Source organism: Salmo trutta, chromosome 23, assembly GCF_901001165.1.
Source record: "Salmo trutta chromosome 23, fSalTru1.1, whole genome shotgun sequence".
NCBI lineage: Eukaryota > Metazoa > Chordata > Actinopteri > Salmoniformes > Salmonidae > Salmo > Salmo trutta.
Window position 1 is genome coordinate 46,226,644 of NC_042979.1, and position 102,500 is coordinate 46,329,143.

The following is a 102,500-nucleotide window of genomic DNA, read 5'->3' on the forward strand; positions in this document are numbered from 1 at the left end:
AACATAAAAGGATGCCTGTCCAACAGAAAGCAGGTAGATGGGTATCTTCTAGAAAGTAGAGGATGGGTCCCGGGGAGGCCAGGTTGGTCAAAAATTACAAAAAACGGAGCAAAAAAAATAACGTTTCAAAGAAAAACAGGAAGGTAATAGAGAGCAAACCAAAAAAAGTGACCCCAAATAGAGGCACATTAATGGCGATACCGCACTTGGAGCGAGTGTAGGGTTGTATCCCAATTGGCATCCTATTTCTTATTTAGGGCACTATATTTTATTCTGGTAGGGGACACACAGCCTAGAACATTTTGGGAGCCCAGGGATGCTTTGTTTAATTTGAAGGTAATGTATTGTACCAGTGGGCCTTAGAAAGATAAAAACTCCAGGGATCTGTTCATAAGCCAATGGTATAATACGGTTTTTGGGGGCTGCCCCTTCAATTTGCTGACGTTATATTATTGTGCATTGGGTCAACGTCTATGATTTCATCATTAATAAAACGTTCTGAAATTACTCTACAGTTGGGCTCAGAATTATCACTGAAAAAAAAAAACAACAACAAAAAACCACTCCTGTTGTACAGTACTTCCATCAATCTTAGTCCCAAAGTGACACTGACAACAACTAAATATAAAACTGTCTCCCCCCCCAAGGAGATTTATATATTTTGGTCAGTGTTAAACCACTCCTGTTGTACAGTACTTCCATCAATCTTAGTCCCAAAGTGACACTGACAACAACTAAATGTAAAACTGTCTCCCCCCCCACGGAGATTTATATATTTTGGTCAGTGTTAAACCACTCCTGTTGTACAGTACTTCCATCAATCTTAGTCCCAAAGTGACACTGACAACAACTAAATGTAAAACTGTCTCCCCCCCCCCAAGGAGATTTATATATTTTGGTCAGTGTTAAACCACTCCTGCACTGCGCTGCCGTGAACTCATTCCTCCCCCCCCCCCCCGTTGTTTCTTTCTCTCTTCTCCCCGTCACCGGCCCCCAAACTCATCTAATGAATGAGTTTTCCCCTCTGTGAGTCAGGGTGATTGAAACTGGTCAGTTCTACGCACGCCGAAATTGATCCGGAGTGACCGTAATCAGGGCACCGCTCCCCTTGGTCAGCACGTTACTAGGCAACCGCAGCTCCCCTCTCAGTTGGCCGGCGCGGCCAGCCGGTCGGTACGCCCACTCCGCTCGCTGTCCCCCTGCACGACCCCCCCGACCTACCCCAGCCATGTCCTCATCTTAACCCTGTCCTCATCTTAACCCTGTCCTCATCTTAACCCTGTCCTCATCTTAACCATGTCCTCATCTTAACCCTGTCCTCATCTTAACCCTGTCCTCATCTTAACCCTGTCCTCATCTTAACCCTGTCCTCATCTTAACCCTGTCCTCATCTTAACCATGTCCTCATCTTAACCCTGTCCTCATCTTAGACCTGTCCTCATCTTAACCCTGTCCTCATCTTAGACCTGTCCTCATCTTAACCCTGTCCTCATCTTAACCCTGTCCTCATCTTAACCCTGTCCTCATCGTAGACCTGTCCTTATCTTAGCCCTGTCCTCATCGTAGACCTGTCCTTATCTTAGCCCTGTCCCGTCACAAATAGCCAGCATTTAGCCCTAGATTGGCCAGATCAACGCCCTGTCCAGTGGCCTCTCCTCTCCTCTCTCTGCCTCATAACTCAGTCCATTCCAGCTGTCCACCTCTAAACCATGACTGATGCCACACTCCCGTCTTTTGTCTATTGTCGATACGGCCTGCTGTCTATTCATGAAATAACAAAGCACTGTATGAAAGTCCATTTACTCCTCAGAATAGGAAGGTACCACAGCCCTGCCCTGGAGTAGAAATTATCAAATGTCTCCTCCAATATGGTTGAGAAGGAATTGAGGAGATAGGATGTAAGGAATCACAGAAAAACGAATTGAGATAGTGAGATAGAGCCCATGATCCATCCTAGCCACTACTGCTGATCCATCCTAGCCACTACTGCTAGCCACCTGGCCACCACTCCCTCAGCCATCATCAAGCACATGATTTCAAGTGGTGAAACCAATTTTAAGACATGCAAAACAGCAACTATTTTTCTAGGCCATCATTCAGTGGGAAAGGGCAATTATTTGATATATATATATATGAGAGAGAGAGAGAGAGAGAGAGAGAGAGGCAGAGAGAGAGAGAGACAGAGAGACAGATAGAGAGAGAGAGAGAGAGAGAGAGAGAGGCAGAGAGAGAGAGAGAGAGAGAGAGAGAGAGAGAGAGAGAGAGAGAGAGACAGAGAGAGAGAGAGAGAGAGAGAGAGAGAGAGAGTGAGTGTGTTTCGGCCTACACATACAGGTCCTTCATTTCCCTAGACCCTGTGCTGACTGTGTGTTGCTGGTGTAACTATGAGAAGTGCAATTTCAAGCTTCTTTGATTGAGACAAAGGCACAACCGTCAAGTGAACAATTATGAAGACCTCCACCTCCTCCTCCTCCACCTCCTCCTCCCTCCTCCTCTACCTCCTCCTCCTCTACCTCCTCCTCCTCCACCTCCTCCTCCTCTACCTCCTCCTCCTCCTCCTCTACCTCCTCCTCTACCTCCTCCTCCTCCACCACCTCCTCCTCTACCTCCTCCTCTACCTCCTCCTCCTCCACCTCCTCCTCTACCTCCTCCTCCTCCTCCTCTACCTCCTCCTCTACCTCCTCCTCTACCTCCTACTACACCACCTCCTCTACACCTCCTCCTCTACCTCCTCCTCCTCTACCTCCTCTACCTCCTCCTCTACCTCCTCCTCCTCTTCCTCCTCCTCTACCCTCCTCCTCCTCCTCCTCCTCTACCTCCTCCTCCTCCTCCTCCTCCTCCTCCTCCTTTACCTCCTCCTCTACCTCCTCCTCCTCCTCCTCCTCTACCTCCTCCTCCTCCTCCTCCTCTACACCTCCTCCTCCTCCTCCTTCTCTTCCTCCTCCACCACCTCCACCTCCTCTTCCTCCTCCACCACCCTCCTCCTCCACCACCTCCTCCTACCTCCTCCTCCTCCTCCTCCTCCTCCTCTACCTCCTCCTCTACCTCCTCCTCCTCCTCCTCCTCTACCTCCTCCTCCTCCACCTTCTCTTCCTCCTCCACCACCTCCACCTCCTCTTCCTCCTCCACCACCTCCTCCTCCTCTACCTCCTCCTCCTCCACCTCCTCCTCCTCCTCCACCACCTCCTCCTCTACCTCCACCTCCTCCTCCTCCTCTACCTCCTCCTCCTCCACCTTCTCTTCCTCCTCCACCACCTCCACCTCCACTACCTCCTCCTACCTCCTCCACCACCTCCTCCTCCTCTACCTCCTCCTCCTCCACCTTCTCTTCCTCCTCCACCACCTCCACCTCCACTACCTCCTCCTACCTCCTCCACCACCCTCCTCCTCCTCTACCTCCTCCTCCTCCTCCTCCACCTTCTCTTCCTCCTCCACCACCTCCACCTCCACTACCTCCTCCTACCTCCTCCACCACCCTCTCCTTCTCTTCTACCTCCACCTCCTCCTCCATCTCCTCCTCCACCTTCTCCTCATCCTCCACCACCTCCTCCATCTCCACCTCCCCTACCTCCTCTTCCTCCTCCACCACCTCCTCAACCACCTCCTCCTCCTTCTACCTCCTCCACCTCCTCCTTCATCTCCTCCTTCACCTCCTCCTCCTCCACCTTCTCCTCCTCCTCCACCACCTCCTCCATCTCGACCTCCCCCTACCTCCCCTTCCCCCTCCACCACCTCCTCTTCTACCTCCTCCTTCTACCTCTTCCACAACCAACTCCTTCTCTTCCACCACCTCCTCCTCCCCCTCCTCCTCAGTAACACTGTTCCTCTCGAGCTAACCTACATTATTTTGTGTTTGGGCTTGTGTTGTCTTGTCTCAGGTCAGCGTCGATGGAATATGAACTCATGTTCATGGAATGTGGAAGCCATAGAAACATTCCAAAAAGATGTATTAGATACTACAGTTTCAGTCAAAGTTCAGTACAGATGTATGATCTTAATTTGATCACCCTGTTGCAGGATAACATTCCTGTAATGCAGGATATTTACAACAGGCTTCTGAAGTTAATTGAAATTTCCCACTTCGAAATTTCTGATTTGACTTTGACCTTACAAAAAACATGTATCAACCCCTGCAGAAATATCCATGAATTATAATTCACATAATAATTCACATTTCCTGTTGCTGCAGGATTATTTTACTGCTGTAGAAAACTGTCTTAAATGAAGATCTTAAACCTGTATGTGGCATGGAATGACATCCAAATATACTACTTTGCAACTCCACGAGTGTCCCTGACTCATTCCCTGTCAATCCATCACCCCATGCAGAATGCAACACACTGTTTGCATCTATAAATGCACACTATTCCCAATATAGTGCACTAATTTTGATCATAGCCCATAGGGTTGTAGTGCACTATATAGGGAATATGATGCCATTTGGGACGCAAATACTGACTACAGAAGGCTGAAAGAAAAACGAACAAATGGTGATGTATGTTGTTGCCAATTTGGCTGGAAAGCAGTTTGAAGCCGTTTGGCCAGATTATTAACCCAACTGGGCTAATGGACGATTCATGGAGCCTCTTCTTCTGGCCCATTGAGCACAGAGTCCATGTGACAGGAGCGACCGAGTATGGACAGACAGAGAGATAGCCCTCTAACGCCTAATATAGCCAACCCTGGTGATCACATCCATCTCTGATGGAGAGGAAAGAGGAGAGAGAGGACAGGAGAGGACAGGAGAGGACAGGAGAGGACAGGAGAGGACAGGAGAGGTGGAGAGGAGAGGTCGAGAGGAGAGGAGAGGAGAGGAGAGGAGAGGAGAGAAGAGGAGAGAAGAGAAGAGGAGAGGGTGGAGAAGAGAGGTGGAGAGGAGATTAGGGGGTGAGAGGAAGAAGAGAGGGGGAGGCTAGAGGAAACGGAGATGGGGAGAAGAAGAGGAGAGATTGGTGAGAGGAAGAGGAGAGGAGAGCGGTGAGAGGAAGAGGAGAGGGGTGAGGGGAAGAGGAGGGGGTGAGAGGAAGAAGAGAGGGGTGAGAGGAAGAGGAGGGGTGAGAGGAAGAGGAGAGCGGTGAGAGGAAGAGGAGAGCGGTGAGAGGAAGAGGAGAGGGGTGAGGTGAGAGGAAGAGGAGGGGTGAGAGGAAGAGGAGAGGGTTGAGGGGAAGAGGAGGGGTGAGAGGAAGAAGAGAGTGGTGACAGGGAGAGGAGGGGGTGTAGGGGGGGGGTGTGACCTCTGGGACTGATAGAAGTGGAAAGGCCATCACAGAGAGAAGGGGCCCCTCTGCTCTACTGTAGCTATCTATACTATCTATACTATAGGAAACAGAGGAAAAAACAGGGATGTCTATCTATACTATAGGAAACAGAGGAAAAAACAGGGATGTCTATCTATACTATAGGAAACAGAGGAACAAACAGGGATGTCTATCTGTACTATAGGAAACAGAGGAACAAACAGGGATGTCTATCTGTACTATAGGAAACAGAGGAACAAACAGGGATGTCTATCTATACTATAGGAAACAGAGGAAAAAACAGGGATGTCTATCTATACTATAGGAAACAGAGGAACAAACAGGGATGTCTATCTGTACTATAGGAAACAGAGGAACAAACAGGGATGTCTATCTGTACTATAGGAAACAGAGGAACAAACAGGGATGTCTATCTGTACTATAGGAAACAGAGGAACAAACAGGGATGTCTATCTGTACTATAGGAAACAGAGGAACAAACAGGGATGTCTATCTGTACTATAGGAAACAGAGGAACAAACAGGGATGTCTATCTGTACTATAGGGAACAGAGGAACAAACAGGGATGTCTATCTATACTATAGGAAACAGAGGAACAAACAGGGATGTCTATCTGTACTATAGGAAACAGAGGAACAAACAGGGATGTCTATCTGTACTATAGGAAACAGAGGAACAAACAGGGATGTCTATCTGTACTATAGGAAACAGAGGAACAAACAGGGATGTCTATCTATACTATAGGGAACAGAGGAACAAACAGGGATGTCTATCTATACTATAGGAAACAGGAAAAAACAGGGATGTCTATCTATACTATAGGAAACAGAGGAACAAACAGGGATGTCTATCTGTACTATAGGAAACAGAGGAAAAAACAGGGATGTCTATCTATACTATAGGAAACAGAGGAACAAACAGGGATGTCTATCTGTACTATAGGAAACAGAGGAACAAACAGGGATGTCTATCTGTACTATAGGGAACAGAGGAACAAACAGGGATGTCTATCTGTACTATAGGAAACAGAGGAACAAACAGGGATGTCTATCTGTACTATAGGAAACAGAGGAACAAACAGGGATGTCTATCTGTACTATAGGAAACAGAGGAACAAACAGGGATGTCTATCTGTACTATAGGAAACAGAGGAACAAACAGGGATGTCTATCTATACTATAGGGAACAGAGGAACAAACAGGGATGTCTATCTATACTATAGGGAACAGAGGAACAAACAGGGATGTCTATCTATACTATAGGAAACAGAGGAACAAACAGGGATGTCTATCTATACTATAGGAAACAGAGGAACAAACAGGGATGTCTATCTATACTATAGGAAACAGAGGAACAAACAGGGATGTCTATCTATACTATAGGAACAGAGGAACAAACAGGGATGTCTATCTATACTATAGGAAACAGAGGAACAAACAGGGATGTCTATCTATACTATAGGAAACAGAGGAACAAACAGGGATGTCTATCTATACTATAGGGAACAGAGGAACAAACAGGGATGTCTATCTATACTATAGGAAACAGAGGAACAAACAGGGATGTCTATCTATACTATAGGAAACAGAGGAACAAACAGGGATGTCTATCTGTACTATAGGAAACAGAGGAACAAACAGGGATGTCTATCTATACTATAGGAAACAGAGGAACAAACAGGGATGTCTATCTATACTATAGGAAACAGAGGAACAAACAGGGATGTCTATCTGTACTATAGGAAACAGAGGAACAAACAGGGATGTCTATCTATACTATAGGAAACAGGAAAAAACAGGGATGTCTATCTATACTATAGGAAACAGAGGAACAAACAGGGATGTCTATCTATACTATAGGAAACAGAGGAACAAACAGGGATGTCTATCTGTACTATAGGAAACAGAGGAACAAACAGGGATGTCTATCTGTACTATAGGAAACAGAGGAACAAACAGGGATGTCTATCTATACTATAGGAAACAGAGGAACAAACAGGGATGTCTATCTGTACTATAGGAAACAGAGGAACAAACAGGGATGTCTATCTGTACTATAGGAAACAGAGGAACAAACAGGGATGTCTATCTGTACTATAGGAAACAGAGGAACAAACAGGGATGTCTATCTGTACTATAGGAAACAGAGGAACAAACAGGGATGTCTATCTGTACTATAGGAAACAGAGGAACAAACAGGGATGTCTATCTATACTATAGGAAACAGAGGAACAAACAGGGATGTCTATCTGTACTATAGGAAACAGAGGAACAAACAGGGATGTCTATCTGTACTATAGGAAACAGAGGAAAAAACAGGGATGTCTATCTATACTATAGGAAACAGAGGAACAAACAGGGATGTCTATCTATACTATAGGAAACAGAGGAACAAACAGGGATGTCTATCTATACTATAGGAAACAGAGGAACAAACAGGGATGTCTATCTGTACTATAGGAAACAGAGGAACAAACAGGGATGTCTATCTGTACTATAGGAAACAGAGGAACAAACAGGGATGTCTATCTATACTATAGGAAACAGAGGAACAAACAGGGATGTCTATCTGTACTATAGGAAACAGAGGAACAAACAGGGATGTCTATCTGTACTATAGGGAACAGAGGAACAAACAGGGATGTCTATCTGTACTATAGGAAACAGAGGAACAAACAGGGATGTCTATCTGTACTATAGGAAACAGAGGAACAAACAGGGATGTCTATCTATACTATAGGAAACAGAGGAACAAACAGGGATGTCTATCTATACTATAGGGAACAGAGGAACAAACAGGGATGTCTATCTGTACTATAGGAAACAGAGGAACAAACAGGGATGTCTATCTGTACTATAGGAAACAGAGGAACAAACAGGGATGTCTATCTGTACTATAGGAAACAGAGGAACAAACAGGGATGTCTATCTGTACTATAGGAAACAGAGGAACAAACAGGGATGTCTATCTATACTATAGGAAACAGAGGAACAAACAGGGATGTCTATCTGTACTATAGGAAACAGAGGAACAAACAGGGATGTCTATCTGTACTATAGGAAACAGAGGAACAAACAGGGATGTATATCTATACTATAGGAAACAGAGGAAAAAACAGGGATGTCTATCTATACTATAGGAAACAGAGGAACAAACAGGGATGTCTATCTATACTATAGGAAACAGAGGAACAAACAGGGATGTCTATCTGTACTATAGGAAACAGAGGAACAAACAGGGATGTCTATCTGTACTATAGGAAACAGAGGAACAAACAGGGATGTCTATCTGTACTATAGGAAACAGAGGAACAAACAGGGATGTCTATCTATACTATAGGAAACAGAGGAACAAACAGGGATGTCTATCTGTACTATAGGAAACAGAGGAAAAAACAGGGATGTCTATCTGTACTATAGGAAACAGAGGAACAAACAGGGATGTCTATCTGTACTATAGGAAACAGAGGAACAAACAGGGATGTCTATCTATACTATAGGAAACAGAGGAACAAACAGGGATGTCTATCTGTACTATAGGAAACAGAGGAAAAAACAGGGATGTCTATCTGTACTATAGGAAACAGAGGAACAAACAGGGATGTCTATCTATACTATAGGAAACAGAGGAACAAACAGGGATGTCTATCTGTACTATAGGAAACAGAGGAACAAACAGGGATGTCTATCTATACTATAGGGAACAGAGGAACAAACAGGGATGTCTATCTGTACTATAGGAAACAGAGGAACAAACAGGGATGTCTATCTGTACTATAGGAAACAGAGGAACAAACAGGGATGTCTATCTGTACTATAGGAAACAGAGGAAAAAACAGGGATGTCTATCTGTACTATAGGAAACAGAGGAACAAACAGGGATGTCTATCTGTACTATAGGAAACAGAGGAAAAAACAGGGATGTCTATCTGTACTATAGGAAACAGAGGAACAAACAGGGATGTCTATCTGTACTATAGGAAACAGAGGAAAAAACAGGGATGTCTATCTGTACTATAGGAAACAGGAAAAAACAGGGATGTCTATCTGTACTATAGGAAACAGAGGAACAAACAGGGATGTCTATCTGTACTATAGGAAACAGAGGAACAAACAGGGATGTCTATCTGTACTATAGGAAACAGAGGAAAAAACAGGGATGTCTATCTGTACTATAGGAAACAGAGGAACAAACAGATGGACTCATTGTAAGGAATGCAGTTTAGTGTCATATGGAAAAGCTTTTTACCGTGTGTGTGTTTCAGAGACACAATAAACAATATGACAGAGGCAGGGCTGACTTGTCACTGTAGTTCTAATGAACAAACAATCCCCCTGTATAACAACTCTGTAACGCACAGTTTACCGTCTCCCTCCTAACGTACCTCGGTGTATCGCCTACAATAAACGATCATGACAGACAGCATACATAACATGTTCATATATTGTCACACATGATACCCCTCTGAACGACTTTGACACAATACAGCAAAACAACATGTTTTAGGGTGTATTTAAAAAATGTAAAAATGAAAAAGGACTTTTAAGGACAGTCCGCAAATGAATCGCCCTACTTCACATGCTCCCTGACCTATGTTCCTGAGATGAAGATCACAATAACACGGAACACATCTCTAGGAAGCAGGTTAAAATGTAATGCATGCTGAACAGGACCTAATCCATGCTGGGGTTTGTAAAGCAGCGTTTAGGCTAAATCACCCTTTGAAGATAGCCTAAAGGAAGACTCCGCGTCGACACTAACGCCGTTGTTTATATATTTGATTTCCGCTATAGGTTAGCTGCTCCTTTAAGCATCCGGTTTATTAAGTAGATTCTAAATACATGCATCTTCCTGGCGACATTATTCGCACCGCATCAATTTTCGCCGCGAGGGAACGGAATGGCACGAGCAGAGGACAGGACCGGTGCACAGGGAGAACGAGAACCGCTCTGAGCCCAGAGACGTACCGTCAAAACAACAACCAGCTGGCATTTCTCTATGCCTCTTTACTTATGTAATATAATATGTCAAGCTAGCGGACCGTGTCCTTTTTCTCTCGAAACGTGTCTCTTCTCCGCTGATAGCGCAACAACAGCTGCCCCTTGTCGTTGTACCGACGGGGATGTCAACACCGCAAGATGGTCCGCATAGCGAGCGTCCTGGGTTTGATGATGTTCAGTGTCGCTCTGCTCATACTCTCATTGATCAGCTACGTGTCAATAAAAAAAGATTTTCTCTTCATGACACCCAAATATGCAAATTCAGGTGGGCCTCGGATGTATATGTTCCATGCGGGATTTCGGTAAGTTATGCAAGGTTTCGGTAATTTATGCAAGGTTTTGTAATATAAATGCGTAGGGTTACTAGTACATGTGGGTATAGCCTACTGAACTGTGCACGATTTGACAGCTACATTATTCGTACGATATACATGTATAACTGTCTTTATTATCATGCAGCCTGTAAAGGTACATTTTTATTAAGATAATAGCATTTTTTTGGGGGGGGGAGACTGATTCTCAAACCAGAGGTTTCATATTAGGGAGGTTTATGTCGTAGATAGCTAGTAGGCTACACCACAAACCAAAAAGGCCTGCACTTGTCACAGTAGAAACCAAACGCCTCTGTCGGTTCTCTCATCATCATCTAAGGTTATATAAATAATCCACACATCCACATTTCCCACGATTATTGATTTAGTGAATTACAGACTGTCCGTTTTTTTTTTTTTTTTTTTTTTTTATTCACCTGATATCAAGTCGAATCTCAGTCGAATGAATGAATGGCCTACAACAACAATACTGCCCAACCCCGTGGATTATATAGCATCGTTTAGTCCCCGGGGTTCGTCAGGAAGAAGAAGCACAGCGCATGTTCTGTCTCTTACTGATGTTGGCTGGTTTGTATTCTCTGGCTCGAGGGAGCTGTCCTTGGTCCTGATTTACAAGTGGCGGTAGATTCATTTCCACCCCTTTGTTGCAGGAAGCCAAGGTTATGTGGAGAGGGAGGGAAGGGAAGGAGGGAGCCATTTTGCAGCAATGAGAAATTCACTTCAGGGGACATGTAACTAGCCATTCCACCCAGTACCCCCCCCTCACCATATTTTGTTCTGTTTTATTCTTGTTTTGATTATAATTAGGCTACTGTGAAGGGAATCCTCAACATCAATGATTTGGCTACAGTTACTGCATGTACAGTACAAGCCTATTCATTCAAAGGTTTTTATTCATTTTGACTATTTTCTACATTGTATAATAATAGTAAAGACATCAACACTATGAAATAACACACATGGAATCATGTAGTAACAAACAAAAAAGTTTTAAACAAATATTTTACATTCTTCAAAGTAGCCACCCTTTGCCTTGATGACAGCTTTGCACACGCTTGGAATTCTCTCAACCAGCTTCATCTGGAATGCTTTTCCAACAGTCTTGAATGAGTTCCCACATATGCTGAGAACTTGTTAGCTGCTTTTCTTTCACTCTGCCATCCAACTCATCCCAAACCATCTCAATTGGGTTGAGGTCGGGTGGTTGTGGAGGCCAGGTCATCTGATGCAGCACTCCATCACTCTACTTCTTGGTCAAATAGCCCTTACACAGCCTGGAGGTGTGTTGGATCATTGTCCTGTTGAAAAAAAAACATGTCTTAAAGTAATGATGGACTGTCGTTTCTCTTTGCTTATTTGTGCTGTTCTTGCCATAATATGGACTTGTTCTTTTACCAAATAGGGCTATCTTCTGTATACCACCCCTACATTGTCACAACACAACTAATTGGCTCAAATGCATTAAGAAGAAAATTAATTCCACAAATTAACTTTTAAGAAGGCACACCTGTTAATTGAAATGCATTCCAGGTGACTACCTCATGAAGCTGGTTAAGAGAATGCCAAGAGTGTGCAAAGCTGTCATCAAGGAAAAGGGTGGCTAATTTGAAGAATCTCAAATATAAAATATATTTTGATTTGTTTAACACTTTTTTGGTTACTACATGATTCCATACGTGTTATTTCATAGTGTTGATGTCTTCACTATTATTCTACAATGTAGAAAATAGTAAAAATAAAGAAAAACCCTTGAATGAGTAGGTGTGTCCAAACTTTTGACTGGTACTGTGTATATGAATAAATTATATGGGACGCGTCCCAAATGGCATTGTATTCCCCTACATAGTGCACTACTATTGACCCGATCCTTATAGGGAATATGGTTCCATTTGGAACACACCCACACTGTGTTTTTAAAAGTACTCCTCCCCCCCACAATCATAACATCATCATAACACTCTTATGTTTTATCCCAACAGCCACGGTCCAATCCCTTCACAAGTACGATACCATCAGGACATCATGCAACCAATTGACATCAGGTGGCCTAATGGTTAAAAAAAAGTTCATTATAGACTGCCAGTGTAGTGTACACCGTGTGTGCACCCCCCAACTGGCACCCTATTCCCTATATAGTGCACTACTTTTTGACCAGAGCCCCCATAGGGAATAGGGTGCAAGTTGGGACACAACCAGGCAGTGCATGATGCTATCCTCCCGTAAAACTAATAATGGCAGTGCTTGCTAGCTAACTAGCCTACATGCTAATGCTATTGCTAGCCTTGTTTACCTGTCAACAGGTCAGTTAGAGGAGCAGACAGGCATCATACCCTTTTCACACTACTGACCCAGACCAAGCCGTGCTGTACTGGGCAAGCCAGCACAGTACGGTTTCGAGTCAGCACCATTGTGTGAATCTGGTAATAATGTTCCATTGCATGAGTCTAATAATAACACCGCAATGAAATAGAACGACAGCTAGCTACCGCTTTAAAATGGGAAACATAACAATGGCACTATAGTTCTTTACAGAGCTTGTTAATTACTTTATTAGGAAATAGAGTGACAGGAGTTGTGGAACAAGGAGAGGGTGGAGGAGAGGAGGGGAGGGTGGAGGAGAGGAGGGTGGAGGAGAGGAGGGTGGAGGAGAGGAGGGTGGAGGAGAGGGTGGAGGAGAGGAGGGTGGAGGAGAGGAGGGGAGGGTGGAGGAGAGGAGGGTGGAGGAGAGGAGGGGAGGGTGGAGGAGAGGAGGGTGGAGGAGAGGAGGGTGGAGGAGAGGAGGGTGGAGGAGAGGAGGGTGGAGGAGAGGGTGGAGGAGAGGAGGGTGGAGGAGAGGAGGGGAGGGTGGAGGAGAGGAGGGGAGGGTGGAGGAGAGGAGGGTGGAGGAGAGGAGGGGAGGGTGGAGGAGAGGAGGGGAGGGTGGAGGAGAGGAGGGTGGAGGAGAGGAGGGGAGGGTGGAGGAGAGGGTGGAGGAGAGGAGGGGAGGGTGGAGGAGAGGAGGGGAGGGTGGAGGAGAGGAGGGTGGAGGAGAGGAGGGGAGGGTGGAGGAGAGGGTGGAGGAGAGGAGGGGAGGGTGGAGGAGAGGAGGGGAGGGTGGAGGAGAGGGTGGAGGAGAGGAGGGGAGGGTGGAGGAGAGGAGGGGAGGGTGGAGGAGAGGGTGGAGGAGAGGAGGGTGGAGGAGAGGAGAGCAGGGTGGAGGAGAGGAGGGTGGAGAGGAGGGTGGAGGAGAGGGGTGGAGGAGAGGAGGGGAGGGTGGAGGAGAGGAGGGTGGAAGAGAGGAGGGTGGAGGAGAGGAGGGGAGGGTGGAGGAGAGGAGGGTGGAAGAGAGGAGGGTGGAGGAGAGGGGGTGGAGAGGAGGGTGGAGGAGAGGAGGGGAGGGTGGAGGAGAGGAGGAGGATGTAGGCTTGAAAACCCAACCTTAGGCAACAATGATTAGGATCTGGTTTCAGTTATGGACTCTTTAGAGAAACTACGGCTCTACTTTATCCACTTAAATAAAATATAAAATAGTAGCTTGCAAGATTTTTAATGAGTGCATTTCGCAAGTGGCTATTTTGCATCAACTAACTTCACTAAAACAGGCGGTAGGTAGCCTAGTGGTTAGAGGGTAGAGGCGGTAGGTAGCCTAGTGGTTAGAGGGTAGAGGCGGTAGGTAGCCTAGTGGTTAGAGCGTTGGACCAGTAACCGAAAGGTTGTTAGCTAGATCGAATCCCCGAGCTGGTTGTTCAAATCTGTCGTTCTGCCCCTGAACAAGGCAGTTAACCCACTGTTACTAGGCTGTCATTGTAAATAAGAATTTGTTCTTAACTGACTTGCCTAGTTAAATAAAGGATAAAAAAATAAACACTGCAAAGGTTTTGCCTGAATTGCAACATTCTGGCAGTTCTGCCTCGTGATTTGTTGAAGACAGACAACAATTTTTTTTCCCTTTTATTTTTTTTCTTTCCCTTATCGAAGTTGCCAAAAGAGTCTGTCATTGAAACTAGAACCTTGTCACTGTTGCCTAGGAGGGTGGAGGAGAGGAGGGTGGAGGAGAGGAGGGTGGAGGAGAGGAGAGGAGGGTGGAGGAGAGGAGGGTGGAGGAGAGGAGAGGAGGGGGGAGGAGAGGAGGGTGGAGGAGAGGAGGGTGGAGGAGAGGAGAGGAGGGGGGGAGGAGAGGAGGGTGGAGGAGAGGAGAGGAGGGTGGAGGAGAGGAGAGGAGGGTGGAGGAGAGGAGAGGAGGGTGGAGGAGAGGAGGGTGGAGGAGAGGAGAGGAGGGTGGAGGAGAGGAGGGTGGAGGAGAGGAGAGGAGGGTGGAGGAGAGGAGGGTGGAGGAGAGGAGAGGAGGGGGAGGAGAGGAGGGTGGAGGAGAGGAGGGTGGAGGAGAGGAGAGGAGGGTGGAGGAGAGGAGGGTGGAGGAGGGAGAGGAGGGTGGAGGAGAGGAGGGTGGAGGAGAGGAGAGGAGGGGGGAGGAGAGGAGGGTGGAGGAGAGGAGGGTGGGAGGGAGAGGAGAGGAGGGTGGAGGAGAGGAGAGGGAGGAGGTGGAGGAGAGGGTGGAGGAGAGGAGAGGAGGGTGGAGGAGAGGAGGGTGGAGGAGAGGAGGGTGGAGGAGAGGAGAGGAGGGTGGAGGAGAGGAGGGTGGAGGAGAGGAGGGGGAGGAGAGGAGAGGAGGGTGGAGGAGAGGAGGGTGGAGGAGAGGAGAGGAGGAGAGGAGAGGAGGGGTGGAGGAGAGGAGAGGAGGGTGGAGGAGAGGAGAGGAGGGGTGGAGGAGAGGAGGGTGGAGGAGAGGAGGGTGGAGGAGAGGAGAGGAGGGGGGAGGAGAGGAGGGTGGAGGAGAGGAGAGGAGGGTGGAGGAGAGGAGAGGAGGGTGGAGGAGAGGAGGGTGGAGGAGAGGAGAGGAGGGTGGAGGAGAGGAGGGTGGAGGAGAGGAGAGGAGGGTGGAGGAGAGGAGGGTGGAGGAGAGGGTGTTGGACGCTAATCAGGCCCTGCTTCTACCAGCTTCCTGCCTATCAGTAACATCAGAACCAACTGGGTTAGCCTCCCTTCCCTCTCTAATGGACACAACACACTGTTTCTGTAGTTGTCTCTGTCAAAAAAAGGAGGTTGGTTCTTCTTACACTTAATAAACAAACTACAGAATATTCCTTTTTGCAAAACAGAAAACAAATATTCCTTTCGCCAATTTTGTCTGTCTTTTTTTTTCTGTCTTGGAGTTGCAAGTAGCATGGGAAAAATAGACAATTTACGGATAGACGCTTACATTTTGGTCCAAGCCTTCTCTAGTGTGTATCAATGTCTCTGTACAACAGGTCTCAGCTGGCTATGAAGTACCTGGACCCGGCCTTCACCCCTCTGACCAAGGCCCTGAACGAGGGCCTGCAGGAGAACGCCTCCAAATGGCGCTATAACAGAACAGCGTTCACAGTACAGAGGTGAAGTAGCCTATAGGATACATCTGGGTGCTGTAAAACCAGTTGTTATTGGACACATTCAGGTTGTACCCTCACCGTTTCAAAACGCTTTGTGCCTAATGAACATGACCCAGGCCAGGCATAGTCTCTGGTTACAGCCTTCATAGTCAAATATTAGCAGCTGGTTTGGTTCTGATTTTGGTGCCAAGATTATTTAAACCAGATACTAAGCTGGGTTCAAATGCATGATTATTCAAGTATTTGTATTTTAAATACTTATTTTCTGTGTATTTGAGTGTTTTCAAATAATGTAGCTGAATCCCCCATCGTATTTTGGGTACTTGAAAGTATTTTCAAATAATACTAGACTATTTGAAACTATTTTCCATATACATTTCAAATACCCTTAGGGCCAAACAGATCTGAGTTCAAATTCATGGAGTATTTAAATATTTGTATTTGAAAAAACACTCTGTGTATTTGCGTATTTTCAAATATATGCCAAAACTTTCCAAATGTATTTCCAAATACGTTCTAATATTTTTTTCTCCAAATACTTCGAAATGTGAAAGTAATTTAAATACTTCAAATAGTATTTGAACCCAGGTCTGCTAATTTATGGGGTGAATATTTACAATATTTACAATATTTACAATAAGTGTGCATCCCATTTGGCACCCTATTCCCTATATAGTGCACTACTTTTGACCAGGGCCCTATAGAACCCTATTCCCTATATAGTGCACTACTTTAGATCAGAGCCCTGTTCCCTATATAGTGCACTACTTTTGACCAGAGCCCTATAGAACCCTATTCCCTATATAGTGCACTACTTTTGACCAGAGCCCTATAGAACCCTATTCCCTATATAGTGCACTACTTTTGACCAGAGCCCTATAGAACCCTATTCCCTATATAGTGCACTACTTTTGACCAGAGCCCTATGAACCCTATTCCCTATATAGTGCACTACTTTTGACCAGAGCCCTATGAACCCTATTCCCTATATAGTGCACTACTTTTGGCCAGAGCCCTATGAACCCTATTCCCTATATAGTGCACTACTTTAGACCAGAGCCCTATAGAACCCTATTCCCTATATAGTGCACTACTTTAGACCAGGGCCCTATCGTCCTTGAATAGGAAATAGGGTTCCATTTGGGATTCAGCCTAACATTTCCCCCCCTATCTGATCTCCCCATCTCTTCAAGAAAAGAGATCTCTCATCACATCGACATCGCCCACAACTTCACCCTGACCCGGAGCAGCGTGCGCGTGGGTCAGCTGATGCACTACGACTACTCCAGCCACAAGTACGTCTTCTCCATCGGTGAGAACTTCAAGTCCCTTCTTCCCGAGGCCTCCCCCATCCTCAACAAGCACTACAATGTGTGTGCCGTGGTGGGGAACAGTGGCATCCTCACAGGGAGTCGCTGCGGCCCCGAGATCGAGAAGTTTGACTTCGTCTTCCGCTGCAACTTCGCTCCCACCGAGATCTTCCGCCGGGACGTGGGGCGGAGGACGAACCTCACGACCTTTAACCCCAGCATCCTGGAGAAGTACTACAACAACCTGCTGACCATCCAAGACAGGAACAACTTCTTCCTGAGTCTGAAGAAGCTGGACGGGGCCATACTCTGGATCCCTGCCTTCTTCTTCCACACCTCGGCCACGGTGACCAGGACCCTGGTTGACTTCTTTGTGGAGCACAGAGGACAGCTGAAGGTTCAGCTGGCGTGGCCTGGCAACATCATGCAGTACGTCAACAGGTAACACTGGACACACCTGACTGATTGATTGATTGATTTATGGTTAATTTATTGATTGATTGGTTGATGATGTTATTGTCCTTCAAGAGGAAAAATGTTTCCACTGCTCACAAGTTACATAGAATCACAACTGGACCCAAAATAGTATTGGACAGAGAGATCTGTCTGTGAATGGGTCTGGAACAGAGAGAGATCTGTCTGTGAATGAGTCTGGAACAGAGAGAGATCTGTCTGTGAATGGGTCTGGAACAGAGAGAGATCTGTCTGTGAATGAGTCTGGAACAGAGAGAGATCTGTCTGTGAATGGGTCTGGAACACAGAGAGATCTGTCTGTGAATGGGTCTGGAACAGAGAGGGAGATCTGTCTGTGAATGAGTCTGGAACAGAGAGAGATCTGTCTGTGAATGGGTCTGGAACAGAGAGAGATCTGTCTGTGAATGAGTCTGGAACAGAGAGAGATCTGTCTGTGAATGGGTCTGGAACAGAGAGAGATCTGTCTGTGAATGAGTCTGGAACAGAGAGAGATCTGTCTGTGAATGGGTCTGGAACAGAGAGAGATCTGTCTGTGAATGAGTCTGGAACAGAGAGAGATCTGTCTGTGAATGGGTCTGGAACACAGAGAGATCTGTCTGTGAATGGGTCTGGAACAGAGAGGGAGATCTGTCTGTGAATGAGTCTGGAACAGAGAGAGATCTGTCTGTGAATGGGTCTGGAACAGAGAGAGATCTGTCTGTGAATGAGTCTGGAACAGAGAGAGATCTGTCTGTGAATGGGTCTGGAACACAGAGAGATCTGTCTGTGAATGGGTCTGGAACAGAGAGGGAGATCTGTCTGTGAATGAGTCTGGAACAGAGAGAGATCTGTCTGTGAATGGGTCTGGAACACAGAGAGATCTGTCTGTGAATGGGTCTGGAACACAGAGAGATCTGTCTGTGAATGGGTCTGGAACAGAGAGAGATCTGTCTGTGAATGAGTCTGGAACACAGAGAGATCTGTCTGTGAATGGGTCTGGAACAGAGAGAGATCTGTCTGTGAATGGATCTGGAACACAGAGAGATCTGTCTGTGAATGGGTCTGGAACACAGAGAGATCTGTCTGTGAATGGATCTGGAACACAGAGAGATCTGTCTGTGAATGGGTCTGGAACACAGAGAGATCTGTCTGTGAATGGGTCTGGAACACAGAGAGATCTGTCTGTGAATGGGTCTGGAACACAGAGAGATCTGTCTGTGAATGGGTTTGGAACACACAGAGATCTGTCTGTGAATGAGTCTGGAACAGAAAGAGATCTGTCTGTGAATGAGTCTGGAACAGAGAGGGAGATCTGTCTGTGAATGGGTCTGGAACAGAGAGGGAGATCTGTCTGTGAATGGGTCTGGAACAGAGAGAGATCTGTCTGTGAATGGGTTTGGAACAGAGAGAGATCTGTCTGTGAATGAGTCTGGAACACAGAGAGATCTGTCTGTGAATGGGTCTGGAACACAGAGAGATCTGTCTGTGAATGGGTTGGAACACAGAGAGATCTGTCTGTGAATGGGTCTGGAACAGAGAGGGAGATCTGTCTGTGAATGGGTCTGGAACAGAGAGAGATCTGTCTGTGAATGGGTCTGGAACACAGAGAGATCTGTCTGTGAATGAGTCTGGAACAGAGAGAGATCTGTCTGTGAATGAGTCTGGAACAGAGAGGGAGATCTGTCTGTGAATGGGTCTGGAACAGAGAGAGATCTGTCTGTGAATGAGTATGGAACAGAGAGAGATCTGTCTGTGAATGGGTCTGGAACACAGAGAGATCTGTCTGTGAATGAGTCTGGAACAGAGAGAGATCTGTCTGTGAATGGGTCTGGAACAGATAGAGATCTGTCTGTGAATGAGTCTGGAACAGAGAGAGATCTGTCTGTGAATGAGTCTGGAACAGAAAGAGAGATCTGTCTGTGAATGGGTCTGGAACAGAGAGAGATCTGTCTGTGAACGAATCTGGAACAGAAAGAGATCTGTCTGTGAATGGGTCTGGAACAGAGAGAGATCTGTCTGTGAACGAATCTGGAACAGAAAGAGATCTGTCTGTGAATGAGTCTGGAACAGAGAGAGATCTGTCTGTGAATGGGTCTGGAACAGAGAGAGATCTGTCTGTGAATGGGTCTGGAACAGAGAGAGATCTGTCTGTGAATGGGTCTGGAACAGAAAGAGAGATCTGTCTGTGAATGGGTCTGGAACAGAGAGAGATCTGTCTGTGAATGAGTCTGAGTTTAATTTCAGAAGAGACTGGGGATGCGTCCCAGATGGTACCCTATTCCCTACGTAGTGCACTACTTTTGACCAGAGCCCTATGGGCCCTACGTGCCCTTGTCGAAAGTAGTGCACTACGTAGGGAATGGGGTGCCATTTGGGACATGTACTGGTTGTGCTGTAATCTCCCTCAATCCCATTAAAGTAACCTGCTCGGACAGGATTGCTCCGTTTAAGAAGCTCAGTCTACCTTAAGACACCTGAACTGTCTGTTGTGCCCATTGATAAGGGACCAGTTGTATTTTCCTTCCAGTAGGGAATGTGATAAAGCATCAACGGTTTAAATTAGTTTTCTACTTAATACTGGAGCAATTACAGATAAACACACAAACACACATAAACACACACACATAAACACACACAAAAACACACATAAACACACACACACATTAAGACACACACACACACATATAAACACACATAAACACATATAACACACATAAACACACACACTTCAACACACACACACACATAAACACACATAAACACACACACATAAACACATAAACACTCACACACACATTAACACACACACACATAAACACACACACACGTTGTCATGGCTTCACCGATGTTATCGCCCCGCCCTGTTTTCCTAACCATGCCTCCTCCTCCTCCTCCTCCTCCCCATTCTAACAGTATCCATTCTAACAGTATCCATTCTAACAGTATCTAACAGTATCCATTCTAACAGTATCTAACAGTATCCATTCTAACAGTATCTAACAGTATCCATTCTAACAGTATCCATTCTAACAGTACCCATTCTAACAGTATCTAACAGTATCCATTCTAACAGTATCTAACAGTATCCATTCTAACAGTACCCATTCTAACAGTATCTAACAGTATCCATTCTAACAGTATCCATTCTAACAGTACCCATTCTAACAGTATCCATTCTAACAGTATCTAACAGTATCCATTCTAACAGTACCCATTCTAACAGTATCTAACAGTATCCATTCTAACAGTACCCATTCTAACAGTATCCATTCTAACAGTATCTAACAGTATCCATTCTAACAGTATCCATTCTTACAGTATCCATTCTAACAGTACCCATTCTAACAGTATCCATTCTAACAGTATCTAACAGTATCCATTCTAACAGTATCCATTCTTACAGTATCCATTCTAACAGTACCCATTCTAACAGTATCCATTCTAACAGTATCCATTCTAACAGTATCCATTGTAACAGTATCTAACAGTATCCATTCTAACAGTATCCATTCTAACAGTATCCATTCTAACAGTATCCATTCTAACAGTATCTAACAGTATCCATTCTAACAGTATCCATTCTAACAGTATCTAACAGTATCCATTCTAACAGTATCCATTCTAACAGTATCCATTCTAACAGTACCCATTCTAACAGTATCTAACAGTATCTAACAGTATCCATTCTAACAGTACCCATTCTAACAGTATCCATTCTAACAGTATCTAACAGTATCCATTCTAACAGTATCCATTCTAACAGTATCTAACAGTATCCATTCTAACAGTATCCATTCTAACAGTATCCATTCTAACAGTACCCATTCTAACAGTATCCATTCTAACAGTATCCATTCTAACAGTATCCATTCTAACAGTATCCATTCTAACAGTATCTAACAGTATCCATTCTAACAGTATCCATTCTAACAGTATCCATTCTAACAGTATCCATCTAACAGTATCCATTCTAACAGTACCCATTCTAACAGTATCTAACAGTATCTAACAGTATCCATTCTAACAGTATCCAGTCTAACAGTATCTAACAGTATCCATTCTAACAGTATCCATTCTAACAGTATCTAACAGTATCCATTCTAACAGTACCCATTCTAACAGTATCTAACAGTATCCATTCTAACAGTATCCATTCTAACAGTATCTAACAGTATCCATTCTAACAGTACCCATTCTAACAGTATCTAAACAGTATCCATTCTAACAGTATCCATTCTAACAGTATCTAACAGTATCCATTCTAACAGTACCCATTCTAACAGTATCTAACAGTATCCATTCTAACAGTATCTAACAGTATCTAACAGTATCCATTCTAACAGTATCCATTCTAACAGTATCCATTCTAACAGTATCCATTCTAACAGTATCCATTCTAACAGTATCTAACAGTATCCATTCTAACAGTATCCATTCTAACAGTATCTAACAGTATCCATTCTAACAGTATCTAACAGTATCTAACAGTATCCATTCTAACAGTACCCATTCTAACAGTATCCATTCTAACAGTATCTAACAGTATCTAACAGTATCCATTCTAACAGTATCTAACAGTATCTAACAGTATCCATTCTAACAGTATCTAACAGTATCTAACAGTATCCATTCTAACAGTACCCATTCTAACAGTATCCATTCTAACAGTATCCATTCTAACAGTATCCATTCTAACAGTATCTAACAGTATCTAACAGTATCCATTCTAACAGTATCCATTCTAACAGTATCTAACAGTATCTAACAGTATCCATTCTAACAGTACCCATTCTAACAGTACCCATTCTAACAGTATCCATTCTAACAGTATCCATTCTAACAGTATCTAACAGTATCCATTCTAACAGTATCCATTCTAACAGTATCCATTCTAACAGTATCTAACAGTATCCATTCTAACAGTACCCATTCTAACAGTATCCATTCTAACAGTACCCATTCTAACAGTATCTAACAGTATCCATTCTAACAGTATCTAACAGTATCCATTCTAACAGTATCCATTCTAACAGTATCTAACAGTATCCATTCTAACAGTATCTAACAGTATCCATTCTAACAGTATCCATTCTAACAGTATCCATTCTAACAGTATCCATTCTAACAGTATCTAACAGTATCCATTCTAACAGTATCTAACAGTATCCATTCTAACAGTATCCATTCTAACAGTATCCATTCTAACAGTATCCATTCTAACAGTATCCATTCTAACAGTATCTAACAGTATCCATTCTACCCACATTCCAACAGTATCCATTCTAACAGTATCCATTCTAACAGTATCCATTCTAACAGTATCCATTGTAACAGTATCCATTCTAACAGTATCTAACAGTATCCATTCTAACAGTATCCATTCTAACAGTATCCATTCTAACAGTATCCATTCTAACAGTATCCATTCTAACATATCTAACAGTATCCATTCTAACAGTACCCATTCTAACAGTATCTAACAGTATCCATTCTAACAGTATCCATTCTAACAGTATCTAACAGTATCCATTCTAACAGTATCCATTCTAACAGTATCTAACAGTATCCATTCTAACAGTACCCATTCTAACAGTACCCATTCTAACAGTATCCATTCTAACAGTATCCATTCTAACAGTATCTAACAGTATCCATTCTAACAGTATCCATTCTAACAGTACCCATTCTAACAGTAACCATTCTAACAGTATCCATTCTAACAGTATCCATTCTAACAGTATCCATTCTAACAGTATCCATTCTAACAGTATCCATTCCAACAGTATCCATTCTAACAGTATCCATTCTAACAGTATCCATTCTAACAGTACCCATTCTAACAGTATCTAACAGTATCCATTCTAACAGTATCCATTCTAACAGTACCCATTCTAACAGTATCCATTCTAACAGTATCTAACAGTATCCATTCTAACAGTATCCATTCTAACAGTACCCATTCTAACAGTATCCATTCTAACAGTACCCATTCTAACAGTATCCATTCTAACAGTACCCATTCTAACAGTATCCATTCTAACAGTATCTAACAGTATCCATTCTAACAGTATCCATTCTAACAGTATCTAACAGTATCCATTCTAACAGTATCCATTCTAACAGTATCTAACAGTATCCATTCTAACAGTATCCATTCTAACAGTATCCATTCTAACAGTATCTAACAGTATCCATTCTAACAGTATCCATTCTAACAGTATCTAACAGTATCCATTCTAACAGTATCCATTCTAACAGTATCCATTCTAACAGTATCTAACAGTATCCATTCTAACAGTATCCATTCTAACAGTATCTAACAGTATCCATTCTAACAGTATCCATTCTAACAGTATCTAACAGTATCCATTCTAACAGTATCCATTCTAACAGTATCCATTCTAACAGTATCCATTCTAACAGTACCCATTCTAACAGTATCTAACAGTATCTAACAGTATCCATTCTAACAGTATCCATTCTAACAGTATCCATTCTAACAGTATCCATTCTAACAGTATCCATTCTAACAGTATCTAACAGTATCCATTCTAACAGTACCCATTCTAACAGTATCCATTCTAACAGTATCTAACAGTATCCATTCTAACAGTATCCATTCTAACAGTATCTAACAGTATCCATTCTAACAGTATCCATTCTAACAGTATCCATTCTAACAGTATCTAACAGTATCCATTCTAACAGTATCCATTCTAACAGTATCCATTCTAACAGTATCCATTCTAACAGTACCCATTCTAACAGTATCCATTCTAACAGTATCCATTCTAACAGTATCCATTCTAACAGTATCCATTCTAACAGTATCCATTCTAACAGTATCTAACAGTATCCATTCTAACAGTATCCATTCTAACAGTATCTAACAGTATCCATTCTAACAGTATCCATTCTAACAGTATCCATTCTAACAGTATCTAACAGTATCCATTCTAACAGTATCCATTCTAACAGTATCCATTCTAACAGTATCTAACAGTATCCATTCTAACAGTATCCATTCTAACAGTATCCATTCTAACAGTATCCATTCTAACAGTAACCATTCTAACAGTATCCATTCTAACAGTATCCATTCTAACAGTATCCATTCTAACAGTATCCATTATAACAGTATCCATTCTAACAGTATCTAACAGTATCCATTCTAACAGTATCCATTCTAACAGTACCCATTCTAACAGTATCCATTCTAACAGTATCTAACAGTATCCATTCTAACAGTATCCATTCTAACAGTATCCATTCTAACAGTATTAATTCTAACAGTATCCATTCTAACAGTATCCATTCTAACAGTATCCATTCTAACAGTATCCATTCTAACAGTATCCATTCTAACAGTATCCATTCTAACAGTATCCATTCTAACAGTACCCATTCTAACAGTATCCATTCTAACAGTATCTAACAGTAACCATTCTAACAGTATCCATTCTAACAGTATCCATTCTAACAGTATCTAACAGTAACCATTCTAACAGTAACCATTCTAACAGTATCCATTCTAACAGTATCTAACAGTATCCATTCTAACAGTATCTAACAGTACCCATTCTAACAGTATCCATTCTAACAGTATCCATTCTAACAGTATCCATTCTAACAGTATCCATTCTAACAGTATCCATTCTAACAGTTCCCATTCTAACAGTATCCATTCTAACAGTATCCATTCTAACAGTATCTAACAGTATCCATTCTAACAGTATCCATTGTAACAGTATCCATTCTAACAGTATCCATTCTAACAGTACCCATTCTAACAGTATCCATTCTAACAGTACCCATTCTAACAGTATCTAACAGTATCCATTCTAACAGTATCCATTCTAACAGTATCTAACAGTATCTAACAGTATCCATTGTAACAGTATCCATTGTAACAGTATCCATTCTAACAGTATCCATTCTAACAGTATCCATTCTAACAGTATCCATTCTAACAGTATCCATTCTAACAGTATCTAACAGTATCCATTCTAACAGTAACCATTCTAACAGTATCCATTCTAACAGTACCCATTCTAACAGTACCCATTCTAACAGTATCCATTCTAACAGTATCTAACAGTATCCATTCTAACAGTATCCATTCTAACAGTATCTAACAGTATCCATTCTAACAGTATCTAACAGTATCCATCCAAACAGTATCCATTCTAACAGTATCTAACAGTATCCATTCTAACAGTACCCATTCTAACAGTATCCATTCTAACAGTACCCATTCTAACAGTACCCATTCTACCCACATTCCAACAGTATCCATTCTAACAGTACCCATTCTACCCACATTCCAACAGTATCCATTCTAACAGTATCCATTCTAACAGTATCCATTCTAACAGTATCCATTCTAACAGTACCCATTCTACCCACATTCTAACAGTATCCATTCTAACAGTATCCATTCTAACAGTATCCATTCTAACAGTATCCATTCTAACAGTACCCATTCTAACAGTATCCATTCTAACCATGTCTGTTCTGTTGGTCTGTGCTGCAGATACTGGAAGACCAAGCAGCTGTCACCGAAGCGTCTGAGCACGGGTATCCTCATGTACACTCTGGCCTCGTCCATGTGTGAGGAGATCCACCTGTACGGCTTCTGGCCCTTTGGCTGGGACCCCAACACGGGCAAGGAGCTTCCCTACCACTACTACGACAAGAAGGGTACCAAGTTCACCACCAAGTGGCAGGAGTCCCACCAGCTGCCAGCAGAGTTCAAACTGCTCTATAGGATGCACACAGAGGGACTTATCAAACTAACACTCTCACATTGTGCCTAGACCTGACTGGACTGGACCGAACCAGACCGGACCGGACCGACCTGGACCTGACTGGACTGGACCGAACCAGACTGGACCATGACCGACCTGGACTGGACCGAACCAGACCGGACCAGACTAGCATGGACTAGATCAAACTAAAAGTTTTCTGGTTAAGAAGGTGCTATACAACCAGATTACAACCAACTGGTCTCTGTTACTGTACAACCAAGTACAAAGGTAACGTCTGTTTCATGACAACATCAATAAATATTTTTGGTTGTTGTCTGGTTAGATAGACTTATTTTCTGGTTGACTAGAAAAAAGGGTTCCAGAAGGGTTCTTCGGCTGTCCCAGTAGGAGAACCCTTTTTACTTCCAGGTACCTGAGTTCTACCTGCAACCAAAAAAAGGGTTCTTAAGTAAGTACAGTGGGGCAAAAAAGTATTTAGTCAGCCACCAATTGTGCAAGTTCTCCCACTTAAAAAGATGAGAGAGGCCTGTAATTTTCATCATAGGTACACGACAACTATGACAGACAAAATGAGAAGAAAAAAAAATCCAGAAAATCACATTGTAGGATTTTTTATGAATTTATTTGCAAATTATGGTGGAAAATAAGTATTTGGTCACCTACAAACAAGCAAGATTTCTGGCTCTCACAGACCTGTAACTTCTTCTTTAAGAGGCTCCTCTGTCCTCTACTCGTTACCTGTATTAATGGCACCTGTTTGAACTTGTTATCAGTATAAAAGACACCTGTCCACAACCTGAAACAGTCACACTCCAAACTCCACTATGGCCAAGACCAAAGAGCTGTCAAAGGACACCAGAAACAAAATTGTAGACCTGCATGGGGGTGGAAACATCATGCTTTAAGGCTGTTTTTCTGCAAAGGGACCAGGACGACTGATCCGTGTAAAGGAAAGAATGAATGGGGCCATGTATCGTGAGATTTTGAGTGAAAACCTCCATCCATCAGCAAGGACATTGAAGATGAAACGTTACTGGGTCTTTCAGCATGACAATGATCCCAAACACACCGCCCGGGCAACGAAGGAGTGGCTTTGTAAGAAGCATTTCAAGGTCCTGGAGTGGCCTAGCCAGTCTCCAGATCTCAACCCCATAGAAAATCTTTGGAGGGAGTTGAAAGTCCGTGTTGCCCAGCGACAGCCCCAAAACATCACTGCTCTAGAGGAGATCTGCATGGAGGAATGGGCCAAAATACCAGCAACAGTGTGTGAAAACCTTGTGAAGACTTACAGAAAACGTTTGACCTGTGTCATTGCCAACAAAGGGAATATAACAAAGTATTGAGATAAACTTTTGTTATTGACCAAATACTTATTTTCCACCATCATTTGCAAATAAATTCATAAAAAATCCTACAATGTGATTTTCGGGAAAAAAAAATTCTCATTTTGTCTGTCATAGTTGAAGTGTACCTATGATGAAAATTACAGGCCTCTCTCATCTTTTTAAGTGGGAGAACTTGCACAATTGGTGGCTGACTAAATACTTTTTTGCCCCACTGTATTTGGCGCATGTGACAAATAAAGTTTGATTTGAGTTTTCCTATGGCGACTGCTGAAGAACCTTTTGGTTATAGATAACACATTTTTTTCTGAGTGTACAAGCTGACCATGACGTCATAAAATATGTCTTTGTGATGTCATTGCAACTAACTTTGCCCGCTGCGATGAGTGCGTGAGAGCAATAGGCACTAGCACCTGTGCTATCTGATCCGAGATGGCTGCCCAAGATTGCTGCCATGTTGCTGCCTGCAAGTGCTATGCTTTGATACAGATAAACTACAGCAGATATACTACAGCAAATATACTACAGCAGATATACTACAGCAGATAAACTACAGCAGATAAACTACAACAGATAAAAACTACAAGACAGTAATATCAGCCTATATCTTTATAACCTGAGCTCATCATTCTTTATCAGAGCTGTGGTTAACTTATGGCACAATAGAAACAACAGAAATAGAAACTACAGAAATTCCTGTGTTTATGTTATACATGTGCAGGGGCAAGCTGGTTATATTTATACAAAATGATTATGTTGATTATTCTGGGGGGTTTTTCTCAGAAGATATCTATCCTGAAATAGAACTACACAGATATCTATCCTGAAATAGAACTATACAGATATCTATCCTGAAATAGAATTACACAGATATCTATCCTAAAATAGAACTATACAGATATCTATCCTGAAATAGAACTACACAGATATCTATCCTGAAATAGAACTACACAGATATCTATCGTGAAATAGAACTATACAGATATCTATCCTGAAATAGAACTACACAGATATCTATCCTGAAATAGAACTATACAGATATCTATCCTGAAATAGAACTACACAGATATCTATCCTGAAATAGAACTATACAGATATCTATCCTGAAATAGAACTACACAGATATCTAACTTCTACAACGGGGATTCCCATTCAAGTCAAGGGGTCTGTGATGGGATTTATATCTGTATCCATGCTCGTTCAAGGGCTCTGTGTATGTAGTGTCTTGGTGGGAAGGATTGGGAATGTAGTCTTCTGTTTTGAGATGGATTGGGGATGGGTTTTTCTGTTTTGAGATGGATTGGGGATGGGGTCTTCTGTTTTGAGATGGATTGTGGATGGGTTTTTCTGTTTTGAGATGGATTGGGGATGGGGTCTTCTGTTTTGAGAAGGATTGGGCTGGTTAATGTGGCATAACCAGGCTGGGATGGTGTGGGGTGAGACGGTAATACCACAACTGGTTCTAAGAGGATACTGTGTACTGTTCATTCAAATTCTGAGTTATTATTATATACAAATGAGACTAACTAATTGTTGTTGAACAAACACAACTATTTTTGTAATCTTAACTAATTTCAAATAGCTATTTTTCTCCTGGTCTTACAGAGTTTTACGTGGCATTTGTTTGTCCTTATTGAAAGTTACTTGCTCCTTATCTGTGGATGACTTATTAAATGAATAATCAGATATTGTATGTATATTGATATACTGTACATATCTGTGATACTTGTTTATTTCAATATATCGATATGTCGACCTGAAATAATGACATAGAAATGAATGATGTAATGAATTTGCCAGTTTTATTGGAGGATATTGGGCAGGTTGTTATTTCAATTTTTTTGTATGTTGTTTCCTCGATGCCAATGATGATTTATTTTTATTTTTTTTAATTATCATGTTACCATTTTTAATTATGACATAATTTACTCTTTGACTTGCTTACAGATGAATCAATTCTTACAGCCTTGGAATAATGCTGTTAATATTGCCAGCCTGGGAATGTTTTCTGTTAATACTCAAAGCTCCTGCAAAGCTACAGCAAATAGCACAAAGCTACAACACATTTGATATATCCTGAGAAACATAGAGCCATTGACATATTTTTTAAAAACTTTATTTAAACTAGGCAAGTCAGTTAAGAACAAATTCTTATTTACAATGACGGCCTACCGGGGAACAGTGGGTTAAACTGCTTTGTTCAGGGGCAGAACGACAGATTTTTACCTTGTCAGCTCGGGGATTTGATCTAGCAAACCTTTCGGTTACTAGCCCAACGCTTTAACCACTAGGCTAACTTAAGGAGGAATCGTTGAAGAATTGTAATTTTATAAGGAAAATTGCTAGCATCATCTGTAAATTGGATGTATGTCAACAACATGGTTACTGTAATGTCATCTTATTGTACACCAAAGACTACAGAGATTAGATTTATTGCAAAACAGCCTTAACAAGCTAATAGAAACACCGTCAGAGCAGCTTGGGAACTCTTATATAGCTACAATGCTACAATGTAGCTACAAAATAATTTTATATTTGAACCAAGAACAAGAGTCATAGCCTCTGAAATGAATGAAAAATAATTATTATGTAAAGTATTTGAAGTATAATAAAGTATAATAAAAGTATTATTATGTAAAGTATTTCAAGTATAATAAAAGTATTATTATGTAAAGTATTTCAAGTATAATAAAGTATAATAAAAGTAGTATTATGTATCCATAGAACCAGACTACTACAGTATAGTAAAGGTACTGGTCCAGACTACTACAGTATAGTAAAGGTACTGGTCCAGACTACTACAGAACAGTAAAGGTACTGGTCCAGACTACTACAGAACAGTAAAGGTACTGGTCCAGACTACTACAGAACAGTAAAGGTACTGGTCCAGACTACTACAGTACAGTAAAGGTACTGGTCCAGACTACTACAGTATAGTAAAGGTACTGGTCCAGACTACTACAGAACAGTAAAGGTACTGGTCCAGACTACTACAGAAAAGTAAAGGTACTGGTCCAGACTACTACAGAACAGTAAAGGTACTGGTCCAGACTAGACAGGCTCAGACAAGGTCAGACAGGTCAGACAGGCTCAGACAAGGTCAGACAGGTCAGACAGGCTCAGACAGGCTAGACAGGTCAGACAGGCTCAGACAAGGTCAGACAGGTCAGACCGGCTCAGACAGGCTAGACAGGTCAGACAGGCTCAGACAAGGTCAGACAGGTCAGACAGGCTCAGACAGGCTAGACAGGTCAGACAGGCTCAGACAGGTCAGACAGGCTCAGACAAGGTCAGACAGGACAGACAGGCTCAGACAGGCTCAGACAGGCTAGACAGGCTCAGACAGGCTCAAACAAGCTCAGTATCGTTTTAAATGTACCTCACACATACAATACAGAGCATAACATAAGCAAGGCCCCTCTCTCTCACTCTCTCTCTCTCTCTGTCTCTCTCTCTCTCTCTCTCTCTCAAAATTCAAATTCAAGCTGCTTTATTGGCGTGGAAAACATTGCGTCAATATTGCCAAAGCAACAATGTAAACAATATGCATTGTAATAAATGTATGAATAATAATAATATAAAACTCTCTCTCTCTCTCTCTCTCTCACTTGCTCTCTCTCACATTCTCTCTATTTTCTCTCTTTTTCTCTCCTGTCTCGCTCTCTCTTTTCTCTTTCTCCTTCTCTCCTCTCTCTCCCTACTTCTCTCCTTTCTCTTTCTTTCTCTTTCTCTTTCTCTCCTTTCTCTCTCTCTGACTCTCTCTCTCCTTTCGATCTCTTCTCTCTCTCTGTCTCTCTCTCTCTGTCTGTTTATTCACCACCTCTGACTCTCACCACATGGCTCCTGTCCACAGTCCAATACACACAATCATTAAAGGCTGCTTCATTGACTTTCCTTTGGAATCAATTATTTTGTATTCCGTCTGTCTTCCAGCCCTTGACTGAAGAGCTTTTAGGCTTTCCAAAGCTCACGGGTTATGAAGTCCTTCTTTTCTACTCTCTCATCTTCTTCTATGGTTGTCTGCAATGACCCTTTATTCTCCTCCCTGAAAGGAAATGCATCAGGCCTATATCATACAGCAAGAGGCCTCTATGGAAATCCCATATGAGTGCTGTTGGTGTTGTCATCACATGTTAGATCAATTAGCTGCATTTCCTGGTTTATGCTCAAACCCATGTGACCAGTTTATTTGACAAGTGGTTCATGAACTTTACTACAAGCCAATGTTTGTATATTTCTCCCTGTTACTCGAGAATGATAGCACTTGATGACTTTGACAGTCATAGATTGTAAAATCGTATGTGTGTGTGTGTGTGTGTGTGTGTGTGTGTGTGTGTGTGTGTGTGTGTGTGTGTGTGTGTGTGTGTGTGTGTGTGTGTGTGTGTGTGTGTGTGTGTGTGTGTGTGTGTGTGTGTGTGTCATTGAAATGTTTCTCAGTGTCTTACTAAAGTACATCTCAGTCACAACATTTCCCATTTTATGATCAGTTTCCAGGTCTGTTTCAATATTTGATTAAATTAGAGTTCCTTTATTATTTTTTTGGAACAAAACGATGTGTGCATATCATTGTGTTTGGATGTTTGAATGAACATATGGACTTGGTGACGGAGGTATACAATGATTTACGTGTATGTTTATGCCTCCTTTAACGCTATAGGATACAGAGGAATCACAACCTAGCCTATAGAAACAACTGAATGATCATATACCGGATTGGTCTGATGATGTGTCCGTCAGGAAAAGGTATCCTCCTGTCCTCCAGTCTTGTGAATGTAAAAACACACCGTTGTAATTCTTGTGTCTCACACCAGGAATACTCTGGTGCAGAGTACTGCGACAAATACATTTCAAGTTTATCAATAAAAGTGTAATTTATTTACATGTGTCGTGTCTTTGGAATCATTAAACATGAAGACGTATTTATCAAATAACTCTCTGTAATTATTATTATGGGATTAAACTGATTAATTCGTGTAACTGTAATTAACTAGGAAGTCGGGGCACCAAGGAAAATATTCAGATTACAAAGTTATAATTTTCCTAATATAACTTTCAGATATTTTAATATCTGATCAATTAGTCTTCGAATTAATGAATTATTATTTACCTCACGTTAGTCTCATTCCAAACGTCGTAAATTGTTGGTTATCTGCATGAACCCAGTCTTCACTATGAGTCATCCATACATCAATTGTCTTAAAATCATTTATTTACTAACTAGGTAATTCACAGAAATGCATCACAAACAGTAGATATGTTTACAAGGAAATGATAGAGGAATGTGCCCTAGTGGGCTAAACCGGCATGGCGGCTTGTTAGACAAAAGGGGAGTGGGGGTCAGCTGAGAAGACACTACAGAGTTGATAATTATAACAATTGAAATGCTAATCCTTTGCACATGAACGCTCACTCATTCGGGAACAATTGCAATCAATATATATATTTACGCTCAGTGTGTCATTGGGATCTCTGTTGAAAAGTTTGTTTCTGTTGGAGAGTCTGTCCGCCTCTCTCTCTCTCTGTCGTGGTTTGGATGGATAGTTCAGAGTGACATTCATTCATGTCGTTATAGAATAAATGTTTTCGGCAGTTGTCGGTCTTCGCGTTCAATGATACTGAATTCCAAGCTGCAGACTAGTAATTAATATCAAAGACTTGTTCTTATTCTGTCGGTATCGATAGTCTAAGAGTTTAACCACGTGGTATGGTTAAAAGTTCAGCAAGAGAAATACATGGTCTGCAACCTTTAGCCATCTCGTAATTGAGGTAAGCTTGGTCTCCTCTCAAACCTTGGCCCTCTCGTTATCGAGGTAAACTGGTCTCCTCTCAAACCTTGGCCCTCTCGTTATCGAGGTAAACTGGTCTCCTCTCAAACCTTGGCCCTCTCGTTATCGAGGTAAGCTGGTCTCCTCTCAAACCTTGGCCCTCTCGTTATCGAGGTAAGCTTGGTCTCCTCTCAAACCTTGGCCTTCTCGTTATCGAGGTAAACTCGGTCTGGTGATAGAAAACCTAGGTGGGGGTTTTATTCGGAAGAGCAGAAAAGGGCCTGTCCCATGACACCAGACCATAACTGTGCTCATGGGCGGTCCTCTGATTTAGTTAAGACTCCAAAGGGAATTGGAGTTTCCTTCATTAAACAGTCCAAAATCACATTACACATTACAGTTCCATCCCCACTCATTCATTTTATACAACAATTAGATGTGAGTCTCATAGCTGAGGCTATTGTATAAACAGCTTTATGGTAATGTGGCCGTATTGTCTCTCATGAGTTTCACAAAATTGTACCAAATGGACTAGTTCATAGCTGGATTCTTCACCGATCTTTTATACCTTCTCCAGAACATAAATGTCGTTCGGTTCTCCAGTTCTGTGAGGTGGAAAAAATTCCTTTGTTTTCTCTATGAAACTCACTCTCTCTCTCTATACTGTGGCCATGAGGAGAGGGTCTCCTCATAGGAATTTACGACCTCTCTTACAGAGCCTGGTGAAAGGGGTATAGAGAGGGAGAGGGAGAGGGGGATGGTGCTCGCTGTACCCAAAGAGGGAAACGTCATGACATATGTACACGTGTCTAAGTCTAATAGAAGTTTAATAGAAGTTTAATGATGATTTATGACGTTGGACCACTCAAATAATCATAAAATACTGTACATACAGGAGATATTGTAAATATTAGACTTAATCTAATAATTTCACTAATATTAGGCAAATGTAGCAATTCAGATGTTAGCAGAAATGGACTCTCTAATGGAAAGTGTTATTATAATATAATTAAATAGAGGGTCCTTTTCACAGCTGATCAGTCATACACGTGGTGTGGTGAAACTGGAGCCCCCCTTTATATTTAACCTTTATTTAACTAGGCCTTAATCACAGTCACATCACAGTCAGACAGCTCAGACAATCACATCACAGTCAGACAGCTCAGACAACCACAACACAGTCAGACAGCTCAGACAATCACATCACAGTCAGACAGCTCAGACAAGCACAACACAGTCAGACAGCTCAGACAACCACATCACAGCCAGAGAGCTCAGACAACCACATCACAGTCAGACAGCTCAGATGACCACATTACAATCAGACAGCTCAGACAACCACATCACAGTCAGACAGCTCAGACAACCACATCACAGTCAGACAGCTCAGACAACCACATCACAGCCAGAGAGCTCAGACAACCACATCACAGTCAGACAGCTCAGATGACCACATTACAATCAGACAGCTCAGACAACCACATCACAGTCAGACAGCTCAGACAACCACATCACAGCCAGAGAGCTCAGACAACCACATCACAGTCAGACAGCTCAGATGACCACATTACAATCAGACAGCTCAGACAACCACATCACAGTCAGACAGCTCAGACAACCACATCACAGTCAGACAGCTCAGACAACCACATCACAGTCAGACAGCTCAGACAGACAGCTCAGACAACCACATCACAGTCAGACAGCTCAGACGACCACAACACAGTCAGACAGCTCAGACGACCACAACACAGTCAGACAGCTCAGACGACCACATCACAGTCAGACAGCTCAGACAACCACATCACAGTCAGACAGCTCAGACAACCACATCACAGTCAGACAGCTCAGACGACCACAACACAGTCAGACAGCTCAGACAACCACATCACAGTCAGACAGCTCAGACGACCACAACACAGTCAGACAGCTCAGACGACCACAACACAGTCAGACAGCTCAGACAACCACATCACAGTCAGACAGCTCAGACAACCACATCACAGTCAGACAGCTCAGACAACCACATCACAGCCAGACAGCTCAGACAACCACATCACAGTCATAGTCAGCACAATAGCAGCTGTCAGAACAGTCAGTCTTAGTAGGACAAGGCAAGTACCAGTGTAACTACAGGAATACTAAGCTTATTATGTCAGGCTTATTTTAAAGGTTGGTAATTTCACATGTTTAGAAGGGTTTGTCAGCACTCTGTTTATAATAAATGACATAAATTCACCCATAAGACATTCTGGAACAACACAGTATGAAGGATCGACCATAATACATTCTGGAACAACACAGTATGAGGATCGACCATAAGACATTCTAGAACAACACTGTATGAAGGATCGACCATAATACATTCTGGAACAACACAGTATGAAGGATCGACCATAATACATTCTGGAACAACACAGTATGAAGGATCGACCATAATACATTCTGGAACAACACAGTATGAAGGATCGACCATAATACATTCTGGAACAACACAGTATGAGGATCGACAATATGATGACTAACTTTGATCAACAGTCGGGCAGTCGGGGAGGAAGTACTTCCTCCCCGACTGAAGGACATTGAACCCATACTGAAGGACATTGAACCCATACTGAAAGACATTGAACCCATACTGAAGGACATTGAACCCATACTGAAGGACATTGAACCCATACTGAAGGACCTTGAACCCATACTGAAGGGCATTGAACCCATACTGAAGGACATTGAACCCATACTGAAGGACATTGAACCCATACTGAAGGACCTTGAACCCATACTGAAGGGCATTGAACCCATACTGAAGGATATTGAACCCATACTGAAGGGCATTGAACCCATACTGAAGGGCATTGAACCCATACTGAAGGACCTTGAACCCATACTGAAGGACATTGAACCCATACTGAAGAACCTTGAACCCATACTGAAGGGTATTGAACCCATACTGAAGGACCTTGAACCCATACTGAAGGACATTGAACCCATACTGAAGGACATTGAACCCATACTGAAGAACATTGAACCCATACTGAAGGACATTGAACCCATACTGAAGGACATTGAACCCATACTGAAGAACATTGAACCCATACTGAAGGACATTGAACCCATACTGAAGGACATTGAACCCATACTGAAGGACATTGAACCCATACTGAAGGACATTGAACCCATACTGAAGGACATTGAACCCATACTGAAGGACATTGAACCCATACTGAAGGACCTTGAACCCATACTGAAGGGCATTGAACCCATACTGAAGGACATTGAACCCATACTGAAGGACATTGAACCCATACTGAAGGACCTTGAACCCATACTGAAGGGCATTGAACCCATACTGAAGGATATTGAACCCATACTGAAGGGCATTGAACCCATACTGAAGGGCATTGAACCCATACTGAAGGACCTTGAACCCATACTGAAGGACATTGAACCCATACTGAAGAACCTTGAACCCATACTGAAGGGTATTGAACCCATACTGAAGGACCTTGAACCCATACTGAAGGACATTGAACCCATACTGAAGGACATTGAACCCATACTGAAGAACATTGAACCCATACTGAAGGACATTGAACCCATACTGAAGGACATTGAACCCATACTGAAGAACATTGAACCCATACTGAAGGACATTGAACCCATACTGAAGGACATTGAACCCATACTGAAGGACATTGAACCCATACTGAAGGACATTGAACCCATACTGAAGGACATTGAACCCATACTGAAGGACATTGAACCCATACTGTATGATAAAATTAGCACAAATACTTATTTAATTTCAAGCCTGAAGATTTGACAGTATTTCTGGTTCGTTTTACTGGGAGTTCATATATCAATTCTAAGAGGATCTGGTTTCAAAATGAACATGATATCTGTAGGCTATTTGTAAAACGCATTATATTGTCTATAATTTATTCTGTAATTGTCGTCAATGAGAAGTCCAATAAGAGTAAATGAGTAAAATAATGATAATGATATCTTACTGAATAATAATATGACTACAATAACAATCCCCATTTATATAGGTACGTTTAAAACATATAAATGGTATGTAGTTTAATAAACATACCTGTTGATGTGGATGTAATATGTCTTCTATGTTCTATGTCTTCTGTATTCTGTGTTCTATGTCTTCTATGTTCTATGTTCTATGTCTTCTGTATTCTGTGTTCTATGTCTTCTGTGTTCTATGTTCTATGTCTTCTGTATTCTGTGTTCTATGTCTTCTATGTTCTATGTCTTCTGTATTCTGTGTTCCATGTCTTCTATGTTCTATGTCTTCTGTATTCTGTGTTCTATGTCTTCTGTGTTCTATGTTCTATGTTCTATGTATTATGTCTTCTGTGTTCTATGTCTTCTGTGTTCTATGTTCTATGTATTCTGTGTGTTCTATGTTCTATGTTCTATGTGCTATGTATTCTGTCTTCTGTGTTTTACATTCTATGTCTTCTGTGTTCTATGTTCTATGTATTCTATGTGTCATCTATGTTCTATGTTCTGTGTTCTATGTCTTCTATGTTCTATGTTCTATGTATTCTGTCTTCTATGTCTTCTGTGTTCTATGTTCTATGTATTCTGTGTGTTCTATGTTCTATGTTCTATGTGCTATGTATTCTGTCTTCTGTGTTTTACATTCTATGTCTTCTGTGTTCTATGTTCTATGTATTCTATGTGTCATCTATGTTCTATGTTCTGTATTCTATGTCTTCTATGTTCTATGTATTCTCTCTTCTGTGTTCTATGTCTTCTGTGTTCTATGTTCTATGTTCTATGTATTCTGTGTGTTTTATGTTCTATGTCTTCTACGTTCAATGTTCTATGTATTCTGTCTTCTGTGTTTTATGTTCTATGTCTTCTGTGTTCTATGTTCTATGTTCTATGAATTATGTGTTCTATGTTCTATGTTCTATGAATTCTATGTGTTCTATGTTCTATGAATTCGATGTGTTCTATGTTCTATGTTTTCTATGTTTTATGTTCTATGTATTCTATGTCTTCTATGTTCTATGTCTTCTATGTTCTATGTTCTATGTCTTCTATGTTCTATTGTCTTCTATGTTCTATGTATTCTATGTTCTATCCGTTCTATGTGTTCTGTATTCCATGTTCTATATCTTCTATGTTCTATGTCTTCTATGTCTTCTATGTTCTTTGTTCTATGTCTTCTATGTTCTATGTTCTATGCATTATATGTCTTCTATGTTCTATGTTATATGTATTCTATGTTCTGTCTTCTCTGTTCTATGTATTCTATGTTCTATGTCTTCAATGTTCTATGTATTCTCTGTTTTATGTATTCTACGTCTTCTATGTTCTATGTCTTCTATGTTCTATGTTCTATGTATTCTATGTCTTCTATGTTCTATGTATTCTATGTATTCTATGTTCTATGTCTTCTATGTTTTATGTCTTCTATGTTCTATGTCTTCTATGTTTTATGTATTCTATGTCTTCTATGTTCTATGTCTTCTATGTTCTAGTGTCTTCTATGGTCTATGTTCTATGTGTTCTATGTTCTATGTTCACATAAGAGGCCTGAGTGGCCGTCCTGTCCTGTCCTGTTGTGTGGCTGTGCCTGGTCAGGAGGCAGCTTGGTTGTCTGTGTGATAGAGGGGGTTAAATATCAAAGGTCAGGTGTCACAAGGAGAGTGTTTATATTTGCCTGCTGAGACTAGGTGCAACAACCCTGGGAGAAGTTAGGTACAACACTGTGAACCTACAGAGTGAGAGGCCCTTTACACACAGCTAGTTTAAAACTTAAAAAGAAGGAAACATTGATGAATAGAGTAGTTGGATAGATAACAAATTATAGATGTTTCTATACAAGGGAAGCTAAAACTATGTACAGCGTTGGAGAAGAAACACCACAGAATTAAACAGAACTCCAGTATTATACTGTATCGCAATGAGAACACGTCGATGGGGTGTTGAAAAGGCTAGATAACTCAATTGTAAATATTTCTATGCAAGGCAAAAAAAAATACAAAATTGAGTGAGAGAAGATTGTCAGAATACACTATATTTAGAAGAGACACATACATATACATCAGGTGATAACTAGCATTGGTAATAGTTTACCCAAACTTCTGGACAAAGGCTTCTCCACTCAAAATTGTTTGACTCAAAATTGTGGCTTTAAACTAATGTAGATACATACACAGTTGTCTTTAAAGCTGTTGAATGGATAACATCTCTATCATATAATAATAATAATAATAATAATAAAGAAAATATTTATTTTACTTCCCAAAGTGTTTCTTGATTTCTGAAATAAAATAATAATACATACATTAATGTAAATAATTTTTTAATTCCTAGTCTTTATAAAGTACCACAATCATTTGTTATTTGCTAGTTTCTGTTTATATTAAATCCAATAATGTATTACTTTATTCTAGTAGAAATGTCGACTAGATCTAAATATTTAAAATAAGAATAATAATTCACTTCGAATGTTTTGTTGCTATATATATATATATATATATATATATATATATATAAATCTTCCTTGGAAAAAACGAGTCATCGCAACAGGATATAATATGCAAATGAGAGGGGTCAGATGGCTCGAGCTGAGGGCCTGACCTCTGAACTCTGATGACCGCTCATTCTTGTCTCCTAATGTCCCGTGCTTGTAAAGAGGCCCTGAGACAGAATGCCCTTCAAAAGCATCGTGCTGAAAACAACCCGGTCATTGAGGATGGAAATTCTAAATGTTGAGAAGATTTTGTAAAGCCAGAATTGTTTATATATATATATATATGTATGCTGTACTTTACTCGTGACCTGTTGGCGGTAAACTAGTATAACCCAAGTCGCATATATTTAGACGTTCATGTTATTACTCAGACTTGTATGAAATATAATAGTTGATCATTATTGAAGTTGACTACAAAGTATAACAAACAAGGTGCTGGTAATAAAAAATAAATAAAAAAACGTATATTTGTTTTCTAAAGTTATTCTACTGGCCAACTACCTATAGGCTATAGTGTTATATTCGTTTTATATTAGTTGTCATTGTAACCTAATTGTATATGCGTCATGATGCGCACACGTTTACGACAGTCACATGCCTGAGTGTGAAGGTTAAATGTGTAATGTATAATATGACATGTATAATACGCTCCAAAAGGAAGAAGTGTACATATTTTTTGTTCTAATTGTTGCTGTCTTACTACACGTGAATCAATAATTCAATCAAATGTTGTGATTAAAAAAAAAACCGCGCGCGCCTGAGGACATTAAATAATTATGACGTTGAGATAGAAGAGTCTTTCTTTCCTCTCCTATAAATGACGACTCCTGTCCTACTATGTGTATTTTACATTTATACGTACATTTTAGTCATTTAGCAGACGCTCTTATCCAGAGTGACTTACAGTAGTGAATGCATACATTTCATTTTTGTTTTGTACTGGCCCCCCGTGGGAATCGAACCCACAACCCTGGCGTTGCAAACACCATGCTCTACCAACTGAGCCACAGGGAAGGCTATGTGTGTATCCTTGTCTATCTGTGTGTATCTGTGTCTATCTGTGTGTATCTGTGTCGATCTGTGTGTATCTGTGTGTATCTGTGTGTATCTGTGTGTATCTGTTGCGTTTCAAGTGCCGGGTTTTTCTGTATTATATTATTCCCAATCACATACCGTTGATGTATATTAAAATCATCGTTAATATGACACGAAAGGGTCAACAACAAAATACCACAATTATGGACATTTCTGAATCGTTCATGTTTTCAATCTGACTGACCGTAAATGACCAATGAAAGTATTATCTACAACTAACAACTAATTACTCTGTATCCCATGTATTGCCTTCCCTGCCTTAGCAGTCACATTCTACTTTTAAATATCGGAAGTAAATTCATTTGGAATGTGTGTATTGTCAATAAATAAATATATGCAACGTGTAAAGTTATGATTAATACTATGTATTACAGAAACAAGAGTGATAAACTATAATTCATTAGCTATACCATGTTCGAAAATAAAAACGGTCATAAAAATATCAGAGTGTAAGCTAGTCTGAACCGCTGATAGGTCGCCTGTAGTCCAAGCAACAAGAGTCTATACATCTCCTCCTGGGGAACAAGGGGTGTGAATGGAGGTGGCATGTAGCTGCGCGTCTGCGGTCAAAACTTCAGTTCTGTTCATCTCTCCTAAAGATGAGTAAAACATCTTCTTGCTGTGCCCTTTTTTATTAAAACAGCTTTCACGCATAACATAACACGAACAATGGAGGCCGCGAGTCAAAGTTTGGACAGAGAGAAAGATAAGAAAAAGAATGGGGGAGGATGATGCGTTTCCTTTCACTATCTAGAAACTAATAAATTGTCAGCAAGTCGTTTGTTAATGTCTAACTATCTGAAATGGTAGATCTGTATGCCGAGGTGTAGACTACAATATATATATATACATTAAATAAAGATTGGTGAAGGAGGAGGCCCACGTGTATCCTGTTGAAAATAGAGGTTATTTGCGTTTGAATTTTATTTTTTTTCAGTAATAAATAAAGACAATTGAAGACTTTCACTAACCGGCTGTAGGCATAGCAGTTGTTAGGTATAATTAGTAGTGCATGTATACCCTAACACGTCTGGTTGATTAACGCAATGTAAATCCTAGGCCTAATAATAATAATAATATTAATAATAGCAATAAATGCATAATAACAGGCATCGTAATGATAATATTATTATAATGAATTACAATTATAATGGTAATAATAACATTAAGAATATGAATCAAATATTCATCGTCTATTTTAGGACTACAATTTGCATAAATCCTAAAGTAGCATGAATGCATATTATTTCATGGTTCAAGCTAGGATTCGTTGGACACACACTTTAAGAGAAGCCTGTTTGTGATTGAATGGAAATAACTGTGGACAATTAAAGTTCAACCAAGCCATTCGAATGATTCTCTCATTTTCTTTGGTATACAATTTACCAACGACTTTAAATTGAAACAAATATATTTGAAATATCAACTTGGTTTCTTCACACACTTTAGGATACAGCACATATTTCTGCATAGCCCACAGAGGGCTGAGTGTGTCTCCCAGCCAGCCAGCAGCCAGCCCCTCTCTCTCTCTCTCTCTCTCTCTCTCTCTCTCTCTCTCTCTCTCTCTCTCTCTCTCTCTCTCTCTCTCTCTCTCTCTCTCTCTCTCTCTCTCTCTCTCTCTCTCTCTCTCTCTCTCGTCACTAGTCTAGTGAAGCTTTCCTTTTCTGAACCCATTATTTAAGAGCTGCTCATTAAAATGTTTAGTCCACGAATCCAATGACAGCAACAATTATAAGCAACAAACCCAGGCTGTTAACAAAGGAATGTGGGCCACTTACCTAACGCCTTCTGAAACAGGGAACAAGGCATGTAGGGCGCTGGGTAATGGACTCACATCGCGCCTCGCTATAGCAGCGTAGGGACAGATGAAATGCAAAGCGCCAACTGATTGCCAGTAACGGTATAGATTAGCATGGGCTCTGCAGCACAATGATTCTAATCAATACTAGCCTACTGAGCAGATGGCAGGGCAGATCAGGACGAACATGAAAGAAGAAAATAAGGAAAAAAATGTCGCAATCTCAACCCGGAATGATTTATACTTTATCTTTGTGTTTTGGTTAAGAAAACGACCATACTCAGAGGGACTTGAACATGATGTTTCATTAGCTATAGGCCACCGTGTCTTTCTGGAGTTTACATGTTAAGGTTCATTTATGAGGGGGATTGGATTTGAATTTGTGGCCGACGATATTTGCACCTATCTTGTTTTCTGACAGATTTTTTTTTGTGTGTCTCTGCATAGGCATCTAATATTAGCCTACTTTATAGGCTATTCGTAATCATTATTCATGTATTTGGAAACGTGTGACTTTACAGATTGCAAAAAAAAGTAATCTTTCGCTTCTTAAATTGATATAGACTCAGACTACAAATTAGAAGAAAAAGTCTCGTTTTCACAGACAATGTTACAAGACATGTCAATTAGTTCAGTATTGTGATTGGTATATTAGCTATACATTACTGTACAGAGTAGTCAGCACACAACCCATGTTTTGTCTCCATACATTGGGGGGAAATGTAGGCTACTCGGCCCTATAAAATAGACTTCAGAACCACATATAGAATAGCTTAGAAACCATGTTGATTCGGGCCTCATTTTAGAATAGCCTACATTGATTTGTTGACTACTATAAACAATGTCTAGCAGCAAGTATTTTGACGCATAGTTTAGGTTGGAGTCCCCTCAACATGGAAATAATACAAATACGCCTCTCAAAAGATGTGAAAGCAAAGCGAGCCTAAACGTTTGTTGATCATTCAATCATAATATCCGCGGAAGGTAATTGTGTCGGTGCAGTGCACCACGCGTTGTCCAAACGACCAAACAAAGGGGGGGGAAAGGCCCCACAGGTACAATACTGTTGTTCCCCCCAATTTGCGGTCTCGTCTGCTGTTAGCTGAAAGTTTTAGAGAAGACCCGTGCTTGAAGGGACCCCCTGCTCCTCCTTTGACAGCTGATCAAAAGAAAGAAAAAAAAATAGGACACGCTTTTCAGACTTCTGTCCTTCCTTTAATTACAGTGTCTTCAAACCAAAAGCAACATCTGCTGCGTGATTTCCAAACGAAATAGCCATCTTCCCAAACTAAAAGCAACAGCGGCTTCCGAGAAATCTGTCACTTTTAAAGCTCTTCTGTTCAAACCAAATGTGACCAATGCTGTTTCTTTGTGCCATCTCTCAGTGCTCTCAAAATACGTTTTTGTGTCACCCAATTATAGTGGGGAATTTCGACATCATACTGAGTGTATAACTTGCCTGCCTGCCTGCCTTGAAAGACCAAAGCGACAAAGATGTGGAGAATGTATACGGCTAAACTTGAATAGGCCTGGGTAAGATGGAGAAGAGAGAAGGTATAAAAGGTGATATGGCAAACTATCACATGATAGACTGTATGTGTTTCAAGTTTCAAGTTGTATTTGTGTGTGTGAGTGTGTGTGTGCTTGTGTGTGTGTGTGTTTGTGTGTGAGTGTGTGTGAGTGCGTGTGTGCGTGTGTTTGTGTGAGAGTGGAGAAAAACAGAGAAAGAGAGAGAGAGGATAATGTTTACTTTAAAATATATATATATTCACATATGTTTATTATCTATTTCACTTGCTTTGGCAACATTAACATATGTTTCCCATGTCAATAAAGCCCCTTAAATTGAATTGAATTGAGAGAGTTTGTTCTAACTGACCTTGGAAAAGTGAACAGAAGGTTATCTGCACTTTGTTTTAGCAAGTGATGTAAAGTACTTAAAGTACAAATACTTTTAAGTACTACTTAAGTAGTTTTTGGGGGGTATCTGTACTTTACTGTACTATTTATATTTTTGACTACTTTTACTTTTACTCCACTACATTCCTAAAGAAAATAATGTATTTTTTACTCCTTACAAGACATTCTAAATACAAGACAGAATTATGGCACCTATCAATATAATGCTTTGTCATCCCTACTGCCTCTGATCTGGCGGACTCACAAAACACAACTACTGTGTTTGTAAACGATGTCTGAGTGTTGGAGTGTGCCCCTGTCTGTCTGTAATTAAAATTAATATATGAAAATAGTGCCTTCTAGTTTGCTTAATATAAGGAATTTGATGTATAGCATTTACTATTACTTTGTACTTTTACTTTGTATCACTATTTAGTCATTTTTTTTCTACCACTGTACTTAAGTACACGTAAAACCAGATACTTTTAGACTTTTACTCAAGTAGTATTTTACTGGGTGAGTTTCATTTTTACTTGAGTTATTTTCTGTTAAGGTATCTTTACGTTTACTCAAGTATTACAGTTGAGTACTTTTTACACCACTGGTCTTAGAATGTTACTCTTTATTACATCATAACATGACCACTACTGTTACGGCTCATAATTCTATGTTGTATTTCTCTATATCTTTTGTCAAATTACCAAAGCAGTAGAAACGTGTACATTATGACTATAGCTCTATAAAGTTATGATTTTCTTAACATAAACTAACTTAAGCCCACTGTAGGCTAGAACTGGTTTATTATTACAACATAAACCATAACATGAATAATTAAAATGCAATTTAGGAATCTAATTATGCAGCCACTGGTCATCCTGAGTAGCTGATTCTAAATTATGTTTGTTATTGTAGGCCTATATGCAAAATTACTTCAAATATATCTATACATGGACCAATGTTGACCATATGTGTGACGATCGTCAAAATGAGGAGACCAAGGTGCAGCGTGGAAAGTGCTCATATTTATATTTACTGTAACTCAGAACACACAAACAAAATAACAAACAAAAAAAACGAACGTCACGTTCTGCAGGCTTACTGAGCTGTACAAAAACAAGATCCCACAACTGAAGGAGGGAAAAAGGGCTGCCTAAGTATGATTCCCAATCAGAGACAACGATAGACAGCTGCCTCTGATTGGAAACCATACTAGGCCAATCAAAGAAAAAAAACATAGAAATATGACACATAGAATGCCCACCCCATGTCACACCCTGACCTAACCAAACAGAGAAAAACGGCTCTCTCAGGTCAGGGCATGACAATATTCCTATTTAGCCAATGTTATCAGTAAAGTCTCTCACTGTTCATGAGTGAAACTGAGAGGAGTTTTTTTTACATTTTACCTTTATTTAACAAGGCATGTCAGTGTTCAATGATGGCCTAGGAACAGTGGGTTAACTGCCTTGTTCAGGGGCAGAACGACAGATTTTTACCTTGTCAGCTCAGGGATTCGATTTTGCAACCTTTCGGTTACTAGTCCAATGCTCTAATCAATAGGCTACCTGCCGCCCCAGTTACAGAAAGGAGTTACAGAGAGGAGTTACAGAGAGGAGGGGTTACAGAGAGGAGTTACAGAGAGGAGGGGTTACAGAGAGGAGTTACAGAGAGCAGTTACAGAGAGGAAGGGGTTACAGAGAGGAGTTACAGAGAGGAGGGGTTACAGAGAGGATTTACAGAGAGGAGGAGTTACAGAGAGGATTTACAGAGAGGAAGGAGTTACAGAGAGGAGTTACAGAGAGGAGTTACAGAGAGGAGTTACAGAGAGGCGTTACAGAGAGGAGTTACAGAGAGGAGTTACAGAGAGGATTTACAGAGAGGAGTCACAGAGAGGAGGGGTTACAGAGAGGATTTACAGAGAGGATTTACAGAGAGGAGGAGTTACAGAGAGGAGTTACAGAGAGGAGTTACAGAGAGGAGTTACAGAGAGGAGTTACAGAGAGGAGTTACAGAGAGGAGTTACAGAGAGGCGTTACAGAGAGGAGTTACAGAGAGGAGTTACAGAGAGGAGTTACAGAGAGGAGTTACAGAGAGGAGTGACAGAGAGGAGTTACAGAGAGGAGTTACAGAGAGGAGTTACAGAGAGGAGTTACAGAGAGGAGTTACAGAGAGGAGTTACAGAGAGGAGTTACAGAAAGGAGTCACAGAGAGGAGTTACAGAGAGGAGGTAGAGAGAGGAGTTACAGAGAGGAGGTAGAGAGAGGAGTTACAGAGAGGAGGTAGAGAGAGGAGTTACAGAGAGGAGGTAGAGAGAGGAGTTACAGAGAGGAGTTACAGAGAGGAGTTACAGAGAGGAAGGTGTTACAGAGAGGAGTTACAGAGAGGAGGTAGAGAGAGGAGTTGAGTAGACATTTAGACATTCTGACGTTACACTCCAAATGCAAGAGATGCGTATAAATCTCTACCAACCGTTATATCTGACTGGCACTCTACCCAGTAAACATGGATATGGGAGAGGCAGCCAATGAAAAGCCTTTGTTTAAACCAAAGAGCGACTGCGGGTGGTCAGATCAGCCGTCCTTAACAAAGAGCCCTCCCCCGGCAGCGGGTTAGGCTGTCCGTTCAGCAAGCCCATCCTGGACAGCTCCAGTGTCCTAAACATAATACGTAGGAGGAGGAGAGGCTCGGACATGGATCTAGGAAGACTCAGCACTGGCCCGTCTGATAGAGAGCGGTAAATTTTTTTAATTTATATAAAAAAAATATTTAAAAAAAACCGAGAGGCCTTAGAGAAAAGAAACTGAAGGAATTAGCGAAACCCATCCCGGCACAAAACATTAAATAGATCAATGGACTGAATGAGGGCTGAATGAAGACTGCCTATAACGCCTATCGATGCCTGTCCAAGGATCTGGATGCCTACGCCATGAACCCAGAGATGACAATGGACAGCATTGGCAATCTGCATGGCGGACTGAGCCATGACCAGGATTTGATGAACAGCCACAGCCCCCATCACACCCGGAACGCGGGGGCTTCTTTGCGGTTACATCAGGATCTGGCTGCTGCATCGTCTCGGTCCGCCATGGTGTCCAGCATGGCAACGATTCTGGACGGAGCCGGAGAGTACCGACCAGAATTATCTCACCCGCTTCATCACGCTATGAGCATGCCGTGTGATATATCCCCACCGGGGATGGGTATGAACGGTACATACACCACGTTAACTCCACTTCAACCTTTACCCCCAATTTCAACCGTTTCGGACAAATTCCACCATCCGCATCACCATCATCACCACCACCACCAGCGTCTCTCTGGGAACGTAAGCGGGAGTTTCACGCTGATGCGGGACGAGAGGTGTTTACCAGCAATGAACAACATCTACAGTCCCTATCATAAGGACATGGCCGGGATGGGTCAGAGTTTATCCCCGCTGGCCAGCAGCCCTCTTGGCAATGGCTTGGCTTCTCTTCATAATACACAGCAAAACCTCCAGAACTATGGCACACATGGGCACGACAAGATGCTAAGCTCCAACTTCGATGCCCACACTGCCATGCTGGCCAGGGGGGATCAACACCTCTCAAGAGGCCTCGGTGGCCCCACCGCAGGTATGATGCCGCATTTGAACGGGATGCACCACAGCGGGCACCCGGGCCACCCTCAATCCCACGGGCCTGTGTTGGCTTCCAACCGGGACAGACCGCCCTCCTCCTCGGGACAACAAGGTAACAACTCGGGGCAGCTTGAAGAGATCAACACCAAAGAAGTGGCACAAAGGATCACAGCTGAACTGAAGCGGTATAGCATCCCTCAGGCTATATTCGCTCAGAGGGTGCTGTGTCGCTCGCAAGGCACCCTTTCAGACCTCTTAAGGAACCCCAAACCTTGGAGTAAACTTAAATCTGGAAGGGAGACCTTTCGAAGGATGTGGAAGTGGCTGCAGGAACCCGAGTTTCAGAGGATGTCAGCCTTACGGCTTGCAGGTAAGACAAGGTATCCTCAATAAAACACAACCGTTTCTGCTGCAGCCTGTCCGCCTGCCTGCCTCTCTGCTAGTAGTCAGGCTATAGCCCTGCACTCAAATACAGTTCAGTATCTATCTATCTATCTATCTATCTATCTATCTATCTATCTATCTATCTATCTATCTATCTATCTATCTATCTATCTATCTATCTATCTATCTATCTATCTATCTATCTCACTGCTGACAAGCCTAGATGAATGAATTTCGTCCAAATTACAGTAGTAGTATTGTTATCATTGATCCATTATAACAATCGATATCAATGACAAGGTTAATTTATTTGTCTAAAATTATTTCTCTATTTAATAATAAGCTATTTATGATATTAATATTCTGTACTTAGTGTAGCCTAAACCTTTTTTAGGGGGGAATTCTCTTTTAGTGACGAGCAAGTTCTTCTGATGAAATATCACTTGTGGTAATATTTTCATTTTTATATGATATTATTATAGCGAGATACCACCGCTTTTCAACATGTGCAACGTTGAAAACAGCACCAGTCCCTTCATTTGAAATACCCTTCAAAATTGTATTTTGATGTTTTATTTTTGAATTTTTTAATTTAAATGTTATTGTATTTTTTTATTTTATTGAATAGACATATTCCTGAAGTAAGCAGCTTAAGGAATATTGTGTAAATGTATTGCTTGCACTTTTTCTGTGGGTGTTCCGTCAAGGAGAGGGAGAGAAAGAGAGAAAATAGAGACAGGGGACCATTTCAGACAGAGAATGCCAAAATGCTGTTGAGTGTGATGAGCTTTTTTTTCTCCAATCAAAGCCAGAGACGCGTTGAAAACAGGCCAAATATATCTAAGGTTGGTCTATAGTAAGGCTGGTGCCCCCTCTAGCGAGAACGCGGAGAACGACTGAGACCAGATTTCTTTTGTTCCGGCAATGCGAAAAAATGAACCGTCGGTTTCCTTTCAGAATTGATTGTGGATTATATTTACTAAAGGTTTCTCATTTTATTTTAGTTCACTGTTCTCACGATCCTCAAAAAATATATATTGTTTAAATATGTAGTAGACTATATTGACGCAAACAAACATTTGCTATTATGTCAGTAAATGCTATTTATTTATTATTCACTGATAAATAACTCGATATAGCTCCGTAATCCTAAATGTAAACTATTACAGGCTGTATATTGATGTTTACAAGTATAGTGTGGAAAGTTGACTGTTTTGACTAAAACCGAAGGGGGATACTGCCTAATTGAGATGAGATTTAGAGAGGACGACAGACCAACGCCGAATAGTGGATCAATATTTCAAAAATTGTGCGCATTTTCTAACAAGGCGTTATATATAAAACCTAAATATGCAGCCTGCTATACTGTAAGACCAGAACAACTACATTAGATTTCATGTATATATAAATTCTTAATGTATTGGCGATAATGACATGTAACGAGGCTATAATGCAATAACTGATCACATTTGAGTCATTTAACAGATGCTTTTATCCAGAGCGAATTACACTAGTAAGTATATATATATAGTTTCATTCGCGCTTGTCCCCAACGGGAATCGAACCTAAAAGCCGGGCGTTCTAAAAGCCACGCTCTACCAACTGAGACTCACGGGAAAATAGACTGTTTATGTGTGTGTGTCCCTTCTATGAGCAGCGGAAAATGCCTGGACCGGAATCCGGTGAACATTGAATCAGGCCTTTTTTCTCTTTTCTTTTTTAAATATTCGTATTAGTTATGGAACTATTGTAAAAATAATTGGCATCATTAAATGATCACCAAATATAGCCAATCACTGGTAGCCTATTTTGACAGAGGAAAGGCCTTCCCTTGTTCCCCGCAGCAGAACACTATAGTTTACAGATGGCCATGCGGCTGGGCTTTGGGGGAAGGTGTTATGTGATCGGCTCGGCTAGCGAGGCAGCAGCCAGGGAATTGAATAGAGGGAACAGAAGCTGCAGCGCACGGAGCTCAATGAATTATTGATAGAAATCTCTGCGTGACCAACAGCTTGTCGCGGGGTTAACCAGCTAGGCAAAATGTGGAGGAGACAAGGGCGCCCGGGCTTTTGTTCGTTGTGCTGCAGGTGTAATGACGTAAATAAATATCACGGATTGAAAATGCTGAATCATAGAATGATGTGAAAGATGTGGTTGTAATTAATCACCTTATATAAAATACACGTATATAGTATTCTTACAGGCGTATCAATAGGTATATAAGCATTAACAACCATTACAGTAGTTGTTGGTCGTATAGTAATTATTGGATACCGTTTCTAGTGGAGGAAATAGAACATCTCCAGGTGTTCTTTCGCTGCAGGGTCTCAGCACCGGGGAAAATGGACTCGGTTTTATTAGTCCGGTCAAATCAAACGTGACACTTGACTCAAGCTTATTCCACGCGCACTCACATTGCCGCATACAATCAGTCTGTCCTGGTCCTGCCTGACACCTCGAGGTGCCTGCCACGGACCCGACAAACATTCCCTGTTACAGCTGGCCTAGCCTTTATATCATAGACATGCAACTCTTACAAGTCCAGCTCAACTAACTTTACCACATAAATAAGCACACGGGATAGGCGTCATGATAGAATTATGGACGGTTGAGATCGACCAGGTGGACCTTATAGCCCACTTATATATATATATATAGGCACAATAAACAAATGAATAGGCCTATAGAGACATAAGAAAACCCAACGTTTTATAATAATACACCTATAGACTATTGAACATTTCCTTGTTTCTATTTATATATACTCTAGGCTAAGGCTTTTATTTAGGTGTTTAAATAAAATGTCAGATTTATGGAGATTTTGTGAACATTAGCTATGTTATAACACTAAAACAATTCCTACATAAATATATATATATATTTATCAGTAGGTTAATACCTTACCAAAATGTCGTGAAATAAAAAAACGCCAGTAGGCTACGTTTCACAATATTCATCTGGCGTCATTGTGAAAATTAAACACAAACTAAAATAGTTATTCAAAATCACATGTAACATTAAATTACATAGTTACATCTTTACTGAAGGAAAATTATGTTAAACACAGAAAACAAAATGGAAACGTGATTAACGAACAAAAACACAAGACCAGGCTCAGAATTATAAGACAACACACATTTTTTTTGTTTGTTTACTGTCACTCCTGTCTTTCAATTAAGTCATGCGGTTATGTCACTTTTTTTCAAACAAATCTGTTAGGCAGTCGATCAATGGCGATAATCCCCACAAGATTAAAAGGGCATTAATGCTGACAACAATAACAGAAACGTGTGGACCCAGATCTCATTGATCTACAGAACCCGATCCGGAGTCGTTCCAGTAATGCTGACGAATCAGGCGGGGTGATACCCTCTTCCCATCACTGGAGCTATCTCTGCAGAGTCTCCTCTCATAACACCCACATCAACCTATTCTCAGACCCAACACTGTCTGTTAGATTCACAGTGCACTTTGACAAAGACTGGATTTAAACGTGTGTGTGTGTGTGTGTGTGTGTAAAGAGTATTATTGCAGCCTAAAATAACATGTTTTAAATGGGATTTAACCTTGTATTTAATATGCATAAATTAAGAGTGACAGTGTGTGGGGTTTCCAGCTCGGACTGGTTAGTTAGGTTTGATGTTTGCATATTTGCATATATTCATATAGGTGCTCTCATCCAGAAATGGGGACATTATTAATCAATTAATATTCAACATGATCGCCTGCTTTATTGATTTTTGATATTTTAAAATCTACATTTGAAGAGTGAAGTACAGTATGTATATATATATATTTATATATATATATATTTCTATCTCATGTACACTGAAGCGTGAAATCCTTAACAATGACATTTGAAATGCAGAGTAATAATAAATGAGTGTGTATTTATCCTAATGTTGTAGTTAAACATACAGCGGCTAGAGAACAGATCACCACACCAAGCCTTTTCCCTGTGTGTCCTCCTCCCTTACAGGTACCAGTAGAGAACACGCCATGATTGGGTCAAATGGGATGCACTGTCAGACACTGACAACATTGTGCACAGGGACTCAAAACTATGGTATGTTAAAAACAATAAAGTAAATATGTAGTAATGCTCAACAGATACACATATACCTAGTATTATATACCTAGTATTATATACCTAGTGTTATATACCTAGTGTTATATACCTAGTATTATATACCTAGTATTATATACCTAGTGTTATATACCTAGTGTTATATACCTAGTGTTATATACCTAGTGTTATATACCTAGTGTTATATACCTAGTATTATATACCTAGTATTATATACCTAGTGTTATATACCTAGTATTATATACCTAGTGTTATATACCTAGTGTTATATACCTAGTATTATATACCTAGTGTTATATACCTAGTGTTATATCTAGTATTATATACCTAGTGTTATATACCTAGTATTATATACCTAGTATTATATACCTAGTGTTATATACCTAGTATTATATACCTAGTGTTATATACCTAGTATTATATACCTAGTGTTATATACCTAGTATTATATCTAGTATTATATACCTAGTGTTATATACCTAGTGTTATATACCTAGTGTTATATACCTAGTATTATATACCTAGTGTTATATACCTAGTATTATATACCTAGTGTTATATACCTAGTGTTATATACCTAGTATTATATACCTAGTGTTATATACCTAGTGTTATATACCTAGTGTTATATACCTAGTGTTATATACCTAGTGTTATATACCTAGTGTTATATACCTAGTGTTATATACCTAGTATTATATACCTAGTATTATATACCTAGTGTTATATACCTAGTGTTATATACCTAGTATTATATACCTAGTATTATATACCTAGTATTATGTGTAGTTAGTAGATGTGTATTTAGAATGAAATCCCACTTTAATTGATTGAATAGGGTTATTGGATTCATATTAAAAAGAATATATCCGGTATTGGAATAAAAGTAATGGTGGATTGGAAAGATCCAATTGTGGGTAATAGTCTTTAATGTGTGGTTGAAGGCCATTTTAAGGTAAAGTAGGTCTACTTATGGTCTTAGTTAGTTACATTGTGATGAAAAAACAACCATTAACCCAGACATTTATCCGTTTTAAAAATGATGAGGGGGGTTGTTTAGAAAAGTAAAATATATATATATATATATTTTTTTGTCAGTAGGTAATGTGTGCATGGGTTCTTTGACAGTGCTAAATTATCCAGTGAGTTGATGAGTTCACATTGCTTTGAGATTAGCCAATTTTATAAACTTACAATATAAAGATCTGTTTTACTGAACAACATGTGTCTCTCACAGATCTGTTTTACTGAACAACATGTGTCTCTCACAGATCTGTTTAACTGAACAACATGTGTCTCTCACAGATCTGTTTTACTGAACAACATGTGTCTCTCTCTCACAGATCTGTTTAACTGAACAACATGTTTCTCTCTCTCACAGATCTGTTTTACTGAACAACATGTTTCTCTCTCTCTCACAGATCTGTTTTACTGAACAACATGTTTCTCTCTCTCTCACAGATCTGTTTTACTGAACAACATGTGTCTCTCTCTCACAGATCTGTTTAACTGAACAACATGTGTCTCTCACAGATCTGTTTTACTGAACAACATGTGTCTCTCTCTCTCTCACAGATCTGTTTTACTGAACAACATGTCTCTCTCAGATCTGTTTAACTGAACAACATGTGTCTGTCTCTCACAGATCTGTTTTACTGAACAACATGTCTCTCTCTCTCTCTCTCTCTCAGATCTGTTTAACTGAACAACATGTGTCTCTCTCTCTCTCTCTCTCAGATCTGTTTAACTGAACAACATGTGTCTCTCACAGATCTGTTTTACTGAGCAACATGTCTCTCACAGATCTGTTTTACTGAACAACATGTGTCTCACTATCACAGTGTGTTTTCCAACCCCAGTCTAGATAACAGAAGGCTGAGTAGCAGTGTTTCTCCTCTTCAGTTAAAGCAGTAGCTATTAGATCATCTGCTAGCCTGGTCTGACTGGCCACACAGTCCAACAGTGACTCTCTGTATCACCTTGTCATCTTCATGCTGTCAACACGCAGCTTGTGTAAAAGGGCAAAGTTGATTCCCCCCCCCGCTCCCTTCTAAAACCAAAAATACACTGATTCACTCACTCTTGGTCACATGCAACCCCTGTCTGTCTATAGACAAAAGCACTGAACCAAAACCATGCTTGGATATGTGAATTATGTAGTAATCAAACAAATTATACTTTTCAGAATCTTACTGGTTTTGTGATTTTTTATTTGGATATATTTGGCGGTCATATTCGACTTTGAAGCAACCAAAATGCTGGACACTAATATATGGTTGATACAGGGCTATAATATGTCTGAAGTATCAGTTATTTCTGTATTATAAGTAGTATTGTAAGGAGTAATATAAGGAGTATCATACGGAGTATCGTGAGAAGTACTATAAGGAGTATTACAATGAGTAATATACAGAGTATTTTAGGCAGTATTATAAGGAGTATTATGAGTAGTATTATAAGGAGAATTACATGGAGTATTATAATTTGTATTATAAGTAGTATTGTAAGGACTATTATAAGGATTATTATACGGAGTATCATGATAAGTATTATACGGAGTATTATGAGCAATATACAGAGTATTATAATGAGTAGTATAATGCGCAATATACAGAGTATTATAATGAGTAGTATAATGCGCAATATACAGAGTATTATAATGAGTAGTATAATTAGTATTATGAGGAGTAGTATAATTAGTATTATGAGGAATATTATAATGAGCAATATACAGAGGATTATAATGTGCATTATAATGCGCAAAATATGGAGTATTATAAGGAATATTATAAAGAGTATTATGAGCAGTATTATACGGAGTGTTATAAGGAGTAGTATAATTAGTATTATGAGGAGTGTTATAATTAGTATTATACGGAGTGTTATAAGGAGTAGTATAATTAGTATTATGAGGAGTATTATGAGGATTATTTGTCATAGAAAAGCACAAAACACTGTTGCATGTTTTGGGTCTGAGTTTATCCTGGTGTGTGTGTGTGTGTGTGTGTGTGTGTGTGTGTGTGTGTGTGTGTGTGTGTGTGTGTGTGTGTGTGTGTGTGTGTGTGTGTGTGTGTGTGTGTGTGTGTGAAAACCCTGACGGTAGATAAGTGGAACAGGATTTTATTCCCCCAAATCCCTCTGAGACTATTTCCTTATCAGTACAGTGACATCACTAAAAGTCAGTGAGAGGGAGCTGTGATTGGTTGTTTCACAGAGCTAATAAATAAGTCTGGTTACGAACCTTTGGACTGCTGGCTGTGTGGACACTGTGATTCCTAGATAGGCTGCCGGGCTCCAACCATCATCCTGTTGATTAGAGAAAGAGGAGACACAGTGTGTGTGTGTGTGTGTGTGTGTGTCTGCCTGTCTGTTGTTAACAGGAACTGTCTGCCTGTCTGTTGTTAGCAGGAAGTGTCTGCCTGTCTGTTGTTAGCAGGAACTGTCTGCCTGTCTGTTGTTAACAGGAAGTGTCTGCCTGTCTGTTGTTAACAGGAACTGTCTGCCTGTCTGTTGTTAACAGGAAGTGTCTGCCTGTCTGTTGTTAACAGGAAGTGTCTGCCTGTCTGTTGTTAGCAGGAAGTGTCTGCCTGTCTGTTGTTAGCAGGAAGTGTCTGCTTGTCTGTTGTTAACAGGAAGTGTCTGCCTGTCTGTTGTTAGCAGGAAGTGTCTGCCTGTCTGTTGTTAGCAGGAAGTGTCTGCCTGTCTGTTGTTAGCAGGAAGTGTCTGCCTGTCTGTTGTTAACAGGAAGTGTCTGCCTGTCTGTTGTTAGCAGGAAGTGTCTGCCTGTCTGTTGTTAGCAGGAAGTGTCTGCCTGTCTGTTGTTAGCAGGAAGTGTCTGCTTGTCTGTTGTTAACAGGAAGTGTCTGCCTGTCTGTTGTTAACAGGAAGTGTCTGCCTGTCTGTTGTTAGCAGGAAGTGTCTGCCTGTCTGTTGTTAGCAGGAAGTGTCTGCCTGTCTGTTGTTAGCAGGAAGTGTCTGCCTGTCTGTTGTTAACAGGAAGTGTCTGCCTGTCTGTTGTTAGCAGGAACTGTCTGCCTGTCTGTTGTTAACAGGAAATGTCTGCCTGTCTGTTGTTAGCAGGAAGTGTCTGCCTGTCTGTTGTTAGCAGGAAGTGTCTACCTATCTGTTGTTAGCAGGAAGTGTCTGCCTGTCTGTTGTTAGCAGGAAGTGTTGGTCAGTCAATCTCATCTAAGAGCTAAGAGCAACAGTACATTAAGGACATCTGTTAGCTAGCTAGGCTGGAGAGCTAAGAGCAACAAAATTATGCACTGACTGTATTATTGCCATTCAGTACAGAGTGCAGCAATGTAGAACTATTTATCTGAAGGAATGTGTAAAACTACATGTATTTGTATTTGTATTTATTATGGATCCCCATTAGCTGCTGCCAAAGCAGCAGCTACTCTTCCTGGGGTCCAGCAAAATTAAAGCATTTTATACCATTTTAAAACATTACAATATATTCACAACACACTGTGTGCCCTCAGGCCCCTACTCCACCACTACCACATATCTACAGTACTAAATCCATGTGTATGTATAGTGTGTGTGTGTGTGTGTGTGTATGCGTGTGTCTGTGCCAATGTTTGTGTTGCTTCACAGTCCCCGATGTTCCATAAGGTGTTTTTTGATCTGTTTTTTAAATCTGATTCTACTGCTGCATCAGTTGCTTGATGTGGAATAGAGTTCCATGTAGTCATGGTTCTATGTAGTACTGTGTGCCTCCCATAGTCTGTTCTGGACTTGGGGACTGTGAAGAGACCTCTTGTGGCATGTCTTGTGGGGTATGGATGGGTGTCTGAGCTGTGTGCCAGTAGTTTAGACAGACCTCTGGTGGCATGTCTTGTGGGGTATGGATGGGTGTCTGAGCTGTATGCCAGTAGTTTAGACAGACCTCTGGTGGCATGTCTTGTGGGGTATGGATGGGTGTCCGAGCTGTGTGCCAGTAGTTTAGACAGACCTCTGGTGGCATGTCTTGTGGGGTATGGATGGGTGTCTGAGCTGTATGCCAGTAGTTTAGACAGACCTCTGGTGGCATGTCTTGTGGGGTATGGATGGGTGTCTGAGCTGTGTGCCAGTAGTTTAGACAGACCTCTGGTGGCATGTCTTGTGGGGTATGGATGGGTGTCCGAGCTGTGTGCCAGTAGTTTAGACAGACCTCTGGTGGCATGTCTTGTGGGGTATGGATGGGTGTCCGAGCTGTGTGCCAGTAGTTTAGACAGACCTCTGGTGGCATGTCTTGTGGGGTATGGATGGGTGTCCGAGCTGTGTGCCAGTAGTTTAGACAGACCTCTTGTGGCATGTCTTGTGGGGTATGGATGGGTGTCCGAGCTGTATGCCAGTAGTTTAGACAGACCTCTTGTGGCATGTCTTGTGGGGTATGGATGGGTGTCTGAGCTGTGTGCCAGTAGTTTAAACAGACCTCTGGTGGCATGTCTTGTGGGGTATGGATGGGTGTCCGAGCTGTATGCCAGTAGTTTAGTACTTTTCAATACATCATAAATAAAAGTGGTGATGAAGTCAATCTCTCCTCCGCTTTCAGTCAGGAGAGATTGACATGCATATTATTAATATTAGCTCTCTGTGTACATCCAAGGGCCAGCCGTGCTGCCCTGTTATAAGCGAATTGCAATTTTCCTAAGTCCTTTTTTGTGGCACCTGACCACACGACTGAACAGTAGTCAAAGTGCGACAAAACTAGGGCCTGTAGGACCTGCCTTGTTTATAGTGTTATTAAGAAGGCAGAGCATCGCTTTTATTATAGACAGTCTTCTCCCCATCTTAGCTACTACTGCATCAATATGTTTTGACAATGACAGTTTACAATCTAGTGTCACTCCAAGCAGTTTAGTCATCTCAACTTGCTCAATTTCCACATAATTTATTAAAAGATTTAGTTGAGGTTTAGGGTTTAGTGAATGTTTTGTTCCAAATACAATGCTTTTAGTTTTAGAAATATTTAGGGCTAACTTTTCCTTGACACCAACTCTGAAACTAACTGCAGCTCTTTGTTGAGTGTTGCAGTCATTTCAGTCGCTGTAGTAGATGACGTGTTTAGTGTTGAGTCATCCGCATATATAGAAACTCTGGCTTTACTCAAAGTCAGTGGCATGTCGTTAGTAAAAATTTAAAAAAGCAAGGGGCCTAAACAGCTACCCTGGGGAATTCCTGATTCTAACTGTGTTATATTTGAGAGGCTTCCATTAAAGAACACCCTCTGTGTTCTGTTAGACAAGTAACTCTTTATCCACATTATAGCAGGGGGTGTAAAGCCATAACACATGTTTTTCCAGCAGCAGACTATGATCGATAATGACAAAAGCAGCACTGAAGTCTAACAAGACGGTCCCCACAATCATTTGATCATCAATTTCTCCTCAGCCAATCATCAGTCATTTTTATAAGTGCTATGCTTGTTGAGTATTCTTTCACCCAAATATATTTCTGGAATTTACAGTACAGTAAACAGCCTTTAAGTGATATACAGTATACAGATGTTTTGAAATCAGAGGCGGGGCAAGCCACTGGCTTTTAGAGACATATTCTATTCCTCCTCTGGAATTTTACAGAAACTGCCTTTTAAGGAATATAGTGATGCTTTGAAATCGGAGAGAAAAAGCGAGTGCTAGCCAGAAGTTTTTTTTAGATAGGCTACGTATTTTATTCTTAAAGCTTTCCTGATGCTTGTATAAAAGCTGATAAACGTGACCCTGCTGTGTTCTGGTCGGTTTGTGTCTCTCTGTGTGTCTGTGAACAAGTGCAGACATCATTACTGCTTATGTTTTGTGGTAGAATATTGATCTATCTCCAGGACACCCTCCATCCTCCATGTCACTACTCTAGCCTCCTCTCCTTATGTACTTATTGATTGCGTCCTCTAATGACACCCTATTCCTTATTTAGTACACTTATTTTAACCAGGGCCAATAGGGCTTAGGGGCTTTGGTCAACATTAGTGCTTAGGTAAAAGGGTGCCACTTGGGAAGCAACCATACAGCTGATCTCAGACCTATTAGCTGACTTTACATTGCTGGATCTTAATTGGAATGTAGTGTGAAGTAACTGACACACCATACCGATAAAATGGTTTTATGGTTCTGCTCATCTTACTGTATATGGTTTTAATGGTTCATGTTGGATCTAAGCATTATGTTAATTTGGAAGTAATTCTGAAAATACAGTGTCATGTTGATGGTCTTGAGAACAATAGAGGGATTCTCTCTCTCTCTTGTAGCTTGGTAGTAAGATAGACCTTATGATAGGATAGCATATAATCACTTTGCTGACCAGGGCAATGTTAATTCTGGGGAAAAAAATTCAAAACATTTAATGTGGTGAGCCAAACAAACAGTCCTTTCTGTTCTCGTTTATACATAAACACTCTTACTTGACACATAATAATATGTAATGTCAGGCTCTAAAACATGTGGTTTACACTATGGTATGTAATGTCAGGCTCTTAAACATGTGGTTTACACTATGGTATGTAATGTCAGGCTCTTAAACATGTTACACTACACTACATTATGTAATGTTAGGCTCTAAAGCATATGTTTACATTACAGTGTGTAGATTCAGGCTCTAAAACATGTGGTTTACACTACAGTATGTAATGTCAGGCTTTAAAACATGTGGTTTACATAACAGTATGTAATATCAGGTTCTAAAACACTTGGTTTACATTACAGTGTGTAGATTCAGGCTTTAAAACATGTGGTTTACATAACAGTACAGTATGTAATGTAAAGGTATAAAACATGTGGTTTACACTACAGTATGTAGAGTCAGGCTCTAAAACCTGATTTAGACTACAGTAGGTAAAGGCAGGCACTAAGACATGGTTTACACTACAGTATGTAGAGTCAGGCTCTAAAACCTGATTTAGACTACAGTAGGTAAAGGCAGGCACTAAGACATGGTTTACACTACAGTAAAGTATATAATGTCAGGCTCTAAAACATGTCCGGACCAGACCAAAAAGCAATGTCCGTGGACATGGAAATCAACGATGGTTCGGACAAGACCAAAAAAAGACGTCCAAAAGGCGTAGGCGTCGGTGCGTGCTTACTGAGGTGTAGCCTACAGTGTTGCCTAACATTTAAATGTATGAACGCCCGTCTACGTGGTAGGCCTTGCATTTGTAAAGCAGGGCCGTTGTATTGACTTTATTAGTCCTGATTCCTGTGACTCATCATTTTGTTTATTTAAGCTCTGATTACCAGCAACTCAACTTTACCAGGAGGTATCGTGACACTATTTGCAATGTGTTTACACAGCGGGAAATGTAGCAGTATTTTCCTTTACGCTATGATCAGCTCGTACATGTTTATTTTTTATGGATACAAACTCGAAACCACGGACCATAACAATTTAGCGCACAGGATGAATCTCCTGGAAAGCAATTGTGAGTAGACTAATTGTCCATTCCATATCGTCCATTTTACTTTGACCTGTCCTGTTTTTAGGATATGTTGTTTGTTAACATGTCAGCACATTTTTTTTTTTGTTGATTGGCCACCATTTTAGGTTAGGCTATTTGATTGGAGAAACCTGCATGATGTAAAAAAAAAAACGTAAGCCTCATTACATTGTCATCCATTTTATTTCCAGCCTGAAGGCTACAGAAAAGGCTGCGTACTCTTTCTACCATATCCCGTATCTGCTACATGATTTATGTCAGATGATATTATTTTAGACGGAACGTTGGTGGAGCGCAGCAGCAATGCATCCCTCCAACAGCACCCTGGAGAGGCATGCTGGGAATGGACAAGATACATATTGTGTGTCCCTTCCTGCCTTTGACAAAGTGGGCACTGCTTACCACAGGGCGGCATTAGCGCTCACCTAAAAAGCCCATACGGTTGAGATAAATGATTATTTCTGGGGCAGAATTATGTGAGGTTTTATGTGTTGTTTTTGGAGGTGTGTCTTGGTCAGTTTAGCTCAGAAAATGTCGCCCTCGTCATAATAATGCGTTCCAACTTCAACGGGAGGATCTCCCTGTGCGCTTGGCAGTGTGCCAGTAGAAATGCATCACATCCTCATATACACTGACTGTACAAAGCATTAGGAACACCTGCTCTGTCCATGACATAGACTGACCAGGTGAATCCAGGTTAAAGCTATGATCCCTTATTGATGTCACTTGTTAAATCCACTTCAATCCAGTGTAGGTGAAGGAGAGGAGACGGGTTAAAGAAGGATTTTTAAGCCTTGAGAAAATTGAGACATGGATTGTGTGTGTGCCATTCAGAGGGTGAATGGGAAAGACTATATATTTAAGTGCCGGGTTCGAGGGTGTCAAAAACTGCCAACACAGCTGGATTTTTCAACCTCAACAATTTCCCGTGTGTATCAATAAGGGGCCACTACCCAAAGGACATCCAGCCAACTTGACCACAACGGTGGGAAAAATTGGAGTCAACATGGGCCAGCATCCTTGTGGAACGCTTTCAACACCTTGTAGAGGTCATTGTAAATATGAATTTGTTTTTTAAAGGTTAAATAAAAAAGACAAAAAATAAAAAATAGAATCTTTGACGAATTGAGGCTGTTCTGAGGGCAAAGGTGGGGATGCAACTCAATATTAGGAAGGTGTTCCTAACCATGAGTAAGAAGGGTCGTTATCCCTCTGATAAAAGAGAGGGGGGACGCTACCTTATCGATCACGGGCTACTGATTGATTGAACCTTATAAAGAAAACCCTTAATTTAACGCCTCATTTCCCTCTCCTCTGGAAACGTTAAACTCTTCTCTCTGAATAATATAATTACGTTTTTGATCCTACTGTAACCTGTCCTATGTGGAAAGAAAACCTTGATTGAATCACTGGAGCGTGGACTTTCATTGTCAGAGGAGATTTCTCCTTCTCCAGGTGTAGGCAGTTTTGGTGCGTCCTGGGTTAGCAATTGCTCTGGGGGGGGGGGGGGGGGGGTGTGTGACTGTAGCCAAAGCATAATAGAGAATTAGAGATAATTTCATCATCACACAAAGGTGTTGGCCTTGGTGTTGTGGTTTTGTCAGGAAGCCTTGTTGATGTTGTTTTTTTAATCAGTAATCTGAAGGAAACCTAGACAATAGTAGGACATCATTTATGGACATTTATGGACATGAAATGTAAATTGTGATTTGTTTGATGCGATAGTTAGAATAGCAATAACCAATAGGCTACGTTCCCATTTCTAGTATTTAAGATGAATTACAAAGACGAAAGGTTGCATCCACAGTGTGAATAGCCTTTGTAAAAAGGAATTGAAAGCCTTGACACTCGTGAGGCAAGTTGCGTTCCAAAAAAATTGCCCAAGAAAAAAAATGTAAATACATAAAATCATTTATCTTTCGAACTATCTGTGTTTCATAATTTTCCTTCAATTCGCAAGAGGCTGAATGTATCTACCGGAGAAAGCATCCGAGCGAGCGAAACAGCGCCCCCTCTGTCTCAGTATGTGTAGGCCATCTATCTGATGCAGTGTGGTCAAAAAGAGTATGACATTGTTATAGCCCGTAGTAGCATTGAAGGCAAGGAAATCCAGCGAACATCTGGCCTCCCTTGTCAAAAAAGTATAAAACATTTGCCAATCAGCGTTGAGCTAGCTAAAACTGTCCCTTTCCTAAATTAGCCATGGATGGAGATAGGGATTTGGACTTGGGTTTTACTTCATTCTTTGTACAGGCCAATGATTATAATGGCGATTCTAATCCAACCATAAATTCATACATTGTTTTGCCCCTGGCCGGAGAGGATGGAAGTTCAATATGTAACTAGATGTAAAAAGGCTAATGTTAACTAGCTAACGTTGCCCATGAATGGAAGTTAAGCTAGCGATCAAGCATTTTAGCCAAGTAGCCTAGGACAACAACAAATAAAAGCATGTACTGTATGACAGAGGGATAGACTGTTTCCTCAACATGAGAGAGGAGGATGGCGTTTGTCTACATTTACGGTGAATCAACATGTTTTTTACTTGCCCGAACACGAACACGCACAGAAATCAGAACCATGGAAAGCCACATCCACTTTAGCTTACGTTGATTGGACTAAATCGTTTTTTGGTGTATTTTAATTGTCACTGTATTAGACAAAGAAGAGGTGATTTGATGATGTTGAAATGTTGAAGTTGAAATGGTGATGGAATAGTGGAGGCAGCTCCTATTTTCTTTGCGATTTGCGCTAAGTCTCTGTGGTACTAAATCAATAGTTGTTTAGTGGTTCGAAAATGTCTGAAACAGTAACTTGCTTGACCATGCTGTAGGTCATGTCTGTTACTGTACATGCAATATGCTTTGTGGACTTCACTGGACAGAGGTTGCTATCCGGTTTTGTCAGTAAACAAAGGTGTAGTTGAATTTATTCTGCCACTCTGTTTTCCTGTCTCGGCCTTTAGGCCTATATATCACTGTCGAAAGGCAACTTAATTAGTAGGTTAAAGAGCAAACCACGCAATTATCACAACACATCCAGAATGCTAAGAGTGTGCAAAGCTGTCATCAAGGCAAAGGGTGAATACTTTGAAGAATCTCAAATATAAAATATATTTTGATTTGTTTAACGCTTTTTTGGTTACTACATGATTCCAAGCTTAACACTGCAACAAGCTTAACACTGCAACAAGCTTAACACTGCAACACGCTTAACACTGTAACAAGCTTAATAGCTGCAACAAGCTTAACACCGCAACAAGCTTAGCAGCTGTAACAAGCTTAACACTGCAACAAGCTTAACACTGCAACACACTTAACACTGTAACAAGCTTAGCAGCTGTAACAAGCTTAACACTGTAACAAGCTTAGCAGCTGTAACAAGCTTAACACTGCAACAAGCTTAACACTGCAACACACTTAACACTGTAACAAGCTTAGCACTGTAACAAGCTTAACACTGCAACAAGCTTAACACTGCAACACACTTAACACTGTAACAAGCTTAGCACTGTAACAAGCTTAACACTGCAACAAGGTTAACACTGCAACACACTTAACACTGTAACAAGCTTAACACCGCAACAAGCTTAACACTGCAACAAGCTTAGCACTGTAACAAGCTTAACACTGTAACAAGCTTAACACTGCAACAAGCTTAACACTGCAACAAGCTTAACACTGTAACAAGCTTAACACTGCAACAAGCTTAACACTGCAACAAGCTTAACACTGCAACAAGCTTAACACTGTAACAAGCTTAACACTGCAACAAGCTTAACACTGTAACAAGCTTAGCACTGTAACAAGCTTAACACTGCAACAAGCTTAACACTGAAACAAGCTTAACACTGCAACAAGCTTAATAGCTGTAACAAGCTTAACACTGCAACAAGCTAAACACTGCAACAAGCTTAACACTGTAACAAGCTTAACACTGAAACAAGCTTAACACTGCAACAAGCTTAATAGCTGTAACAAGCTTAACACTGCAACAAGCTTAACACTGCAACAAGCTTAACACTGAAACAAGCTTAACACTGCAACAAGCTTAACACTGAAACAAGCTTAACACTGAAACAAGCTTAACACTGAAAAAAGCTTAATTTTTATGCACTATTAAATATGTCCGTTTCTATATCCTGATAATATATATTGTCTGAACATTTTCTGTTATCGATTATTATTATTACCTTTCTTTTACCTATTAACCGGCCTAGGCTACCTACCCTAAATTGTGTTATTGTGAAACGTGAATGCTGTCTAATGATTGTGAAATAATCTTATCATATCCAGATGGAATGGGGCGTTGTTTTAATGAAGCCCTTTAGGTAGAAGACCCAGTTAGCAAGAAGACACTCACTGTTGCCATTACAAGCATATCAGTGGTGTCAGTCTGAGAGGATATTGTCAGTGAATACTGCCACCTTCTGGTAGAATCTTCTAAGTTCCGTTTTTTTGTTTCACATTTCACAGCAAGAGTGACGGGAGAGAGTGTGTGGTGACAAAGAGAGTGTGTTTTTCTATGAAAGGTGTAACATGCTATCCTTTCTAAGTTAACTGGTGTCATGTTGTTGTTTCTTCATTTTTAGTCACGCTTCCTATAGTAGCCTACTGTTTACTGGCTGTATATTCAATAGGACTACATACTTTTGCCATCGTGTCAGCGGTATATACTAATGTCCAGAGCTAGCTATAAACTAGGATTATATGTTCGAGGTTAACTCAGAACCAAGATGTGTTGCACATTAAGAACCTACAGTACAGAAAGAAGTCTGAATCCAATGGTCGCTCAACAGTAGCCTTTTTTTTCAGCACCATGGACAGAGCCCACAGCATTCTGTGGTAATAAAAATTAAAAATGATAGAAGATATCCATTTGTTAAAGTATCCTTTAGTGAAAGGAGAATGTCCACAAGTATTATGGCTGCTGTTCACAAGGTCTGCAAACACAACCCTGTCCGTGAGGTTTGCCTTTACCTCCCTTATCTCACCTCAGTTGCTCACATTGTATATAGACTTGTTTTTCTACTGTATTATTGACTGTATGTTTGTTTTACTCCATGTGTAACTCTGTGTTGTTGTATGTTGTCGAACTGCTTTGCTTTATCTTGGCCAGGTCGCAGTTGTAAATGAGAACTTGTTCTCAACTAGCCTACCTGGTTAAATAAAGGTGAAATAAATAATAATAATAAAAATAATTCTGAATGGGCCGATGGTACCGGATGACCAGTTTCTATTAAAGAAAGAGTTTCAGAAATATTAACATGCTCAGGTATGAGTGTAGTCTACATGATCATGTCACAACAGTGAAGAGGCTGGTGGATAGTATATTATAGCAATTACATTTACGTCATTTAGCAGACGCTCTTATCCAGAGCGACTTACAAATTGGTGCATTCACCTTATGATATCCAGTGGAACAACCACTTTACAATAATACATCTAAATCTTTTAAGGGGGGGGGGGGGGTTAGAAGGATTGCTTTATCCTATCCCAGGTATTCCTTAAAGAGGTGGGGTTTCAGGTGTCTCCGGAAGGTGGTGATTGACTCCGCTGTCCTGGCGTCGTGAGGGAATGCCATGTTGTCAATGTCTTCTTTTTAGGCTGTTAACTTGTGTTCATTCTTTACAAGAGAAAGAGTTAGAAAAATGATCCTGATTCTATTCTATAAGGATCTTGGGCAGTCCGTGTCTCCCTATGTGTTGCCGATAAGGATCGGAGGATAGGAGATGCCTGGATAGACCTTGTTAATTTTCCAACCAGCTCTCTTGAATAGTTTCCCCCTTGTAAAATAGTTTTGTACTCAATTGAGTTCTTAACCTGATTCATATTGATCTCTCTGGGTCTCAATTGTGCATACTTAATTCAGGGAGGTAATCAAATCAACCCAGGCCAGCGGTGATGAGTGCCAGGGATACAGTGCCAGGGATACAGTAACATAGATACAGTGCCAGGGATACAGTGCCAGGGATACAGTACTAGGGATACAGTGCCAGGGATACAGTGCCAGGGATACAGTGCCAGGGATACAGTGCCAGGGATACAGTACTAGGGATACAGTAACAGGGATACAGTGCCAGGGATACAGTACTAGGGATACAGTAACAGGGATACAGTGCCAGGGATACAGTAACAGGGATACAGTAACAGGGATACAGTAACAGGGATACAGTGCCAGACACGTACAGGGTCTCAATATGTTATATTATATATACAGAATAATGGTTATATACAGTTATATACAGAATAATGGTTATATACAGAATAATGGTTATATACAGAATAATAAGCAGAATAATGGTTATATACAGAATAATGGTTATATACAGAATAATAAGCAGAATAATGGTTATATACAGAATAATAAGCAGAACAAGATGGTGCCGGAGGGGAGGGCTGCCGTCTTATCGGCTCTTAACCAACCATGCTATTTTGTTTGTTTTTTCCCCGCGTTGTTCGTAACTTGTTTTGTACATAATGTTGCTGCTACCATCTCTTATGACCGAAAAGAGCTTCTGGACACCAGAACTGGGATTACTCACCTCAAACTGGACGAGGAGTTCTTCTTCAATGAGTCAGACGCGAGGGATATACTACGGACACCCGACCAGGCCCAGATCCCCGGGATTCACTGGAAAAGGAAACGTAGGTTTCGTGGAAAGAGATCAGGTTGCCTTGTGAGGATTAGGCGACGAGTGGCTAATCTGCCCTTGCCTTCCGTTCTGCTAGCTAACGGTCAATCGCTGGAAAATAAATGGGACAAACTGAAAGCACGTACATCCTACCAACGGGACATTAAAAACTGTAATATCTTATGTTTCACCGAGTCGTGGCTGAACGACGACATTAAGAACACTCTATTCACTCTATCGGCAGGAAAGAACAGCAGCCTCTGGTAAGACACGAGGCGGGGCCTATGCATATTTCTAAACAATAGCTGATGCACAAAATCTAAGGAAGTCTCAGGGTTTTGCTTGCCTGAGGTAGAGTATCTCATGATAAGCTGTAGACCACACTATCTACCTAGAGAGTTTTCATCTGTATTTTTCGTAGACTACATACCCCCACAGACCGAGGCTGGAACTAAAACCGCACACAATGAGCTGTATTCCGGCGTAAGCATACAGGAAAACGCTCATCCAGAGGCGGCACTCCTAGTGGCCGGTAACTTTAATGCAGGGAAACTTAAATCAGTTTTAACAAATTTCTATCAGCATGTTAAATGTGCAACCAGAGGGAAAAAACTCTAGACCACCTTTACTCCACACACAGAGATGCGTACAAAGCTCTCCCTCACCCTCCATTTGGCAAATCTGACCATAATTCTATCCTCCTGATTCCTGGTTACAAGCAAAGAAAAGTGGTCACATGAAGCAGATGCTAAACTACAGGAGTGTTTTGCTATCACAGACTGGAATATGTTCTGGGATTATTCCAATGGCATTGAGGAGTACACCACATCTGTCACTGGATTTATCAATGAGTGCATCGAGGACATCGTCCCCACAGTGACTGTACGTACATACTCCAACCAGAAGCCATGGATTACAGGCAACATTCAAACTGAGCTAAAGGGTAGAGCTGCCGCTTTCAATGAGCTGGACTCTAACCAGGGAGCTTATAAGAAATCCCGCTATGCCCTCCAACGAACCATCAAACAGGCAAAGTGTCAATACAGGACTAAGATTGAATCCTACTACACCAGCTCCGACGCTCATCGGATGTGGCAGGGCCTGCAAACTATTACAGACTACAAGGGGAAGCACAGCTGAGAGCTGCCCAGTGGCATGAGCCTACCAGACGAGCTAAATAACTTCTATGGTCGCTTCGAGGCAAGTAACACTGAAACATGCATGAGAGCATCAGCTGTTCTGGACGACTGCGTGCCCAGTCCCCTCCTGTACTCCCTGTTCACTCATGACTGCACGGCCAGGCACAACTCCTACACCTTCATAAAGTTTGCTGATGACAGAACAGTGGTAGGCCTGATCACCGACAACGATGAGACAGCCTATAGGGAGGAGGTCAGAGACCTGGCCGTGTGGTGCCAGGACAACAACCTCTCCCTCAATGTGATCAAGACAAAGGAGATGATTGTGGACTACAGGAAAAGGAGGACCGAGCACGCTACCCAGACTATTTGCATTACCCCCCCCCCCCCTCCCACACTGTTGCTACTTTCTGTTATTATCTATCCATAGTCACTGTAATAACTCTACCTACATGTACAATTACCTCGACACTGGTGCCCCCGCACATTGACACATTGACTCTGTACCGGTACCCCCTGTATACCGCCCCGCTATTGTTATTTACTGCTGCTATTTAATTATTTGTTATTCTTATCTTGCTTTTTTAGGGATTTTCTTAAAACTGCATTGTTGATTAAGGGCTTGTAAGTAAGCATTTCACTGTAAAGTCTACACCTGTTGTATTCAGCGCATGTGACAAATAAAATTAGATTTTGAACAATGGTTATATACAGAATAATAATTAGTAAAACCAAGGATTGATTGAAGGCGAACTTCACCCATCTAAATATTAGTTTGAGTTTCCATTGAAATGCATGATTTTGAGGACGGATAAAGGATATGATTCATTCATGTCAGCAGGTATATTAATAAAAAAATAGAAAATACTAAATTGAAATGATTTATTCCATATGAAGGGTTGTGATTTCAGGAAGCATATTTCATTGTATTTTGTTAACGGCTCATTATGTGTAATGCTATGTGAGTTTTGTCTTTCGTCAGTCCATCGGCTTGTTTGATAGTCTGTGTGTGTGTGTGTGTGTTCCTGTGTGGGAGGCATGGCAACCATCTTGCAACGGAATGTTGCCGTTTGATGACATACTTCTCCTGTCAATAAAGAGGAGCTGTTTCTTTATCCTTCACCTCATTCCTAACCCACAGACTGAATATGGGTAGTTTTGGGTCGTAAACCCACAGACTGAAGACTATTATATGGGTAGTGTTGGGTTGTAAACCCACAAACTGAAAGACTACTACATGGTTACTGTGAGTGCAGAGTGGCTTTTCCACAACACATCTTGTAACCCAAACAAATGGTTGCTCTGAAAGTGTCTGGACACATGGTAGAATGAGGTAAAATATGTTGTTGTTGATGTGTACCTCATTTAAAGGTGATTTTGACGTCAGATTTATTAATGATAGAAATGTACTTTTTTTTTGGACACTGCAGGTTTTACGTCAATAATAATGTTGCTATTTATAGCACATACAGTTCATTCAGAAAGTATTCAGACCCCTTGACTTTTTCCACATTTTATTACTTTACAGCCTTATTCTAAAATGGATTAAATAGTTTTTTCCCTTCATCAATCTTCACACAATATCCCATAATGACAAAGCAAAACCAGTTTTTTTGGAAATATTAACACATTTATTTCAAATAAAAAAGATTTACAGAAGTATTCAGACCCTTTACTCAGTACTTTGTTGAAGTACCTTTGGCAGCGATTACAGCCTCGAGTCTTCTTGGGTATGACGCTACAAGCTTGGCACACCTGTATTTGGGGAGTTTCTCCCATTCTTCTCTGCAGATACTCACAAGCTCTGTCAGGTTGGATGGGTAGCGTCGCTGCACAGCTATTTTCAGGTCTCTCCAGAGATGTTAGATCTAGTTCAAGTCCGGGCTCTGGCTGGGCCACTCAAGGACATCCATAGACTTGTCCCGAAGCCACTCCTGCCTCGTCTTGGCTGTGTGCTTAGGGTCGTTGTCCTGTTGGAAGGTGAGCCTTCGCCGCAGTCTGAGGTCCTGAGAGCTTTGGAGCAGGTTTTCATCAAGGATCTCTCTGTACTTTGTTCCGTTTATCTTTCCCTCGATCCTGACTAGTCTCCCAGTCCCTGCCCCTGAAAAACATTCCCACAGCATGATGCTGCCACCACCATGCTTCACCGTAGGGATGGTGCCAGGTTTCCTCCAGATGTGACGCTTGGCCTTCAGGCCAAAGAGTTCTTGTTTCTCATGGTCTGAGAATCTTTAGGTGCCTTTTGACAAATTCCAAGCGGGCTGCCATGTGCATTTTACTGAGGAGTGGCTTCCATCTGGCCACTCTACCATAAAGGCCTGATTGGTGAAGTACTGCAGAGATGGTTGTCCTTCTGGAAGGTTCTCCCATCTCCACAGAGGTACTCTAGAGCTCTATCAGAGTGACCATCGGTTCTTGGTCACCTCCCTGACCAAGGACCTTCTCCCCTGATTCCTCAGGCTGACGTTTTACATTCTCCCTTTGATTAGATTTGTTTTGTCAGGCAGCCAGCTCCAGGAAGAGTCTTGGTGCTCCCAAACTTCTTCCATTTAAGAATGATGGAGGCCACTGTGTTCTTGGGGACCTACAATGCTGCAGACATTTTTTGGTACCCTTCCCCAGATCTGTGCCTCGACACAATCCTGTCTCGGAGCTCAACGGACAATTCCTCCGACCTAATGGCTTGGTTTTTGCTCTGACATGCACTGTCAATTGTGGGGCCTTATATAGACAGGTGTGTGCCTTTCCAAATCACGTCCAATCAATTGAATTTACCACAGGTGGACTCCAATCAAGTTGTAGAAACATAAAGGATGATCAATGGAAACAGGATGCACCTGAGATCAATTTTGAGTCTCATAGCAAAGGGTCTGCATACTTATGTAAATAAGGTGCTTCTGTTTTTTTAAATAAATTTGCAAAAATTCTAAAAACCTGTTTTCACTCTGTCATTACGGGGTATTGTGTGTAGATTGATATGAAAAAAAATGCATGAATTTTCGAATAAGGCTGTAACGTAACAAAAAGTGGAAAAAGTCAAGGGGTCTGAATACTTTCCGAATGCACTGGAGAAATGCTTGACTTGCATGACACAAATTATATAAACATGCAGAAAACCTTAACAAGACTGACACACGCACACACGCACGCACGCACGCACGCCCGCACACACACACACACACATTAGTCATATAGGGTCTATTATTAGTTTATAAGTTGAGACTTACCTAAGACAGGTACACTTGTCTGTTCTACCTCACCCAAGATCACCTGCATCACATCTTCACCTCTCTCTCTCTCTGTAGGCTCATTCCTACGTATGACTACTAACACATTCTCTCTCTTCTTCTTCTCATCCTACCCTTGTCTCTCTCTGTGTTTTGTCTTCCCTCCCTTCCCTTCCCTCCTAAAGCGTGCAAAAGAAAAGAACAAGACCCAAGCAAGGAAAGGAACAATACACCAAAGAAATCGCGCCTGGTTTTTACTGACCTGCAGCGTCGCACCCTGCTGGCCATCTTCAAGGAGAACAAGCGTCCGTCCAAAGAGATGCAGATGACCATTTCTCAGCAGCTTGGACTGGAACTCACCACCGTCAGCAACTTCTTCATGAACGCCCGCAGGCGCAGCCTGGACAAATGGATGGACGAGGGGAGTCCGGGAGGAGCATCTACAGCCTCCAGCTCTTGTACCAAAGTGTGATCGATGGGGGGGGTGAAGGGGGGGGGGGGGGAGTTCGGGGACGGTTAGGTGAGGGTTGGGGTTGATGGGTGGGGGGAGGGGCTGAGGGGGGAGGGGCTTCGCAGCACCACTGGAAAACCAAAACGTTTTTACATTTAGTTTTTTTTGAGGATGAGTTAAAAAGGAAAGGGGTTGTTTACTGGCTGAAGTAGAAAACAGAAATCCGATCCATTTATAAAACATTGATGCATTGATGAAGCACTATAGGGTTAATCCCACCCCCCTTTGCACACTGCCTGAATGATACCACCAATACAAGGCTATTCATGACTAACGTCTATCTGAAAACTATAGCTTTATTATAATGAACCACAGTTCATCTGCTCTATTCTAGTTTTTTTATAATATCCCTCAAAACATTAGCCCACAAAACCAAAGACCAAGTATAATATGCTAACATATATATATATATTATGTAAATTATCTATATGTAATATTGGATTGAAACTACAGGGTTAGCTAACCCACCAAAGACTTAACCACAGAATGTTCTAGCAATCTCCCGGTAAAGGACTTCTTTGAGATCGTCATATAGCATACTTATATTAGGAAATAAAACATTTGGCTCCAAATACCTAGTATTATCACCAATGATGGAGAGACAAGTTCTGATATGTTTCAGATGAATGTTGTTGACACAAATCCAGGTAAAAAAAAAAATGGCAAAAATAGAAAAGACTATATACAGGTATTGATCTTACCCATGTCAATGGAATAATAATTAGTTTAATATCCATGTTTAGCCAACTTTACAATTTAGTTGTGCAATTCTTTTCCCCAGGAACTTAGAACAGAGGGCAGAGAAATCCTGTATAGACGTGGTCTACCTCTAGTTAGCCTGCGATTTGCCTGGGGGGGGGGGGGGGGGTTTCCCCAGAAAACCCGGTTGGAAGTTCCCGGAATCAGGAGGGAATTAACAGGAAATCCGGAACCCTCCGCCCAGGATTTCTGGGAATTTTGAGAAAGCAACCCTAGTGTGATTTCATAACTTGAGAACAGACCAATAGACAGCAGATAGAGAGAGGCATGATATTAGAGAGGATGGCTGAAACATCATTAACATCATCAGAGAATCCTCTAAGGGGAGAGGGAGGTTTAGGACTTAAGAGACCTTTCCACAGCCAGCTACTGGCAAGTATGCAAGCACAACACATGACCGACACACACATGACCGACACACACACACACACACACACACACACACACACACACACACACACACACACACACACACACACACACACACACACACACACACACAACCATTGACTCTTTACAGTGTAAAGTAAATACTACACGTAGCTCTCTCTCAACATATGTCGTGGTCTGTAAAGTATTTGAGCACAATCTTGAAGCACATTTTATTTGCAATAGAACTGGAGCTGCAGCTCAATGTAGAATGTTCTTCACATATTAGAAAACTCAGGATGCCATTTCTAAACAGAGGCTGAAGAACACTGACTACTACTACTAATACTACAACTACTACTAATACTACAACTACTACTAAAACTACTACTAATACTACAACTACTACTATACTACCCACTCTTGCACACACACAGTATAGTACTATACTCTCTATAGTATAATCTCGACAAACCACACATGTCCAAATAAACACTAAATAGGACAGTAGGCCACAACCCTGAGGAGCCATTTCCCCCTGTTTCCCAACTTTGTATTATAGAAGCTTTCTGGTAAGACTAAAGTTATTATTCTACCCTGGCTTAACATGGTTTATCTTAACATAGTAACCATCAATTCTATTTTAATGACAATATCAATCAGCTACACTAACCTCTACTAGTCTCCACTAGACTCCACTAGTCTCCACTAACCTCCACTAGTCTCCACTAATCTCCACTAGTCTCCACTAAACTCCACTAACCTCCACTAGTCTCCACTAGTCTCCACTAACCTCCACGAAACTCCACTAGTCTCCACTAGTCTCCACTAGCCTCCACTAAACTCCACTAACCTTCATTAGTCTCCACTAACCTCCACTAGTCTCCACTAACCTCCACTAGTCTCCACTAGTCTCCACTAACCTCCACTAGTCTCCACTAACCTCCACTAGTCTCCACTACCCTCCACTAGCCTCCACTGGTCTCCACTAGTCTCCACTAACCTCCACTAGTCTCCACTAACCTCCACTAGTCTCCACTAACCTCCACTAGTCTCCACTAGTTTCCACTAACCTCCACTAGTCTCCACTAACCTCCACTAGTCTCCACTTGTCTCCACTAACCTCTACTAGTCTCAACTAGTCTCAATTTGTCTCCACTAGCCTATATTAACCTCCACTAGTCTCCACTAGTCTCCACTAGTCTCCACTAGTCTCCACTAGTCTCCACTAGTCTCCATTAGCCTCTACTAGTCTTCACTAGTCTCCACTAACCTCCACTAGTCTCCACTAACCTCCACTAGTCTCCACTAACCTCCACTAACCTCCACTAGTCTCCACTAGTCTCCACTAGTCTCCACTAACCTCCACTAGCATCCACAAGTCTCCACTAACCTCCACTAGCATCCACTAGTCTCCACTAGTCTCCACTAACCTCCACTAGACTCAACTAGTCTCCACTAACCTCCACTAGCCTCCACTAGTCTCCACTAACCTCCACTAGTCTCCACTAACCTCCACTAGTATCCACTAGTCTCCATTAGTCTCCATTAGTCTCCACTAACCTCCACTAGTCTCCACTAGTCTCCACTAACCTCCACTAACCTCCACTAGTCTCCACTAACCTCCACAAGTCTCCACTAGCATCCACTAGTCTCCACTAGTCTCCACTAACCTCCACTAGTCTCCACTAGTCTCCACTAACCTCCACTAGTCTCCACTAGTCTCCACTAACCTCCACTAGTCTCCACTAACCTCCACTAGTATCCACTAGTCTCCATTAGTCTCCACTAACCTCCACTAGTCTCCACTAGTCTCCACTAACCTCCACTAGCCTCTACTAGTCTCCACTAACCTCCACTAGCCTATATTAACCTCCACTAGTCTCCACTAGTCTCCACTACCCTCCATTAGCCTCTACTAGTCTCCACTAGTCTCCACTAACCGCCACTAGCCTCCACTAACTTCCACTAGCCTCTACTAGTCTCCACTAACCTCCACTAGTCTCCACTAGTCTCCACTAGCCTCCACTAGCCTCTACTAGTCTCAACTGGACTCTACTAGTCTTGTAGAGGCAACACCCTGGGCACCAGGCTAAGAAAGAAACAGACCAAGAAACAAACCAGGAAGAGTGTGACTGTGCCCCAAATGGCACCCTATTCCCTATATAGTGTATTACTTTTAGTGCACTATGTAGGGAATAGGGTGCAATTTGGGACGTAGACCCCAGAGTCTGCTTCTTAACTGCTGTGCTGATACTCCATCTGTATGGTACACCAATGATTATTATATACACATGCCTGTGTTGAGGACTCCACTCAACACAGTAGCAATCATTCATTATATTACACATTCTGTAAATATATACAACCTGCTACTTTTCAAGTCAACCCCATAAATAAGATCTTTAGAGTTCAATCATGTCAAACTCGTCTATCCTTCTATCAGCCATCGATCAAACAACCAAAGCAAAAAGTCCGGTAAGCAGCCCCTTGTCCCGTGGAACACAGGTTTTTCGTGATATAGAAGTGAGCCAAAGGCTTGACGGACCAGAAATGGACACTTGAGACTTTTTTCTATTTATTGACAAATCAAAACCAAAGAAACTTTTTCTGCACCTAACTGTTCTACAACAAAACTGTTCTAAAGAGGAAGATAATTATAAATGTGAGCAGCGATGATGATGATGATGAAGAGGAGGAGGACAGACATCAGGGGGAACGGAGAAGTAGCTTTGTTCTGTTCTGATTGGTCAGGACATTTTAAGGGGAAGCAGGATAGGACTGAAAGGGTTTAAACACGTGTGGGAGCAATGCCGATGCAGCAGCTGTTTCCTAAGGCAGAATGACGTGTCTCTGAAAGTTGGAAGGTTGTCTTTAACGTGTGCCTATGCAGTTTTTCAAGAAAAATGGAAAAGAACAACGAAAACCTCATCAGCTACAAAACCAAAGATTCATAATTATTCCTACAGAAGTTTTCCCCCAAAGTTTATTTTCCTGACAATGTCGACCATACATACAGTCACATATGTATACATGCATGCCTACCGTATAGCTATCGCTACCCAGTACATGCATGTATAGTAGTACATGTATGTATGATGTTAAGGGTACGCTCCTTCTTCAACATGACACTGTGTGATTCAGTAGGTATGATGCATCCTCTCCATCACTCCCTTTCACTGGACACTGATTACCTCGGTTCTCCGTCTGTCCAGTCCACTAGGGATCATCATGCCCGGAGGATTCAGCTGTATCTGTCACTGCAGTCTGTAGAGAAACATGATTCTGTGAAACTATGTGAAACTACAGTACACACCAAAGATAACTGGTGTACAGCACACCACAATCCTTCCAGTTCCACTAACTACCGTGCTGTTGTACTCAAGACTTCAGTCACATGTGGTAAGACTACACACATCTCTGTCTGTCTGTCTGTCTGTCTGTCGAGCTGTCTCTCTCTCTCTTTCTCTCTCTCTCATCTATTCACCTCACTCTCCAGTCCACTGCTGAATCACAGCGTCCGTGTTAGTGAAGGAGGGTACAGTAGGGGACAGAGGGGTTGGGTGCTCATAGGCACATCCTGTATGACTTCAGTTTTTTTGGGGGAAAACAAACTACTACTCCACACGTTCACAATAAGCAAAACCAAAAATACAAAACAGACTAGTAGTTCAACCTGTTGAGAGAAACTGCTCAAATATCGGTCAAATAGCTTTATCCTTTCCTAGTTGTCTCTCTGTGAGGCTTCTAGTACAAAGATGCTCCACCACGGCCCTAGCCCTCTTGGTCCTGGACCTAGCCCTGGTCCTAGCCCTCTTGGTCCTGGTCCTAGCCCTCTTGGTCCTGGTCCTAGCCCTCTTGGTCCTGGACCTAGCCCTGGTCCTAGCCCTCTTGGTCCTGGTCCTAGCCCTCTTGGTCCTGGACCTAGCCCTCTTGGTTCTGGTCCTAGCCCTGGTCTTGAGGCTCGGAGCTTGGTGGAGTCCACTTTCATACTCAGTCTGGTCTTGAGGAACATGTACCAACCATGGGTATGAAACTAAAATCCAAAGAGGTTTTCATTGCTTGTCTTTAGTATTTACGTTTGTTTGCCAATGCCTAATGTACAATTATGTTGTCTTTCCTAGGTTTATGTAATATATGATTTTATTTATGTAATTTATATTTGTTTTAATTAATTGAGAATTCATTTAAAATTGCCAAATCTCACTTGGAATCCTTTACCTTGATAAGTTTACCAAAGTTTACATTGTTTGTCCTGTTTTCTTTTGAGGATGCTGTCAAACTATTTATTTATGAGGTGTGTTAGTACACATGATCGTTTTTTTACTTAATTATTTACTGTTATTTAATTAGATGTAATTTTTTGGGGGGATGAATATTTATGGGTATTTAAGAGAGTTAGCGGATCAAAGATGCAGTGCTTCTATCCTACCCACGCTAATTTATTATTAGTTATCTTTACTTTAAAAAGCAACAAGAGGGTGTTCAATTGTTTAGTGAATAATGACAGAACAATGTTTAAAAAATGTTTAGTGACGTCAGGGTAGTTGTAATGATGAATGTCACCATTATATTATTATTATAACACATTTAGTTAAAGCTTTTTCCTATACAGATTTTTTTTTCTCCATTAACTTTATTCTTCCTGATGAAAACAATCTGTTGATTTTTAAAAGATAATGAATGAGCACTGCATTGTTTTTTTTTTTTTCTTCTGTGATTTATTGTTAATTCATTTATTTGTTTCATTTGCGAGACCTTTGCATTATTCTGTTTACCAATGATGGACAAGCAATGAATTTCAGACTGATGTTTGTGCCACTGATAGAGGAGGGTCACACGTTGATTGAGACAAGTCAGACTCACCAAAGATAACTGGAGCATTTGAGAGGTTGGTCGTTGTTTCACTTGATAGAGAAGGAAAACAGAGGATTCCCTTAAACTAGCTGCTTCCAAGACTGACTTGTGTAAAAAAAAAAAAAAAACTATTTCTATTTCTATAGTGAGAACCAAAGAGGCTACCTCACTGATCTTTCCATTTGTCATTTTAATCGTGTTGATGAAACCAAAGATACCAAAGATTTGTTTTCTCTAGTACGGTCTGCGCTTGACCCATGCTTTCATTTTGATATTATCTCTCTCTCTCTTTCTCCTTCCCTCTCCTTTCTCTTGCTCTCTCAAACACATGCCTTCTCCTCCCCTAAAATAATAGGGACGAAGGGGGAGGGTTAGGGTTAGGGTTAGAGAAGGTGAGGGTGAGGGAAGGTGAGGGTGTGTGTCAGGGATATATGATTAATGCTGGGTTTCAGAAAGCCCTTCACCAGATCACAGTACACATTGTGTCCAAACCACACATTGAGTTGTTGTGACAAACCCCAAAGTCAACGCTGTTTTTGCACTGAAGCATTGAGACAACCTAGAGGCTGGATAAAATACATCCACATACTCTATATAAAGAACGTATTTATATATATATACTACTATAATTCCCAGACATCTAGGGATTAACTTTTCTCTTTTTTTTTTTATGTAACGGCCAAACAAACAGTGCCGGAAAAAACAAACGTTTTCGTAAATAATCTACAAACACAGGAGAGTCAGAATGATTAGCCCAAAAACCAGTGTCCATCTTATCACAGTGTCCATTATAGTAGCTGTGTTTTTACTAGTGCCTTTGCAAAGAAGGCTACAGTCCATACATTTGAAAATGCTTCCCTCAATCCCCCCAAGTATCACTCCTAAACAATCAGACTTAATGGAAATAAAACGATGGACAATATACTGTAAATGGACTTCAAAAGCCACAATCCTCCTCTCTGCCTATTGTTCCAGTGCAACATTGTGATTTAAACCAAACCAAAGAAACCTCAACACAAAGAAACCAAAGTCACTGGTGAAAGGCCTCTCTGAAAGACACATACCAAAATGTAACCCTGATGCATTCTGGTTCAGACAAAACAGACCAGCTGTAATAATTATAATAGCAGTAGTGTACTCCTTGGAACTAATTCTGTGTTTGTAACCAAGTGGGAGGTGGGAATATGCCAGTTGTGAAGTATTAAATACCAGTAGGATGAATTCACATGCTTTGAACTCGTTGAGAAACGCAGATTGGCTAAAGGTCAACAAGCTACTTAACCATGAACTAAAAGTACAGCTATCATGTTCGTTAACAAATGATAGTGTTCACAAACCATATGAATAGATAGCTTTTTATAAATAATGTTTTGTTGTTGCATTTAACTGCTGGAAATGCTGTTGTAGAGGCCATTCTCTTAGTAGGGAGCGACTGAGGCTCCCGAGTGGCGCAGCGGTCTAAGGCACTGCATCTCAGTGCAAGAGGCATCAGTAAAGACACCCTGGTTTGAATCCAGGCTGTATCACAACCGGCTGTGATTGGGAGTCCCATAAGGGCGGCGTACAATTGTCCCAGCGTCGTCCGGGTTTGGCCGGTGTAGACCGTCATTGTAAATAATAATTTGTTCTTAACTGACTTGCCTAGTTAAATAAAGGATAAATTAAAAAATTAAAAATGGAAGTAGGTGATGTCAAAGGTCAGCATGTGGGAGAAGTGGGAGGGACGAGTTTCCCCACTAGTAATTACCAGTTGGAGGGGTCTTCAACGGGATTTTTCCCAGCTACATGTGAGAAATTCCCACTTCCCACTTGGTTACGAACACATCATTATACTAATCATTCTCTAGCTCCTGTTTGGAAAGGTAATATGGAGTTGAAATGAGAGAGAGAGTGAAATAATGCTGAATCTAGTGGGAACTTGGGACCATTGTCATTTATGAAAGTACGGGAGTTCATCACGTGTTGCCACCTTCATCTATGTGTAGCCTATACAAATTAGCATATAATACATTATGCAAATATACTTAAGATATGGGAGTGGCAACAGTTGATGTGAGACTCCGGGAACCATATGACAATACTGACTCCAATGGATTCTCTCTCTAGAGCTGATATGATAGGCTTTTAGGCCTATATTACTAATAGGCTTTTAGGCCTATATTACTAATAGGGTTAGAGGCCTATATTACTAATAGGGTTAGAGGCCTATATTACTAATAGGCTTTTAGGCCTATATTACTAATAGGGTTAGAGGCCTATATTACTAATAGGGTTAGAGGCCTATATTACTAATAGGGTTAGAGGCCTATATTACTAATAGACTTTTAGGCCTATATTACTAATAGGGTTAGAGGCCTATATTACTAATAGGCTTTTAGGCCTATATTACTAATAGGGTTAGAGGCCTATATTACTAATAGGGTTAGAGGCCTATATTACTAATAGGGTTAGAGGCCTATATTACTAATAGGCTTTTAGGCCTATATTACTAATAGGGTTAGAGGCCTATATTACTAATAGGGTTAGAGGCCTATATTACTAATAGGGTTAAAGGCCTATATTACTAATAGGCTTTTAGGCCTATATTACTAATAGGGTTAGAGGCCTATATTACTAATAGGGTTAAAGGCCTACATTCAGCCAGCTATATTACTTTTCCACTGGGGCTGCTTTAACAAAGACGTAAACAGCGCTCTTGTTGCAAAGTATGAGATAACCATGGGACGAGTGCCTTGCTTGAACCAAAGCAAAGTGTAGACCTCTCTGTACTTACCTCAGCTTCTAGCCGGCCGTTACGTTGTTGACTAGTGAACAATGTATTAGTCCGGCTCTGTGGTACTTTGCAATGCAATCACTAAGCAAACAACTAAGAGAAATGATACCAAAGGTTTTCCAAATATATCTGTTTCCTCTTCCTCTTCTTATTATACCAAATGGTTACAAAGCTTTACATTTAAAAAAAAATTCAAAAATGAAAAAATGAAAAAGTTGTGGCATGTCAACAGCGCAGATCGTGCTCTCCTTAATGTTTTCAGATATACCTCAGAGATACTAGTGGTTAGGGTAATGTTATTCTAGCGTATGTAATAAATTATTATTTTGGTAACTGTGTGACTTTACGAGACAAAAAAAAAAAAAAAAAAAAAAATCTTTATACATTTTAAGTTGTGATTTCTGTAATAGTTGAAGAGGTGCGCTTACCAAAAACAAATGCTTGTCTTTTTGTGGTTTGGGTTTTTAATTGTTTCTGGTTTTATTTTATTTTGTTGTTGGAGGGGCTCCGGTTATTCACTCAGCTTTCTGTAATGAGGATAGTTGCAGATTAAGCCCACAGTTTACATGTTACAATGTAAAAAAAAAAGAAAAAAAAGAGAAAAAAACCCCGTTCTTAAGACCTAGTTTCTGACCACCATTTTGTAAATGTTTCCTTCTTTGTCTTACGACCTAGTTTCTGACCACCATTTTGTAAATGTTTCCTTCTTTGTCTTACGACCTAGTTTCTGACCACCATTTTGTAAATGTTTCCTTCTTTGTCTTACGACCTAGTTTCTGACCACCATTTTGTAAATGTTTCCTTCTTTGTCTTACGACCTAGTTTCTGACCACCATTTTGTAAATGTTTCCTTCTTTGTCTTATGTCCTATTCTTCTGTGTTGAAGTGTAGCATTATGTTTAGCAACTGCCAAACAACAGTGCTATAGCCCAGATTTTATGCATGAGTATATTTACAATTAGCTAGCAGTGTAATGCATTGTGACTTCATTACTTTTTAAGTTCCGAATCCCGTACCACTCTATGGACTGCATGTGGTTGCTGAGAGTGTGGCTCAGTTGTGTATATATTGACCCTCCACTGTCGTAGTGCACCCTCTGGGTAATAAGTGAATTAGCTGAAGCGTCCATATTCTGAGTAGAAGGTTATGAACACAAGGCTAACTGTTAATAACATACTGCACAAGGCTAACACAAGGCTAACTGTTAACATACTGTCAAAGAGTGACAGATGAGATATAAATAGAATGGGTCGAAAACCTGTTCTGAGACCCATTTTGAGACAGTAGTCCACAACTTTGATAATAGCCTTCATATAGTAACTTACACAGCGCAGAATTTGACATCGATGGACAAACCGTGTAGTATTTTGACCAACAACAATAGACCTGAAAACACAGTAGAAAAAAAAAGAATCTTTCAAAGAATATTACAGAAAAAAGACTCAACTTAATGATGTCCCAGAAGGCACTGTGCCTGACAATCTATGCCTCTCTTTGACCTTCCACTTAGCTAACTGACAAATAAAACCCTATTATTAGACAGCAGCACCCAATCAGTGTCTGATGAAAATACCACAAATGAGTTTAGGATGAAGTGATTGTACTGTTACTCTGGTCCTCACTGGGTTAATAATTTAAAAAAAAATCACACATAATTAAACCACACATAAAGAGATCTACAGCAAGGCCACTAACCTACCTCAGGGGGTCGGAGGTGAAGGGTCAGACAGTCTGACGACCACAGGGGGGTTAGAGTTCAGAGGTCAGTGTGATGATAACCAAAATAACCTTGATGAATCAAATCACTCGTTCATTTAGTAGAACATGAGAATATTGAACAATAAACTTTTAACTTTGATCCATCAATCTCACACTCCACAGTTTGGATTCTCTTAATGTGTCTATGCTTGATACATACTGTACATTGGCTCAGTAAGGGTCTTATATAAAGCCTTTTCACACCACTGAGCAGAACCGAACTGAGCCGAGCCATACTGTACTGACCCGGTTTTGTTCAGGTCGGCATGATAGTGTGAAAAGGGTACTTAGAGAGGAGTGTTTTCTAAACCAAAGGCAAGGTGTCGTTACAATCTGACGACATCGGTAAATTACACCTGGAAAGGATGACCTCGCAGGAGGTGGTTGAGAAGAAGCCTGGTTCCAGGTCAGTTTGTGACAACCACCATAGGAGTTAGATATACAGCACTAACAGGTCTGGGATCAGGCTAGACTGTGTGGTAGTGGTTGAATATTCTAAGCAAAAGCTTCATTCCAAAGATGAAAACAAAGCCAATATGCTGTCTATCCCAAAGTATAATTATACATTTACAATTTTCTGTAGATTTTGACTGATTTGTTTCTGTTGATGTTTTTGTGTTTTTTTTGGTAAAAGAAAAACATGATTTTATTTTTTTCTTCTTTATTTTCATTAGTTGGAACATGAATGAGAACTGGTATTAAAATTGTGATGTTGTATTGGAATCGTATGGATAACCTATTGATAAGCAATTCAATTATGATCAAAAATGAAGGAAATATTCAGAGTTAATGTTGTTTCGCTTACCCTGTCTCTGTAAAGACAAAATAAACCCTGTCTCTGTAAAGACAAAATACATTTGTCCTCATGACTTGAAAACCAAAAATGCATTTTTCAGATGAAAATTATTGTATACGTTTTTTTGTTTGTTTACATGTCTCAAATAGACTATAAATGTTGCAGTTCTGCAATGTATTTTTTCTTAAAACAAGGAGGGAAAATAAGACCATTTAAAAAATAATGCATTAATTTTCTTTCTTTCCTTTGAATTGAATTATTTTGAACAAAGAGATAGTAACAATGTATCGGGCCTGAATCACTAGACTACCGTAGAACAATTTAACTACTTTAAAACACACATAATTCACGTTTACCTGTGTCAATGAGACCCACAGTATTTATAATAAACTGGTTGCGTGATACTGACAGATTGCTGGGTAGTGAGTGTCTGGGTGTCCCACTGCCTAATATTGCTAGAAGGGATTTCTGTCGTGGGAAATAAAGACTGAGTAAGTGATTTCACACTAACCTACAGATACACACTAACCTACAGATACACACTGACCTACAGATACACACTAACCTATAGATACACACTAACCTACACACTAACCTACAGATACACACTGACCTACAGATACACACTAACCTATAGATACACACTAACCTACACACTAACCTACACACTAACCTACACACTAACCTACAGATACACACTGACCTACAGATACACACTAACCTATAGATACACACTAACCTACACACTAACCTACACACTAACCTACACACTAACCTACAGATACACACTGACCTACAGATACACACTAACCTATAGATACACACTAACCTATAGATACACACTAACCTACAGATACACACTAACCTACACACTAACCTACACACTAACCTACACACTAACCTACAGATACACACTAACCTACAGATACACACTGACCTACAGATACACACTAACCTATAGATACACACTAACCTATAGATACACACTAACCTATAGATACACACTAACCTACAGATACACACTGACTTACACACTAACCTACAGATACACACTAACCTACAGATACACACTAACCTACAGATACACACTAACCTACAGATACACACTAACCTACAGATACACACTAACCTACAGATACACACTAACCTACACACTAACCTACAGATACACACTAACCTACACACTAACCTACAGATACACACTAACCTATAGATACACACTAACCTACACACTGACCTACACACTAACCTACACACTAACCTACACACTGACCTACACACTAACCTACAGATACACACTAACCTACAGATACACACTAACCTACAGATACACACTGACCTACACACTGACCTACACACTAACCTACACACTAACCTACACACTGACCTACACACTAACCTACAGATACACACTAACCTACAGATACACACTAACCTACAGATACACACTGACCTACACACTAACCTACAGATACACACTAACCTACAGATACACACTAACCTACACACTAACCTACAGATACACACTAACCTACACACTAACCTACAGATACACACTAACCTACACACTAACCTACAGATACACACTAACCTACAGATACACACTAACCTACAGATACACACTAACCTACACACTAACCTACAGATACACACTAACCTACAGATACACACTAACCTACACACTAACCTATAGATACACACTAACCTACACACTAACCTACAGATACACACTAACCTATAGATACACACTAACCTACACACTAACCTATAGATACACACTAACCTACACACTAACCTATAGATACACACTAACCTACACACTAACCTACAGATACACACTAACCTACAGATACACACTAACCTACAGATACACACTAACCTACAGATACACACTAACCAACACACTAACCTATAGATACACACTAACCTACAGATACACACTAACCTACACACTAACCTACACACTAACCTACACACTAACCTACAGATACACACTAACCTACAGATACACACTAACCTACACACTAACCTACACACTAACCTACACACTAACCTACAGATACACACTAACCTATAGATACACACTAACCTACAGATACACACTAACCTACAGATACACACTAACCTACACACTAACCTTCAGATACACACTAACCTACACACTAACCTACACACTAACCTACAGATACACACTAACCTACAGATACACACAAACCTACAGATACACACTGACCTACAGATACACACTAACCTACACACTAACCTACAGATACACACTAACCTACACACTAACCTACAGATACACACTAACCTATAGATACACACTAACCTACACACTAACCTACACACTAACCTACAGATACACACTAACCTACACACTAACCTACAGATACACACTAACCTACAGATACACACTAACCTACAGATACACACTAACCTATAGATACACACTAACCTACACACTAACCTACACACTAACCTACACACTAACCTACAGATACACACTGATCTACAGATACACACTAACCTACACACTAACCTACAGATACACACTAACCTACAGATACACACTGATCTACAGATACACACTAACCTACAGATACACACTGATCTACAGATACACACTAACCTACAGATACACACTAACCTACACACTAACCTACACACTAACCTACACACTAACCTACAGATACACACTAACCTACAGATACACACTAACCTACACACTAACCTACAGATACACACTAACCTACAGATACACACTAACCTACAGATACACACTAACCTACAGATACACACTAACCTACACACTAACCTACAGATACACACTAACCTACAGATACACACTAACCTACACACTAACCTACACACTAACCTACACACTAACCTACAGATACACACTAACCTACAGATACACACTAACCTACAGATACACACTAACCTACAGATACACACTAACCTACACACTAACCTACACACTAACCTACACACTAACCTACAGATACACACTAACCTACAGATACACACTAACCTACACACTAACCTACACACTAACCTACACACTAACCTACAGATACACACTAACCTACAGATACACACTAACCTACAGATACACACTAACCTATAGAAACTATACAGCCATCTTGAGCTCTAGTTGTTTTGATCCACTGACTTGTTGCCAGTGTTTCCACCGCGGTCAGTTTAACTCAACATAACTTCCCAACAGTTTAAATCTGTGAAAAATATTTACACAATGTTCAGACTGCATACTTATATTTCTGTATGCATGTATTTCAATATTTTCCTTTTCAATCTGAGCAAACAATGCATAATGGGGCTGGATTATTTCTAAAGCTCTGTGTACGATCCCTACACTACAAAACAGGTAGGACTTCAAAAAATACTATTTACATCTCTCATCTGCACAATATTATTAGGTGTAAAAAGAAAATATTTAAAAAAATATATTAAAAAAAATATTTAAAAAAGTTTTGAAAGGTAATGATGAAAATACCAACTAACCAGTGTCACATGTACAAGCGCATACATTGGAGCTTTAATATTGTTGATGTATTTGGCAATTTAAACCATTTGCCGGACATCCAAGTCTTTTCTCAGATGATTCAGCTGTGTGTTTGTGTGCTTTTTGTATTTTCTGCTTTACATTGCATCTGTATTTTGTAGGCATCATGCTAAATAAGTTTTTTTCCCCCCTTGGTATCTCAGTTTTTCGTTTTTGTTTTTATATATCCCCACTATCATCAAATGGTAGTGTTGTATATTCTGCTATTAATATCAAATAAACCGCTTTGATTTCTTCACATTCAGTCTCTGCCTCCTGTCTTTCTATGAGTGTCCATGGAGATACACACAGTATATTGTGATATTATATCAATATATTATATATCATACATTAGTGTTCTATATAATTCTATGAGGGTCTGTTGGCTTTGGGGGTGACCAGTGAAACATACCTGCTGGAGCGTGTGTTACGGGTGGGTGTTGCTATGGTGACCTGTGAGCTGAGATAAGGCGGGGCTTTACCTAGCAGAGACTTGTAGATGACCTGGAGCCAGTGGGTTTGGCGACAAATATGTAGTGAGGGCCAGCCAACGAGAGCATACAGGTCGCAGTGGTAGGTAGTATATGGGGCTTTGGTGACAAAACGGATGGCACTGTGATAGACTAAATCCAGTTTGCTGAGTAGATTGTTGGAGGCTATTTTGTAAATGACATCGTCGAAGACAAGGATCGGTAGGATATTCAGTTTTACGAGGGTATGTTTGGCAGCATGAGTGAAGGATGCTTTGTTGCGAAATAGGAAGCCGATTCTAGATTTCATTTTGGATTTGATTTGATTTGATTGGAGATGTTTAATGTGAGTCTGGAAGGAGTGTTTACAGTCTAACCAGACACCTAGGTATTTGTAATTGTCCACATTTTCTAGGTCAGAACCGTCCAGAGTAGTGATGCTAGTCGGGCAGGAGGGTGCGTGCAGCAATCGGTTGAAGAGCATGCATTTAGTTTTACTTGTATTTAAGAGCAGTTGGAGGCCACGGAAGGAGAGTTGTATGGCATTGAAACTCGTTTGGAGGTTTGTTAGCACAGTGTCCAAAGAAGGGCCAGAAGTATACAGAATGGTGTCGTCTGCGTAGAGGTGGATCAGAGAATCACCAGCAGCAAGAGCGACATCATTGATATATACAGAGAAAAGAGTCGGCTCGAGAATTGAACCCTGTGGCACCCCCACAGAGACCGCCAGAGGTCCGGACAACAGGCCCTCCGAATGCCCACCGATTTGACACACTGAACTCTATCTGAGAAGTAGTTGGTGAACCAGGCAAGGCAGTCATTTGAGAAGCCAAGGCTATTGAGTCTGCCGATAAGAATGCGGTGATTGACAATGTCGAAAGCTTTGCCCAGGTCGATGAATACGGCTGCACAGTACTGTCTTTTATCGATGGCGGTTATGATATCGTTTAGGACCTTGTGCGTGGCTGAGGTGCACCCATGACCAGCTCGGAAACCAGATTGCATAGCGGAGAAGGTACAGTGGGATTCGAAATGGTTGGTAATCTGTTTGTTAACTTGGCTTTCGAAGATTTTAGAAAGGCAGTGCAGGATGGATATAGGTCTATAACAGTTTGGGTCTAGAGTGCCTCCTCCTTTGAAGAGGGGGATGACCGTGGCAGCTTTCCAATATTTGGGTATCTCAGACGATACGAAAGAGAGGTTGAACAGGCTAGTAATAGGGTTTGCAACAATTTCGGCGGATAATTTTAGAAAGAGAGGGTCCAGATTGTCTAGCCCAGCTGATTTCTAGGGATCCAGATTTTGCAGCTCTTTCAGAACATCAACTTTCTGGATTTGGGTGACATAGAAGCGGGGGGGGGCTTGGGCAAGTTGCTGAAGGGGGTGCTGAGATGTTGGCCGGGGAAGGGGTAGCCAGGTGGAAAGCATGGCCAGCCATAGAAAGATGCTTATTGAGATGATCGATTACAGTAGATTTATCGGTGGTGACAGTGTTTCCTATCCTCAGTGCAGTGGGCAGCTGGGAGGAGGTGCTCTTATTCTCCATGGACTTTACAGTGTCCCAGAACTTTTTGGAATGAGTGCTACAGGAAGCAAATTTCTGTTTGAAAAAGCTAGCCTTAGCTTTCCTAACTGACTGAGTATATTGGTTCCTGACTTCCCTGAAAAGTTGCATATCGCGGGGGCTATTCGATGCTAATGCAGAACAACACTGGATGTTTTTGTGCTGGTCAAGGGCAGTCAAGTCTGGGGTGAACCAAGGGCTATATCTGTTCTCTGTTCTACATTTTTTGAAAGGGGCCTGCTTATTTAAGATGGTGAGGAAGGCACATTTAAAGAATAACCAGGCATCCTCTACTGACGGGATGAGGTCAATATCCTTCCAGGATACCCGGGCCAGGTCGATTAGAAAGGCCTGCTCACTGAAGTGTTTTAGGGAGCGTTTGACAGTGATGAGGGGTGGTCGTTTGACCGCGGACCCATTACGCACGCAGTCAATGAGGCAGTGATCGCTGAGATCCTGGTTGAAGACAGCAGTGGTGTATTTAGAGGGCAAGTTGGTCAGGATGATATCTAAGAGGGTGCCCATGGTTATGGATTTAGGGTTGTACCAGGTAGGTTCCTTGATAATTTGTGTGAAATTGAGGGCATCTAGCTTAGATTGTAGGATGGCCGGGGTGTTAAGCATGTCCCAGTTTAGGTCACCTAATAGTACGAACTCTGAAGATAGATGGGGGGCGATCAATTCATATATGGTGTCCAGGGAACAGCTGGGGGCTGAAGGGGGTCTATAACAAGCTGCAACGGTGAGAGACTTGTTTCTGGAAAGGTGGATTTTTAAAAGTAGAAGCTCAAATAGTTTGGGCATAGACCTGGATAGTATGACAGAACTCTGCAGGCTATCTCTGCAGTAGATTGCAACTCTGCCCCCTTTGGCAGTTCTATCTTGTTGGGAAATGTTATATTTAGTATTTTTGGTGGCCTTCCTAAGCCAGGATTCAGACACGGCTAGGACATCTGGGTTGGCGGAGTGTGCTAATGCAGTGAATAAAACAAACTTAGGGAGGCTTCTAATGTTAACATGCATGAAACCAAGGCTTTTACGGTTACAGAAGTCAACAAAAAACCCTCCTGTAGGTTTTCACTCCAACCCTAATATAGTGCACCTGATTCTAATAATGAGCTGGTTGATAAACTGAACCAGGTTAGTTACAACTGGGGTTCTCTACAGGAGGGTATCTCTCCAGGAACAGGGTTGGAGTTAAAACCTACAGGAGGGTAGCTCTCCAGGAACAGGGTTGGAGTTAAAACCTACAGGAAGGTATCTCTCCAGGAACAGGGTTGGAGTTAAAACCTACAGGAAGGTATCTCTCCAGGAACAGCATCTCTCCAGGAACAGGGTTGGAGTTAAAAGCGACTTACAGTCGTGTGCATAGATTTTATATATGGGTAGACCTGCGAATCAAACCTTCACCCTATATCTCTCTCTCTCTCTCTCTCTCTACCGCACCTGCTGTCTAGACCTCTGAATACTCAGCTGTGAAAAGCCAACTGACATTTACTCCTGAGGTGCTGACCTGTTGCTCCACTGATTATTATTTCACCCTGCTGGTCATCTATAAACATTTGAACATCTTGAAGAACAATCTGGCCTTAAATGGTCATGTACTCATATAATTTCCACCTGGCACAGCCAGAAAAGGACTGGCCACCCCCCAGAGCCTGATTCCTCTCTAGGTTTCTTCCTAGGTTCATGCCTTTCTAGGGAGTTTTTCCCTAGCCACCGTGCTTCTACATCTGCATTGCTTGCTGTTTGGGGTTTACAGGCTGGGTTTCTGTATAAGCACTTTGTGTTCATCTGTTGATGTAATATAATAATATATTCTATTTTTTCAGACGCTTTTATGAGCATAGATTTTATATATGGTTAGTCCTGGGAATCAAACCCAGTGTCATGGTGTTGCAAAGCCAAGCTCTACCAACAGAAGACTACAACAGAAGACTACAACAGAAGACTACGTAAAAAGGGATTTATAAATACATTTGACTGATCTGCATTGAACCAAGCTATTTTATTTGTCTCTACACACAGACACACCCACACATTCATACTGACTCTACACCCACTTACATACAATCATCATATAAGTTTGCTGCTACTCTGTTTATCATATATCCTGATATCTAGTCACCTTCCCCCTATACATATCTACCTCCATCACTCCAGTATCCCTGTCTCCTTCCCCCTATACATATCTACCTCCATCACTCCAGTATCCCTGTCCCCTATACATATCTACCTCCATCACTCCAGTATCCCTGTCCCCTTCCCCCTATACATATCTACCTCCATCACTCCAGTATCCCTGTCCCCTATACATATCTACCTCCATCACTCCAGTATCCCTGTCCCCTTCCCCCTATACATATCTACCTCCATCACTCCAGTATCCCTGTCCCTATACATATCTACCTCCATCACTCCAGTATCCCTGTCCCCTTCCCCCTATACATATCTACCTCCATCACTCCAGTATCCCTGTCCCCTTCCCCCTATACATATCTACCTCCATCACTCCAGTACCCCTGTCCCCTTCCCCCTATACATATCTACCTCCATCACTCCAGTATCCCTGTCCCCTTCCCCCTATACATATCTACCTCCATCACTCCAGTATCCCTGTCCCCTTCCCCCTATACATATCTACCTCCATCACTCCAGTATCCCTGTCCCCTTCCCCCTATACATATCTACCTCCATCACTCCAGTATCCCTGTCCCCTTCCCCCTATACATATCTACCTCCATCACTCCAGTATCCCTGTCCCCTATACATATCTACCTCCATCACTCCAGTATCCCTGTCCCCTATACATATCTACCTCCATCACTCCAGTATCCCTGTCTCCTATACATATCTACCTCCATCACTCCAGTATCCCTGTCCCCTATACATATCTACCTCCATCACTCCAGTATCCCTGTCCCCTTCCCCCTATACATATCTACCTCCATCACTCCAGTATCCCTGTCCCCTATACATATCTACCTCCATCACTCCAGTATCCCTGTCCCCTTCCCCCTATACATATCTACCTCCATCACTCCAGTATCCCTGTCCCCTTCCCCCTATACATATCTACCTCCATCACTCCAGTATCCCTGTCCCCTTCCCCCTATACATATCTACCTCCATCACTACAGTATCCCTGCACATTGTTAATATGGTACTGGAAATGACCCTGTATATAGCTTACCTACATTCTCGTGTTCTTCTGAATTCAATTTCTTGTGTTGTTCTACTTGACTTTGTTATTGATTACTTCATTGTTGGGAAAGAGCAATCAAGAAAGGCATTACACTATACTAGCGCACGTGACAAAAAAAACGTACAAAATTTGACAAATGCATCAAACATTTATTTTCAAATAACATAGATAACATATTAAATGAATGTCTACGTATGTATCGATACATCCATCACAGTAACTGAACAAAATGTTATCCCTGCCCGCTTCCTCCGTGTTGGCGCAGTCTGTACACACGAAGGATCCACCCGTCTCCAATCTGGCAATCAAGAAACTCCAAACTAGCAACATCCTTCCTCCGCTACTCCCAAGAGAACGTTGGAACAATTAGAGAAGCAGTTCTCTGTTCACAGTTGTGAGGCAGTTCCATTGTGTTAAGTCTTTATATGGATTTATAATCCCTTACGGTTTTACAAGGCTACACCAGCTCCTAAGTCTGGACGGTCAACAGCGATCCTAGTATCTGTTGAGACTATGGAAGTCCTATTGAATACGGGTACAATATACATACACCATTTGGACGCTTGTGTCTCAGCGTCAAGAGTGATGGTGAGTTCAGTGATGACGACCTACTTATAATAGTACAGAGGATAGTTTCCTCTTCGCTCTGGTCCAGGAGGTTTATGTATATCTCAGCATCAGAAAGCCCTGGACCAGAGCTAGACCCTTGTTGCATAAAAGGTGTCTCGTGTTAATACATGCATTCAATCTGTCACGAAGAAACAAAAAAAAAGAATCATTTATTATGGGTGAAACGGAGAACCATGAAATGGATGTCTGCCACATCTTCTCCCTGTTATAACTCCTTAATCTCCCTCTCTACTCAGCCGGGCCCAACAACCTTTTCTCTCCAATCCCACCTTCAGTCAATTCACTCTGGCCTGGGACACACTCATTCTCTCCTTTCATTCCTCCTCACCTATCAGTACCCTGCTGCTGAACACACTTCCTCCTCATCCACCTGTCCCCCCCCGCCGGCCAACCTGTACACTCTCCTCTCTTCTTCCCCCCTCGCTCAAGAAATCAATGGGAGGGCTCTCAATTAGAGGTGTGCAGCAGCCGAGTTCCAGCCAAGCGCCAGCTTTTCAATTACCAGGAGCTCCTGCTGCTGTCCCAACCCCTCCCTCTCCTCTAATAGCCCCCTCCCTCTCCTCCAATAGCCCCCTCCCTCTCCTCCAATAGCCCCTCCAATAGCCCCCTCCCTCTCCTCTAATAGCCCCCTCCCTCTCCTCCAATAGCCCCCTCCCTCTCCTCCAATAGCCCCCTCCCTCTCCTCCAATAGCCCCCTCCCTCTCCTCCAATAGCCCCCTCCCTCTCCTCCAATAGCCCCCTCCCTCTCCTCCAATAACCCCCTCCCCCCAGATGTAGGACTGGTTTATTGAGGATCTGATGAAATGATGCAAAAAATGTTTTTAATGTTGTCCATTTTATTAGATGTGGTGGAAGACTTGTTAATGTTTTATTCCAGTAAAAATTATATGAACACATTTTGATCAGCGGAACTGGTGGTGTTTTATGACAGACATAAATAAATAAACCTAAAAATGACAACGATGTAACATGAAGCAGCATCTCTTCACTATATACACACACACACACACATCATATATGTAAGTGATAATCAATGAGGGCTGTGTGTTCTATGGAAAATAATTAAACGACGTGAAAAAGGTCCTAGCAGAGTGGAACTGACCTCCCACGGAGTTGCATTATTTTCCAGAGAACACATATAGCCCCCCGAGTTTATTATCACTTTGATACCATGACTGTAATTGAACACATTTTGCCGGTAGAAATTGTGTTCAACGTCCCACCGAAGAAGCTAGCGGAGTGGACTAGGTAGCTACGGCGGTTGCCGTGGTAACCAAACAGACAGACTCGCTTAGTTTAACTAACCAAACTAAAAAGTCCTAGTTTGCTACGATGAACATTGAATTCAACACCGCCAGTACTGTTCACAATTCGACTTTCGCTTTCAAAAAAGCAGCTTAAAAAACAAAAACATGTAAGAGTGAAGGGAAGTCATTGAATTCAACCCGTGATGATATACACACAGCGCGTTATAGGGAAGTAACGCACGCTCTAGAATGCTCTTCAAGCCAATCAGAAACGACCGTTCAACAATGAGATGGTATAATGTCTTATTGAACTAGGGTATCCGCACATCTATAAAAACAAAACCTCAATTTGTATACGTCAAGATCCTTCAACATGATTTTACAGATGACTTCTTAAATACATTAGAAAATCGGGATTGTGTTCAACAGGCACGTAACAGAAGAAAACGGCTGAAAACAGAGAGGTACTCTTCCAACTTATCCAATAACAAACACTCATTTACTTTTTTTTGGGGGGGGGGGGTAGCAAAATGATTTAAAATGTTTAGTTACGGTGTGCCCTGATGAACACGACCCTGGTAAATTATCACATTTCAGTAAATGACATATAAAAAGCACAGAGTTGAATCAATGTTCAAAGGCACGTTATGTCATGGTACTCTCAGTGGCTGGACTGACCCGAGGACAACGGAGAAGCACGTCAAAGTTGCCAGTCGCTAAGAATATATATGTCTGTCTGTCTAAACAGCAGCAGCTATAACACAGCTCAGGTTAGAAGGATGAGGCCATGGAGACCATAGTTAGACCGGTAACAGGTTCAGAGCTGAGGGAGGTGAGAGGTCAGCCGGGGAGAGAGAGGGATGTGGGACACTGCAGCAGGGAGGTGAGAGGTCAGCCGGGGAGAGACAGGGATGGGAGACACTGCAGCAGGGAGGTGAGAGGTCAGCCGGGGAGAGACAGGGATGGGGGACACTGCAGCAGGGAGGTGAGAGGTCAGCCGGGGAGAGACAGGGATGGGGGACACTGCAGCAGGGAGATGAGAGGTTGACTGGGGAGAGACAGGGACTCATGCAGGGGCAAGATGTGCAGGGGCAAGATGTGCAGCAGCACTTTGTGGAAGTGGAACCAGGGATTATGGTGCCCTATAAGAGATTAGAGGTCAGTGGAGAGGTCAGAGGAGGTTGCTGGGTGGGAGAGGTTAAGAGCATTGACTCTGGATGAGCAGTGCCTCTACAAGGATGGAAGCAGGGATCCTCTAGAGGCAGAGTGGAGATAGAGGTCTCGAAGCAGGGGACAGTCCACCAGACTCCAGAGAGGGTCTCGAAGCAGGGGACAGTCCACCAGACTCCAGAGAGGGTCTCGAAGCAGGGGACAGTCCACCAGACTCCAGAGAGGGTCTCGAAGCAGGGGACAGTCCACCAGACTCCAGAAAGGGTCTCAAAGAGACACTGTGGATGACATACCAGAATGGGGTGGGGGACACGCTTCGCCACAGTCCCTGACCACGACGTACAAACCAACTGGACAAGTACCAGGTGAGAAAGGATACAGTCCAGTTGATCTTCCTCTTTGGAAAGGATGGAGGGATGAAATGGACATAGTTTTCCAGGGATTCGACGGATGGAATGTGAGCGAGCGGCAAGGGGGACAAAATAAGTGCAACTCTTCTTGTCTTATAGCTTTAATGCGATTCGTACTGACAGCTTCTATCCTAGTTTGTCTGCTTCTTCTTCTGGTAGTTACTTAGAAACGTGTGCTCTGTCCCGTAGTATCAGATGGGTAGAGGGTAGGTGACTCTCAGAATTCCCAGCTTTTATAGAAATCCCGGTTGGAAGAATATCCAGGAATCAGGAAGAAATAAGTAGGAAATCCAGAATCCTTCAAATAGGATTTCAGGGAAACCAGGATTTTTTTTGGGGGGGGGGATAGTTACCTGTAGTTTGCAACACTAGAAAATGGTTGAGGAAGAGGGTCATTTCTGATTAGCGAAGAAGGCCTTGGTTTCTCCGCAGGTGGGGTTGGTACACAGTGGGCAGCGCAGGGTGAGCTGACGGGAGCAGGACTCGTTTGACTTCAGGTGGGTTTGGACCAGGTCTGCCAGAGCCTGAGAGAGGAGGGTCAAAGTTTAGTTTGTCATATATATACACACACACATTGAAATGCTTACCCATAAGCGACCTCGCCATAAACAAAATGAACACCTCCAAAACTAAACACATAGTACGCTGAGTAGCCGAGTGAGAGGGGGAGTGAGACAAAGAGAGAGAGAGACGGCCTTGTAGGAGGGCTGAGCGTGGCCGGAGGGAGGGAGGGAGGGATAGGCCAATCCCTTTGTTGACCAGCTGTTCCCCAGTGCTTTCTTCCCAGCTCAGCTAGCTAGCTGGGGTCTGCTCGGTCTGAGTAGCACTACCCATGGTGCCTCTCTCTCTCTCTCTCTCTCTCCCTCTCTAAATTAACCCCTGACAGATAGTGAGAAGTAAGAGGTCATGGAAGGGCTGCAGCTTCAAAACGGCTCTCTGAACATCTTTGATTCCAGCACTACTGTTTAAATCTCACCATCTCTCCGAGTCAGAGCGAGAAGCAGTATGTGCCCAGTATTTTCTTGGAACTTACACTGGGGATATTGAATGATCAACAGTGACGGAGTGCTTTATCCGACGCTCAGAAAGAAAAATGTATGTAAACTTCATTATGTCAAATATGTAAATTTGTAGCCTTTTATTGATGCTATTGTGACACCTGGTGTTTTCTTTATGGAATGGTCTGCCTAGCCATGTGAGAGACGCAAACCTCCATCTTTATGGAATGGTCTGCCTAGCCATGTGAGAGACGCAAACCTCCATCTTTACGGAATGGTCTGCCTAGCCATGGGAGAGATGCAAACCTCCATCTTTATGGAATGGTCTGGCTAGCCATGCGAGAGACGCAAACCTCCATCTTTATGGAATGGTCTGCCTAGCCATGTGAGAGACGCAAACCTCCATCTTTACGGAATGGTCTGCCTAGCCATGGGAGAGATGCAAACCTCCATCTTTATGGAATGGTCTGGCTAGCCATGTGAGAGACGCAAACCTCCATCTTTATGGAATGGTCTGTCTAGCCAATGGTCCATGCTGTCCCTAGGATGGGTGCGTCACTTGAGTGAGTCACAGACGTGATCTTCCTGTCCGGTTTTAAGCCCCTTCGGGCTCGTGTGGTGGGGGAGATCTTTGTGGGCTATACTCAGCCTTGTCTCAGGATGGTACGTTGGTGGTTGAAGTTATCCCTCTAGTGGTGTGGGGGCTGTGCTTTGACAAAGTGGGTGTGGTTATATCCTGCCTGGTTGGCCCTGTCCAGGGCTATCGTCGGACGGGGCCAGTGTCCCCACCCACCCCTGCCTCAGTCTCCAGTATCTATGCTGCAATAGTCTATGTGTTTCGGGGGGCTAGGGTCAGTCTGTTATATCTGGTGTAATTCTCCTGTCTTATCCAGTGTCCTGTGTTAATTTAAGTATGTTCCCTCTAATTCTCTCTCTCCCCTCCCAGAGGACCATGCCTCAAGACTACCTGGCCTGATGACTCCTGGCTGTCCTCAGCCCACCTGGTCATGCTGCTGCTCCAGTTTAAACTATTCTGCCTACGTCCAGGGACGCCCTGGCCTGTTCACCAGAAGTGCTACCTTGTCCCAGACCTGCTGTGTTTGTTTGTCTTTGTTTGTGTCTTTGTGTCTCTCTCTCTCTCTCCCTCCACCTGCCGTCTCGACGTCTGAATAGGCTATGAAAAGCCAACTGACATTTTCTCCTGTTACACCCTCTACAACCACTGTGATTATTATTATCTCACCCTGCTGGTCATGTTTGAACATTTTGGCCATGTTCTGTTATAATCTCCACCTGGCACAGCCAGAAGAGGACTGGCCATCCCTCATAGCCTGGTTTCTCTCTAGGTTTCTTCCTAGGTTCAGGCCTTTCTAGAGAGTTTTTCCTAGCCACCGTGCTTCTACACCTGCATTGCTTGCTGTTTGGGGTTTTAGGCTGCATTTCTGTACAGCACTTTGTGAGATCAGCTGATGTAAAAAGGGCTTTGATTGATTGATGGAAACCTATGGTTTACCTGTAAGAACAGAGAATGAAGGGTTATGGGTAAAGATTGCGTCATTAACTAACGAGGACAGCTGATTGACCTGATGGAAGACTCCTAGTAGAGAGACAGATTTCTACCATTTCATTTGCATGTTGCCACTCATTTTGTACTTTGGGATGTGACCTTTTTTTGCCATTCATATCACCTGGAACCTGTTTAACCTCATCTGGAATTACAATGCCATCTTTTAACCACTTACCAACCTGGAATCTGTGTGACACACAATGTTGGCTTTACAGGAGAAGGCCAACACACGTTAGCTAACGACGCTACAAACCCTTCAACAGTTTCTAAATCTGAGGGCAGCAGTGGTTAAAATGAATAAATAATCTGAGAATGACCAGGACTAAAACACCTGGAATAGTTTCACGTGTAAAACAAGGCAGGGCAAGTTCACGCTTTTTGCTAAGGACGACATAGGACCCCGTATTGTACTGTGAAGAAAAGCAGATTGAATATGTCAGTTGCCTCTCCTACCTGGAAAAATATTGGGTTTCCATTCAGAGATTCAGCCCTCCTGATGTTTTCTACGCCACACTGTGAGAGAACATAGGACTTGGTTAACTCGGCACCACAACAAGCAGGAAGGTGAAACAACAGTAAGACATTGAATTCTCCTGTACGGTCAGTAATACCTCTCGAGACGTTAGACACACGCTCTACTATTCTACTTCTCCAACAGAATCTTGATGGAAGGACACTCTTCTATACATCTGTCATGTATAATCTTCTCTCCTCAGTTTTCCACATCATAATAAGTTATGACATTGTCTTGTTAGGTAAGTAGTTACATAAGAAACACTCACTGACCTCTCCCATCAAGAGTACTCGATGTCTAGCTCACAGACACCTACCTCCTCTCCCAGCACCTGAGAGCACTCGATGTCTAGCTCACACAGACACCTACCTCCTCTCCCAGCACCTGAGAGTACTCAATGTCCAGTTCATGCAGCGTTTCGATGTGGTCGCTGGTGAAGGCGATGGGGACCAGGAGCAGGTTCTTCTTCCCCCGTTCACAAAGACCCTTGATGACATCATCTGTCTGAGGGCCCAGCCACGGCATAGGACCAACCTAGAGAGGACAGAGACACAATCATATGTCTGGAGGGCCCAGCCACGGCATATAACTCAACCTCGAGAGGACAATCAAGTCCCGATGTATTTTGAAAAGCTGCTACAGCAAGAATTTCTTTGAATTTCCTATGTGGAAGCTAGGTGAATTGCAACAGCACAGCACTAGGCTGCATTAAAAACAAAATCTCCCTCCACATCCCATTTCTCCGCTACTCGGGCTCCGGGGCAGCGGTCTAAGGGCACTGCATCTCAGTGCTAAGAGGCGTCACTATAGACACCCTGGTTCAAATCCAGGTCCGTATCACAACCGGCCGTGATCGGGAGTCCCATAAGTGCGGCGCACAATTGGCCCAGCGTCGTCCGGGTTTGGCCGGTGTAGGCCGTCATTGTAAATAAGAATGTGTTCTTAACTGACTTGCCTAGTTTAAATAAAAGGTTCAATAAAAAAACGCTTAAAAAAAATTATTATTATTTTTTTTTTTTTGAAACATGGAAGACTGATGCTTTAGCCTTTGACTTCTGGTTTCGGTCCACCAGCTGGAAAAAAATATATTTTTTGTTATCGAAAAAGATATTGCACAGCGATTTAGACGGTACAATGATTCCCTATACTATTCAGTGTTTGTTTTCTCACATAAACTAAAATTGAGAGAAGTAAAACCAATTTTGCAACCAGGAAATGACAGAGCGATTTCTACTAGATAAAACATAGCCACCAAGTTGAACCAGCTCTCCTCCCATTTCGAGAAACAGATGCCGCTCCAGCAGGAGAAATCAATAGGCGAATATCACAGCCAATCCCAACACCGGCAGGTTAGTAATACTGTGAAACACTACCATTCCACTATTAATGCAGATATATTAATGGACATTTTCTGAAATGACAAGGCAAAAATACAACTTTAAGTTCATTTCACATGAGTCATAAGACTTTACATCCTTTAAAAAGCAATTCAGGCTTTTCAAATTAAGACAGAGCATTAGATATGTGAATTACATTAAGAGTTCTAACCAAACTGATAATATAGTATTGTATTTAGAAGATCCATGGGTGTTAAAAACTGCAGTTCCTGGTTCGAATCCAGGCTGCATTACATCCGGCCGTGATTGGGAGTCCCGTAGGGCGGCGCAGCGTCGTCAGGGTTTGGCCGTCATTGTAAATTAACTGACTTGCCTAGTTAAATAAAGGTTAAATAAAAACTTTTAAAAAACGCTGTGGCTGAACTAATTATTATGTGATGTGTCAGTTACGAAACCTGGTGAGGGTTAGGGGTCAAAGGTCAGGGCCACCACATATAGACTGGCATTACATACTGATCACCACAGGGCCGGTCAACATGTATCATATCAGCTTTCTGTCTGCTCTCAGTCTCAGCCCTGTGACTATACCTCAATAATACCAATGATCTCAGCCCTGTGACTATACCTCAATAATACCAATGATCTCAGCCCTGTGACTATACCTCAATAATACCAATGATCTCAGCCCTGTGACTATACCTCAATAATACCAATGATCTCAGCCCTGTGATTATACCTCAATAATACCAATGATCTCAGCCCTGTGACTATACCTCAATAATACCAATGATCTCAGCCCTGTGATTATACCTCAATAATACCAATGATCTCAGCCCTGTGATTATACCTCAATAATACCAATGATCTCAGCCCTGTGTTTCTACTACAATGATCTCAGCCCTGTGTTTCTACCTCAATAATACCAATGATCTCAGCCCTGTGTTTCTACCTCAATAATACCAATAATCTCAGCCCTGTGATTATACCTCAATAATACCAATAATATCAGCCCTGTGTTTCTACTACAATAATATCAGCCCTGTGTTTCTACTACAATAATATCAGCCCTGTGTTTCTACCTCAATAATATCAGCCCTGTGTTTCTACCTCAATAATATCAGCCCTGTGTTTCTACCTCAATAACAGCAAATGACCTCAGCCATGTGACCACAGCGTAGTGTCCAATTAAAAATGCATCTTTTGACCAATGGGTAAAATATGTTAATTATGCAGATAATCCTCTAAGAAATCCAATCGTTCAAACCGCATGTCTCTATCATGATCCGTTCAGAGGTTATTTACAGTTTACGCCCTTGTAGAGTGGCCCAGTTTACGCCCTTGCAGAGTGGCCCAGTTTACGCCCTTGCAGAGTGGCCCAGTTTACGCCCTTGCAGAGTGGCCCAGTTTACGCCCTTGCAGAGTGGCCCAGTTTACGCCCTTGCAGAGTGGCCCAGTTTACGCCCTTGCAGAGCGGCCAGAACTAGGGTGAATAATTCAAAATGGAGGCCAGAGGAATAAAGTGGTTAACCTAGATTTTATTTTTGTTGTGTCAGCTAGGCT

General features: G+C 41.6%; 3 protein-coding genes across 10 annotated transcripts in view; 2 read left to right on the forward strand and 1 right to left on the reverse strand.

Moving 5' to 3' along the window:
• Positions 1-10,196: 10,196 nt before the first annotated feature.
• Positions 10,197-26,649, forward strand: st8sia3 (ST8 alpha-N-acetyl-neuraminide alpha-2,8-sialyltransferase 3). 4 transcript variants are annotated; one of them, XM_029710517.1, is made up of 5 exons: positions 10,197-10,560; positions 12,570-12,632; positions 15,879-16,001; positions 17,192-17,749; positions 26,295-26,649. In XM_029710517.1, the coding sequence occupies exons 1-5, from the start codon at positions 10,397-10,399 to the stop codon at positions 26,575-26,577; spliced, it is 1,191 nt and encodes a 396-aa protein (XP_029566377.1). In that variant the 5' UTR covers positions 10,197-10,396; the 3' UTR covers positions 26,578-26,649. The 4 variants fall into 4 exon arrangements, with proteins under 4 accessions (XP_029566377.1, XP_029566378.1, XP_029566379.1 ...); XM_029710518.1 differs by having other exon boundaries at positions 17,192-17,737; XM_029710519.1 differs by having other exon boundaries at positions 17,249-17,749.
• Positions 26,650-47,587: 20,938 nt separating this feature from the next.
• LOC115160153 (one cut domain family member 2-like) lies at positions 47,588-72,919 on the forward strand. Of its 4 annotated transcripts, XM_029710521.1 has the most exons (3): positions 47,588-48,923; positions 52,917-53,003; positions 72,629-72,919. In XM_029710521.1, exons 1-3 carry the CDS (start codon positions 47,804-47,806, stop codon positions 72,913-72,915), a joined length of 1,494 nt encoding a protein of 497 aa, XP_029566381.1. In that variant the 5' UTR covers positions 47,588-47,803; the 3' UTR covers positions 72,916-72,919. The 4 variants fall into 4 exon arrangements, with proteins under 4 accessions (XP_029566381.1, XP_029566382.1, XP_029566383.1 ...); XM_029710522.1 differs by lacking the exon at positions 52,917-53,003; XM_029710523.1 differs by lacking the exon at positions 52,917-53,003 and having other exon boundaries at positions 47,588-48,933; positions 72,629-72,809.
• Positions 72,920-94,513: 21,594 nt separating this feature from the next.
• The window catches only part of fech (ferrochelatase), a 19,735-nt gene continuing 11,748 nt past the window's right edge, over positions 94,514-102,500 (reverse strand). The window contains exons 9-11 of one of the 2 annotated variants that reach the window (XM_029710526.1): positions 99,973-100,137; positions 99,543-99,602; positions 94,514-97,048 (exon numbers count right to left, since the gene is read on the reverse strand). In XM_029710526.1, coding sequence (XP_029566386.1) covers positions 96,917-97,048; positions 99,543-99,602; positions 99,973-100,137 — 357 coding nt within the window. In that variant the 3' untranslated portion in view covers positions 94,514-96,916. Of the gene's footprint in view, positions 97,049-99,542; positions 99,603-99,805; positions 99,891-99,941; positions 100,138-102,500 lie in introns of those variants that run through there. The other variant, XM_029710527.1, reaches the window with a different exon arrangement.

What these genes read in the sequence shown, in the direction of transcription:
- LOC115160153 (XM_029710521.1), top strand. Translation starts at nt 47,804, where the DNA reads ATGAAGACTGCCTATAACGCCTATCGATGCCTGTCCAAGGATCTGGAT. An exon ending in GTCAGCCTTACGGCTTGCAG is followed by an intron (nt 48,924 to 52,916) that starts GTAAGACAAGGT and finishes CCTCCCTTACAG; the next exon opens with GTACCAGTAGAGAACACGCC. An exon ending in CACAGGGACTCAAAACTATG is followed by an intron (nt 53,004 to 72,628) that starts GTATGTTAAAAA and finishes TCCCTCCTAAAG; the next exon opens with CGTGCAAAAGAAAAGAACAA.
- st8sia3 (XM_029710517.1), top strand. Translation starts at nt 10,397, where the DNA reads ATGGTCCGCATAGCGAGCGTCCTGGGTTTGATGATGTTCAGTGTCGCT. An exon ending in ATGTTCCATGCGGGATTTCG is followed by an intron (nt 10,561 to 12,569) that starts GTAAGTTATGCA and finishes TTATCCCAACAG; the next exon opens with CCACGGTCCAATCCCTTCAC. An exon ending in ATGCAACCAATTGACATCAG is followed by an intron (nt 12,633 to 15,878) that starts GTGGCCTAATGG and finishes TCTGTACAACAG; the next exon opens with GTCTCAGCTGGCTATGAAGT.